Source organism: Phaethon aethereus (assembly GCF_964289735.1).
Source record: "Phaethon aethereus genome assembly, chromosome: 15".
NCBI lineage: Eukaryota > Metazoa > Chordata > Aves > Phaethontiformes > Phaethontidae > Phaethon > Phaethon aethereus.
This window is the reverse complement of record NC_138591.1, coordinates 10,730,409-10,845,989: the sequence shown is the minus strand read 5'-3', so window position 1 is coordinate 10,845,989 and position 115,581 is coordinate 10,730,409. Positions and strand designations below refer to the sequence as shown.

General features: G+C 39.7%; 3 protein-coding genes across 4 annotated transcripts; 2 read left to right on the top strand and 1 right to left on the bottom strand.

The window, feature by feature from the left end:
• Positions 1-9,025: 9,025 nt before the first annotated feature.
• On the top strand, positions 9,026-12,848 carry MPV17L (MPV17 mitochondrial inner membrane protein like; the record flags this gene model as incomplete). The annotated part of the gene is made up of 4 exons (XM_082006826.1): positions 9,026-9,329; positions 11,171-11,241; positions 12,472-12,501; positions 12,669-12,848. 4 exons carry the CDS (start codon positions 9,026-9,028, stop codon positions 12,846-12,848), a joined length of 585 nt encoding a protein of 194 aa, XP_081862952.1.
• A 12,983-nt stretch (positions 12,849-25,831) lies between these two features.
• On the top strand, positions 25,832-77,872 carry LOC309410442 (bMERB domain-containing protein 1; the record flags this gene model as incomplete). The annotated part of the gene is made up of 6 exons (XM_082006825.1): positions 25,832-26,006; positions 53,852-53,975; positions 71,834-71,907; positions 75,212-75,326; positions 76,969-77,051; positions 77,760-77,872. The coding sequence occupies exons 1-6, from the start codon at positions 25,901-25,903 to the stop codon at positions 77,870-77,872; spliced, it is 615 nt and encodes a 204-aa protein (XP_081862951.1). The 5' UTR covers positions 25,832-25,900.
• Positions 77,873-90,390: 12,518 nt separating this feature from the next.
• MARF1 (meiosis regulator and mRNA stability factor 1) lies at positions 90,391-113,250 on the bottom strand (the record flags this gene model as incomplete). 2 transcript variants are annotated; one of them, XM_082006633.1, is made up of 26 exons in its annotated part: positions 90,391-90,623; positions 91,162-91,332; positions 92,380-92,523; positions 92,622-92,682; positions 93,471-93,683; positions 93,792-94,022; positions 94,823-95,050; positions 95,564-95,766; positions 96,266-96,399; positions 97,733-97,875; positions 98,600-98,820; positions 99,039-99,214; positions 99,596-99,715; positions 100,500-100,736; positions 101,096-101,176; positions 102,128-102,306; positions 102,990-103,179; positions 103,889-104,041; positions 104,140-104,309; positions 104,829-105,263; positions 106,012-106,184; positions 106,921-107,038; positions 107,941-108,167; positions 109,610-109,784; positions 110,787-111,455; positions 113,104-113,250. In XM_082006633.1, 26 exons carry the CDS (start codon positions 113,248-113,250, stop codon positions 90,391-90,393), a joined length of 5,232 nt encoding a protein of 1,743 aa, XP_081862759.1. The 2 variants fall into 2 exon arrangements, with proteins under 2 accessions (XP_081862759.1, XP_081862760.1); XM_082006634.1 differs by having other exon boundaries at positions 111,306-111,455.
• Positions 113,251-115,581: the final 2,331 nt, after the last annotated feature.

The following is a 115,581-nucleotide window of genomic DNA, read 5'->3' as shown; positions in this document are numbered from 1 at the left end:
CATGTTGATGCAAATTCAGAGGAAAATTTGCATAAATTGACAGTGCATTCATTAGATTGCCAGTTCAACTAAAAGGTATTCAAATGTGCAGTTTAACTAAGAGGTATTCAAACGTGTTCAAGTAATAATTCCTGGAAGGGGTTAAAAAAGCCAACATTTCCTACCTAGGAAACACAAGAAGATACCATTTAAGACCGCTCTAGCAAAGGCGGAAATAAAATGGCAGTCTTCCCTGCCATTTCCCTGTGCAGGTTCCCTGCCAAACTTTTACAACAGTAAGTTTTCAAAACAGATCAGAAAACACCTAACCCAAATACTCTCGTAAATCCATTTTTTCCTATTTCTGGTACCTTTAAACCAATTTTTAATCTTAACTTATTGGAAAGATGCCTTTTAAGTAGACAAAACAGTAAAACTGACCTGCAGCAGGTAGCTTAAGAAAGACTGACGTACAGAAAAGGTTTATCTTCCAGCAGTTGCAGCCCTCTAGCCACACAAAACAGGTCAAAAATCCTGATTTCACTGCTGAAACCAGGTAACAACAAATAGTTGTTAAAGAGCTTGTCAGGGTGGAAGAGCTTTAAAAATCATTGAACTTATTTCCCCTGAACCAGTGACACGTTCAAAGATGAGTAAGTAGTATTTTCCAAAGAACTGCTTTTGCTTTGAAGAAGTCTGTTTTATGAACTTTAATCCAAGAAGCCTGGCAGAAGCTTGTGACACTGACACAAGAGATCTGGACAGGAACATTTATGCATTTAAGGATTAGATGCCATTGAGAAGCTTCCAGATATCATCTGGCAGAGTCTGATTTACCTATAGTGATTGATATTAAACTGTATTTGAAAAATAAATATTTGAAAAATAAAAGGTAGAAGGTAACACCACGGATGAGATCCATCACATTAGGCAGCAAAAGACCCTAAGATACTCAGGTGACCCTGTTACAGAATCTCTTCTCCCTTCCTCTACTTCCCAAATGTACTGTAAGCACAGCCTCCATAAATTCAACATCAATCCTTTTTCAAAAGATCAGCCCACATACCAAAGCCTGTAGTAGTTAACCCTTTAGACTGCTGCTAAGGTTGGGGGGGTGTTAGGAGGAGGGGTGGTGGTTGTTTAAAAAAAAAAAAATCCCAAAAAAGTTTAATATTTAAGCTTACATTACCCACACCGCAGGGATCTAATACCTTGTCTGCTGGAGTATTTGAGAAACTGTATTCCTAAAAGCCTGCACACACTTTCCATTGCTGTTGATGGAAATGCATGCAACTGTTGCACACATGCAACACGAGGAAATACATTTGCTCATGCAGATGCAGACACAAAAGCAAATTTAATCACAGAAGGTGGTGGGATTAATTTACATAAGGATTTTACACTATTTTCATCCAGAAGACTAATCAAGAAAATAAAAAAATTAAGTTGAGAGTTACCGTATGTTCAAAGCCTATTTTTAACCAAAATTTTCAGAGATGTAACTCGTAGTATAGCAAGTGGTAGGTGGCTGAAAGAATCAGTAGCCAGGCATGGTCACACTGAATCAAACCAAGACTGATAGCGCTCTATATTCTGTTGCTTTAGAAGTGGCCAGTAACCAATGTTTGGGGGAAGAACAAAAGAACAGTGCAAGTGTCCAAGTTTTGGCTGAGATAGAGTTAATTTTCTTCCTAGTAGCTGGTATAGTGCTGTGTTTTGGATTTAGTATGAGAAAACGCTGATAACACACTGATATTTTCAGTTGTTGCTAAGTAGTTGTAGAGCTTACACTCAGCCAAGGACTTTTCAGCTTCCCATGCTCTGCCAGCGGGGAGGTGCACGGGCAGCTGGGAGGAGGCACAGCCAGGACACTGACCCAGCCTGGCCAGAGGCATGTTCCCTCACGCTCAATGTATAACTGGAGTTGGCCGGTAGGTGGGAATTGCTGCTCCGGGACGGGCTATCGATCACTGGGTGGTGAGAATTGCTGCACTGCGCTTCACTTGGGTTTGTATACTCCTTAATTATTATTATTATTACTACTATTACTATTAATTTTTTCCCCTCTTTCTTTGCTGTCCTAGTAAACTGCTTTTATCTCAACCCACAATGTTTTCTTCCCCCGATTCTCTCCCCCATCCCACCTGCGGAGGGGAGTGGAAGTGAGCAAGTGGCTGCGTGGTGCTTAGTTGCTGGCTGGGGCTATATCACAACAGCAAGTATTCAGTAATATTTTCCCAAAAGAACTCCCAGAATTTAGCAATAAATGGCTTTTTACACTTTTTGCTTCTACAACACCAACTTGCTATAAGGGCCACAACTTAATTAAGCACCGATTAAAAAAGCAGTAGAAATAAAAAAAGTTCAAGACCTCATCACAGAGATTAAAAACACTGCAAGCATGCACAGAATACAATATATATAGCTAGAATAAAAACCTAAATGTGATCATTGGCAATATTTCCATACATTCTCAGTGGTTTCCAGAGTTGCACCACATCAAAGAAACTCTGAAAAGAAATGTTACTTAAACAAAAAAAAAAAAAAAAAAAAATCAGTTTTGCTCCTGGGAGACTTTAAGGGAGTAACTGACTAGACATAATTTGCTGATTGTGACTAGCTCACATACTTTAATTCAGGTTGCTATAAAACATGATCAGTGGCTGCAAGACAGTTACTTGCTTGAACTTTCCTCAGCTTCACAGGCAAATATTCAAACAGATGTGTTGTAGATGAGGACAGATGATGTAGAGGCATTACAAAAAGGGCTCTGAGCTGCTTTTGTTTGTTACTAACACAAAATTCACCTGCTGGAATTACATCAGATGTTAAAACATGCACATGCTTACCTTGTGACTCATCCTGTCTCACTTACGAGTAATTACACGTGCATGAAACCCTTCTGCCAATAAGTTGGCAGAATAAATACATAATATACAGTTTTAGAAGTCCCAAGAAGTTACACTAAGATCCATAAAATGCTATATAATCCAGAAAGTCTTTGAGTTCTGATGTGGGTTTAATTGGAAAATGAATTCCTTCTGTTTTTTTCCCATTTCTAAGTGGATATGCAGCAATTTATTTTCTCCTTTGAATTATGGGAAGCAATAATTACTGCTGCATACTGAATTTTATATATGCTTCCTCCTCTGCTCACATGAGGAAGAGTATGGAGGTGAGAAGCAGAAGACTATCTACTTATCTACGCAAGAAAAATAGGCGTGGCAAAGCTGCAGCAACAAACCATTCAGTTAAGAGAGATTTCTGAACACACTTTAATAACGTGCCATAATAAAGTAGTACATTGCTTTAGTTTTGTCTGTAAATGAGATCAAGTGTGTATAAAATCCAATCAGTAATAAACAGAATACTTTTTTCAGGTTCTTAAACTGTTTTTAAGACGACTCGCAGATGAATTCTTGAATACTACCTCCTGAACCACAGGACACACTTCCTGAGGGAGTTAAAACAGCTGTGTTAAATACTACATTAGCCTTAGTTTCTGCACTCAGTCCTTTCCCTGGTATCACGGGATCTGACTCTGATCACGGTCAGGTGATCCTCTGATGAGTTACAAGACATGCAATGTCCCTTCAAGCTTTAAGGGGGCACCAGCCACAGCTTCTTCCTTCAACATGTCCATTCAGCATCCTGACACCTCCCACCTCCTTAAGCCCTTCGAAGGCCCTGCCATTCACTACCCTACTTTGTCTTTTATCATTTGTTGCCTTCAAAATGTGTTAATCCAATTCATTAAAGTTAACTTGCAATAGGTTTGATTTGTGGTTACTTCCCTATTATGTAACTAATCTGTTACTATTTTTTTTTTTAAGCACTTTGAACTGTAAACTGTTTCTGGTTTTAGAGACAGTGTGTCACACCTTGAGGTCACTTACAACTGGGCAAGGATAAGAGGCCATTCTCCAGTTGTGATAAGACTAGACATTAATTACAAACTCAAAAAGGAGGATGTTGCTTCATATACCAACGTTTTACAATCTTGATTTTGCATTTCCATAGGCTGTACTTCTAATGTAAGAAAGGGACAATTTTTAAACAGTCTACATAAACTGGTGTGTGTGCAAACTCACAGGTGTAGCTCATTATGTATTTCATGAGAAGTATGCCTCATTATCCCACTACATTACTACATTTGCCTAGAAGAAAGTTTTACCAACAAAACCCAAAACCTGTGCTCAACAGTAAATTAATCTCAAACAATATCAGTATTCTTCAGCCACAAGAAAGCTGTGTTTATTCTCCAGGCTAAGAAAAGTTTTAGATAACAAATAAAAAAGGAGCCACTTCATGACTGTTAGACTTGAATGCAAATGGCACTGTATCACTGCAAGGCTTCTGCTTATTGGTATTTGCTCTTTTAATCTTTATCACTTGCCTGACAGGCAGCAGGATTTGCATGCAGGTCTGCCGTCACTAGTTTCCCCATAAAGTTACCAGGATGTTGTGGTAATTAACACAGTAACAAAAGACAAAAGTCACAGGCTGAGCAAGAAACCAAAACAGTTTTCTCATGTTTAGGGAAAACACTGCTGTAGAGATATAAGACCTTACAAGAAAAAAAGTTTTCCCTATTTTAGCAGTCACCTAACTTGAAACTTAAAGTGTTAAAATCCTTGAGAAGATTGGTCACTTCTATCAAAATATAAAGGTACAGGAAGGGGAAATCATAGATCTGTTAGCCAAACTTCTGAAATTTAACACATGCTTCCAGAAGAACTTAAATTTGAAGTTCACCCCAAATTTCTGGATTTCAGATAAAATTCATTCTAACTATACCACTTATGACACACAATATTAATACATAAAACACCCAAAACATTTGTCCGATAAAACAAAGATAATTTGCAAAATCAAGCTATGAGATTGTTGGTGTGCACACCTGTGTGTCAGATTCTACAATGGTTTTCCTTGCAATCCTATCATGCAGTGTTCTCATTTGCTAAAAAAAATCATTTTCCATTTGCAAGAACCTAATGACTGTAGTCATTCAATATCACCATGCTTTACAGATAATTAGGTGATTCTACCAAAATGCTGTCTTTGTTATGAAAAATATAAGATTTTGAAAAATTTTAATACAAATTAAAAAGTATTTATCACTGACATCCCAATAAGCTACATGTATAAATACATAAGGAAAGAATCCATGGTTCAAATAAAAGACAGTTTCAGATGTATTATCATAATGCTTAAATAAGCACAAGTAGACACACATTCTCTGAGGATAAACATATCCCAACTTGGATGAATTTCATATTTATTTAGGGAAAAGAGTTCTTATATATCATGCTCAAGACTAGATAAAGTGCAGATTGTGCAGATTGTACAGCTTTACAACAATCTTAACCAAAGACTATTTCAGGAGGGCACTAACTGCTAAGCGGTTAGAAGACAATAGTTGTATTATACAGAGGACTACAGCTTTTATCATACATGGGGAAAAAGCCATGATAAACAAGACAAAGTAGAACAAATGATAACTCTTTATATACATCTATTTACATATATTGAAAAAATCAGTCATGCAAGTTTTTTGCAGGGCCCTCACCATTATAAGACTATTCCTTACGTCAAGGATACAAATAACCAAAACATGGACTTTTATTCTGTTAAGACATTTAGGTATTTAATTCTTACACAGTGGTTTTATTGCTTCTTATGATAACATAGTCAAACAAAGTTTATAAGGACTTTGTCAATACTACAGGACAAACGCTTGCCCTGTACTAATGTGCCTTCTTTAAACAACTGCATTTGTACCATTATTCTGCTTCAGTCCAGCTGATAAAGACCATATCCCAAACTAGTATATTCAATTAAGTTTTACTTAATTAATTAAAACTTCTCAGAGCAAGCAGCAGTGACCACAACTTTTGTCAGCGCTAGTGAAGAGCTTAAGCTTTTGAAGGCTACCAAATACTCTTTAACACTGTATTCACGTGGATTGTAACGTATCAAACCATTTTGCTACTAACTCATTAACCACATCAGAAAGCTACTTTCTGAATTTCCTTACCCTTCATTTTACTAGAGCACATCCCATTCAAACTTCTCTAGACACTTCCAAAGATTACATAAGACTGAACATGCTGTGTATAGTAAATGATGCAAAGGCGAAGGATGCATTAACATCTGTTAAGAACATAAAGTATAAATTACTTCAAATGTATACTGGCCTCAAAGACATACAACAATGGTGGTAAGCTCTGTATGAGCAGCCATTACATCCTCACTTCTAGGGCAAGTCTTCTGAAGCAGAGCAGGTGCCTTGAAAGCCAGCAGAAGCGTGGCAGGTCCCAGATTACCAAATTCTGACCAACTCACAGCGACAAAGGCAAAATAAGTTCTGTCGTTCACTTACAGTATTACAGAATCAATATTTGCTTTATACAGTACATTGGACAGAAGAGAGCAAACAGGGCAGCAAACACCTCCAGTATAAAATGAAAAAAAAAGTCAATATTTTGTCTACTATCCTGCTGAACACGTTAGCATTCCCAGGAAGTAAGATCCATCTTCTTTTCAAGAAAACGAACAAAAAACCCACGTTCCTAAAGAATTTCCTCATAGTTATTCAGGCTTTTTATAGATCCGGGACACAGAAATAGACGCGTTCGCACAAACGACGAACGCCAAGCACCGTGGCTGAGCAGCGGGAGGGGGGCACGCCCGTGGGCTTCACGCGTGACTCAAGGCTTCGTGAGACAAAGTTGACCGAGGCCCGTGCTGCACAGCCCCTCGCGGCGGAGGCGAGCTGGGAGCGCCGGCGGAGCCGCGACACCGCCGCAGCCGAGGCGCTGGGGAAGCGTCGCACCGAGCCCCGGCCCGCCACTGACCCCGGCCCGCTCCCCTCGGCCCCAGGGCGCAGCCCCACCGCCCCGTCAGCGACGCGACCGCCGGGGCCCGCTCACCCCTCAGGGCCTGCCGCGCCTCAGCACCCCTCCGCCCGCAGGTGCCCCGGGCCGCCCCCTCCCCTGCCAGCCCGGCAACAGTGCGCCCCGCAGACCTTCTCCAGAGAGGCGTCCATAGCCGGCGGGGTCCCCGGTGCGCGCCGCCTCCCCGCCGGGCACTTCCGCCTCAGCCCCGGCCGGCTCCACGCTGGCAGCACTGACGAGGCCGCGGCGGGAGGGGCGGGGAACGCGCTCACCTAGGGAACGGCGGCAGGCCCGCCCCGCGGCCGCAGCCGGCCGCCCGCGCGCGGCCGAGACTACCGCGGCAGAACGAGCGGGGAGGATCCGGGGCAGCGACACTGCGGTAGGCGCGCGCGGCGGAGCCGCGCGCCGTGACAGCACGGGCTAGGGAGACCACAGCTCGCTCCCTTTCCTCCGCACACCGCCAGCTGCCGCTTCCCGCACCCCCCGCTCCAGCTGGTGGAACAGTCCCGGAGACCGACCGGGGAGGTGACAGGTACTGGCGCATGCGCAGTGAGCGCGGCCCGGGCAGCGACTGACTCCCGCTGGGGAGCGGAGGAGGTAGGCGAGAGCTACGCGGAGGGGCCAACGGCGTGTTACGGGTTCGAATCTCCGCAGCGGCATGTCGTGGCAGCCCAGCATCCCGGGAGGGTGCGGCATGGCTCCAGCCTTCACAAGCCTCTCGGCTCTCACCTTGGTGTCGTCAGCTCGGCCTACAGTGGCTTGTTACGGTGGCACCGAAACCGTTCCTCCACGATCCACAGCCCCGAAGAACGCGCTTCATCCAGGCTCGGGAGGAGCCCCGAGTGACAGCCGTCCCAGGCAACAGGCCGCCCTGTCCCGCCGGGCCGGGCGCGGCCTCCCGCGGCGGCGAGCACGGGAACGTGCTCCGGCGGAGGCAGGGCGGCGGGAGGGCAGCGCGCACCTGCCTGCGGGCTCGCGTTGGACAGGCAGTCCCCGGAGAGCCAAACCCTATTTTCCAGAGCTTTAGTTCTGTTCTTTCAAGCTGGAGTTATTTTTCGGTACACATTCCTTTTCCTTTTAGCGCCACATATTATTCAATACCACAACTTGCAGATAGCAGTGATGTTCTGTTTTTCGCACGGCCATGCCTGTGCGTTGGGATGACAAGCTGGTGAGGACAGCTCGTGGCCTCTGTCACAGCGTGTTTCCCAAGCGCCGGGCAGCTCGCTCTACTTTGCTACCAAAATGTATTTCAATCTACAAGCCATCCATGCCTAATATAGTCATTCGTGGAAGATTTCGTGATACTGTGAAGCGCATTAATCCCGGTTCCTATTAGAACACAGAGTGAACTACTACCTCCTGCCTAGAGAGGGTTCCCTAAACCAAGCCCGATCCCACTGCTAGGACCACGGGGTGTGCTCGTTGCCTTCTGTGGCTGAGGGCTGCCTTGCAGGACGCGAGGCTTACTAGCTATAAGCTCACTACGTGGTCTTCAGATCCGCTATGTGGCAATGCTTCTGTGTGTACAAGAGCCTCTTGAATAAACATACATCACTTCTGGCTTTCTCCTCATATTGCAGAGGGCAAAGCAGAGGAATCGCATGGTCTGCTGCTGCTCAGCAGGTGTGCATCAACCCTGCTCGGTGAGGTACAGAAACCAGACTGCAAAACAGCAGCAAAATTGAAAAGAGCGAGCCATAACCTACTCATGTAAGCAAGCAACAAGGAGATAATTAAAAAGATAATAAGCAAACAGTGCCTAGTTTTCACCTGTCTTTTAACCATTGCAGCAATAACTGCACAGTGCCTCAATGGTGCAACTTAGACCAAAGACCAGGAGACACAGTGACTTACTTCTTCTGACTGAACCCACAGTCACTTTCAAAATAAGCCCGCGAACCCAAGCCCGGGTGCCCGGCGACCACCCGCGGGCGCACCGGAGACCAGTGAGGCAGAGCACAGAGCACGCCATGGGGTGCCGGCCTTCCCCAGCAGGGGCAGGCCCGTCGGAGGTGGCAGCCCGTGCGGGGTAGCCCTGAGGGTGAGCGGGGACCGCACAGATTGCGAGGGCGGTGGCGGGGCCGGGGCGGCAGCGGGCGGGCCCGCCAGAAGGAGGAGGCGGAGGCGGGCGGAAGAGGCAGCGGGCGATGGCCGGGGCGCTGCTGCGCGGCGGCGTACGCCGCTTCCCCTGGCTCTGTAACGTACTGCTCTACGGCGGGCTCTTCGCGGCGGGCGATGCGGCCCAGCAGCTGTGGCGACGGCAGCCGCCCGACTGGGCGCAGACGCGGCGCGTGGCGCTGGTGGCCCTCGCCTTCCACGGCAACTTCAGCTACGTCTGGCTGCGGGCGCTGGAGCGGGCGCTGCCCGGCCGCCGCCCGCCCGCTGTCCTCGGCAAGGTGCTCTGCGACCAGCTCCTCGGCGCCCCCGTCGCCGTCCTCGCCTTCTACACAGGTGAGTGCCGCCGCCGCCCGGGCACCGCCATCTCGGGGCGGCGGGGGCGGGCGCGCCGAGCAGCGGGCGGCCGGGGGCGTCGGTCGGAGAACCGGGTGAAGTCTTGGAGAGGGCGCATCGACAGCGGGACTTTTCACCACAAATAAGACGGGGTGGTTGGGTAACCCCCGTGCTCGCCCAGCCTGGCGGGCGATGATCGCTGCGGGTCGGCTCCCGCAGCCCCAGAAACGCCGGTGCGGGGCTGCGTGGTCCTCGGGCGGCGTGCTGTGGGTCCCCGCCGCGGCATTGCCGGCACAGGGCCTCGGAAAGCGCCGCGCCCGGAGCCGGGGAAGCTGCTGGGGACTGCGAACGGCGGTCGCTTTCCCCGGGTGCCTGTGCAGGGCAGCCCGGCGTGCTGCCTGTGGCCCTTCAGAGCAGCGGGTGCCGCGCTGGGTTGGGCCCGGAGCTTTTAATTAGTTGCAAAAAATTCAGAGCACCTTGCAGGGATGGTACCGTCCATGTGTGCTTGAATTGCTCTGCTCGGTTCTCGACACCAGCTGTCTCGTTTCCAAAACACAATTAACTGTAAATGTCAGGCAATATTATAGTTCAGCGAACAAACTGCACCGTCTTCTGCTGTGAGAGTATATAGAAATACAGCATACTACTAATGTATAACCTCAAAAGCTACCAAAAAGAAAAGACGTTAGAGAAGGCTAGTGTCTATTTCAAAAATAAACATGAGAGAATAAGAAAAAGGATAGGGGACACTAGTGTAAAACAAAGCGCTCATTTAATTTAAACTTGATGTGGAAGAGCAAGATGGGTACTTTTTTTGCCTGGTATTGGGAGATCTGCATTTTATGACCCCGACAGGGAAATCATTCAGTTTGTGATTGAAGAGAAATGAAGTGAAGCAAGAAGTCAAATACCAGATACTCTCAAAATCCTGTGTCAGAATGTAAGCAGAGAATTGCCCAAGCACCAGAAAGATTTCAAGGACCACAAAAGTGATGGTAAAAATCCCTAAATTGGGTAGCAGTGTATGTAATAGCAAAATAATGTATGCATTGAGAGATACTGATAACCTCGTGGCATGCAAATATTTTGAAAGATACCTGAGTTGGACTAAGCAACTTTGGGCCTCTGCTTATGCACAAATGCTTAGCTTTTGGTTTTAGATTGATTTGTTAAAAGCATGTTGTCTAATACTTTTGCTTAATGTAGGTCACATCTTCCAGTTAAGGTGAGTGATCTTTGAAGAGCTGCTACATCTCTTAGAAAGATGTCTTAATTTGACACCTAAAGATTCTCATTATATGAAATACTGTTTAAAGGTTTTATTATTTTGATCCCTTTAAACAGTATTTCATGTGATGGGAATTAATTCAATTAATTTATTTCCAGTCACATGTTGATTATGGCCAAAAAAAAAAAAATTAGGTGCCCTTTCCCACTGACTTCAGTGGTCTGCAGGTGCCTAAACTCCTTCAAGGATCTGAGCCACTTCTGGCAATTTAACAATGTGCAGAATGCCTTATTCTCTCTATCTCATGGGTGTAAAAGGTACTTTCACTGTATCTGTTGCACTGCCATACCATTGGTGAATTAGGTGGCAGTGGAACTGATAGATGACCTATATTCTAGTTGATCTATGGTGTCAATGCTGGGAGCCAAGTCAATAGATGAGGAGATACGATGTAGCACTATTAGGTAGCCGGAATTGTATTTTTTCATTGTAATGCTATCATCTTTTTCTTTCAAAGCTATTGTAATATATTTTGAGAAGAGTCTGGGATATCATTGAAAAAAGCAAACATTAAAATTTTTTTTTCTGATTGTTGTAAATATTTTGCCACTAGGTATGAGCATCCTTCAGAGGAAAGAGGACATCTTTTCAGACTGTAAAAAGAAATTTTGGAATACATATAAGGTGAGGCAAGCAATTCACTTATCTCCCAGATAAGCAAAAAAATAATATTATTGGATAAAATATTTGAAATATTCCTTCCTCCAACAGCCTTTATCTCACTCAATTATTTAATTATGTGTAGGAAACTTTAAGTACCAACATTCATGTGAAGTCAGGGTAGTCTGGAGCAGGCACTGCTGCCAGATGGGTGAAATGATGCCATTTAAAAAATGTACAATATTTATATATATAACACTTGCACCAGGCTGTTTTTGAATGAGAGCCCTACAATACAACACTGATTAAGATTGTACTACCTTTTATCTTAAGAAGTACCCACACACTAGTGTGTAGCTAGTAATGCCAGTGACAACATTTACATGAACACCTGTTAAAATAATTAGTTATAGAGATGTCCTTTTTTTAGGAATAATTTTCAGCCTGTACTTTTCAGTGACAGTCTTCTCAGTTTCAGAAACACAATCCCTTGTTTTAAGATGACTTTGATATAAATAGCTGGGTTTTGTTTGCATTTCTGCATACACAGAAGAAAAATACCCATGCTACATCAGAGTGGAGCAAATTAAGAATTTTAAAGATTTCTCAGGCACAGGAAGAATGATAGATTAGCAGAAAAAATATAATAGAAGGAGAAACTGTGATGTAGTGTGAAGTTCTCTTCACACTGTGGAACTATATAGGTAGGATAGAAAAGGATTATTTTTATTCCTTTGGAGGATGATTCTAAAAACAGTGCCCACTATATCCTATCAAAACATAAGGTTTCTATTGACCTTTTGTTCTATGAGTAAATTATCCATTGATTTTTGCAGAAAAAGCCTTACATGTATGAGTAACTAGAAGGAGCATTGCAAGTGTGAAATAAATAGTGTTCAGTGGTATTTTTTATTCATGGCTGAACAAATGTTCATATCCTTAAACATTTGTTCACCCATCTGCTAAATGTGCTTATGTATCTGGTGTCACGTGACTATGAAGACTTAACTGTGCTTAGAGTTTTGTATTCAAAATGAGTTAGAATAATGTGTTTGAGAAACTCCTAGCATAGAGGCTCATGAAGACGATTAGATGTTTAATACTGCAACCTCTAAGTCAAGCAACTTAATCTACAGGATAACAGCTTTTATTACCTTTACTCAAATATGTTTCACTCTGCAAAATGTTGTAAGAAAAAATGAATCTTTGTGGTTGAAGTCCATAAGAATAACAAATGATTCATTTTCATTTCAGACGGGACTGATGTACTGGCCTTTTGTGCAGGTGAGTTTTTAGGGCAACCCAGTGAGCTTTTCTTTCTCATAAAACCTGATCCGATGCATTCATAGTATAATTAATCCAGTGAGAAGTCAGTGGAGTTGTTGGGTGTGTAGATGAAAGACATAACAATGCCTGGAGCACTAACTGAGCTCTCTCTCCTTCCAACACAGCTGTCAAACTTCATTTTGGTCCCTGTTTACCTGCGAACGGCTTACACTGGGCTCTGTGGCTTTGTCTGGGCTACCTTCATTTGCTTTTCCCAACAGAGTGGAGATGGCACAGCAAAGTCAGCATTTATGTGGCTCCAAAGAGAGAGGGTCAGTACAGATGAAGAATCATCAGAGAAATAAGAACTTTAGTACTGAACACATTCTAACTTGTTAAACTGAGTTTGTGAAAGTCAGTAAACTGCACTGTGGCCTCATTGCTTTGTTTAAAATAAACAGTCATCTCAACATTTGTTGGTTAGTATAAGCAGTGGAACAGTTTGGTTTTGTGCCTGTTTATTTTTCATAAGAGAGGCCAATTATATATTGGCATTTAATTATTTTTATGCTGCCAGCCCATCACTTCTGGGAACAACTGATTCACAGGGCAATGTAAGCATTTGCACATCATGTCAGACCACCTCACTGGGGAGAAATATGAACTGCAATTTAATTTTCAAGCAACTTGTAATTGCTAGAAAAAGGGGAATAGAACATGAAATCATCAGTTGTCAGACTTGACAGTTGTTATCAGTGCAAGATCGCTTTTGCAGAACAAAATTTAATGGATTTCTTATCTAAAAAGTGGCATTGAATCAGTTTTATTCAGAGAAAACAAAAGTGCTGTGTTTTATAGGGACCACTTTTCTATAGGGGCAAACGTGGTTTATATAGTAATAGAATTATTTCATAGAATGTACGAACCTGAAATATATTTGTACATCTTTTATTTTAACTGGGAGAATAAATATAACTAACTTTGGTCAGAGTTTTTTGGGGTGGATGCTGCATCTTGACCCTTGGGGAAGCATCATCCATAAGCAGCTCCTGCACGATGGAACCTAACTAAACACTACAGTGAGCTTTTGTTATGTGTCATTGACTTCTTCCTTTGCCCCTCAATGGTCAAAGTATTGAAGAGTACATGGGAGTCTTGACACCTTCACTCTTTACTACTGTTTCATTATGTTCAAGCTACCATTAAGATTTTGAAAGAAAAAGAGCATGGGAAGGAAGGTAATGTGAATGCCAGAATCAATCTCAAAACAATTCAGCTACGTATAAGGAACTTCCATTTCTTCTTCAAATGGCTTTTAAACATTCCTATTCATAAAAGACACTGGGTAACTACACAGAGGAGACTAGGAGAAGGTGAAAATTAATTATAGATCTGCTTTTTCAACTGAGGGTCAGGTCTGGATGCAGGTGTGGTCATTGGTATCTCAGAACGGGAACTGTGCAAATTTCTGTGATTGCAGTTAAGTTGAAATCAGACTGGTAAAGGACTCCTTGGTTTTTTAGGATGGGATTTTATGCCTTGAAGTTACTAAATTGTAAGCTTGAAACAATATCTGATTTAATCCATCTTGATGATGAGTGTAAAGAGAAGACTCAACCCTTTGTTGCAATAATAATAAACCACTTTGAAGAATGTCTGAATTCCTCAGTCTTGTCTAAATAGTAAACCAAAGCCTGCTTTGGCTATAAATATAGATTCCATTGGCCAGCAGCTGTACTACTTAATATATTGCTTGCAATTATTTGTCACTGTGGGAGCCTAATGCTGCTTAGCGCAGACAACGAAAGGGATCATGCAAGCACTGCTCAATCTGTTCCAGTTAAAATCAACTTGTTTAGTATAACCCAGTGGTCAAGAGTGGTGCAAGGTAGCCCTATGGCTTTGACTACAGGACTACAGCAGATGGGAGGAGTGTAGATAGTGGGGCAGCTGCTTCTGACAGGTGGAGGAGGTAGTTTCCCTCTCAGGATAGACAAGTCACTGCAATTCCATTTTCAGCTGCATGGGCAGACCTGGAAGAGGACACCTGCCTATGATTTTAAGGTGGAATTAATTTTAATTTACTTTAGACACCTGTAGTATGGACATCTGCAACTTGGCTAATCAGTTTAAGCTCTGTTTACAGTCAGTGGAGAAAAATAGTCAGTTTTAGACATCTGTTTTAGGGTATGGTGAATTGTGCACTGTAAGTGTCTGTTTCTTTCCACCAATAATAGAGTCTCAGATGACTGGCTGGTATTTAGATAGCTTCATTGTAGATGCTTGTATTTGGTGAGTTGAATTCCCCTGTTTTGTGTCTATCTTACATGTCCCTGTGGGAGCAATTTAGTGAGTGTTGCTGTGTGAATCCCACAGTGTGAATTGGGCAGTCCTGATGCTGGACATCCAGTAGAAGTAGAAATCCACAGAGGAACTAACTGCATTTTGTCTGTCTATTTAAAAAATGAAAGATGCGTGAATAGATGTTTTAGACAGCGGTAGCTGTTAAATTGTTATTGTGCATATGAAGTCCTCAGGATAAAGAAGCAATTTCAGTAGTGTTTCTTCTGTTGATATTTTTAGGATCAGAATAGTCTGTTCAGTGAAACTTAAAAGTTTCAGATAAGATGTGCTAATTAAGTATTTGATTTTTTTCTCAGATGCTATTTATTTTTATTTCTACTTGTGCCTTAAGTGTTTGATGATTAATAGAATTCACTTGGAGAAGGGAACTGGAAAATAATGATGTTACAAGGAGAGTGAAATAGTGAAATGGTGTTGGTTTGCTGTAAGCAGTATGCAATGTTCTGCTGCAACTCAGTGCAAAAAATATTTCTGTATGGGTATAGTTGGTAAAACTTAATCCCCAGGTGAATAAAGAATTTAAAACTATTCTCATGATCTGTAAAATGCTGATGCTTTTCTTCAGCAGGCGTGTTTAATGAATGGAAGATCCATCTTTCATTTTGAATGGCTTAAAAACTTACACGAGCTGTGCTTTATTGTTGTATGCTTTTGTGCTGCTAGCTTGCTGCTTGGGAATTTGAGCTAAATCTTGCTTTGTGTTCAAGTTTCTCTGACTGTGGGCTTCAGGGTTTCTTTCTGTATTTCTATTACTTGAAGTACAGTTCTTCCGTGTAATGGAAGCCTGTAGCTCTTAAGCTCTTATATTTCAGTAAACTTTAGATTCTGCATAATCCTTTCACTTCCTCTGCCTCTCATGTTAAGGTACTTGACAGTTAAGTAACCCAAGTCCCTTTTCATATTACAAAATTGGGGTTTTTTTCTTTTCATTACAAGCACTGATTGGTCTTATGAACATTTCAGACCCACATAATACAAAAAAATGAAGTTGTGTTAGGACAAATTCTGAGTGTGCATAAATTAATGCACCTTCTAAAGATCTTTTGCCCCTGTCAATTTAGTCTGAGAACGTAACCCCTTAGCTGTTAAAGACTTCATTATTTCTTGACAATTTTTTGGCTTAGGAAATTAATTTCAGAGAATAACAGAGTGGTTGAGGTTAGAAAGGACTTCTGGATGTCCAGATCGTCTAGTCCAACCCTATTTAACACATATAAACTTTTGTTTCCTTCTTCTAGTAATTCAGTAATTTCTTAAAAAAAAAAGATGAGTGAGACTTGTCCTACTGTCTCTCCACCACCCTTTCAAAACAGTTGTAAGGGCTTTATGACTATTTCAAGGAATTGCACTGATCTTATTGCCAGCTGAACATGCAGATTTCAATAACCAGAAAGATGAACAGAATTATACGTTGCGTAGGTGCTTAGGAAGGAGGAAACACACTGCCAATAGCTACTAGGCATGCATTCAGGAGACATTTTCATGTCATGGGTCCTTCTCTAAGAGCAAATGGGATGAAGAGACATTTATATCAGGTACAGTTCCATCTTTGTGTTATTCTGGGTAGCTTTGGAGACGTAGAGTCTGAATTTGATAAAATGAGAATTTCAAAATGTATTTTTCTACTGCAAATCTATTATACAAATGAACCTCCTGTGCTTACTAGTATGCAAAATACATCCTTGTAGGCTTGGAAAATTCACCAGAAGATCTCTGTCTTTTTCACACCAGAGGCAACCATCCAGTAACGCAGCATAAAATAACCAGTTTCATACTGCAGTGAAGGTGAAACTGCCTGTAGTTTGTTACCATATTTGATATGTTCTCTGTATAGCACAACCTTTGAAATCTATGCAGCCTCAGCCTTCTGATTCTTTGCTGTAAGTGCCAGTGCTTTCTGCTCGTGCTGCTGCCTCTACTGCTAGTGCCAACCCAGTGAAATGTGCAAGAAATACTTGGATTTGGCTAAAATAATGAATTTCAGGTTGACTGAAAAATGTCTGTGTTTTTGCAAAGGCTTAATAAACATTAAATGCTATTCTTTGGCTCTGTCTGTCTTTAACTACTGTGTACATAAATAAAGCCAGGTCTTATGCAAAGTTCCTGTGGGATCCTCATGGTTCACATGCAGCAAAAATCTCAATTTGATGTCACAGACCTTAACACAGCAGCAGAGTAAAAGATAAGCAGGGATTATTCACTCCCTTTAAAGGTTAGTTACATACATTGTCATCTGCCACTTATGAACAAATTCAGAACAGAACTCCCATCTTCAAAGCCTTATGCTGAGGTCAGAGGACTTAATTTCTCTTTTATTAAAAAGAGGTAAAACTTCGATATAATTATCTGTTTACATAATTAATACATTTGCAGAAGTAACGGAGGAATTTGGGTAAGGAAAAGATACAAAAAACTTTTAAAGAGAACAGAAGTCAGCAATGGGATCCTTACTGAAGGACTACACTCAGTGTAGTTTGTGTGGGATACTCTTGGGAAGGAAATGGTTTAGAAGATCTGAGGCTGAAGGAAGTAATGTATTCCACAACTGGAGGAGAGACACCGCTTCCATTCCCTGCTGTGGTTTCTTGTATATTTAGAATGAGGAGAAAGCTTTATGGAAAGGTTTCAAGTTGAAAAATTTTGTTTCATAGACTTCATGACCAACAGGGACAAAAAAGATCATTTGGTCTGAATCCTTGCACAATGCAAAGCAAAGAGGTTTTGCTGAATCAAACCAGTGATGTTGAGACTCGTGCCATCTTCTAGAAAGGTATCCAAAGACTTCAAAGAACGAAGGATCTTCTACATCTTTTAAGAAATTATATATGTATTTTTATGAAATTTTACCACCTATCTAAATCATTCTAGCTTTAACATGCTAGTAAGATACTGTTACTCCCCTTTCTGACAAGATTTTAAGAGCTGGTACAGCAGACAAAGCCTTCTGTATGTGTGTAGTGGTAAACTGCTAAAGCTTTTGTTTATTTCTTGGATAAACTACGTTAGATATAGCTCTGTTAGCCACTTGCTAAATCATTCTTCAGGCTCTTTTGTAAACCCTTTTTTGCTGTGCAACCCCTAATTTGAAATGTAGACAGTAACAGTGTAAAGATTAATCCCAGTGATCGTTTCACATATGCCTCACATAGTATTTTTTCCTCCTGCTTAATATTCCTGTGTTTAAGCAGCCAAAGACTGTATGTGTTCCCTTAATTTCAAAGTTGCACTGAGAATTCACATTCAATTGCAAGTCCACAATGATCAAAGTTACTGTAATCCATTTTAAACAAGAACGAAGAATGCAGATTACATATCTGTGTGTTGCATATACTCTTCAACATCACCCACCCTAACAAATACTGCCTTCCATTTTTTTGCAGTTAATTAAATGTGGCAGTGCCCAAAAGGCTTGCACCATCTATCTAGATAGAAAAACAGACTTCATTGCAAAGAATATAGTAAAACGCATCATGCCCCTCTATGCAATGCTAGTAACAATTACAGTTATTTGTGCTGAGAGAAGTCTGAGCACCAGAAAAGACTAATGAGGTTTGGAGTATGTTTGGAAAAGACATTGTCAAGGACAGCTCTGCTGTAGCATCGTGTACAAGAGAACTTCAGAAACTGAAGAATGGACCTTTTTGTTTGCTATGTTCAGGGAAAGCCAGTTGTAAAGTGGGGCTGTAAATCAACCAGGGAAAAAAGGACAGCAGGTCAGAGTGTGTGCGCACACTCATGGTTTTTGTAAGTGATATAACGTGGGACACCTATGCAAATGGTCCCTTCTACCAGAAGACCTTAAGTATGGGATCTTGACACAGTTACCCTTCTCCATTTTACACTGTCAAGACTGATTAAATCAAAGAGAGACCAAGGGGAGCATGAATATATAGCCTAATAGGTAGTTCAGTCATCAGAGATACAGGGAGAGTGGGAATATGCTCTTTCCAGTTCTGTTACTGTACTTTATCCAGTTACAACAGAAGTAAAATGCATAAGCGCTCAGATGGCTGTAATAAATACAGTGTCTGGGCCATATGGACTCACAAACCATGCACACAAAGTTCACCACATGAGATCTTTTATCTGTGGAGGAAGTGTCAGCTTCCTTCTGAATTCTGTGTCCTTTAATAGGGTATAATTTGGCGGTAGGGTAAATTAAGTTACAACGTTCTTGCCTGGAATTGGTATATAAATATCTCACTATAAGTAAGATGTGCACTTAGTGTATGTATGTAAGAATATGTAGTGTGTGTATGTAAGAATAAACCCTCACACTATTACTTTGATTTGTCAGGAAAGCAGCCTTCCTCTCATTGAACAAATATTTAGAAAAGAAAATACAAGCTTTTTGATGAGTTCTTTTTCTACCTCTAGTCTTTTCCTTTCTCTTGCTCTGTGCTGGCCTGGAGAAACCTACCTCTCAAAGCCTGGTTCCTTGTGGTATTCTTATCTTACCATTGCTTATATCTCTCTGTGAAGTAAAAACCACCTTTACTTATCTACTAAGAGTGTTCAGCTACTTCCATTTCATGCATCACATATTTTTATAACCAAAATGTAACAAGACTGTTAGCTGCAGCTGATTTGCCATGTTACACCAGTGACACTGAAGGACTTTGCATTAGTTCAACGTCTAGCTCAGAATGGTCATCATACAGTAATGAATTATTATGTGTTCATAGTAATTACACCTGATATAATATGGCAATTACCTATACAGTGTTTTACTTACTGTGTTGGGGCAGGAGTTGAAAAAACAATGGAATACAGGTTCTCTATCACTGAAGGAAAAATTTGGAGAGAAACTCAAGTCATAAAGAAACCCTTTCAGAATTCAGGGCTTTGACATTATAGCTTCCAATTTCAATGAAGGGTGTAGCAAAGCACTCCACAGAAGTGATGGGCATGCCTATTAGGATGCAAGGATAGTGGAGCACGTACACTGCATAGGAACATGGATGAGCTGGATGCTGATGCAGTCTTTTTGTGTGCCTCACAGCTTGTAAAGCAGTTTTGAGCAATCTGTGTAAGATCCAAACTTGTGTAGGTAAAAGGAACACTTACAGAAAGTCACCTTTACATTTTGTACTAAGTGGAATGGGGTAAGGCTGAGGCGCTAAGAGAGCTGTGCTTGGGGATGCATGCTGCTGTTTGCAAATTTTACACTATGTTTATTACTTTAAAATGCACATGCCCACATACACACTGAAATATTACTTGCAGTCCGCTCTGTTTGCAAGTCTCCTAAAATGGCCCAGACCAATTTATCTCGACATGTAAATTTACTGAACTCAAACATCTGTTTTTCTATGTAGCTATGGCCACCCATCACTGATACAAAAGCCACCAGCACAATAATGACTCACCTGCGCAACAGTTACTGCAGTTGTAGCACTGAAGTTAGCTCCAAATGCCAAAAAAATAAGACTCTTACATGGACAACTTCACTACATGTGGTGTTAGTAACATATCTGACAGGTGCTATAACAGCTTTTTCTATAAAATTTGTACCTTAAAAGGAGAGTGAATGTAGAAAGAGTTTACTAAGACAGAAATAAAATGGGAAGGAAAAGAGTTTAGAAAAGCATGTTTCTCAAATCTGTGTTATGGTCAAAACTACAGCCATTGGTCTGTGCGGATTGTTTCCATTCTTTCTACGAGACATATATCCCCTGTCCTTTCTGCTACTGCATCTCCTGAATTTGTGCTGTATTTTATTACCTTCTATACTGAAAATAGCTGAGATAAATCTTAATAAGTGGAAATGTGCCAGCTTTAGTAATCTCTATTACTCATCTCCCAGGAACATTTGCAAATAGGCTCAGTACAGGTACAGACATGATTGTCAGACACAGATACTTAAAAACTTGGCATAGCTGAGCATGGGCCATTGATTTATCAGTTCTGTTTCACCCAAACCCTATTTTAAACTGGCCAAATGTTTAGCAAGCTATGTCCAGCCTGGACTGTTTTTTAGGAACTCAATCCTGCAAGGCTCTGTCTTGATTTGACACAGGAAAGCAATTAAGTACTCTTCCTCCTTAGAGTTATCTAAATATTTGCTAGATCAGGCTCAACTTCACAGGACAGATCTCCAAATTTGGATAAGAGAGAGGCAGGCAGATGCTGTAGCTCCAATGCTGCGAGTTAACATTTATTGCACACAAATCAAATCATAAGCAGCAATATGCAGATATTATAAGATGACATTTAATAGGTGTTTGGGTAGAAATACTTATGAACACTCAAAGATTTGGATCACTGTCATACCTCAGACTCATGACATTACATTCGAGGCATCTCATTTGCCTTTTAACAAGCTCATTAGAATGCCTTGCTTGCCTGCAGTACATACTGCTTTTAAGCTAAGCACTTTTCTATCCTGATAGAGATGTAGGGTAGCTGTGGAAAAGGACCAACATCCTAGGAACTTTTCTGCAACTACTGTGAATTATTTATGAAGTTACTTTAGCCTAAAAAATCTTTCTAAAGGAATGGTTAATATATGGAAAGACTGTAATTCTAAATAAAAAAACAAGTATAAAAAGGGCACCAACTAAACACAAGCTAGGATTCATAAAAAAGAGAACAATGCAATAAGGACATGCATTGGTTTATGAATCCAGGCCCTCATTCTGCACAGGTTGTGCAACAGCAGATCCTCTTTCAAGTGCAGAATGACAGAGCCCAGGCTTCTGAGGACTCTTTCATGCTGGCACAAAATTGAAGGTGGAAGCTTACAGCAAGAAAGTATTTTCTGTATCAAGGATCTTCCTGGAATTTTTAGCTATCCCATTCCCCTATTTTTAATTAGATCACATTTAATTATGGCTCTCTGAAAAGCAAATGAGATTTACTCTGGTCTAATACAGATCTTTTAGGGAGAGTGATAATACAAATGTGTAAGAAATACGCTTAGAATGACAGAGACCTGATTTTCTGGCATAACTTGAATTCATAATACAATAAGATCCCATTTATTCAGACAGGCCCATATTGTGTTATGACACAGGCTAGGGACACTAACACATTAGAACCATTTTCCCCCACTATGTAAAACTGTATATATAGACTGGTCATAATGATTTGGGAGAAGGTGAAATACAAGGCACAGATTTACCACTACAGCTCCCAGCACGGCACACTACTGCCGTATCACATGATATGGCCATAGCCACAGAGCTGCATAGTTCCTCATTCATTGGTAAGCACCATGCTGAGGGAAGCTTTGTCCATTTACCCACAGTGCTCACCCTGGCCATGTGGCACACCAGTATGTAGCAGGGATTCTGGCTGCAGCAGCCTCAGACAACCCCTGTGCTAGGTTATGACACTCTCATTTCTACCCATGCCACAGGTGAAGTTGGGTCGCTGAAAAATTCATGAGTTGGCTGAATTTCAAGCACAGATAAACCCAGTATTGCAGGGATTATTTTATGTGAATAGTGCCCTACAACAACCCTGTTGTGTTAAGGGCTTGTGTAGATTCTTTAGTATAATTGTGGCCCTCTGTCTTCATCCCACAGCAACTCTGCTGCATAGTATCATGCAGGGGAGAAAGTGTCATGAAGCTAAGCGTGTGCCTTCTAAAACCTGTTTGACTATCAGGTTTGCCAACAGACAGGCATTTTCCTTTAATGGTCTATCACAGCTTTTCACCTGTGCCAGGACATTTTCATGCCATGCATATGCCTGGCAGATGAGATCTGGAGGTGGCAGGGAGGCTGTAGCACAGTAGTGTGAACCTGTGGAGGCTGAAGCCCCCCAGGCTCCTAAATTGTTGCTGAAACAGCTTGTGGGATGCAGGGTCAGAGGTTGCACAGGGTACCAAGCGTAACTGGGGAAATTCTAAGAATCTGGAACTACAGAGAACAGTAAGACTTGAGGGATGAAGATTCAACAGGAGGTATTTTCACAGGAAATAAGATTAACCATGATGTCAATTATTAAGGAATTATGGTAACTCCTCCAACACAGAAATGTTCTGAAAGAAGACTTGGCATTTAAAAAGATATTACAGGACAGAGTTGTAGGAGTCCCACAACCTGTGTTACACAAGCAGTCAATTTATATGAGCACAGTGCCCCTTCTGTCCCTTCTAAATATGGATCTGCATGTTTATGCATACAAAATGGAATAACTGTGCATTTCATTTTGTTTAATTGACTGAGTTGCAGGGTTTTATTATAATGGTAAATCAATGAAAAACCTGGGCAAAATTTTAACACTTTCTGTTATTTTTGTGTTAGAATTACTATACTGTCTGACAAAGAACGATGACACTGACTTTTACCATCACTGTAGCCTGCCCCAGACCCTCTAAGCAGCTTTAGAAAACCCTTTTGATACACTAGATGTGCCCATAAAGGCAAGAGAGCTCTGAGAACTTCAAGCTGAGAAATCTAAGAACACTTGAGAATCTCCATGAAAGCAAAGACTGTTTTTCCCCAGCAGATTTACAAGCCATGCTGCCTTTAGGGATTTTTGCTGAGTAAAGCGTGCCCGTTGTTATTATAGTGTCGTGTCTGCCATGGGACATCAGTGATGTCTAATGGAGGCCAAAGAACAATAGAGAGGAGAGTGGATTTGCCAACTGCCGCTGACCAGCTGTAGCTCCTGAGGGCAGGACTGAATTGAGAAATGGGAACTAAAGCAGTCAGGGGAAATGACCGAACGAACAAAGTGCACCTTTTTTTTTTCGACCAGGCATTATCTTACGAGTAGTGAGAAGAGACCTGAATTTTTATATTTTCTTCCTTAACAGTGCTTTCAGAAGAAAAAAACCAACCTTTGTGAGTAAAGGAATGCATACATATTGCTGAGGTGCACTGAAGGGCATCATCAGTAGGGGAGAAATTTAATTCCACTTGCAAATGCAGCAGTGACAATGGTCCAAAGTTGCAATAGCAAAAATGCTAACCTTAGAACATCAGCAAAATAATTGGTACATACTTAGGCCCTAGTCTTGCAAAAACTTTTGTGCAAATGAACTCAGTGGGACAGCTTCCACATACCTGTTCTTCTGTTTAACAGTCTGCAGGACTGGGCCCTTACTGGATTTTGTGACTTTTTCAAAATGGGCAGGTGAAAACTTTCTAGTTTTAAATCACCTTACACACTCTTTGCTTTACATAAGTAAAGTCTGTGTATCCAAGTTTCTAACTGGTGGATGTTTTTCTCCCATACTAACAAATACAGAGCTTTAAATATTCAGTGATTTCTAGGATCATTCCTCCATCTCCTAAACAATCCACTTGGATTATAATTACCTAAAAAATTTGAAGGGATGGATTGAAGCTAAATAGTCCTCAAATCCACCAAAATTGGCCTTTCTCCCCAATCAGCCTGTTTCTCTTAGTCCAAATCTCATCCAGATCCCAGATGGGCTCTTATGTTCCTCCTACACTTGTGTTCCTCACTTCTACAAGTGAGTCAGTCCAGCCCACCCCAGCAGGCAGCTGCACTATCACCCAAAATCAGCTGTGCAGAGTGCTGCCATCAGCTTTTCTGCTTGACTCACAGCTCTGTTTGGGCTCCATCTCTAAAGGCCAAAGCCAGCGAGGATGGAGCATTGTACAGTCAACAAGAGCTTTTTCCAGCATGTCTGGTGCTCAAATCATGGCATATCCCTGAGGAGCACATCTGACAGAGAAAAGACAAGAGTGCCCTGAAGACCTCCTAAAACATTGCGCAACTCATTTTAATTTGTCAGCTCATTCCAATTCTCAGAAAAAGCAGAGAAATTATAACAGAGATTTTCAGTGTTTCAATTTTAAAACCCTTTGTGGAGGTTTTCTCTCCTCCAGCATGTGAAGCACCCCTCCAAACAAAATTGTTCATGAGCATAGCAGCAATGTGTGTCAGTCCAATTAGTAAGTACATCCCTGAATATAGAGGTAGTACTTCTGAAGCGTTAATGATTGAAGGGCAAGACAAAGTTTGAAGGCAAAGATAGGTGACAAACAAACAAGCTTTCATGCACCCAGTATGCGTTCAGCATTACCAGTACCCCATGACCCTTCATACATCAGGCAAGGAGTGCTAATACCTGGTTTGCAGTGAGGCACTGGACAACCTGCCTAACTCCTGCTTCATTGTCTTTATGTCAGAAATGATACCACACACTGTAAAGTGCAATGGGATTTCACTAGGAAAGGTACTCTCTGACTGTAAAATGCTGTTCAGAGATTTTATCCATATAACCTCCCCTACAGTAAAAGAAAAAAAATAATAACAACAATAATTATAATCACTCTTGTGTTCTCTGCATAGTCATTTCCTTCTCTTCTAATCCCAGCAGGCTGCAGAAGCAGCAAAGCTGCATGCTTATGAAAAATACATATGGTTATGAAAAATACGAAATCCCATCACTTGTTTGGGTGCTGTCCTCTGGCTTTTGGCAACATGATGCTGGAGTATGTGTTACTGCATTCAGTGCAGGACTTTCAGGAAAGCCGAAGGCTGCATGCACAGCAACCTGAGATGTGTTAGACTGCAAAAACCATGAGTGGCTGTGGATTTTATCATTATTCCCCAGCTGCTCAGGCCAGAAGATGTGCTTAGTGCTGCCCTGGCCACAAGGACAGTCCTCCCGTGCCCTGGCAGTGAGCGTATTTACTAACTCTGGCTTGCCCGAGTCGCTTCGGCTATGCAATGGGAGCGCCCACCGCAGGTGCAGTGCTGGGCAGGGACGAAACCAGCTGGGCAGCGGCTCCGCGCCGCGTGGCAGCACCCTTGCGGAGGTCGGTCTGCCCATCCGAGCGGGAGGGAGGACGCCGACCCGCCCTGGCAGGCCCGGCGGGCGGGGCGTGTGTGCAGCACGTGCCGGGTGACGGCCCCCGCAGGGGGTTACGGCTCTCATTGTGTCCCTGCCTCCCCCCGCCCCAGCCCCGCACTGAGCATGTGCGCAGCGCCGCTTTCCCCCTCCCGCGGGCCCCCGTTCCGCGCAGGGGAGCGGTGAGGTCCGCGTCTTCTCCGCGGCAGTCGGGCCGTGGCCCCCCCTGGCATGGAGTGAGCTGCGGAGCTCCGCGCCGCCCGGCTCGGCCCGGCCATGGAGCTGAGGAGGTCCATCTCGGCCAGCGCGGAGGCCGAGAGACCGATGAGGCGCTACGGGGCAGTGGAGGAGACGGCGTGGAAGGCGGAGGCGCTGGGGAGAAGTGAGTGCGGGTCCGGCTGGCCAACGCAGCCGCGAGCGGCGGGGGGCGGCCGGCTGCGGCGTGGTCCTCGCGGCCCCGGGTCCGGCGGGGAGTGCACGGCGGGGGCTGCTGTTAGCAGGGCGAAGGCACCGTGGGCTTCTCGGGGACACAGGTTTGTGTGACCATTTTGCCCTCTGAGGCTGGCGCTTCCCTAGGGCGCTGTGTCGGAGACAAACGGCTTTTCTCTGTCGAGGGACAGGGAATCAAAGGGCTGGAGCCGTGCCGGTGCGGCTCCGGGCACTTCGGTGTTTCCTCGCGAAATGGGTTGCTCGCTCGCTCGGCAAAGTGAAGCGGTGAGAGGGTGGTCGAGGGGGCATGACAGGGACGTTAGCTCTCCCTCGTCGTTTATTAGGTGGGATTTAATATATGGCTTTTCATAAATATCGGTAGTCTTCATGCTCCACATTTGAAAAGCACAGATGACAACCACGTTACTCCTTGTTATCTCAGGCAGAGGGTACAGGAATTCAGCACTTAGTTCACTTCTTCAGTGGTTGCACTGTGTTTATGAGCTCAACAAATGCTCTCTGGTGGAAGAGCTTTCTTGAAATAATAATTTTCCAGAAAGCAGCAATTGACATAACCTTTACAATGCGTGATGGGAACAGTAGTTAAAGAGATACACAGTTGCCAATTCAAGTTATCCATGGGACCTTGTCTTCTAGAAGATCTCCGTTATTACTCTTTTATTGGCAGAACTATCTTCTTCTTACGACTTAATAAGTCTGTAAACCCCTTCTAATTTTCCAGGTTACCACTGAGGCAAGAAATCTTGAAGAGACTGTCGCAAAAAGCTCTGCAGTAGTATAAAGAAAAATGTTTTCTAAGTTTCATCAAGTGTTTGATTAGGCCACAGGAAAAAAAAGCTTTATGTGCATCTGCTGTGACACCTTCATCTAGGCTGATACTGAGGCTGCTGATATTCTTCATTCATAGAATCATAGAATAGTTTGGGTTGGAAGGTACCTTTAAAGGCCATCTAGTCCAACCCCCCAGCAACGAGCAGGGACATCTTCAACTCGATCACATTGCTCAGAGCCCTGTCCAACCTGACCTGGAATGTTTCCAGGGATGGGGCATCTACCACCTCTCTGGGCAACACGTGGCAGTGTTTCACTACTCTCATTGTGAAAAATTTCTTCCTTCTATCTAGTCTTTTCGTTTAAAATCATTACCCCTTCTCCTATTGCTACAGGCCCTGCTACAAAGTCTGTCCCCATGTTCCTTAAAAGCCCCCTTTAAGTACTGGAAGGCTGCAATAAGGTCTCTCTGGAGCCTTCTCTCCTCCAGGCTGAACAACCCCAGCTTACTCAGCCTGTCCCCACAGGAGAGGTGTTCCAGCCCTCTGATCATTTTTGGATGGGTGGATTCACCATCCATCTTTTGATGCGCATGGTGAATCATCTGGATGCCTTTTAACATCCCAGGTAGCAGCATCCTGGTAGCAGATTTTAGCCGGCATTTTTGCTATGCTTAGACTTTTCAAATAGTGCTGTGTTCTGGAATCATACTTCACCTCTGGCTTCAGTTTTTCATGCATATGTTATTGTCTACCATATGCTGATGACAGGGGTGTAACTCTCCCACTCTGATGCTTCAGCTGCAGAATTGGTTTTGTTGCGGTGCCTGGCATAGGTTCAGGACTGAGTAACTCCACACTTTCTAAAATGGAGTTGAAGATTGAAATCACTGTTGACTGAGCTGGTTGACTCAGGCATATGAAGCAGTTTTGCAGGTTCTCTGGCATGATACAGACATGTGCTTTTCCCATTCTCCTATGTCTGGTTTTGTTCCAGAGCTCAGGAGCTCAGTGCAGTGCAGTGCAGCACTTGTAACAATAATAATAACTGGTAGCTTGAGGTGACAGAAAGGTTATGTCTTGCATGCTTTAGACGAAAGATCATCTGTCTCAGAGGGCAACTCTGAGTCTGAGTGGGAGACCCAGTCTGCACAAAAATATGTGCTCAGCATTGAGCTTCCACCCAAATCACAGCTTGACCAGATACCAGAATGGGCTCTTGGCAGCACTAGAGCCAAGTGTCCAGATGCCTGCACCCTGGCTCTGCTGCTGAGCTTCCCTTCTACACACTAGATTCACTTTAATGAGGATATTTTTCTGCGTGTGTATAACAATTTAGATATAGAATAGGAAGTAATCTAGAGGCTGTGGTCTGTTCTTTGAAAGGTAGAAAATTACTACTTTACAACTTTGCTATTTGAATAATTGATCTGTTTTGTTTGCTCATAGGCTTCAACTTTATTAAAATACTGTGGAAAATGCTATTTATGGTAGCTGTTTTAGATCATCCCTCCATATCTTTCCTATTTTAATACTAATACTGGATTCTGGTCACACTTTTGCATTGATTAACAATAAATAGATCTTTACATTAATGCTCCCTTACAGCATAGGTCCTAAATTGCATGGCAGAATGACAGTGGTCTCTGGAAGGTCTGGGAAGAAGCTGAAAAAGCATCATCCCCTTTTTTACTAATGTCAACAATTAGCCTTTGGTATTTCCATATTATTTTAAATATTAAACGCTAAGTCATAGAATTAACAAAAGCAGCAGCCTAGTACCGCATACACATTTGCCCTTTTTACTCTGACAATTTGTTGTGTCTTAAGTCAGGACCTCTTTGGAGGTACAACTTGTGTATCTGTACAACACTGCACAATGGAGTGCCATTTCCTGTTCAGTGCCTTTTGATGTGAGTATAGTCATATCACAAGAGAATGTACATCCTGATTATGTCCATTGCAGAAAGAATGTCATGGAAGTTAGGTAGTTTCTATTTCATTTGTTAAATGGAAAGGGAGCTCTGTGCTAACTTCTCTATCTCTGGTACAGAAGGCATTGCTGGTTATTGGTTATAACAAAAGATGAGTTACTTCATAGCAATGAAACGTAACATCCTGCACATTGCTATTTGACAATGACCTCTTTCAGCCAGATTATCAGTGGAGTTAGGCTGGTTCAGTAGCTAAGGATTAATGCCCTACAAGCTGAGGGTGTAATGATCTCCAGTGTGTTTGCATACAAAATATGAAGCAGATTGTTTAAAGGTGCCTCTAACAAGACACTGAAGCCTTTCTCTTCACATACAGGAGGGAATTTTCAACATTAAAAATGATGGTTTACCATGTACAGAGCAACTCATGCATTTTTTAGTGCATGCATGTAAAACACATTCAGGTTTATAAATTGTCAGGCTTGTATAATAATAATGTGGTTACAGCCTTCTCAGTAAATGATCTTTACAATATAGTCTTGGGGAGTCTGCTCTGAAGCAGAGCACTTGAGCATTTTGGTCGGTCCTCATTACCAAATGCACAGCTTCATTTAGAATCATCTGTCTTGCTGTCGGCAGGGGCTCATAATGCCCTGATTAAATAACTGCATGCCACACCAGGGAAATAGCCACAAAGAAACAAAGCAGTTTTTCACCATCCTTTTGAACATTGCACTTCTTAGATAAATTTCTGCTATCTTTTCCTTACTCTTTCAGTTTGTATGAGGTCTGGAACTAAATGCAAAATTCATGGTGAATGCCCCAGCTTCAGTCAGTATAAGGAAGCAGAAATGCCAGAAAACGGCGAAGGCTATGTCTTGATGCAATTTAGTGCACCATGAAATTTGCTTATGTTTTCATTTCAATGGTAACTCAGCACTGGAGGTAAGCTGCAACACTCCTATATTGCAGAGGTCCACTGTTTCGACTGTTGAATATGAAGTGGAGATTAGGGGAAAGGGGCACTATTACAGGCCAGCACTGAAGAGGAAGCTGGAGATTCCCAACGTGAGACTCAGTAGTAGCATGAAGCCTTCGTAGCCAGCTTTACTTGCTCTCCCTTCATGCTGTGAATGTTTTATCACAGATTATGTCCAGGCAGGGTACTGTGCGATGGCAGCGCACTCCAGAACAGCACTAGTGGGGTGATTTTATCTAGTTCTGAGATTGCTCTGATTTGTTCCAACAGCAGAGAGATAGTACTGTTCCCAGGTTCACAGAAATCCTGGGCTGACACATGTGAAAGCTAATTTCACCATATTCCGCTAGTTTACCTTGAAAACCTTTCTAAGCTTGTTAGCCAGAAACAGACTCTTGTATGTGTTTATATGCTGTGCTGCTGAATGCTGAAAGTGGTTCAAACACTGAAAATATGCACTATTTAATATTTTGCATTTGCATTTCTTGGCAGCATGGGAAGGTGGATGGCTTATATCTATCTGGAACATTTTTGGTTCAAGACCAGTTTAGTTTAGAAGTGCTATTATGCACAGAGATGGTCTTTCAGCTTGCCAAACTTGAAAAGCTAAAAAGAAAATGACCATAGATTGCAATAATATAGATAGTGGTCCTGTAGCCAGGTCATCTTTTCTCATTGGTGAACAAATAATGAAGAAAAGGCATTTATACCCTCGTTATGAGCACTGCTGTATCTAAGCTACTGGGAACTGCTTGTGTCACCTTTGAGGCCTGATTTCACTAACAGAATAGAATGTCTGCATCTTAGAATGGGATCTAGCTCATGATGTTTTAATGTTTCTTAATAACATTTTATAATAATTTGAAATATTTCTGTTGCAATATTAAAAAAAAATCAATCAAGTAGCAACAGAGTAACACATTTGTCTTGCACAGCTAGTGTTCTGTGACATCTATCTGTCATTCTGGTCACTGACGAGTAGTTAGGATAGGTTTGTATTAATCATATGCTGTGATGTATTAGACAAATAGTAGGTAAATGCCAATTCATTCTTGAATTTTTGTGTCAGTTTTATAACATTTGGAGACTTAATAGCCTGCTATATATCTAGTACAAACAGACGGGGTAGTATGTTGGTTCCTGTGAGACATCAGTGCACTCCTGTGTATTCATGCTGGATTGGTCCCAAGCAACTGTAGAAAATCAAACTTACTTAGACTTTAACAAAGGTGGATGCAGCCCTGGTACTTGGTGAGGGCTACAACTGAATGTCCTCATTCTTATTCCTCCTGTATTGCTTCACAAGTGTAAAAGGTGACTTGTGTCTGTGACTTGACAAGTCTCACAAGACAGGGAAGGAAATGTGATCAGAAAGTTGCAATGGTGCTCAGGGCTGCCAAGTCAGAAACTACAGAGCAATGCTCGGAATTCAGGAGTTCTCAGCATGAGTTGGGACTGACAAGGGGCTGAAGTTTACTCCGCACTACCCACAGTTAAATTCAAATCTGCATCAATTATAGCTGTTTCTACCATCTGGTAGTTAAATATTCAAACGTACACCTTTGGGCCTTCTTCTGTAATACCTTACATACTGCACAGGCATCCACAAACCCACTTCAGTGCTTTGCATAAAAACTCTCTACTGTAACACCTCTCCAGACAGTCAGGAATGCAGTATGGTCCTGCCTATCATGCTGTCGTGATACTGTCCCCCAGTCTCATCATGTCTCCACTCTGATTTAAAAAAGAAAAAAAAAAGGAGAAAAAGGGAGGGGGAAGACATTTCACAGGCACAAACAGAATTTATATAGCCCAACTACCACTGCTATTCTTTCACAGTGATGCCCTTGTGTTACTGTAAATTCCCCTAAATTGTTAATTGTATCTATTACAGGCAATAAAATGGAAAATAAATACAGATTAGGCTTATTCGGACCATCTATTAAGATAGGTGGGAAAGAAACTGGCTGAAGGATATACACAATTACATTCCTTTTTATAGAAGCAGCAAGTCTGCTGGCTTTATGAAGGTCTGAAGACAGGCTTCAAATAGAGAATGTAGTTCATATTCTTCCCATGTCTCCATTTAATAAGAAAGCAAACTGTAAACATTTTGAAAAGAGAGTGACCAAGAAATTAAAATGTGACAATAAAACACTACTAGTGAACCCCACACCTTTTTAGAAAATATTTGACAAAATATTGTAATCAACAGACAACTGATTCAAAAGATTATGCCAGTTCTAAATTTTTATCTTATTCATAATAATTAATGTTAACAGACTTATGTAGTAGTTCAAGAGGAAAAGCAGCCTGTGTCTGATCTGTGAAACCAAGACAGAACTCCCACACTGAAAATCAGAAAGGATTGAGGCTGTTTTCTACAAAACAGTTGTAAAACTCACCTGCTTCAATGGCAATCAGATGGCTCTAAAATTCTGCTACACAGCTTAGTGTTTCTACAAGTCACTGGTGATTTTGGCCAGCACATACATTTTATCTGCATTTTCATTACCCACTTTTACATGTACTACATCCTGATCCTCCTCCTTCTGCAAAATACTTCTTAAATACAGAACCTACCACTTAATAATCTCTACCAGGTCATTTCTGCATCACCTATAGCTCATAAAGGAAGGGTGTATCTTGGTTTTGTTTTACTTCACAAAGAGCCAGGAGAACATTTCATAGAGTCAGACTAATCCAGTTTATACTATTTACTCATTGTCTCGTTTTTCTAATTCCTCCTCCCACAGCTGGGTGCTCCAGGCAGCTGCTGAGACAGAGGAAGAAGGAAAAAGGAGAACTGGAAATATTTTAGTGCCTCAGAGTGCATTTCTGCTAAAATATTGGTCAGCAATGGGAGGAACTGACCCTTAGAGCAGCTTCTTCCAGGTGATACTCCATGTTGGTCTTCCAAGTCCACAGACCTCTGTAGCACAGACCCCCATGGAAATATACTTTCCTATCTGGTGACAGAAATAAAATCAGTTAATGGGTTACCCTTGCCCCCATAGTCTCCCTGCCATATTTCATGACTTTTGCTCTTCCTTTGCTTTTCTGTCTAGCTATGGGCTATGTGTGTCTGAGGTTTCTCAACAAAAAGTGTAACTAATATTACTCCTTAACTTGTCCTGTGGTTCTGAACATAATTGTCTCTTGACAATACTTTGTATCCCACAAAGTCTAACCTGTCCTACAAAAACAAAGGCAAATGAGAAAAACAACCACCAAACCCCCCTCAATCTAATCAAAGCCAAAGGGGCTGAGTGTAGCAGGAGTCTGGCTAATTCTGTATAGGGGCTACCTTGCAAAAAACATGTTGGTTATTATGGATCAGATTATTACTGCTGCACCTCTACTCGCATATGTCAGCAGACATTTCTCTTGGCTGAGATACTCAGGAATCAGAGGGTTAATGACTTCCAAAATCTCTGTACCCAACTGTGTGTGCCAGGCAGGAAATGAACACTTAATGAGTAACGCAGTGTTTATATTCAAACCAGTGCCAATAATTGTTAGAAAAGTTATAGATGAGGCTAAAGTGCCATATTTGGGACTGTTGCTCATGAATTTTCCTATTTCCTCTAAAGATATTTTACAGAAAAAAAAATGCATTAGAGCTGGAAAGTAGGACACTTTGAACTACACACATCATCCCTACTGCTGGTAGCCTGTGGGATTATGGACTCAGTCTGTGTAAATTTTTTTTTACTATGTTTGATAATTGATCCCTTAGTTGCATAGCATGTTTTTATCAGAGTAACCACTTGTGAGAATGTGTGTCTGTCTGTCTCAAGGGTGCGTTATAAAACAGGATTAAAAACCTACATTCAGGATTGGGCATGTGCTGCAAACTACCGTGTATCATGCGTGAAGTTTATAGAGTTTTCTTGTAGTTACTGAGCACAAGAAAGTTTGGAACTTAGCACTCTGTAATCCTGAATCCCAAAATGCTTTACCTCTGTAGCTGAATATGTTCCATTTTCATAGAAGTCTTACTTAGTAAAATAGTCCCAGAGACTCAATAAATAATGTTAGTTTATTTCCATGAAACATGTTCTCTTGTCTAACTACATAAAAGGCGTAGTATAAATGCATTCAAATTTCAGGGTTGAAAAATGTATGCTTGGAAGGCAAACTATGAGAAATCAGTAGGAGCACACTTGGATAATTATGTTAGTTGCCCTTCAGGATCAGCAACGAAACATGAATTATCAACATTTTGTCAGTTCATAAAGGGCAAAATATTTGAGAAAATAATTTTAAGAGAATTTGTCATAAATGAGGATGAATGATTTTCAGGAGACAAGCTGCTCATTGCAAAAGTCTAATGATTGCAAGCACTACCAAAACGCAAGAGGTAATTTGTTATTATAAGAATATCAGCAGTGTTTAAGGATCTTTTTATTGCCTTGAATCCTTCCCCCACCCAAACTTTTACTGATTAGGCATTTAAGAGGTTTTGTACAGACACATTTGGTTTTTGTACACTGATAAAATTATATCCAAAGACTCATGATAAAGTGGTTTAATGATTTTGTTCATCTCTTGGAGGAAACAACTCCAAAACCAGAAAAGGAATCAACGGTCAGTTCTACTACTAACAGCCTTTCAGTACATGAGCCCAAAGTAAGTTTTAGAATAAAGGTATTGAAGCTAAATGAGCAAGACAGTGATCTGACCTCCCTGGGAAATGACGAAGAAGCCTGACTGACACTTTCTTAGTTAAACAAATAGAAAACGCAGTCCTGACTTCATTGCCATCAATGGAAATTTCCTCACTGATTTCAGTAAAAGCAAAACTGGACTGGGCTCTGTGCCTTTGTCTCCTGGAGCCCTGTTCACCTCGATTCTCTTTAGAAAACTCTGGTGAGGGAATTTGGGGGCTGTGTCTGTTCCGTGAGGATTCCCCTGGGGATCTGTGTCAGGCTGTCCTGTGAGTGGTCTCTCTGCCCTCACTTCTCACTGGGCACATCCTGCAGAGCCTCGGCGAGTAGCGATGCGCATTCGTTCCCTGGAGAACTGTTTGCACTGGCAGGGGTTAATGCCATATCAATCTTCTTGTCTCTGAGCAGTGAATCATTAGGTAATACATTGGAGCCCCTATGGTGAGTAGCTGTTCCCCAAACTATCCTGTTTCACGGAAGAGAAAGTAACAGAAATTTAGTTATGCATTTGTGCCCCCGCTCTCCTTATCCAATCTGTAGTTTGTCTCTTCTCATCTTCCACCATGGATTCTCATGTAACTTCCTCTGGGCACTGTGCCTGGGAGGGGACTGAAGCAGTTTGGCAGCCTCTAAGACAGAGACATTTTCCTTCAGCCTGATGCTTGTCTGTAGCACAGAGTGTGGGATGCAATAGTAGAGGGCACAGCCATGGAGTTTTGAAAGCCAGTAAAATCAAGATCCATTTGTCTCTGCCTTGGTAAGGTGTGAAACATCCTGTGATTACAAAATTTCTTTCTCTCATACGAAGAGAAGGTGACAGCCAGCTATCCGTTTGTCTCAGTGATACAAATTGAGACTCTGTGAACTGCCTTCATTTCTCACCTCTGAGACCTCCGGGGGGGCAGTCAGCTGAGCCTCACATCAGCCCAATGCCAGTTGTGAGGAAGAAAATATTAGCATATTTAAAGAAAAATGAATCAAATGTATACAAAAGCAATTAACTTGGTGAAAACAGAGGTTGCTAGAGAATGACTCCACATCCACAGATGAAAGGCAAGTGCAAAACAGGTTTGTTTGCCAATTGTCATCATTATTTTGTGTGAGTTGAAGAGATGGAGCCCTGTGCTGTTTCATCTGAGCATACACTGAGAAAGAATGAGCTGGTTTTGGCTCTACTGTCTCTGGCAATTTCATCTTTAAGGAACGGCACAGCTTTTGCATGTGGCTCCCTGAAAGTACTGTGTGCCTCATACGCTGGAGAACAAGATCCCAGTACAATTGTCTGCTGACTGGCCTTCCACTATGCTTGTCGGACTCTACACATTGTATGCCCATGGCCTTAGCAATGGCAACATTCATCCCCCTGGGAAATTACTAGTCTTTTCTCCTATGAAATGTGAAACACCTTTTTTCTTGGCTTCTGAGGAGCATCTTCTCAATATTTAATTACTTGCTGGAGTGGGAATCTGTTATGTGAACCAATTTCTTTACTGTCTGAAGCAATTCTCCATACCAGTATCACTTTGGCCTTTACTGGGTTGGACTCATATGTCTATAGTATTTATTCAATGGTTTTAACATTGCCTAAAATTATCTACCAGCTACTGGGAAGATGTTTAAAGCACTGTTAGAAAACTGCGTTATTAGAGAATCACGTCACAGAGGCGGGAGAGAGGGAGAGAAACAAGCTTTGTGGTATGCAATTGGGTAATTTCAAAGGACAATATTATAAAGATGTGAAATTTAGAAATATCAGTGGCCATTTTACTATTATTTCACTCACAGCAAATGCTGCTCTTTATTAATTCATGCTCATAGGAGACACCATAAAACCATATATTCCTAAAGAAGCATTGCAAGGCTTTTGACACTGAATATGTTGTTGACTTTTTTTTTCTGAAACAAAAAAAGTAATGAAGATAGAAAAAGTCTTTTAATTTTTTAAAATAAGCTTTAAAAACCTGAACATTAGCTGTAGCTGGCACTGTTACAGCATTTGAAACTTAAATGCTGAAGCTTTGTGTTAGTCTTACAGGATCAGAATATGACTCTAGTGAGGAATAAAATGGAAAACACAAGCTGTTTCCTTTGACCACTGAGCAAAATGAGACAGAAGTAAATGAACAAGTAATGTCTGTTTCTTAATACTGCTTTTTAATTCTCCATCACATAAGATGACTTGATGAAGCATGAATTGCTTTCCTTGGAGTGTGGCTTAAACCCAGTCTTGCTCCAGATGGGAATGTGCATTGATGTCAGTGGGAGCTCCACACTAGGGAAGGTACCAGTTTCTATTTACGGCCTTCTTATAGTGCTGAATCTCATGCAGGGCTGTGGCAGTGTTGGGCACAGAAACTCCTTCTTGAGTCTTCCTGACTCCTGGCAATCTTCCTGAGCCAGACTAAAATAGCTTCTTGCAGCTAGAGGTTTAACCCAGTGCCACTGAATAAAACCGACAATGAGGTCTTTTGGGTCAGACCTTCAAAGGCAATTTTCCCTCATTTTTTGTGTCTCTTTGTGGATCCATTTTCTTATAGGAACAGCTGTCAGATCATATACACTGTGCAAACTTTCCCACCAGGCTGCATATAGCTGCATATTCTCCCCATTCTCTGAAGGACAAACTGCTGTTTAAAGTACATAAGGTTGTATTTTCAATTCATAACATGACTGGAAAAGGTGAAAGGAATATGCAAAAAACTAACAGTAACTACATTGTCAGCATCATGATTTATTTGAATGTAAATGAAGTTTTCATCTCACACAGATTTATTTTGAAAAATATTATTTTAAGCAGTCAGAGTCTGTTCTCCTGTACCTCTGTCCTGTACCCTGGTGTAAAGGCATTATAGAACAGATACCGAGAGCTAGGTACTATAGATACTAGCAACTCCTGTCTCTTTTGCACTAGCTTCAAGATAATCAGAGAGATACTAGAAAAGATAGCCCCTGTTTTCACAAATCAGACCTGTGGAAATAGGTAGCTAATGCAGTTTGATTTCTGGATTTTTTTTTCTATGTCTCTGAGGCACTAGAGAGAGGACAAAGGGACTGGTGCTTGTGGTGTGAGAAGCGCTCAGGTACCTGGAGGTCACCAGCATGATCATTTTATTTCTGTATTTATAAAGTGAACAAAGTGTTCAGTAGAGATATAACAGTGGTACTAGGACAATAATTGGGGGAGGAGGGTAATATTAAGGCCTATTTCAAGGCTTGGCTACATTTTATGAAATTATTTCCATATATTACCGTAGGGTTCTGAAGATGGATGCCAGAGCTCTTGTACTGGCTCCAGCAACATTTTCCACTACGTTCAATTCTTGTCTTTGATATACAGACATGGTGTGCTAGAATGAATGACTGAGCTTAATTCATCTACTCTCCTTGATTCCTCCTCTCTTTACTGCAGCTCTCTCTGCCTCATCTCCTAAGTATGTTCATTCAAAGAAAATAAAACTATGACTCAAACCACAGCACTCCTACTCTTGGGTTTGCATATGCAAAACTGCAGTGATTTGAGGACTGGACAGACCACACCTAATGCCTATAAAGCACTCTGAGCTTGTGTAGTTCAAGTTGTGTCTGTTTAGAAGAGGTAAAATGCAAGGGTGCTGAAACTTCAGGCTGATAAAGAGCATGTACGAGAGCTGTTCCAACAGGAACCTTAGCCAGGCAAAGCATTATTTCAAGCATCTTTCCAGTTTTATTTTGCTGCAGTGATTTCATAATTGCTGATGTGAATTTTTTTCTCGGTAATTGTTAAGAAATTTTGTGTTTACCTTTTATGTAGAATGGTCTGGATAAAAAATACCTCCATAATAATTTCTTATAGTGAGGAAAATCATAGCACTTAATGTCATTGTTTTAGTATTGTGTGGCTAGTCATAACCAAGTAAATCTAATGTAACTATTTGCATGCTGGGAAGGTGTTACACCACTGAGTTGCAGAAAAAATTCTCTCCTTCTGTGAGTCCTCCATGTATACAGGTATTTACACCAAAGAAAACATTGGCATTGTAGCATGCGTTCATTCACTCTGCACAAGGGAGAAAAGACATTTCTTAGAAGTCAGATCATTTGTGTATTTAAAAGGAGGCCATCCACTGCCCTTCACAGAAGTAAAATATACAAGGAGAAGGAAACAGAACCCCTTCTCATAGAATATCCTTTTAATAATTTCCTCAGGCTTCCTTATTCTGGAGTGGTAGAAAGGCAAAGTATCCCAGCTAGAAACTATTTTACGTCTACTAGAACAGATGATCAGAATTCTTAGCAGCTTCTGGGTACTATGGAAAGTGCACTTCTGCAAACACTAGGGATAGTTTTCTGTATGATATGGAAGAAGACTCGATAGCAATGACAATTCTGTGGGCAAAACCAGGGCTTTATCAGATGTTAACTGGGATGAGATAGGTGTTTGCTGGTGAGTCAAATAAAGAAACAGGCAGCATGCGAAGATGGTAATTTTGAGATCTGTATCTTTCTAAATGGATCAATATTGCAAATGAGCTGAAAATTGTGGAAACAGATGCAAATAAGATAGCATGAACTGTTTACAGCAATACTTGAGTATTAGTTTATACCAAAGTCTCCACCAACACAAATTAGGTCAGAGATAATCAATTCAGAAAAAAGGTCAGTAAAAATGAGACTCATTACCAAAGACTTAATCCAGGAGATGATTAACTTTGCATAGTGACTTCTAAGAAAATAAATAAAAGGAACTTACCCTTTTTGTCTTACAAATAATTTCCCATTAAAAATGAGATTTTGTAAACAAAAGGTAAATTCATTACTTAATCCTGTAGAATTTACTCAAGACACACTTCTGTAAGATGTATTATTAGTCTGCTAATAGCAACACATATGAACTGAGACAGGTTATATTGCGTGTTTTGTCTATTCAGTCTATCTGATAACACTTCCTGAATAGAGTCAATATTATTTTCTTTGCTGGTTGCAACAGGGGAGATATAAACACCTAATGAAATAGGAAAATCTCATTGTAAAGCCAAAAAATTGAATAGGAAAGATTACCTGAGGGGGAAAGAGGAAGAAAAAAGGAAGCAATTTAGCTTAATTCATTTTTAAAAACAACAAATTTCATGTTGGTGGCATCCCAGTATTTTACAGAATGACAGATCTGTTTCTAGCTCTTTTTGAGCTTATGTTTAATTCATATAGGGAATTTCTATTTAAGAAACACAGTGAGTCTCGTCTGTTGGTTTTGTGGTGGCTGATTCCCAGAGATGTGTTTGTTCAGCATATGTCAAAGACCTAGGCCTCAAGCTTTGTAATGTGGAGATGTACTGAGATCAGATTCTGGACTCAGGTGAAAAAAAACAGTTAAGTTTTTCTAAGACCTCTCTCATAAGAACGCTGGCTTCTCATGTAACAGACCTCTAACTTTGCAGCAAGTATTTGTATCACACACATTGATTTTTGCAAAACAGGGAGAATTCTCTTTCATTTCCCGGTGTGAGGGGATGAGGTCACATACTACCTTGTTATTGAGAATTTCTCTGGGCAGCATTTTAAATGGGACACATTCCCAGGAAGGGTATATAATTAAGAAAATCTTCTCTAAGGCTGTGATATGTGATATAGCAGTAACTGTGATAAGAAACAGCTGTTTGTTCTAGAAAGTAAGCTGCTCCATTTCCATCCGAAAGCTGCTCAAATCTTGGGTCTAAGCTGCTTATGAATAAAGCACAGCAAATTAGGGGCCTATATTTTCCCTAAAACAGGCAGGTGGGGAGTGGTGAGGAACTGGCATGGCCAATACTCTGTTCCTCTTCTTGGCTACTGGAAAGATTTTGCAAGTGCAAGTTGAAATGGGAAGATGTACAGCAATTTACTACACACCTTCTCCTGAGCCAGGAGGAAGCAGGGAGTGCAGCTGGATGCAGAGCCCCTTGGCTGGTGCCCCTGTTCTCAAGCTTGGAGAACACTAACCTCTGCACCAAAGCTGCCTGCCACTCCTCACAAAATCCAGGTCAGGCTGAGGCAGGCTGGACAGGAGTAATGACTTGTTACAAACAAATGAGCTAAATTGCTGGGTTTTCTGCAAGCAGCATTTACTTGAGTGCTGAAACGGTATCATGCAAGATCAGCTAATTTGTCTCATCTGCAAAGACTTATTTATTTATTTATTTGTGTAATGGGGAGAGAAGGGAGAGAAACCAGAAGAACAGAATATCAGGAGAAGCTTCTGGTTTTAGACCTACTGGGATATTGAGGGCACCCTTCTGTCAGCTTAGGTCAATAGGAGAATCACTGATATGAAAAACATGATGGTACATCTCCTAGTAAGAGGTGGAAAAATGCCACTCTATTATTTCAGTTACAGCAAGACAAATTAGGTTGCTTATTTTCAGACTGACATATAGTGTGGTCTGGGGGAAATTGCATTCACACCTCACCTAAAGCCACCAGCCAAATGTGTGAAAAATCCTGTTGTCAGAGCATCTGGCAACAAGGAATGTGGTACTGATACCAAAAGTAGAGTTTATTTAAAATTGGAAATAACAGTAGGAAGTCTGGAAAATGTTCTTGCACAATTCAATTACAGTACTTCGTTAAGTATGTCATAATTCTCTGCAGACCTAATTATATGGACAGCTCTTCTTTAAATCCCACTCAAAACCACTTAATCCTTCTTTATACACAACCAAAATGGCTGGATGAGATTCCACAGGCTATTTTGCAAATGGACTGTACTAGTCTTGAAAAGAGTTTGTGGCTCAGTTTAGGCACTGGGGATGCTGGAAACTGAAGCCTGAAATGGTCGCACCAATCACGATGATACCCTTCCAGTGTGCTGTAATTGCTCTGAAAAATTTCTGTATCTGAGCAAGTCCTTTTTGCACTCTATCAGTATATCCAAGACACCACTAAATACACTTTGTGTTGCTATATTTTTATGTCTGATGTGTGATAGGAACTGTACTGGGATGATACTAAGCTGGCTACTGAGCAGTCCCTTGCAGACCAGCTTGCATCTGAAGGCGTGAGCTGTAGTGACCTTATCACAGCCACCATAAGGAAAAAAAAATTAAACCTGCCAAATTTAGAATCTAGATATTTGAAAACTGTCTCAACTCAGAGATGCAATTTATATTAAAACAGAGGCTTCAGTCTCAGCTGTGGAGAATCACATGTGAATCCACGAATAATGTCTCCGGGGTTTCTTAATTCAATGCGACTTGAGTTTAAAAAGGATTTTATAAAAGGACATTAATTCCAGACTCCCTTTGCTTTTTTAATGATTTTGTTTTCCTCATTTTTATGCATTTGCCCTCTAACAGGCCGAAGAGATGTGTGCAACCTTGTTATCATTGACTGTAACGGCAATTGGCTGGGGCATGCAAATTGCCTGGACAGAGTCTTGGAATGAACTTCAAAGTAGCAAGGTTGAGCCCTATAACTGGAGTGTCAAAGCCCCTAAGGGTTTTCAAGACCCAGTCTGTGAGTCGTTAGGGTAATTTATGTTAGTGGATATACTTCTGCATACCCTGAATTTATTTACATCAGAAGCACTTCCTGCAAATTTCAGTCACGTTAAAAAAAAAAATCTGTATTTTTTGCTTAATATTATGGCACAATCAGATAAGGCCTGGGGGTTTTATTTCATTGTTTATGGGAAGACTTTCATAGAAAGTTATATTTATCTTATATTTTCAAAGAAACATTTAGTTCAATATTAAGTTCTGACTCCTTAGGCATTTATTGCTCTGAGTGCTGAAATTCTGTTTCCTGATTTGTAAATATGGTTTGTATTAGCTTTTCAACTGCTGCCAGAGGGGGTACTACTGAGGAAAAGTCCTCCCTCTCCCCCTAAAATTGACTATTTAGGGGACTATCCAGGGTATTGTGAGTCACAGATCAAAGACATCATAGCAAAATAGAGAAAGCTAATAGAACTCTCAGGAATAGAAAAAAACTACATGTAAATCATAATGATAGTGCTATAAACCAGCAACAAATTGTATACAGATTTACAGCTAGAAAAGAAATTATTCTAGTTACAGATAATTAGGTAGCAAATTGTCCTAATGTGCTGAGTCAGTTCCTTGCATAAGCAAACACCCTTAGATCCAGATGGAAGAATATGAAAGCAGAGGTGGTGCGTGATCTTGAAGTGATAGTTTCATTTGACGGGATGGATCCTTATGACTTCATACATGGAGAAAGAGGCTGCAATCTCTGTGTGGGCAATGTTTGACTGCAGAGGACACTGGACCTCAAAAAGCTAAATCTTACCTTAAAGGCACAGATAATTGTCAAATTAATCTTTTCTACTTCCTGCGTCCACCCTCCTGCAACTGCAGACAATCATACAATACCTGAGCTTATTGATAGGACTGGTCTGGGTTTTTTTGCCCCACAAAGTGAGGCCAGACTCTTTAAAGATCTGTATGTTCTGATCTTAGTTTAAAACAGCTTAGGTTCCTTTCCTCCAACATCCTACTTGAAAGACTGCTTCAGAATGTTATTACTGTTGATAGTTACTAGTTTCTAGTCTAAGCTTATTCTTCTCCTTTACTTAATTTTACACCAGCCATTATCATTTAACATAATCCTTTCTCCTGTCCTTGATCATTTCCTCTTAGCTAATCAAAATCTCCATCTTCACAAGTAAATGAGTGCTACAGTTTTGACAGCATTGAAAGTCAGGAGAATGCTAAAATCTGAAAGCTTAAGTGCAAGATAGAACAAATGAAGTTTATCATCCAAATACAGGATGGCAGTATAGATTTTAAGATACATTAAGTCCGTATATCACATTAAGTCCTATGCATCGTGTTAGATTTCTACAGGAACTCCAGACTGGTGCAGATTCACAGGGTCTTCATTGTCAGAGAAGGATGAACAACTATTGAGAGATGAGCTGTTTTTTCAGGATATCATTACAACCAAAATGAAGTCTTCTGTGCACTGAGCAGCTTCTTAAGACTAGAGAGATCTATTTCCCATGGGAAGTGCAAGATTAAAGGGTTGCATAATTACCCCCTTAGGAAATTGGAACTGTCATAAATTGACAAAAGACAAAGCCAAGAATAATTACTGCTTATAAATTTCTCAGGATAACAAACAAGACAATTTAAGTGATGCTTTTTTTGAGAGGCAAGATCTGAATAGATCTTATAGTTATAGACTTGTGCTGATATATATCTTTTAAATAGGGAACAAGGGCAGAAAATGGTCCCTAAATTAGAACGCTGGAACCATCATTTAACCATAAAACTTCTAGTTAGCAAAGTACTGAAGACCATCCTTATTTAGCAATCACTTTTACTTCCTGAATGTCTACTTCTGCTTGGGAATATGTAGTTGAATTAGAAAACTCAAAGCAGGATCTCTTTCAGATTCAGTTTTTAAACCAGCCTTTCTTTAGTGCAGTATTACTTGATCTACAGAAGTACAGCATAAAAGATGCAAAGCAACCAGGACTCTCATTTGGGCACTGGGCAGGTAGAGGCATTTTCTTAACATCAGAAACATGAAAGGAGTCATTGTGTGTCATACTTTGAGTGTGACACCATAGAAACCAAAAGGACTTTGAGAGTTAGGGAAGGAGTTAATATTCAACACTGTGAATCTGGCATTTATATTTCAAGAAAAATCTCAGTGAGACCACAGTGTACAAAAGCTTGAAATGGAAAAGAATAGACTGCTGCCAACAGGCTTTTTGCAAAGGTAAATAATGCAAAATAAAAGGTCAAAGCTTGAAGATGAGATCAAGAATGTACAGGATAAGCAACTAAAAGAATCTTTTTATAACAAAAGGCTTTTAGATCTGGAACACAGGGCAGTGATTCTGGAAGTGCAATGGACAATTGTGCTTTTTATATTCTCGGCTTACCTAATATTAAAATGGGGTCATGTGGTGGACTGTGTGAGACACTTTTGAAGTGGAAACTCAGGTTGTACCATGTCTAGACTGTAAATCTAACTGTGGTAATTTAAAAAAAAAAAAAAAAAAGTATTCATGACCTGGACAAAATAAACTCCGGTATTATAATTGTGCTGTTGTACTCAGACCACAGCTGACTCTTTGAACAGAGCGATCTCCAGTCACTTCAGATGATTTAATATACCTTGGAAGGAAATGATACGGCAAACAGAATAGAATGATCTCTGGTGGTTTTTAGCAACAGGGTCTTTTTGTTAGCATCTGATGTTTCAGAGACTCATTCAAATTCTGTTAAACTCAACAGAATTACGAATGTCAGTTCTGCCTTACTGTTTTGCTTTTTTCTGCATTCTTTCTTCCTTCAGCATTGACCAAAGGCTTACATATCACAGCCCAGCTCCACAAAATTGATCAGGTTGTTAGTCAGTTTTAGAGAATACCTACAGATTTCTGAAAAGCCAAGCCTGAACTTCCAAGACTTTTTCAAACTTATTCTTCTCCTTCAAAGGCAAAAATAGCTGCATGCCTGGAAGGAAAAGTTACATATGACACATGGAAAAAAAAGGAAAAAAAAATTGGCTGAGGTGAAAGACTTCTGTTGACTTCAGTGAGCCTTGGATTAAGAGAAGGGACCTCCGGAGCTAATCATCTCCACAAGACAAGTTCACACTTTCCTGTCCCCTCAGCCTGGCTGCTTTTTCCTCGACAAAGTTTATACTGTGTAGGGCTTACTGCTAAGATTTCCGCATAAAAGAAAACTCCAAGTTTTGTTTTGTTTATAATTTTGAAGTTATTTATATGTGTTTAGAGAATGCTGATCAGACTATTCAAAGATGGCAGAAAATACATAAAAAAGATTCAAGATATGCATAAAACTGCACATACTCATTATAAGTCATAGTAGCCTATTATTAGAAAACAGGAAGGAGTAATTTCATATATTACAGAAACAGATCATCTTTGATATTCAATGTTGAATACTAAACAAGACTGAGAGGTGGTCAAATACTGAATGAGAAGAGGCAGATGAATAGGGCAAAAGAAATAATCCATATATGACTTCTTCCAAAGGTTGAATTCAGCAAATTAATTCAACAAATTAATTCGACAAATTTGAAACAAACCCTTACAGAATTGGTATATTTGCCATATAATAAATATGTCTTTTTAGGTTGCTCATGTCTTTCCTAGTCTTTACTAATGCTGTTAATATGAGAAGATTTTAATTTTTATTTTTAAAAAATTATATTTCCATAAGCAATCTGTGCAAAAGCAGCCGTTATTCTCAGGGAACGTATTTTTTATTCTCTCCCAAGTTGCAAAATAAAATTTTTTCACTGCAGCTGATGCTGCAACAAGTGCTTTTCGCAGTGATTCTAACCATTAATATGAAGGCAAGATTTCCCCTCCTCCCACAAATGGCCAGTTTAAATGTGTAATAATTCATTTTGATCATCTCAGAGAGTTGTCGTGCTTCTCTACAGGTTATACCAGAGTGTCTCTCTACAGACATGAAATTCTGATCTCTTGACTGCTGAATGGATGGCAGATGTGAAGGTATTGCTTTAGTCTAGCAGTTCATCTCAGAACATAAGTCATCTTTGCACAGCACAGTAGAGAGCTGAGGTGGCCAGTACTTTGTATTTCAGGTTTAATGGAAGCACGGATGCACCACAGTTCCCCGTGAGTCATAAAAATCCCCCATCATCTTTTTCTCCTTCCCCAAATGACTGTTCAGGAGCAGGGGTATTTGGTGACTGTGACATTCCCCAAGATCCTGGCATTTAATCAGATTGCAGTATGCATCTCTGGTTCCTTCCTGCTAAAGGGGTTCCGTAGAGCTGCCAGATTTCACTGCTGCAAAGTGAAGCTGTAAGGGGAATCAACCAGCCCAGAGGTTTACCCCAAGACATGGAACATGTGAAAAAAGAGCTTTGGGATTTCTGTGTGCACTGCTGTCTGGCAAAAATATTGTAAGCTTTGATGCCTAGCTTAAGCTAGTTTTTCAGGGCTCCAGGATTACCTCCTGTGACTTGGGAGCTGCACTGCAGTTGAAACTTCTGCTTCCAGGGTTTTATGGAGAATTTAACATCTCCAGAACTGCAAGGCTGCTCTGGATCTTCATGCACTGATAGGAAATCAGGCTCTTTGCATTCCTTTTGACTTCAGAGTAAATGTACTGAATCCAAGATGTTAGCCCCCACATACTCTGAATGCCACTTCTCTGGCATTTTCTAGCAGATTCAGTTTGTCAGAAAGTTTCTGGCCGCCATTACTTGCAGGGACAAAGCACATCTAGCCACCTGGGAAGGATATGTGCTCAATTTGTGCCAGCTCTTGGTTGTACATGCCAGCGATTCCAAAATAAATAACTGTGTTGCACAACCCGTGGAGAAGTATTAATAGGGATTCAAAAGCTGTAACAGGCACAGTAGAGAAGAAAAAAATTTCAGCTTCCTGCTAGAAGCAAAATTCAGCTGTGTCATCTCCAGTGTTCAGTGCTATTGATGGCAGTGGGAGCAAAGTGATTCTGAGAACCAGAGCACATCTAAGGGGAGTAGAACGTTATTTTTTTTCTCCTCCAGTAATAGCCTCTGCACACTACTATTGTCTTTAGAGATTACTTTTTCCACAGTGTTAAAACTTGTCAGGTGTGTGTGCTCCTGTTGCCTCAGTGTAGCCTATTGGCTGGTTACTGAGGCCTGATACAAGCGGCAGCATGATTCCAACTTCTACTAAATTGGCTGTCATCACCAGTCTGTTCGCAGTGCAAGAGATGAAACAGGAGGGCCAGCTGAAAAGCAGAGGGAAGAGTTTGCCTTGAGGAAGAATATAGCATTTTTTTAAATAATCTGCTGAAATGGACTGTGGACTGTACTCTGCAGCAGGATGAGGACTGATTCCTGGGATGCATGTAGAGCGGCCTCTATCTCAGAGGCATTGGGACTCACAGGCAGTACAAAAATATTTATAACATTGTTTATGGAAAGAGAGAATGAGAAGCACTGAGCTTACGTAATGCACTTAGGAGCAGGTAATATGCCTATGCACTGCTGTTTGAAAGAGATGTCCAGTGATCTGGTACCAGTTCCCACAGTCTATATTTATATATGCAGATTCCTTTGGAATTTCTCCAGAAATCATCAAAAGTAAGAAAGAGAAACCCTGGTGAAGTGAGCCTTCGAGTGTTCACTGCAGTCATGAGGAGTACTTCCATTAATAACTGTAGGTGAAGGATCAGTGCACAAGAAGCTCCGAAAGGGTCGGCAAGTTCTGTGCTGAGAGTCATAACAAGGCAGGCAGGGGCAGGGACGGTGTCGTCACTGGCACGGGTGCAGCCCAGTAGTACCTGAGCAAGGAAAGCAGAGCAGGTCTGATGACAACCACCAGGGTCAGTCACAGTCCAGATCTCCAGGAAAATCCCTAGTAGAAGGCAGGCCCAAGGACAAGTGGGAAGTCAAGTCCGGGTCCCCAGGGCAGGGGGCAGAGCAAGGGCCAAGGGCCAGAGCCTCAGCCTGAAATCTGCTTCTGATCAAAAGGAGGGGGAAGAAAAGGGGAAGCCTCTGCTGAGGCCTCTCAAAGCCAGACAGCTGCACCATGTCCAAACTAACCCTGAGCCCAGGCAGCCAAACCAGCCGGAGTGGTGGGATGTGCTCAACACCATGACAGTCAGGTCACTTCTACCCTGGTACTATCCCTATGCCACCTTCCCCCAGTCCCCCATTTTAAGTTGCACAATGTTGCCTGCCTGTTAAGGAAGCCAGGAACAAAATACATTGCAGCTGTTTGTATTGTGTTTAGCTGTTAGCCATATTTATATGGTAATTCCAGCATAAAACATTGAATAAATACCATTCCATGTGCCAAATTTAATCATTGTTAGGATTCACAGTCATAGAATGCTGCAGCAGGCTAGATTAGGCATAAGCAGTTAGATGTAGGTTTTTTTTCTGCACAGGTTAGTTATTGGCCACTGTATCCTGCTCCAGATGGGTTAAATCAAAGAGAAGACAACCCCAAAAACTCTGGGCCTCTGAATACATTTGAAGCAACAGTGAAAAGTATAGTAAAAGGCCTGGCTACAAGACTAGTCATTCATGCCTCCAGGTGACAAGCTAGTGACAAACTACAGGAATCATCTGATTCTTTACACATGAACATTTTTATCTGGAATATTTTTTACTATAACAGTTTATTTTTCTGCATTATGCAACTATGAATTTCAGTTTCCACCAAGAGTTCTGTTTTTAAGTTGCACCATCTGGTTCTCTCTTCATCTGTCTCTAACCTGTGTCTCCTGCTCACTTCTGCTTCGGCTCATCAACTAATAGTGGTCTTGAAAGTCTTGATTTTGATACTTGAAACAGCATTGAGTGGACTTGCGGCACTGTGCTCCATTAGCATTTAGTATACTTCATTGAAGAAGGATTAGTTTGAGAACTTCACTGAATTCTTGAGAAAGCCCCAAAGGCACTGACCCAGATTTGGAATAAAACTTAGCCATTAACAGTATTTTAACAAGGATTATCTTATTATTGGACAATTTAAGGGAGTAGAAATAGGCCTCAAATTGCTCAGTTTAAATCCAACCCAGGACAACAATGATTTAACATAATTTTCAACTGAAGCACTGTAATTGAGTGGGCTGAGCAGCCAGTTTTTTTGCTGAGTAGTGTTCACATTAGAGAAGCCATGCAGCTGATTTGTACTGTAGTTCTTTAAAGAGCTCTCAGCAGTCATGGACTGAACAAACACAGAGGCTCATTTAAGATGGTTCATCCATGTCAAAGATGAAGAAAAAAGTGGCAGAGTAGCTGGGCTATTACCCTTACCTGTGCTGGAGCTCTTCTGTTGCTAAATGACTGAGATAACTCTTCAAGGATGAGTGACTGATAGTTCCCAACAGCAACAGATTCACAAGCAAGAAAAAAGATGAACAATGTCCTGAAGAGGCACTGTGATGCAGCAGACCTTGTACTGGCTCTGCCACAGACTTGCTGTGTATCCATAAGCAACTCAACAACCAGCTCTTACTACCTCTAGACTGCCAGTTGCCTGCATGCTGCTTTAGGTGTTCATGGAGTACAGGTCTGATTGCTCTTCAGTATGTGGATGCCACCAGAATAACAATGACATAGTTTGGGGTTCCTACAGCATAAGTTTGGGACCCTTTGTGTTATCAATACACCTCACGTTCTCTCACGTTCTCCATGCCTCTGTCTTTTACAAAGATGATGATAACAAAACCCCAAATTAGAATTACACCAGCTAATGACTGCAGAGCACAACGAGCTTCTCTGTGAACAGTATGCTTGCATCAAGTGACAGCAGCAGGATTTTTTCTGATAATTACTTTTTCCTTACAGCATTCCTTACCAATTTGTCTGAAATGATTGACACCAGGTGTAATGCATTCGCCCATTTCTCATTGTATCACTTCAGGCTTCTTATAAAGTTTTCTTTGCACTTACTGACTTAATAGGCATTTTTTTTTTTGTTGTTGCTTTTCATCACAGGTGGCTAATGTTCCATTTCTGGCTGGCACACTGAGGATGAAATGTGATCATTAAGTTAATACCCAGTTTAACTATACCAGTCTGCATTTAAATTGAAGCAAAAATATGCATAAATAGCTTCAGGTTTACCTCTTCAGTCCCTCTCATTATATGTTATAGCTTGATAATTTTATTTCTATATAGTAATTATTTTCAAGCCAATATATTTTTGTGCATACAATAATAATATTTTACTTGTTTCTTTGTCACTGAAAATTAACCTGGAGATTGTAGAGCTGACAAAATAGTTTCATCCTGTCACTGGCTGTGACTAATCTCAGTGTTGTCTCCACTTTTGCTTTATGAATTTTAGCTCATTACCAGAAACAGAGCTTAATAACAATATATGCTAAAAAATCATTCACTAATGCATGCCTGCTTTAAATAAAATGAAACATTTCTTCTTTCTTTTATAAAAGAGTAAGAGACTTCTGTGTGAAGCTGTTCAGAACCATGTCTCAAAGCACTAAAGGTGTCATTCACCACTGGGACAGACCTAGAGCTTTACTCAAAAGCTTAATAATGTTAACATATTCTTTCCCCAGTGGTTTACATCCCAGGAGCTTAAACCATTTTATGAAAAATAATTAATTATCCTTCAGCATAGCTGCTGCCAGGTAGGCCAAACAGTTATCCACAATATTAGAAGAGAAATTCAGACACGAACAGGCTGGTGATTTGTGAGGAACACAGTGGTGAAGGTGTGAGGTGGGAAACCTGACCTATGGCCTCTTCACAAGCTTGTTTTTCCAGAGTGTCCTCACACCTGTGCTCTACTATTTCAGGATTTGGGGGAAATACGGTATTCTAACTGTGCCTTTTCCCCTCAAAGCCTGCCTTAAAAATACATACCTTTCAGAGGGGGCCACAGTGAGTGGTATACTGCAGCTGTGTTGGATTTATGAGACCTATGCACTCACCTATATAAAGGGAATTGGAAGCTGTCAAAGGAGCTCACTTAATCTTTACCTGCTAGGAAGGGAGTGTTAGAAAAGGTGGAGATTTGATGCAAAAATGACACTGATCTTTAACATTGCACAGGTGAACATGCATAAAGTGTGGACTGACTTCAGTTTCTTCTCCTTGGAAGACCACGCCTACCCCTCTAGAACTGGTTCTTAATCTCTTCCACCACCACAGTGTTTCCATACTCAGTTCTCTATATCCTCACCTTCAAATTTCTTCCCTTTTCAACTGCCCGGTCTGTTTTTTCTTCTCAAAGTTCCCTTAATCCAGCTCTTGCCAATCCTCTTTCCAGTTTGAGATGTCCATGAGAGTTAATTACCTTTCAGTATGTTCACAGCACATGTACTGCTATGAAGGTAAACTAAACCACTCTTTATATCTCTGTATTATTGTAGCTACATCTCTAAGTTTGCAGACAAGTTGTGAACTATTATCTGGTGGTTTCTCTATTTATTTCCCTCCACTTTCAAGCTTGTGGTGCCTTGCTTACATTTTGGATTCTTTTGAAGACATTACATAATTTTTGATAGCTTTCAAAAATATTTTCTCTGGTTCAAGCACACATTGAGTGGGATGCGAAGGAGGATCTGTGACTGTTCTGCAAGAGGTCAGACTAGACCACTCTTGTCACACTAATTCTTGTGTCAGCTTCAAGCACATACTCAGGGCATAAGGCTTGTTCATGATTCCCCTCCTGAATTACTGAAGTCACAGTATTGATAGCTGATCTGATTCAGGGGATAACACTGGGGCATTTACAGCTAGAGTTGCAGAGTGGAAATAAGATAGTTTTTTTTTTTTTTTTCTGTTTTCTGAGCTCTTGAGAACTAATTTTAAAATATGTATGTGTGTGTAATATATCTGTGGCTTATCTTTCTAATTACCAATATTATTGGCTTTAATTCATGGTAGCATCAGAGTAACTTCCTATCTCCTGCTTAATATTTTTGGAAAATAAATTTGCACCAAAGCCAATCATGCTGCAGGCAGTTAAAATAACTCCACAACCCCGAAAAGCAACAAGAGGCAAAACTATACTCACAGAATCTTTGTTCTAGTTTCTTTTGACTGATGTCTGATAAACATCTGGTGAATATTGAATTATAATTCTACCCATCTGTTACTGATAGCACAGCATGTTAGGTACTGTTACTAAGTTCAAGACTGCTGTGGTTCCTCATTCCCACACAGCCAGGTAAGGGTGTGAGGGGAGGGAAAAGGTGGGACAGGATACAGTCCCTAAGGTATTTTCAGTGGTGTTCAGCCTTCCTCAAATACATCTGAAATTTCCAAGGTTTTTAGGTTCTATTTCAACATCTAAGTTAGTGTCTGGGATTTCAAGAGACTCAATGTGCTTTGCACTATCAAGCTAGCCATTGCTGACAGAGCTGGAACAACACGTCTTAGGACATCTAGGCTACACCTCAACTAAATATACCCCAACAACAATGTTTTCTGATAGGAAAATCTACCTTCTACAGGCAGCAGTTGTGTGTTCAGACACACAAGGTAGCCTTACTTTACCAACCAGTTTTGCAATATGAGTTTTAAAAACAAGTAATGAGAAATGGTTGTTCTCTCATGAGAGACATTTGAACGTCTGTGTCACTTTTTTCCTCAAGATGCTGTTATCTTGAGAAAAAAAGTGATTTTTAATTTTTATTTGCCCGCTTTCTTCATTATGAAGTGAAGCCAAAATTTGCAGACAATATTAGCAGGATAACTTTAAAAAAATAGCTGTTACATATTTTTATATATAAAGAATTTTTTTTCAATATACAAACAAAAGAAATTCTATAGGATATAAAGAAAATGTATTTACTTTGCTTCTGTTTTGGGAGAACTGGTCTTTGTGAATTAAGCTCATGCAGGGGCTGTGTTGAGATTTTGTAGTTTCATTCCTACTCCAAGTTTCTGTCAGAAATTCTTGTTAAGTGTTTGTGCTTAGTCTGTCATGAGTGACTTCAGAATTTGTCCCTTAACTAATTGAACAGCTTTTTTCTGATGCTTTTTGTCTCCTGTTTTCTGCATAATCATGCTGAGTACATTTTGACCTCACCATTTTCCTTTCTTAAACCAATACAGCTGAAACAGGCCTGTTTCCAGGAATATATGTACACTTGGGTACCAAAACATGCAGGCACTCTATTTTTTAGTCTCTAAAGTCTTGTTAAAAATTAAGGCCAAGTATGGGGAACCATTGCAATAAGGTTTTCCAGTGGCCACATTGCTCCTTCATGAATCCACCTTCTATAAATTGGTTCCTTCTACCTTCAATGAACACGGTTCATAGCCCTCTGGATTAGAAGACGTAATACATCAATTATAGAGAAATAATCATAGAAGGACCCTCGCTTACCAGTTGCCAAGTAATTATTACAAAGTGCTGTTTGTCTCCTCAACTGATTTCAATGCCCTAGTGAGAAACACTCAGCCCCTCAAAGGACTAGGCCCTATGTCATTTCTAATCACATCCTTGGCTCCTCTCTAGTAGGTTTGGGCTTTAGCTGTTAGTCAAGCTGAGATGGTGGAATGGCATGAAGAGTTATAAGAATTAAAGATGGGAAACCTTCATCAGTTTATATTGCCTGCACTTGCGCCAAGATAGGACTCTTCAGACTTGCAAGTAATTGCTTTGAGTGAGTTTTGTAGCAGTCTACAGCTGTTCTTTCAAAGTTTGTAGTGATATCAATTAAGGAACAGTAGCTATAGTTACATACTGGGTTGGGATTCCTTAGAGGTACGATAGATTGTGACTAACAAAATGTCTGTCAGCTTGGTTTAGGGATTCTTTCACTTCAAAATGGTTACATTGAAAGTAATAAGCAAAACAATAAACCAGTCAATGTAGTATTCAGCTAGAATATTCTTTACTACTCGTATTAATTACCCCATAGTCACATAGCTCTGTGATTAAATTTACATTCCTAAAAATTCCCATTAAGACAGTGATTAACTTAAATCATTTTCTCTGCTTTCACACACAGATCAACTTGACATCATTTCAATGGCTGAAACAACAATGATGCCTGAGGAAATTGAGCTTGAGATGGCAAAGATCCAGAGACTTCGGGAAGTCTTAGTCAGAAGAGAATCAGAACTCAGGTTTATGTAAGTATCAATACTTCTGGGAAAAGACTATGCAAAATTAATCAAAATAGGAAAGAATGCTATTTAGAAGACCTTTATCTGCTTGACATTTTAAAAGGAAGAAAGATAGAGAGCATCCCAGTTAGGTGAATGCTTGCAAAATGCCATTGGGAAATTATTTTTGTAGTTGCAAAGGAAATTACCTTTTTTATTCAGCACCTTTTTTATTCAGCATGATTTGCAGAAAACATAAAAGGGATCTATTACTCACAAAGGGAAACTTTAGCAAAGTACGTGTCTACAGAGCATATTTTTATACCTGACTTCAATCCTTTGTGGGAAGGATATTTGTCTGAAGAAAATATCAACAGGTAGGGGATTTGGAGCTTTAATTCAGGCTTTATTCCTCACTTCATTAGTGGTCTTAGACAGTTCATGTCACAAGAGAGTACACTGTGTTCTGGACTAATAGCAGCCAAGATTTGACATTTGTTAAGTGGAAGCCATTATGTTGTGAACGCAGAACACATTTTGAAGTATCAAATTAAATACCAATACTCCAAGAGAGATTTTCAAAACTGTCAAAAGGGTCAGGCATATGAGGCTCACTGAAGGTTAATGAATGTTAATCCAGTTTTGATGATGAAGTCAATAAGGTTTATAATCCTAAATCACTGAATTTAGAAAACCAGGACTTACTTATTAATAAGGAGTGTACTATTTTGAAGTTCCATCTGTCCATGAGTACCTGAGGTCAGAAACTAATGCCTTTGCTGACAGGCCAAGAACCTCAGTAGATCTAACACTTGCTGAACCCAGATCTTTGGCATTAAGTGTAGCTATAGGAGCCTGAAAAAAGTTCACTTGCTCTCTTCTCCCTTTAAAGTACAAAGATAGGACTGGTACTTTAACGCTTACACCTGGAGATTAATTTCAGTGCCCTGACTTGCACTGCCAGAAGTTGAAATCTCACCCTGAAACAGCACAGACATGGAGTATTATCCCAGAAGACTTCAGCCCAGAATCGCTGCTTAGCCACCTTTGGAAATAGGGACTGGTAATAGTGACAGTGACCTTTAATAATGCTGTAGTGGTACAAATAAGGTAAACAAGAAAGGTTTTGTCACACCTGCTCCTGGTAGTCAACTGGGTTATTGGCTTGTACATAAATTTAATCCAGAAGAAGCCTCATAATTGAACCCTGTACTTCTCTTAGCATTTTCTGTATCAAACAAAGCACTGAAACTGTCCCAGTGAATGAGAGCCATGGTGAACATCTGCTTGTCATTACTTTACATGTTCTTCACTTGTTCTGTTTGTTCTGGTATCCAGTCTGTTCTTTTCATTTCCCCCATGCTCACGCTCATCTTATTCTTTACCCTGCATGGTCTAGCAGGTGTTTGAGTAAGAAACTTAACACAGAGGAGCTTGCTTATTGAAAAGGAAATATAACTGACATTCATACTGTGCAACAGTACTCTTCCTGCATTAGATATCACCCAAACGCTCTGCCTGGAGCTACCCAAGAGCACTCCCCAGCTGTCCACTGTCCGAGTGAGGAAAGTTCTTCTGAGCATGTCTCCACTAGGTTTGGCCCTAGGTATTAGCAAAGCAGGCAGATGAAAGAGGCAGCAACTGCCAGAGATGGCCCCACTTTTTTGTCTTTTCTAAGTCATGGAAAGCCAAGGTTGCTGCTGCCACTGTCTTCAGCAAGAGGGACTAAGGTCTGTGCCACTGTCACGGACCCTCTCATTCCTTCAGCAGCAGCCGGCCAAGATGACCACTTTTCCAAGGATATTCACACAGCTTTCTAGCCTGACTGCTCCCTTCTCTGTGGCACAATATCTTGACACTGCTCATTAATCCTTCAGACATTTAAATTCAGTTTCTTAACACCACTGAATAAAATGGTGAGATAGCATCTGTCTCTGCACTGGGACTCTACTTGCAAACCAAGACTGCACTGATCATGATTTTTCAAGCCCCATGTAGGCTTCCCATCTTTCTAAGCCCATTTACAACAGGCAGGTTCTTCATACTGTCTCATCAAGTATGAAAGAAAAAGCAGCCTCTCTCATTCACAGAGGCCTCCAGAATTAGAACATGCTTCCCCTAATAGTTTTTAGGAGTCCAAAAAATTGTCTATTTGACTTTTTCTCATTGTTTTTACATTTTATTCCTGACAAGTGAGAAGCATGTTGCTAGTGATGCCGAAGTAAGGTAGCAGCACCTGTTCTCTACTGCCTTTCATTCTGGTTAGTTTACACTGACAAGGACTCAGTTGCATTTGTCTTCAATGACAAAAGTCTTTTAATGTCAAATGTCTTTTAATGACCTGTGATGGGTTGACCCTGGCTGGATGCCACATGTCCACCAAAGCCGCTCTATCACTCCCCTCCTCAGCTGGACAGCAGAGAGAAAATATAACAAAAGGCTCGTGGGTTGAAAAGGAGAAGGAGAGATCACTCACCAATTACTATCACAGGCAAAACAGACTCAACTTGGGAAATTAGTTTAATTTATTGCCAATCAAATCAGAGTAGAATAATGAGAAAGAAAACCAAATCTTAAAAACACCTTGACCTTGCAGAGTTGTTTCTCTCACATATTCTCACTCTTCTCTCTGGCTGCTGCCACGCAGTTTTTTTCTCCCCCTTCTTAAATACATTATCACAGAGGTGCTACCACCATCGCAGATGGGCTCAGCCTTGGCCAGCAGCGGGTCTGTCTTGGAGCCGGCTGGCATTGACTCTATTGGACATAGGGGAAGCTTCTAGCAGCTTCTCACAGAAGCCACCCCCGCTACCAAAACCTTACCACACAAACCCAGTACGTGACCTCTTGCTGAGATTAACAGTACAACTCACGGCTACCTCAGTGGTCCAAGTTTTTTATCTGTTTAACTAAGCAAATTAAATAGACTGTAATTCATAGACATGTTGTGAAAGACTGTATGTGGCCATATGTAATTTTTTCTTTTTTTTTTCCTAAAGTAATGCATTGCCAGTGTCCCAAGACTAGAAGTCCATATGTAGGTCATTAATTTTAGTAGTTGTTTTCTTCTGCCAGGACTAGATTCCCTTATGAATGACCTATACAACCAACTGCATGAAGATGAGCTATATCAGACAGGTTGAAGGCAGACTTGACTTTGAACATGTTGCTGCTAAGTAGCAATACTGCACCTACGCTCAGACCACTGAGTTCAAGATCAGCTTTAATGAGAACCAGATTTCTTTAGTTCTTGTACCTGCTTTAACTTTTCATTCAATTATAACAAAAGGGTAAAACATACATATAGTAATGGAGAAAATAAGTGGTATGTTTATATTCTCTTTTTTTTCCCTCATGCTGTTAGCAACAGAGTAGAAATTCTCTTCAGTTAAATTGGGCTTTTTTTAGTTCATGTAAAAGCATGAACATGAAATAATTCCATATCACTTACACATCCAGCTATAGCTTAGATTGCCAGCTACGTTTTTAAAAGTAATGGGTCATTCTTCTCACTGTCTCTCTGTATGATTGATTTTTTTTTATTCATATGTATCCAGATCCTAAAGCTAGGACAAAGTACATTGTAGCTGTGCTTTAAAATAAATAAATAAATAAACTCGAGGGCTTGTGCTCTGAGTGTTTCACCAGCCCTAGCAGCAGCCATGGCTCCCTCCTGTTAGAGGCATACAGCCTGTCAGCTTTACTTACACACACCAGTAACTACCACAACTCTTCGCAGCACAGACACTGTATTTTAACAGTATTCACACTCAAGAATAAGACAAAACACTGCAAGCTAGACCTGTTGCTAATGGAAATCAGAGCAAGCTCTTCCCCTGTCAGAGCAATACAGGTTTAATCCATGGAAGGAACTTGCTCTAAGACTGCTAATTGAGATTACTATTTTCCTTGAGGAAGACGCACAAAGAAGATCGGGATGGGATAATAATAAAACTCACTGTTACTGATGTTTGAAACAGCTCTGCAACAACACGTTGTCTTTAACTGTTGTGTCAACATTTTGCCTAAACAAATGCAGTATCCATAAAATAAGGGCATTTGGCAGAGAACTGCTCCAAGAACAAAAAATAAACCAAACTGAAAAAAACCCCCTAGCAAGGTCTGGATGCTCAGCAGACCTGGAGTTGGTTTGCATTTTTCACACTGCTGTGCGTGAACCAGTAAAACTTTTCCTGCTGCTATGCGAGATCACCCATAACGTAATATTCTTTCAGGCAGTTCCTCAGCTGTGATCTATATAGCATGCGTCTCTCTTCAAGCGACATGAACTCTACATGAGGGATTCTTTAGCAAAACATACAGACAGCTTCCCTTGCTTTAAAAGTTAAGGCATCGAGGCCTTATTTTTACCATAGTAATACTATAAGGTCCATCTTCCCTCTCCCCACTGAACAAAGTAACACCAATGACTCATAAAGTCTGTCGGACAACAAAGGGATAAAAAGAAATATGTTGTTCCTACGTCGCTACACAAATGTTACATTATAGTACTCACAGTTGGTAACACTGCAGTATCTAAATAAAATCTTTACTGAACGGTTTATCATCACTAAAAGCTTTAGAAGAGTCACCCTGTAGGGGTGAAAGAGTGGGATGGTGAAGAAATAAAAGCAGATACTTAATTATCATTATTATTTCAAAGCAAGTCCTAAAGTCTTTGAGAATCAGGCAGTGCGATTAAACTAAAAAATGAAAGGATTTAATAGTATTAGACTTGAACACTACTCTGTACCACTTTTTAAAAACCATAAAAAACTGTATGCGTGTTTTTTTTTCTCATACATATCCAAGCAGGCTCTGTGTCTCATCTGGTAGCCTACGCCTATCAAACATACTATTAGTTCAAGAAACCTAGATTTTCAGTTTTCAAAATTAAAGTGAGGAAAATTGCAATTATATTTGAACAAATTTCACATACATTTCTGTGATTAAGTATTGAGTTAAAACATCAAAGCTTGGGTTTTTAGTTCTGAATTTCCCCCCACCTCTTTGTAACAGTCACACTGTGAATAAGCAAGTTGCTTTGTGCTGTGCTGGATATAGAAATTACTCACAATCTTCACTCTGGGTCACTGACAGAAAGGTTAATGTCCTCAGGAAGAAATCTTCCACCTTTAGAAAGAGATTTGGACACCCTGTCAGCAACAGTAACTCACACGATACTGAAGTCAGTCACCAGATAAAAGACCTCACCTACCTGCAGGCTTATGATTCTAGTTAAAGAAGAGAAGAAGCAGCAAAAATTCCTTTAATAAGTGACACACTTTATTTTTAAAGTTTAGAGGGAGTCCTTCATAGGGGCCATTCCACTGCAGAGCCATGCAAGGCTTGCCCTCACACGTGAACTGAGCTCTGCAGCCACATGAGACAAAATGGCTGCCATTCTGTGGCAGCTCAGCCAAACAATACAAAATGGCTGCCTTGCCTGTGGGGTCACTGCAGTGACCCTTCCCCTGGCACCCACCTTCCTCTCGCAACAGCTCTGAGGAATTTTTTTCCTTCCTTACAAACTCTGTGTGCTCCCCTTATTGTCTGCTCGGCTGTGTGGCATAGAGGGCTGTGGGCTGCAAGCTAAGGTCCTCAAAAAACGATGTTTTTCTAGCGACCACCTCCAATGCCCCTGGCTCTGGTGGGGATGGTAACAGAGCACGGGCAAGTCCATCCCAGGAGGCTGTCATGAAAACCGGGGGATATGTGGATGCAGGGCTGTTAAGTGCACGTGCCCTCCACCTGTTCTTCAATAAAAACACTCACTGCTCAGATCACCCCAAGCACAGCACCAAAGGCGGCCATGTATCCTGGTTCAAACCTGAACTCAGTGCTATTTTTGGGGCACAGCTCTGAAAATTAAACTGTCTGGCAGACATCTACTGACAGCTTCCAAAAATTGCATCATTCCTGCCTGGTGGACAAGTCAGGTATGTATGAATATCCATCAAAATTATTTTAAAATTCAGAAGATATCTAAGAAGGTGTTACAATTTGTCCACCTCTCTATACCAGGCCCACAAATCATGTACTGTCCATAGCCCCACGGATCAATACATACTGTTTTTTAGTGACAGACCAGTAATTTACTGTTGAAGGGGAACCTGTGTTTGCTCTTAGACAAATATAGGTATTTCTGTAGTCTGCCTGTCACTATGTTAAAGAAAAACTTCCCCAAAATACAGAAGAAATAGAACATTCCATGAGAACAGTGGAAACAGGATTTACCCTGTAAAAAATCCCAAAGATTTTTAAGTGAAGACCACAAATATCCATATAGTTTCCATACACGTGATTTTTCTCTTTTCTGCTGCTTTGTAGTCCTTTGTATGCTCTTTTGTCTCTGCCTTGCAGATAGAAGTGGAAATTCCTTACTGGTGTTCTAAACATAATGTGAGACCTCATTTCAGTAATTAAAAACTAAAGCACTTAAAGACAAATATATACTTAAACAGTGTAACTTTGTGGAACTCTGAAGTGAAGCAAAAACATACAGTACAGGAAACTCCAATTGACATCTCTGATTTTCAAATTTGTGAGGCTTCTTTATTGCAAAATACTTAACGCTTTTTAATTTTGAAGCCTTAATTTGTGAAGCTCAATAAAATTCAATGTGTGACAGCATGTTCTTAGCCTGTACCCTGATTTTTTTTTTAAAAGCAAGGGAAGCAGCTCAACGCTTTTACCTATTTAACAGATCACATGCTATATACCACAGTGTAATACTTCATCTTGTAGTGTATACTTTAAAAGAGACCAGCTTTCTGATAATTCTTGTTTTTCTTTTTATCAATACAAAGAAATAAAGAAAGCAAAATCAGCTGAAGCAGTTGATTAACAGGTAATAATGTTTCTAAACCTTGGTGCAAATTGCAAGTCAGATATTAGCCTTTGTAAGCCTGTCTTTTGCTTTGCTCCATGCTGTTATTTCTTCCTTTAAAAAGAAAAGGAGGGCAGCTGAAGACAGCTGTACTCTTCATATCCAGGAAATACATACTATTTCCAGCTGAATACCTGCTTGCTATGAAGAATTACCTAAAGTTTACACAGAACCAATTTTCAGATTATAAAATCAAGCCTTCCTCAATTAGGTAAGGCCACAGTTTACATTGTGCAATCACATTGTAGCTCAGGCAACCACAGTTGCAGCAGAGCAGATGCACTGTGATTTGCTTTGTAATTGCATTATCAAATCCTATTTTTGTCTCAAGACCCTGCCTCACTTAGTGCTCAGGATACACCTTCTCAGAGTTTGTCAAGATTATGTAGCAATTGTGGCTGTTTGTAGCACCTCTCCTTCTATGCTACTGATATTGTGAAATTTCAAAAAATTACGCCAGGAGCTGTTGTGACCATCTCCAGCCATCGCAGGAAATGAAAACATAGCTTAAAGCCATCATATGCTATCTATCTCCAGCTCTTCTGGGTTTAGTTTCAGAAAAGCTGAGGACTCAGCACGTATTGATATGAAGGAGACAGTATGTACAGAAAAGCATCAGTTTATAGCTAGCCAGCATTCCCCCTCATTTGCTTCTCAGGCTTCTCTCAGCTCCTTTCTTAAAATGTTCTCTATAAAAAGAGTTCTGGGTCAAACTGTGAATTTTCAATCTGTCTTTGCTGTTAAGGAAAGCAAACATACCACGTCAGAACATGCACACTCACTCTCTCTAATTCTCCTGTCCCACTTCCTTTTTTCCTTTCCTGGTGAAATAAGCTGTGGGATTTGCTCAAGCAGCATCCTCTTCTTTGCACATTGAATGTGTTACTGCTATGCATACTTGCGTGTGGCTTCAGAAGCAGTTTAGGATTCATGTCACTGGGGGGCATGGAAATCTACCGTGCTGAAAGACACGATTGTAAAAATGGATAATGCATGTGTTAGCTCAGTGTAGCTGACAGAGGAGACAAGCAGGAAAACCTCAGACCTCTATATGATATCGGAATAGATCAAAACTGAACCTCAAAATCATTTGTAGTGCAAAGTTCATGCATTTTAAAATGTACTAGCATATTCTGACCCAGTAAATATTAATAGTATAGGTGAAATCTTATCACCCACAGTTACTGCCTATGCCTGTGAATAGAAAAGGGATGGAGTTCTTATAAAGTAGCATTCACTGTCATCATGAAACATGCTCCTTAGGAGATCTGCCAGTGCCTGACACTGCTGGCTTTCCAGATGGAAAGCAAAACTTGAAGCCAGCTATATTGGATGACCTTGAACTAAAACTGCAGAAGTTGCTTCCACCTGTGATCGTTGTCTTGGGAGTTGTTATTTCTGCAATGTAGGTGATGCTGAATGGCAGGTTTTTATATATAGGGAATGTAAGATATTAAATAGCAAGCCCTATTAGGTTGCTTTAGGCAATTGTTGAAAACAGTTTTACTTACCTCATTAAATTTGTTTTATCTACAAAAATATTATAAATATAACACACAGAGTATTTGCTTAATGTCTGTGTGGTTACTACATTGCTAAACTAATACTGTAAAAAAGCCAAATTCACCTCCGCATTGACTTAGCAGAATTAAAATTGGTCATTGTCTTTGTACATGCTCGCTACACACCATTAGATGACTCCCTCTTCTCCAGAGTGCTCATAATATCTACATCATCCAAATTCTCCATAGATCCATTCAGGGTTTTAGGCCATTTTACACTATTATGTTTGCTTACTTGTAATCCCAGGAACAATTACCATTTATGTAGATAAGTTTGCTCCAGCTTGACTTTGCCCTGGTAATAAACTCACACTAGCAGTCCTACAGCTTCATTAGCTGTCCAGAGTACATAATTAATCCCTGATTTGTTTTGGTTTTTTCTTGCTTCCAATCAGGCTTACTTTTTCTTTACTCGCCTTTTTAACCTTTAGCCTTTTCCCACTTTGCAAAAAAACCATAAATCTCTCTTTTGATGCTGTGACATCGATGTACCCATTGCTAGTAGTAGTAGAGGTGGGACGGTCAGTAATGGTCATTCTGTAGGGCACTGGACATAATGGTAGAATCTCAAATTTAGGGCAAACTCATCATGGAGAAAAATTTATAGTCCATATTCCTTCTAAGGACAATAACACATCAACAGAGGTCAAACAGGATTCTCACCTTTATGTCTTTTGCAGTATGCACAGCATGCTGGTATTTTAAAGTACAGAAAGGTATGTCTGCTAATTGCGTGGCTTTATGCCACTGCAAAGTGAAGCAACATCAAGCTACACAAGAACTATGAAAGTGAGAGGTTAATTCCTTTGGTGATGACAACCTTCAATAAACCAACTTAGAAATCCTATGTTTTAACTTAGAGTAAGTGCAGTAAATCTAGCAGACTCACACAAAGTGGAACGTGAAACAGTCTCTCATTACTGGCTAAATTAAAAAAGTAATACTGTACTACAAAGCCTGCTTATTTATGTGGGGTGTTTTCCATTCTGAAGTGAGAAGAGGCAGCAATGATTGCTGTCTTTGTATGAACAAAGTTCATTTCAAATTTTAATTACTTTTTCAACCAAATACTTTATCTCCGTTTCTAGTGACTCACTAATGTAGCATCAACTGTGACTTCTCAGTGGTTTAATGCCACATGTGGCAACACACTGAGCATCACCCTGGGTAATGGTGAGAGGGAGGAAGAGTGTAAAAGAGATAAACAGTCTGTCAAAGGTGAATAACAATGGTAACTCACTGGTTATATATTGCTATGCAGGTGGTCTGACTTTGCTTTCTTGGCTAGTTTTGATTCTTTCTCTGCTACTTCTGATCATTGTACTCTATATTATCTATTTTCTCTCCTCTAAGTTTAAGCACGGAATTCTCTTAGGACTGTTTACTTACATGTACAGCGTCTAGTACTTCTGAGTTTGACACCTAGCTGTTACTACAGTGCAAAGAAATAACACCAACAGAACCAGATTTTTTTTCATGAATAGAGTTGTTGTTGTCAGTGTTTTCTGATAAGATCTGTCTTTTCATGGAAAGGAGTAATAAGTCTTTTGTCCTTCACAGTTCTATAATCTTAAAAATACAATATAACTTACTGAGAATTCCTTTTTTTTCCTGACTGTACCTTGCCCTAGGGTCATAGGATGCACTTTAGGATGCTGTAGAGAAGGAGGAAGTTGCGTGATAATACATATTTTTCGATAAATATACATGTCAGGTTGTCGGCTTCGTAAGATAAGGTGCCATTAAGGAAAATATCAAGCCTAGCTTTATGAGGGTGTCCCACCCCTGTCCCATTGATATAGCCTGGTGTGGCACTCGCTCTTCTGCAAGATAGGATTAATTTGAGGCTGTGACTGTATGTCCCCATTCGTCTTTTGCATCCCAAGAACATTGCAATGGTGTCTTACCTGCAAATAACCAGAGTCTTTGAGGAAATAACCAGGAAACGGTAAGCTGGGAAATGGTGCAACCTGGTTTCTGTAATGAAGGTTGTCAGATACTCAAAGCTTGAGGCTTCTGAGATTAGGGTCAGCATTTCTAAGGAAATACCACGAATCTGGGAGCCTCATGGATGTCAGCGTGCCCACTATAGAGCTGGTAACTCTTGGAAGGTCCAGCTCTGGTGAGTGTCTCCCAGCTCTTCAGATGGGAGCCTGGAAGCCTCAGGAACGTGAGTTCAGGACAGAACTGCAAAGTTCCAGACTGTGCACTTTAAGCTGAAAGTATAAATACAAATCAGCTCTCAAAGAAGAAATAAAAATGCCTTTGTTCAGTTTGATCTCTCTGCAGAGCCATCTCCTTTGCCGTGCTGACAGCAAACAATCAACCCCAGAGGAAAAAATGACATTACACTTTCAACTGTGTGACAGTAGAAATGCTAGAAATGCTGTCAAAATGCTCAGAAAGGAAAAGCATTTTTTTAGTGGGCTATAACGATAAACGTATCTTTAGCAAAGTATTTATAATGAATTGTAGACTTAGTACCTGTTAGTTGAGGTGTTGGTGTCTTAAAAAAGAAGAAAATGTAAAGGGAGGTATTTTCATCTCTATTGGACAGATAGAAAAATAATTATTTAATAGAAATTTTTCTTTAAGTAGCATTTTCTACACTGAATATATGTTGTGGTTGTCACAAATTGGTGTTAACAGAAGAGGGAGCAGCTCTGGGGATCTTGAATCTTTTTACTTAGTCCTTTTTAGGTCAGTAATTTAGCACTATATTTCCAAACGTAACCTTTATTTTCAAACTGTTTTTGATTTCCCAGTTCTTAGCTACCTGTGGTCTGGTTTGCATGAGTGGATGGTAGAATGAATTGTCTGCCATGAGACCATGTATCCAAGATAATGTACTCATAATACATCATGCATATGTAGCACTCACAGTTACTGTGGCCCACCCTTATGCACAGCTGATCTTCTTATAGCCAAGGCTCTGTAGTAACATGTAACTTTAGACCTGTGGTATTTCAGTGGTCTCTCTCACTTGCCTTCTGCTATAAATAGGAGAGTACAGATCAGTGACGATTCAACAGTGAATTGAAAAGTCCTGAAATGGACTGACTGTCAATGTTTAATTTTATACCAGATACCTTTGTATTCTTTTTAGCTTTGATACCAAATAGTTGCTTTTCTTACTTAAAAATAAGAAATTAAGGTCAAATACGGAGGCAAATTAATAAGGAAATTTATCATCGATTTTGCTAGAGACAATACATAGCCAAACCTAGAGTTTCCTACCCATGCTGCCTAATAACAAAAAATAAAACTACCAGACCAGCTTAAATGAACCATGCACATAAGCTGGCCCTCTGCTTTTACATGCAGTCTTCTGTATGCTACTTCAATGGGGTTAGATACTTCTGAATTTAAATCTAACTCCTCTGTTGTATGTTTTTAGACAAATTAGCTTAATTTTTGCCAGATGGAGAAATATTCCTCTCCACAGGGGGGCATTTCTAGGAAAGCTCCTCTTGTTACTCTGGAGGTTGACAGTAAAACTTTGTAACTGGCAGAGGAGATGGCCAAGCTCAAAAGAATTTAATGGCAGTGAGAATGAAATACAGATTCTTTAGATACTGTTACGAATTTCTGTGAAATATACCTTAAATATGACCTCCAGGGACTGAGATTTTCAAGTCTTGCCATTTTCAATTGTCTGAAACAACAGCTGAATTACATTACTTTGCAAGTTGCAGTCCAGTGCTTCTATCCACTGTTAGTCCATCAGAGAGCACTGTTAACAAGAAACGATAGACACACTTATTTTAATAGTTAATCATGGGACTTCTGATTTGTAACCTGACCTGCCAAGCAGGCTGGTCAGCAATCTGTTACCTTAATTGCCAGCTCTGTGTCTTCCAGCCTGAGCAGCACCAGGTGCTGAGCTAAATAACAAGGTGATAAACGCACACTGTAATGACTCAGACAACTTATGCTATATTCATTAAATGTTGTCTGTGATTTCACAGATTTATAATTAGAAGCTTTAAGAAACTAATATGAATCGACAGGGACAAAATGGAGTCAAATGTAGAAGAGGGGCATACATAAACTTCTTGTTTTCTTCTATTCCCAGAATACTTTCACCAATTCCAGATTCCTCACAGCTTTGGTAAGGCCTTAAACACCTGCAGTCCCCAAAGGCAGCCTCCACTGATGTCCCTCCTCCCCATCTCAGTCCTTTTTTTAACAAACCTGCAGCTTGACAATACATGACTATCTCTGCAGCAATTCTCTTTTATTTCTACACAGCTCTTTACTTCAATCACCCAAATTTCTCCATCACTAGTGGCTGCTCCTGGCTGGTGTTCAGCATGTTCACTGGTGACACAACCAACATGATCATCTTCTTACCTCTATGTTGAGACCTTCTCTAGATAAATGGAATCATGTCAGCTCGTGACTTAGCATGATATCTGGTTCTTAGGCCATCTCCTAGACTGGCACTATCAAAGTCTTCAGAAACTCTAACAATTACAAGCATTTTACTTCTGGGATAGGAATATATTAAAACAGAACTAAAAATAACCTAAGTGCCTGCAAACCCTCTTGGAAGAGATGGAAGGAAACCAACAAAACCACTCTAATTTTTTTTAACTTCAAGAACTTTAATGCAATAATGGAAAACAAAAGAATCTCAGACCCTCTCTTTATAGACATGCTAGAGGGAGCAGAGATCTATTTCTACGTTTGAAAGTCACTCAGCAAAGGCTCTCTAGACACACTAAACTGCTTTGCTTGTCCTGAAATCAATGAAAAATATATTTGATGCTTATGTAGCTGTTATTAATAGTGCTTAGTCTGAAATCTTAAGCATTCGACAACCTTGTTAGCCATCTCTTTTTCTTTGGCTGACCATTAAGGTGAGCATTTAGTGATTTTCCTACTGCTTTTTACTATCATTTTTGCTTTTTTCCCCATCCATGGCTCTAGATGGTAGCTAGGTCTTACACTAGGGAATTTGTTTTTTTATCCTCAGCTGAAATGGCAGCAGAAAAATTTAGCTGCTATGGAATAATTTCTGTTGAAACAAAACAAAACGCTTCTTTTGTGTTCAGTATAGAAAGTTTCTTTTTTAAGTCCTGCCTGTCATTATCTTCCACAGCCTCCGAGACCTGCTAGGGCACAGCTGAATGGAAGGTCTCCTCTCTGTTTCCTTGCCCTGCTCCCCCTCAGTCCAGATGGTGCAGGCAGAGGTGACTCATGCTGTTACCTCACTTGTGGAGATTATGGGAATGACAGTGCTCACAGCATTCTCCTGGTAACTGGACCACAGAAACACGTATTGCGGCTGAGTCACTGTGCCAGATTATTGCAGACTCTTCCGACCCACTTATTTTTCTGTCATTTTGTGACATGTTTAGAAAAATCTTTTGCTCATGCTGTTTATTCATTATGAGCTATTTCATCTTTTTTTGGGCAAACACAGTCTGCTTTTAGGTGTTGATGATACTGCTTGAAATACCAAGAGAGAAAAGAAGAATACATGCTTATGTGATATCTGTAAGCATACAGAGGGTTTCTTGCAATAAGCCATCAAGAAACACAAAAGCAGAAAGGCAGACAGTGTGTCAGGAATACATGAAAGCACACTGAGAATTCATCCCTAGTTCAATACTATTGCAATTACTCCAGGAATGGATTTGGGCTCTTGAGAAAAAAGAAATGTTTTATCATACTCATAACTCATGTGTTTAAGATTGCTGGGCAGACATTTAAAGCTCAGCTCTGGGGGAAAAACTGACATGTTGTAACTGCTGTTTGCTTTACTGATGTTTTTTCTACAACATCAAAAACAATTTCACAGGGACTGGAAAGAACTCTCTATTCCAGAGAACAGAGAGTTCAGCAAAGGTGGTTTGTATATTGCAAATTTTATGTAAATGCCTCAAGCAGCTTTGCAGATTACTTAAACAGACCTGGAGGGTGTCATTTCAATACCCTGTGCCATGCTGTATCTATAGGGAAAAAGCCATTACATTCTGCACAGACCAACAACCTGACTGTGCTGCTTTCCTTTGAGAAAAGCACGAGGTGCACAGGGAGCACAGTGCTCTTTAAGCTGGACAATAGTCTGTGTAACTTCTCCTCTTGGTCATCTTGCATTTGACTTATAACACAGGAGAGGAAGTGCTGCAGAAGTAGGCTCAGCGTGTTTCTCCATCTTCTCTGTAAAAGGTTAGGGGACCCAAAGGAGTTTTGTTTTCTTTACTCTGCAGATTCCTGCTCTCTTTAAGATTCCCAAAAGCTCTTTTTACTTCCTAAAGAGGTCTGATGGTAATACAAATATCCTCTCAGTAAATCCCTGCTGACTATCCAACTTTCAAATGAGAAATCCGCTGGGATTTGATTCTTTTTTTTTTTTTTTCAGAGGCAGCATTAACTTCTCCTGTGCTTCCTGTAACTGTTCACATCCTCTCTTTTCCCCCTTATGTTCTGGTTCTTGGAAGGTTTATAGTACCAGTACAGATTCAATGGCCTTCTGAGAGCTTTCTTTCCCAAGAGCTCCTCCTCTTCCCTTTTCTTTGAGTGCAACAAGGTGACTCTTGCCCACGGCAGCAGATGGGAGGAAATACGTTCCATGTGCTTTAGGGGATTGATACAGATGGTGGGTTTAGCCTTTGTCCATCATCAAAACGCACTAGCCTACAGAGCTGGGACTCCAGAGAGGTCATATGGCTTATGAATTTTGGAATTCAGATTGTCACAGAGCTGTTACAACCCTTAAGCGCTTGGCCACATACTTACTTCTCTCCTGTGAGTTACAAGGCAGGAACAAAGTTTAGGTCTCGGGGGAAAAAGAGATGCTAAGAATATATATGGAGAGCACTAGCTATATGCTCTGCAGTCAGATTAAAAAAGAGCCAAAATAATGGGAGGAATTGCAAGTACAGTTGCAATATGGGGCCAGTACCTTTGCCACAAATTGAACATAGGGGCTGTAGGGACTACTGACCATCGATGATCTTGCTCACTTGCAACATACTGCCAATGATATTTTAAATTCCTGAAAATCCTGAGAGAAGAGCAGTGACATTAGCTTTTGGGAGTTCCTTGAGCAGGACAGGGAACCAAGCTGATACAGTGAAGTATTTTAATTAGTATCTTTCAGATCTTCCCAGAATGAAACCAAATCTACCTGATACAGGAAAAAGAATATCTTCTCTCTGTATGTCATGGAGATCTCTGTTGTAGACACTCACTGTTCTTTTCACTAGCTGAGGGTCTGGCCCCTAAATCTCACCAAGAAACTGTCAACTTTGTTAACCATGGTAATTTTCCTCAAATATATTAACACTCATTATATTAATATGACACCCAAACTGCATGAACATTGAACGAATAAGGAGCTGTGAGGCTTGCTCTCATCCTAGCATATTTTGAATATTTAGTCTCCTGAGGGGATAGATTGTTAATTGATAAAAGTAATTTCAGCACCATTTAGTATGATGAATCTCAAGAGTAAAGCAGGCTCTGCTTGTGATCAGCATGAATAATATGGGGAGCCCAAGCAAGAACAATCATCAGTATAAACACCTCTGCCTCCAAGTGTCCTAAACACATACAGCAGTGAACCATGGACTAGCCCTGAGGCTAGCACGCTCATTTTCACAATAAAAGTCAGTCTTACAAGACAGATGTATGGTGGGAGAGCAGATCCCCAGCAGAGGTGACAGTGGTACCTAAAGAAGGAAAAGAGGTCAGCAATAATATTATGAGAGGTATTTCACTATCATATTTTGGGAAGAAAGAAGTAAAAAGGCAGCAGGAATAGCTGTCATAGCACAATGAAAGTAGCAGAACAGGCAAAGTGGAGTTAACCAAAGCAGCAAATAATAAAAGGATCAACATGTTTTAATAACATGAACAAAGCAGCAGGGACAGGTCCCTGCAGAGACCTGTGTTCCATGCAGAGGCAGCAGGGAGAATAAAGTCTTGGGTTGTAGTTAAAATCTTATTTGTGCCAGAAACACCTACTTTTTCCCCTCCTTGCTGAATTTATTAATTTGACTACATTTTTCTTTGTGTGCTTGCTCACATACACACACACACACACTGTAATCTCTTGGGTTTCCTCTCTTGAAATACCACTGTGACAACCCATGCTTAAACTAAAAGAGGGCAGATTTCAACTAGATAAAAGGAAGAAATTTTTCACAATGAGAGTGGTGAAACACTGGCACAGGTTGCCCAGAGAGGTGGTGGATGCCCCATCCCTGGGAATATTCCAGGTCAGGTTGGACGGGGCTCTGAGCAACCTGATGCAGTTGAAGATGTCCCTGCTTATTGCTGGGAGGGGGTGGTGGTGGTGCAGGAGGGTTTGGAGTAGATGACCTTTAAAAGGTCCAACCCAAACTATTCTATGATTCTATGTTCTGATAGCATTTCAGCTACCTTCAGGTGCTTAGGCAACAGGCAATCCACCCTTCAGGCACAGGATTATGAAACAAGGAGTCAGAGATCTGTGGGCAAAGCTAGTATTGGTGACATCTGAGTCAAAGAATGTACAATTAATCACAACAGATGGGTTTTTGTATTCTTCAGGGCATGATTTCAAAATGGAAGCCCCTGATGCAGCCCTCAGAACCAACACCTGAACCTGGGCTGTGAATATGGTTGAGACACTAAAATAAAACATTTGCAAGGAAGCTAATGCTGAAGTTTGCTAGCTTCCAGGGAAATAATTTGGTAGAGCAGCTCTCAGGATAGATATCAGTTTCAGTAAGAACTGAGGGTGCAGTTTCTGCTAATGTTACAGTTGGATTTTTATCTCTCTTCTGTGTCTTAACATTAATGGACTTTCTGCACACATCAAGGATTTGAAGCACTCATGCCAGCAATGGAACACATTCAGCCAAGGCACAAGGCCTCAAAATAGTCAGATGCAAACTTATGACAGTTTCCAGGTCTTTGGTATCCAGGCCAAGTTATTAGTGAGGTCACTAAGAAATTTGGCAGTGGAATATAAACCTTGTCTTGGCTGTGCCAAATAATGTATCGGCTTCTGCTGCCCCTTCCCAGGCTCCCTGTTATTCTCCCCCTTGCTCTTTTCCCTAGTGAAAATTGTTGCTGCAGTATGTGCAATATGGCACTCCTGTTTTAATGACTATCAAATATACAGATGCCCATTCCAGAATGTTCTGTGACATTCAAGAAAGCAAAAGGCAGTGACAGATACAACCTACACACAAACTGTATCTCAGTAAGACAAGTAATCAAGAGCTCAGCAACATGTAGTATTAAATATCTTTTAGCTATTGTTAAAATTGGTGAATGAACAGTATCAGTATCCCAAGGTTAAACCTCTGCATTTCAAGCCGATGCACAGGTCCCAGGCAAGGGACAGTATCATATATTCAGATGAGATCTGACTGATCCCATCAACACAGGATGGGGTTTGCATCTGTCTGACCATGCTTTTTCTGTTTCTGCAGGATGGATGACATCCAGCTGTGCAAAGACATTATGAACCTTAAGAAAGAGCTGCAGAGCTTGGTAGCAATCCCAGGTAATGGCTATCTCCAACCCAATATTAGGATAATGCTTGGGTGATGCATGGGTCAGGATGGTGTCAGGAACACATTTCTGCCCCTGAAAATCAGAAATATGCCCCCCAAGGTTGAGTTTCATATCTCTTTCCTTTGGTCCTTATTTTTTCTTCCCATTTTCCTTCCCCCCTTTAATCTCCTGGACTCTAAATTTATTTTCGTGCTGTATTTCACTGCTCCCTTGGCAGCAACCCTGCAAATATCACTCAAACAAGGCCCACACTCCTTAGTTCTTGCACTCCCTTGGCAATTTCAAGGGAACCAAGTGGCATGGAGAAAAGACAGAGCACTGAGATACCCAAGATAAAAGGGAGATTGGAGAGGAATTTATAACCATCACTCTGAACATGATTGGTTTTTTTCCTAGATATACCAATTCATTGTCACACCTGTAGTTAAATCAACCTTCTAGAATAAAGTCGAGCAGGTTTCTACAAAAAGCAAGGGGCAAAGTCTGTGGGCAGTTTTGCAGTCCTTAACTCCAAGCACCAGCTGAAATCAGTAAGGACTTTTCCTTCACTACAGCTTTGCTGTTTTAGGTCATCCACAACAGCCCTACTTTGTTCAAGAAAAAAGTACAGGCAGATCGTACAAGACACTCAGCAACTGCAGTGGGCCATTTACTTTAGATATTACTGCATGGCCTAGAGCACCCTTCAGGAATAATTTGCTGCTGCCTAACTATTAAGGAGAAGTTTTGACTCTCCTTTGGTTATCATAATTTTTCCCCCCACATCGTATCATGCAACTTTAAAAGCCAACTTTCTCCCCAAAAAGGAGATAAGGTCATTCATGAAATAGGAGAAGCAGGTCTACTCTGAAGCCAGATGTTCTCAGTTGTCTAAGAGAACTTTCTTTGCCCCCAACAAAAGTGGATTCATATTATTTCTTACTTCTTCACATTTTTAATTTCTAATAACACTCTTCGTATGTTGGTGGTCTAAATGGTATTGGAAAGGATTATGAGTCCTAGAGAACATCCATGAAAGATTCTCCTTGCCTCACCTCTTCTAGTCTGCAGCTTTCTTACCCATACATTTAACTTACACTTAGGGTTGATCAGTTTTCATTTTTTTGGTGGGTTTTTTTTGGTTGTGGTTTTGTTGTTGGTTTTTGGTTTCTTATTTTAAACCTTTTAGAAACTATTTTCCAGTCACGAAGTCTTAAGCAGAGATCCATAGACAGTTTCTCCTTAGCCCTCTGCAAATCTCAGCAAATTTAAGAATTAAGTATGTGCAGTTCCAGCAGCACCACCTTTTGGCAGTCTCGCAAGAACAACACTTTTGTCTTAAAGACAAAGAAGCTGCTGGCATTCACACAGAACTAAGTGCTGACATTGTTTTTCTAGGTTAGGCAAGCACTCTTTCCAGAAATGGGTTCATTCATAACATCTTTATCATAATTTTCCTGTTAGTATACAGATTTTTATAGAGACCTGCTCTTTGGTTTCAATAGACACAGTTTAGCCAATTTCAGTAGACATGGGATCAGTCTTTTAGTACACAGAGTATGCAAGACTGCCACAATTCAGGATGCATATAGTTGGCAGGCAGTTTCCTGAAGGATGTTGTGGGAGAGCATATCTCAATCTGGGAATAGGATAGATGGAAAGGAAGCAGAAAGTAGCTTCTACCTTCAGTAGTGAGAGGACATCTCTTGCTCCACAGACATAAGAGGCAAAGCAAGAAAAAGCAGTGATTTCTAAGTATTCTCCTTTTTTTACTGTGCTGCAAATTCAGCATTAATCACAAGAATTCTCCATAGGTAACAATGTAGAAGTCTTGAAATCTTCGTAGTCAGTAACCACCTTCCTTTATAATTTCTGGAAGATAAAACACAGAAAAGGCATCACAAAGCAGCTTTATGTTATACTACAAATTATTTCCTCTGCTACTGGCAGACCATAATTTAAAGTCATGCTCCTTGGAGAATTTTAAGATTGAGACTTACAGAATTTCATTGTCTTGAAAATATATTCGAGGTGCTTTTATCTCACTTACTAAAGTATGGATTTATTTCAGAAATTCCCAGCAGTAGGTATCCTGAAGCCCATGATCCAAAATTCAGCTGTATCAAACAATTATTTTAAAATGTCTGAATTATTTAGCTGTTTAAAATATCTTTATATATTTAAGTTCAATCAGCACACATAACATAGCTCAGATGCAGACTGCAGGCAGCTTGCCCTTCTTCCCACAACTCTTATTGTACTTAATTTTATGGTTCTATAAACAACAGTTCTACCGCTCAAAACCAAAATTCTTGATTTAATGCAAAGTCCTCTCAGATAATCAAAGCTTTCAGCTTCTTGTGGAGATATGTGGGCTGGGATTTGCCTCTGGCTTTATCATCTCTGTTCCACTTGCTAGGTTTGAAGATTTCTGTCTTAACTACATTTGCGTTCTAACCTTACACTACAGCTCTGTAATACCTAACATTCATGAGTTTTGTGACAGGCACATCTTACATGTCACAAAAATCATCATTTATAGACAACCTAGACATTATAGACTGGCCAATTAACAAGGACAATACAGGCTGGGCCCCATCGCAGTGCAAACTGGAACCCCTGGCCCTGTCCCAGTACAAAATGGCAACTGCAGCCCAAAGCACGTGAGCCTGAGGACAGCTGGGAGTGTGCTGATGTTTGGTTTACTGTCAGGCAGTCCTGTGAGGAGCAGGGAGCTGGGCTATAATCCTTATGGGTCCCTTCCAACTCAAGATGTTCTGTGATTCTGTGACACATTAATTACTTACATTTTTGACGCACAGGGAAAACAAACACTTATTTTTCCACATTTTACAATTGACGCTATTTGTGTGGATCTGCAGAGTAGAAAAAAGTGTTGTAGTCACCAGCCAAAGCTGTCACGAAATACAGAAAAATGGTTCCTTTTGGTGTGGTCTTACTTCCCCTGAGGTCAAAGGGAGTTTGTACCATGGATTTTAATGCAGCATCCTGAACTGCTTTCTTACCAAAGCTCTTAAATTCAAAGCAGTGTCTTGCAGAGTAATTGAATATTAAAAGTAGGCTTGGAAAGCCCCAGAGAGTCTCCAGACCATTAAAGCTGATCAGACAGAACAGCAGCAAGTGGAAGAGAGAAAAGCAGTGACCAGAACTTGCTGAAGTTTTGGTGACTCAGGTGTGAAGAACTATAGACTTCAATCAGCAATTCATTCTTAGACATCTGCAGTGTCCACGCTCCCACCTCCTGCCCTGCACCCTAGAAGGCAAATAAGTCTCTTTTCTCCGTTTTTGATCAGAAAAAGAAAAAACAAAGATGGAGAAACAACGAGAGGATGAGCTGATTCAGAAGATCCACAGACTGGTACAAAAAAGAGATTTTCTTGTAGATGATGCAGAAGTGGAAAGATTACGGTAAGAATTAAAAGCAGTTGAACTTATTCATGAGATTTCACAAGTCTAATACTACACTGGAGTGAGTGACAAAAATTTACATTGACATTAATGGGAATTAGTCCTTTAAAAAAACTTACCAAGTTAAAGGCCTCCTCCTCCTCCCAGTTCCATAGGAAAAACATTAAAACTAGATTACTGCACTTGTGTGGCTCTTTCTCCCACTAATGATTCAGTCATCTCATGACTACAGCAGAGCTTGGTCTCTTACTTTCCTACCAGAAAGTGTCTGGGCATACACCATTAAAGAGAGGACTTTTGCTGGTACCAGAAGATCCTCTCAGCATGAGAAGTAGACATGAAATAGAATTCTACAAAGGCAGATTTTAGATTCTACAAATATGCCCCCCCCCTTTTTTTTTTCCAAAGAAATTATTAATGTGGTTGGGTTTTATTATTACTATTCTCACGTTGCCATAGCAAAAAAAACCCAAAAAACAGAGAATGCAATCACTAACACAGGCCTACCTAACCTAAAGCATAAGCGAGTTCAGAATGGTTTCTTCTCAGTATCTTAGCTCAAAGCTCCTGAGAAACCTGTGGTCTTCCTCAAAAATTCATTTCCAGCTGCTGCTTGGAGATCCCAGCACTCTGCAAATAGAGATTTGCTATTATTTCCCCTGTCTTTCAACGGTAAAGATTCAAGGCTCATCAATCCATTTATCCTAAATAACAAGATCTCTTCCAACACATTTAAATTCTAAGCAAGCAAAGGACAGGAGAGAAGAAAGCTTGCCAGAACCTTGCAGCTTGATCAAAAAGAGAGCTGGCCAAAGTTAACATTGACAAGAAGGCCAAGCTAGTAATGGTAATCCAGAGCTCTCAACTGCTAGTTCGATGTGCAAACTGCAAAAACCTCAGCAGCGGTCAGGCTACTGAACCTACATTGCTATGCACTATGCAGGTGTGAATACATTAGTATCAGTTCACGTTTGCATTAAAAGGTAAGGCTTTTCTTTAAAACTCTGGATAATAAAATCTGCTTTTCCTCTAAATTGAGGTACTCAGTGAGTACACTCATTGTTAAATATTTAAGTAACAAAACAGCAAAGAAACTAACATGGAAATATCATTAATAGATACAAAGTTTAGCAACATAAACATTTTTATTTTGGGCCTAATGCAGTCATCTTCAGGCAAACAGAAATGTACTTGGTTTTGGTAAACACTAACAGCAGAAGACTATGACACAGTCTTTTGCCTAAACAGACCTTTAAAAACAAGTACTAGAGTCACAGCAGTATGTATCCTCTGCTTTACCTTGTAGAGGAAGCATTGCGAAGCACTTATAAGCCAGCTTAGAATAGGTGATACGTTATGGTTTAAATCTGCTGACTAGGGAATATAATGAATCCAACACTATCAGAGAAAAGTAAAGAATCTTGGGGAAAATTCTATCTTTGAATTCCACAAGAAGTTCATTAGAGTTTTCATTCAGGCAAATATTTTGCCTTTTAAAAACACTTAATTTTGCTGCTTATTAAAAAGAACAAAGTGAATTGTTTACTAGTGATTTAATCCTATCTACTCTAGCTTTTACTGTCCCATTTACAGAGAAACATTATTATTTCTGTAACAGATTTATTTTCCTTGTTTCCACCAGAGAGAAAGAAGAAGACAAAGAGATGGCTGAATTCCTTCGCACCAAGTTAAAACCCTTAGACAAAGCAACACAATCTCCTACCAGTGAGTTCCTAAACATTAAGAAAAACAAGAACAATAGGAAAAACTTCAAAAGACAACTTGATAAAAGGGCATTTTCAAAGGCCATGCTGGGCCAGCTTTTGCCAAAAGTTAGGTTAATCTCGCTAGATCACCCTGAAACAAGATAGTATATCAGCAGTTGCTGGCCCTTAGAATTCAGATGCCCAATTATCCATGTCATTGCTTTTTAAATGCAATGTTAGAGATAAGAAGATTCTTTTCACGCTGAAAAGTTAAAGCCTACCTTTATCTTGTTCTCCTTATTACGACATCCAAGTTGATACGAGAATACACTCTAGCAGTATTTTTGTTCAACTCCTTACTTGTTGGGTTTAAACACAGTAAGATGACTGTCTGTGGAAGGATCTTTTACCTGACCCTATGGCTGTGAACAGAGACACCTGGATTGAACAAGATGCAAGAAGTGTTACCCTCCCATTGAGATGTCCAGATTCTTTAGCCCCTCTTAACTCCCTCCCCTGAAGAGTTAAGACTTCCCGAGCAGTTTGAATCCACATACCACTTGGTTACTACCGGTGTTAAATGTATTGTTCAAACAAGGGTTAAAAAAATCAGGGGTGGGGGGGGTGTGGTGGTGTAGGAAAGGCTTGCATTCTTTAAAGCCAGAAGTAGGAAGAAGTAGTTTGACCAGCTCTTGGTTTTAATGGTATCCTGTTTTGAATATCGCAGGCAGCCCAGCAGAAAAGAAGGCAGAACCTCCTCCAAGCAAGCCCACCATTGCCAAAGCAGGATTGGCTATTATTAAAGATTGTTGTGGGGCCACACAATGCAACATCATGTAGCTCTGGGCTCTCTACCATGTTTGTCTTTTCAAATTATTTCATTGAATGAAACTGTAGGGTGAGGGGAACTAACAGCGTCCTGCTAATAGAATCAAGAGCAACCGGTATAACAGTAATGTATGGGATGTACAATGGCAGGTTCTTCACTGTTGCATGGATCACTCAACACGCATGCCTAAAAACAAAAGAAATCTATATAGTGACTGTCCAGTGACCAGAAAAGATCTGTAGTAGAGTCAACAAAAACACCCCAGTGACAAAAGTGAATGAAAAGAGGGTATGTTTCATCCAGTAAGGTGTAAAACAGCAATTTTAATAGGCCATCACTTTGTAAGTATTTGTTGTACACTTTTCCCCCTTGATAAACAGCACTCAAATTGCTGAAATATCCCATTTTGGCTACTTTTCAAAACAAAAGCCACAAGTAGCAATGCTGTATATAGCGCAACTGATAGATGAAGCAACTTTAGGATAACTGATGTTGCATACAAGATACTTATCAAACTAGTGTGATGTTCAACTACTTTGCTGTGGAGTTTCACTTCCAATTCTGCCTAAAGAATGAGGATCAGTGTCAAGGATGCTGCAAATAGAGTTATTTTTATATTCCGTAATTCTGAATTACTCAAGTCAAATGAATGTTGCTTGCAACCTGGAAAATAAATCTCTGGTAAAGCTTTAGCAAGCATAGCTACAGTAATCTGCAAATAGATGATGTAGTCCAAAGATGTGTCATTTCTCTTTTAGATCCCCCGCTCACAGAGTCCAAGAAATACTCACCCAGAGAGTTTTGTTCACTATTACAAGTTACATGCAGTATAAGATTACGTATCACTGGTAGGTTGCTGGGAGGAGAGTGGAAGACAAACAAAATTTAACTTAACATTTAAACAATGCTTAAAACAGCTATTAATTGCATATTTCATGACCATAAGAAATACAAACTATCAAGTATAGGAAGACACTAGCCATCCAAGACAAATTGATCACGAGACAAATATACAAATACAGAAGTAAATACTTGTGGTAGGAAGATCAAATTCTACACAAAATTGGTTTAAAATTAAGGGAAATACAGAAAGACTTATCTGTGTTTCACCATTAAATGTGTTTCTGTTCTCTATGCAGATTAAGCCTTGTGGAATCAAATATCTTTATATTAGCTGTCAGTAGCTGGTTTGTCTGTGTGATGGTATTCCATGTAAGTGTACTGTGATAGGTGTAAATAGTAAAATAAATATACATGGATCTAATGTGAAAATCTCAGGCTTAGAAGTAACAAACAGACAGCAAAAAGTTCCTAAAATAAAGTTTTTCAAGGGGAACTTCCATTTTGTGAAGCCAACTAAGTGAAGTGTGCACTTGCATACAAAGGAACCACAGTTGTAAGAAAGGAGAAAAAATTAACAGCAGTTACCCAAAAAGGATAAACAGTAATATTTTTAGAGAGAGAAAGTACCTTATTACAGTTCAAATAGATAGACACCATCTAAAGTAACTCAGACTGTTCTTGTACAAATAAAACCTAATCCCTGGCATTGGACTGATTCTATGAAGAACATCTGCATTTCCAGAATCATTTGTTTCAGTACCGCAGACTCACTTGAGACAAAGAACCTACATCACTAAGTTCCTTAAGGTTTAAGGATTAAGGAGGAAAAAAAAAAAATACAAAAAGGTTTCAAGTAAGACATGAAGCACTTTAATTACTTTGACCAAAGACACAGGGAAGAGGACAAAACATATCCAAAGGCTGAAAAGTTATATAGAGTTATTGTATCCTTGTTGATACATACAACATCACATTAAGCTCTGTAGCTGACAGTCAACTGTATCTGGTATGGGTTGGACTCTGTATAGCACCTGTGTACACTAAGAGTTATGGGGAAAACTGCTTTTAAGGGCAAATACACACTGGAGGGGAAGAAACACCCACTGGCTTCTGTAAAATTCAACAGCCTCTTGAATTTGCTGGTACCCAATTAAGACATCAAGAACCACCACTATCTTAAGAGGCAGATGTTCAGTGCCGTTAACAAAGGCAAATGAAATTTAGGAAAAAAAACTGTAGTGAAGCACCAAACTTAAAGCCTTAGGAGGATCGACTGTTGCAATCAAGTATCGCAAATGCTGGTGAGTCCTGAAGAAGGACTTTGTGCAGTTTTTGTAAGGCAAGAGGTGACTTATGCACATTAGTGTATCCAAACCAGGCTGTGCTGATGACTGGGGTGGTCCCTGTATACTGCACAGAATCTATAGTCCCTTGGGAAGAAAAGTGAAACCGGTAAGGATGTAGGTTTGTATGAAATATGAAAAAACATTCATTAACAGGAAACGGAGCTAGATATTTCTGGGATGCAACACATGACTAGGCTGCAGAGCCCCCTCATTTAATTAAAATGAAGAGGAAACACAGGAAGTATGAATATGTAATATTCATATACAGTTAGCACCAGTAGCCAGTGCCTCAAAGGGTCTTGAACTACAGCAGTATTAATGAGAGTGAACTTCATTTTCAGAAGTTCTAGCCTGGCTCAGCTGAAAGATTTTCTTTGTGTGAATTTGTTTTGTTTTTAATTAGCAAATGCTTCAGTCCTGTTGTTATTTGTGTGGGTTGAACAGCTTGCCTGCACTGCACCAGTGGTTCCTTTAGAAGGGGGGCAGTGATGCTGCTTAGCAATAGAGTCCTGGATTTTTTAGACTCTGAGGCCTGATTCTCAACTGTGTTCAGCACTGGCTTACAGTGTTGTCCATCCAGAACACAGCAGAGCCCTAATGGCTTACTTCAAACCTAATGGTTGTAATTAAACAAACTAAGCTTAGGAAGGAATTAAGTGTGTAAAAGTATTGGTCCTTGTTTTCAAAAATAAGGCTAAACCACTGAGTATTCCCAAGTACAATGCGGGGCTTTAACTTCCATGATCCTATAAATGGGGATTGCATAATGTGCTACATATGTAAAACCCGCAGAAGATATCAGACAAGTATCTTTACATGACTACATTGAATAACTGGCATCATTTCAGAACTGATTTTCAGATACCTGTTTCTGCAAAGAGGGACATCGGTTGACTGAAGCACCCAAAATCTCTTCAGGAAATCACGGCTGTTTATCACTTCAGAAAGAAGGCATGGCATCAGAAAAAGAAGAAAATTTAAGGTGGATTTGACACATTATTTTGTCTATGAACTGGTAAATGTGGCTATATTCAGGCAAGGATCTTGGTCTACTGAGAAAAACAAAAGTGCTGAAGTGCAAAGTAAAAGCTGCTGTGTAATACTAAGCATGTATTTCTTCCTGTTACTGAAAGAAATAAATGGTTGTGGAATAGTGGGATGCACTTACTGTGCTGCTATACTTTTCAAAAAGAATAGGATTATTATTCTACAATAAAAGAGTAATTTGGCAAGTTAGTGATGCTACTGAAATAAAGGTTTTTCTCACTGAAAAAGGATAGCTTCTCCAATGACACTCCACAAACAAAAACCACCAAAAAAGCCAATCTCATTATGCTCCTAGATGACTTTTGAAACCTCACTACTACCCAGAGCACTGCACAGATTAGAAGACAGTTCCCAGCCCCACATGGAGAAGCTAAAGGTCCCAACATATTTGAGTATCAAACCTTGCCAAGCCAGAAGGGCTTAACAGCAATTAAAAATCTCTTGCTCGCTCTAACTCAGCACTGTCTGGTCTGCTCACCAGGGTGCTTTCGCAGACACTACCTGAAGTGTAGGGCTCTGGAGATACCAGGGACCAGAGACTACATGACCAGATACAGGAAACAAGATGGAATCAAGTGCATCTAGGGGGTGTCTCGTGTTGCTGCTTTGCTCTTATTGCCCCAGCCTTCCTCCTGTGGGAAGCAAACACAATGAAATCAAAATTTGTATTAACAAAGTTTTGGTGTTGAGAGCCAATTAAGGAATATCTAACAGCAACAGTATTATATCATCTGAACAAGAGGCGTGGAAGACAGGTTTCTCTCCTTCCCCATCTCCCAGAAAAAAAATAATTCGGCTCAACAGAAAGCTTTAAACATAACCCTGCAGCCAACTAAGCAATCTTAAGTAAAAAATTTGCAATACACAGCAGAGAAATTGCATCATCCAGACTTTCTCTGCCTCATTGTACCCTGGTGACAAGTTACCGATGTCTTGTTAACCAAGACACAGTTAAAAAGAGTTAACAGGTACTTTCATAAGTACACCTCCTCTGCCCTCCAGGAAGAGTAGTACTTTACCTAAATACCAATATAAAGTTGCATTTGACTGCGGACTGAAATGTGAGGCTGCCAAAGGTAATGAGGGCATGTTTTCATTTTTGTGGCTGGTGACCATAAGTTCATGTGATTTGGGCTTTGTCACACTTTGTCTCCCTAACACAGAGCATGTTTTTGTTTGCAACTATGCAGATGGTTAAGGAGAACAGTTTTCCCAATATTCTGTTCAGCTTGATCTCAAACCATGTCACTTGGAACTAGAATATTTACAGCAGACTGAAATCAATTACCCCAAATTATGAGTTTGAGCTTATTCTATACAAGATGCGTAGAATACACATATCCTACCCATATCCTTATTGACACTCCCTGCCTCCAAATCAGTTAAAATCTTTACTGGCATTTCAGAGGCAGCTCTTCAAAAGTAAGGGTTTGACTGCTGGCTCCAAAACTGAAGAGATTTCAGACTTCTTTTTACAGTTAAGACTGAATTAAAATTCCATCTGAGAATGAATAGAGAACCTGCAAATTAGACCCACTGATAACAATTATCAAAGAAATGTTTCTCGTCATGAAAGAGACTATTTTTCTTATTAGAAAGGACTTTGAAGGAACTAGGTTAATTTTTTTTTCCATAAATGTGGTATTTCTCTTACAGTAGAAAGACAACTACGAACTCATTACACAGACAACAACCCAGAGAATATGTGTTCTGCAGTATAATGTGCAAATAAATGAAGTTGCTCTGTGTGGTTTGCTCCTACCTAAAACAATGGATAATTTCTTGGTGCTCCAACATGCAAAGTCAACAGTTGAAAAACCAAGTGCCAGCAGGTCACCAAGCTCTCACATTTCAGGAGCAGGCTGAAGAAAAGCAAAGTAATTTTTCTTCTGTTCTGACCTTGAAGAAAGTGTGGCTCCCTTTCCTATTCCAGACCCAGCATGTATTTCCAAGCAGCTCAAAGTCCAAGCCACTCTTCTAAGTAGTCATGTTACTTAAGTGAACACAGGCCTACCCTGCCCCAGCATAAACACTACTGTTATCAAGGTGCATCTTGTTCTACGTAATCCCATAAATCCTGTAAACAGCCAGCCTTCAAAGCAGGCTGCTTTGAAACAGGATCATTAAAAGATTACTTTAAGGTCCAAAACTTACTCTTCCCTCCATGTGGATACAACACTTCACATGGGACCTTGGGAACACCTCAGTATCTACACCTGGATCCAGACAGCCTAGGCAACAACTTACAGTCTCAGACATGAATAAGGAAGTGTTTAACAGTAGTATTTCCCTTACATTTAAGCTTGTATCCTTTACAGCATTATTTGTTTCATAACTAGAGACAGTTTTCTGCAGTAATACTTCATGTGAGGTTGAACTAATTGTGATAAGACACTAAGAGATGTTTAAACTATAGCTAGAAGGTAAAATTCATCACCTACAGAAATCAATGGATTATAGTAGGCTGGATATTGTAAAGTAGTAGATTTTCAAACCTACTTCAACGTCACACCTCAGTGGCTGGGCCTTGTCTCATGCTGCTCCCAGCCTTTGGTAAAGCTGTGCATAACAACCTGCAGGGTATATGTCAGAGCTAATGAAATAATTGCTGGCACTCCATTTTATGGCTTGGGTTTCTACCAAAAATTGCTTCAGGTAAATTGCTGAGTAGTTTAAGAAAGCTCAAAACCAGCAGAGATTATTGCAGCTAATTCAAGGTTTCTTGGAAACAATTAACTCACCCTATCTACACTGACAAAGTTGTTCTTGTTTTTTTCTTGCCAGTAGACTTCATCACACAAAGCAGGTTTTCTGTCAGAATGCCATTTTTATTACTTTTGAATCCAATAACTGAAAGGCTGACTCGAGACTTGTGCCCACAGAATGACATATAACAGTGCTTTGACAGGCAGCTACCATCTGACCTGCTGGAATGCCTGAGGCTTTATCATGTCCTATACCCCAGCATGACTGAGTAAGGCTGTAGGCAAGCCAGCTCAGCATTACTCTATGTGCCATATACTAAGTAGAATAGCTTCTGGCAGTAATACAGGTTCCAAATCTCAAGGTGAAATGAATAAATGTCAACTCAAAATAAGTCTGCAACAGCTGATGTTTCTCACCATATTTCTTCTTGAATTACTACAGACTTATTTCTGACACAATGTCACAGCTCACAAATTGCTCTCCTTCTGAGCCAGCAAAGACTGCCCTACAGCCTCCTTAGATAGGCATACAAGGCTGGATTATAATCACTCCAAAACACCGTTGGGCACAGATACATTTTAAGGAAATATTTTGAAGGCTATTGCTTTAGGACTGTCAAGCTCAACACATTACACAGATGGTTTCCAAAGGGATCTCCTGTATCCTCACAAGCAATAGGAACACTCCAGTTTCCACCATTTGTCTTGGGAATAAGAACAGTCCAATATAAAACAAAATACAGAGCTAAGCACCAAAAGTGTAAGCAGACGCTTTTATGCCTTGTCTGTACTTACATAGGCCATCTGTAAAAGCAGGAAGGTCACCTTGGTGCAGGAATACCTTGCTCAACTTTTCAGGTGGCAAACTGTCCTAGTGAGGGCAAGGCATTTGCATATCTGTCATCTTGCTACTGCACGATTACTCTTCCTGCAGGCATTACCTATGCTACAGACAAAGTTCAAGGTATCTTGAAAGTCCTGCAGGATATGGATCCTTCAAGATAGTGACCACAAGCTTTTAAAGGTGTTGGGATCATCCTGCAAGGGCTCAACCTTGAGGAGAAGGAGCTGTGGTAAACAACTAAGTGGAAGTAAAGGAGTACGTGGACACCTGCAGGCAGCAAATCCTGACTGTGTGAGAAGTGCGTGGACTGTGTGTGGTAACCAACCAGGACATATTTTGTGGCGCGTGAAAGAGCTGTAACTGCATAAAAAGCAGATGCTTGTAGCAATAAAGGTCTTTGGCCTTAATCCCTGCCAGAGTCCATGCCCTATTACTCCACATAAAGGTATCTCTTTCAGGAAGTTTTCCTATTCCTCCCCTAATCCATTTATGATTATTTCATCCTAGCTTTCCCTCCTCTGAGAGCATCCTGGAAGCTTCCACATACTTGTCATGCTCCACCCTCACATTCCCCCTCACACATCTTTAAAAAAAAAAAGCCACAACAGAATATGAAAGCAGTCTCTGGTTATACAGGGCTATCATATGAACTGTTCCTCTCCCTCCCTTTGCACAACTGGATTTTTTTCCTCTGAATTCCCTTCACATATTAGATGTTTATTCTACCTTCAGATAAAATCAAATTACTTACCTGCAGTCTGATAAGGTGCCTAGGTATCACTGCATAATATCCATACCATCTTCTTTAGTCCAAGTCTGTTGGCAACAACCTTCAGTCATCATTTAAGAATCCTGTCCTAATAGCTCAAGCTTAAATTTGAGATGTCTTCAAATGCACCAATCTGCACCTCAAGTAACTCTCCCTTTATGTGCAACCAGCATGGTCAGGCTTCTTCTGTCAAGCTTGTCACTACTTATAGCCAAACTGTTTAAATGCTTAGAGAAAACAAATGCAACACTGTCAGTGACAATTAGCCAAAAGAGGAAAATGCAAACAAAATCTCTTTCTTAGACAGGTATTTTTGATACAAGGCAGCTGAGGATTAGATAGGACTAGTGGAGCGCCTAGAAAGGCCTTAAAACTGATCTATCCTAGAGAATACTTTTTTACTCTACAGAAAATGCTCAGAAATAACACCTTGAAGTGGCGTCTCAGAAGTATATTTAAAATGGCGTTCTCCATTTATATCAATCTGCTTCCTGTAGTAGTATGTATAGCACTACAAACCATTTTAAGTCACTTGAATTAAGTTGTTTTTTTTTTTTTTGTAATTTTCTTCATCTATGTAATATTAAACATAAAAACAGTCCACACAAGAAAGCACACTGTGTTAAAAGTAAGGCATGCTGGAAGAGTAGAGATATTGTATCTCATCCCCCTCCAAAATACCAGCTGAGTTGTGGGAAAATACCTGAAAGATCTCTAGGTATCTCAATTGTTCCATTAGCATACATCCACTGTAAGACATCACACTATACATTTATAAAATACTGACTTTAAAGTACATCAGCATCTGATTTTCTATGGCCACACAGACTGAAGATGTATCAAGCTTTGAATGATAAATCACTTAAAGCAAAGGTTTTCAAACTCTAGTTTTCAAAGGCATAAAAGAGATTAAATACTCAAATTGCAAAAAGGTTAGCTGCAAAGACAATACATTTCAAGTGTCAGAGGCAAGTTAAGTGACAAGATTAAAAGGAAGGGTTACTCCTGCAGACTGATACACAGGTTTCACTGATAACACTCAGTTTTCAGTTGCTCGTATTTCTGTGAGCAGCTAAGCAAAGCAAGGCCATGTTTTTCTCCAAGCAGTCAGTTTCTCTCTCCATACCCAAGTCCTGATAGTGTCTAGAATACAGAAAGCAATCTGTCCTTTTTGGCCAAGACTAGAGTCCTCAGCCTATTCTATACAAAGATTGCTTGCTTTCTTACTCTTTCACACCCAAAAGCTTTATATTGTTCAAAGCCTTTTGTAAGCTCTTCTGTTCAGAAACTTCAAAGGTTAAGAAACAGCTTATGTTCTCTTAAACAGTCATGCTTCCCATCAGCATTATACCACATTACACCTGAAACATCAGCTAAGTCAGTCACTTCCCCAATGCCCTTCTCTGGCATTACGCCCAAGTCTTTCCTTGTCATGCCTTTTTTTTTTTGTCTGCTACAGTTAATAGAAATAGGAGTTAAATCATAGTTCACCATGCAATTACACTCTGTCCTGTTACATTATAGCAGACAAAACAAGCCATATTAATTTTTTGGGGAAAAAAAATCCAAGTTATTTCCATCATAACTTTTAAAAGTGTACTAATTTAAACAGGTGGCTTAACATAAAATGAGAATCAAAGAAGTGGGAATGTTTGCAGCATAACAAAAGAACAATTAAAATCAAACTCACCTTTGGAAGGTAATCGCATACCAGGTAGTATCAGGGATTTTACTCATGCATACTTAAAACATTCACAACTACTGAAAGGATGAAATTATAGCATGGTGATTACATGGTTTGTAGTGGTGGTTAAGGTGCTATAGAAAGTTTTTATAAGTCACCTGCCTCTCCTTTTAAAGAGTAATATTTATTACACTGTTTATGGAGAGTTTCCTGCTAAAGAAGTTTTTTAGCTAGTTTAAAATTGTTTACTGAACAAGCAAGTACTCTGCAAGGTCAAGTGAATGCTTACCTGTGGCAGGCCTGACATTTACTCTAGCAGACTGTTCCACTTAACAGTTCCATTAAGTGAGAATATGTAATAAAACCACCAAAAAAAAAAAGAGACAGTCAGGAGCAGCTCATCCAGTTCTTTACTTTTGTCCATAAAGCTGTGAGATGACACAACAGTCCAATTTAATTACAGATTATTTTTTTAAATTATTTTGTTAGATTCTGAAGTAAAGTTCAAAGCACTCAAGTTCAAAGCACAAGTGAACCTGCAAAGTAACTTGCTTGCCAGACTTGTAATTCTTGGATAATTACTATCTTCAGCAAGCTGGAAAAGGCGGCTATTTTAACTCAAAAGTGACTTGTTAACTTTATTGCACGGTAACACTCTGTATGACATTATTCACCTTAATTTTAACATTTCAAAGTGAAACAAACTCAGGAGGAATGCCTTACTTCCACCTGTTGCATTTACACTCCTTTCTCTGTTTTTCTCTTTGGGCTGATAAATGGTACACTTCTAAAATAAACCCTAAACTTTATGTTGTATGAAGAGCAAGCAGTAAGAGATACTGAGTACATCTGCTAACAACTGAATTGCAAAAACGGGGAAAACTCTCATTCTTTAGAATAGCAGTTGTGGATTTATGGTGTTTCTTTTGTCTTCACTAAATCCCAAATTTTAGCTCTCTGCTCTGTCTGGATAATTAAACTTAATGTGACGCAGCAAGTTAAGGATTCTAGGACAGTTTTTTTTCAGGTCTTCAGACAACGACAAGAGTTATGCTTGCTTGAAAATTTTATTGACACAACTGTTTGGTCCCAACACACAAAACAGCACTTGAGCCACAAAAGAAAGTGTCCAAACAAAGTAGACAGCTAAGAAAACAATTTTTTCTTCTCTTTCCCATTCCAAGAAAAAGATAGTGCATAAATTGAGGGCTTCAGTGACATTTTTCTTTTTTTAAACAGACATTAATCTGAAGTAGTACATTTAATTGTTAAATTAAAGAATTTCATGGTTGCAATGCTTTTAAATCTGTAAGTCAAGTCACATCATTCATTTAACCCTTTGGATAAAAAAATATATTGCAATTCAATTAGCTATTTTGTTACACTATGAACACAACTTCTCAAAAAGTATTATTCTATTACTTTCAAATAGCGATTTCATCAGAATCACACATGAATCCAGAAAAGATATGCTGACCTCCATAAATGGTATAACCTCCACACTCACTTGGCTAAATACCATATTTTCCTCTGAAGCAAAAACCTGGTTTTCTTGAGTACTCCAGATGACTTGTAGCTGCATCTCACAAAAATACAATTTCAGGTTGGTCTTTTCTCCAGTGCATTCTCTTCTGAAACAAAAGTCTAGACTGATCAGTGTTAACCTTATCAAACTTAAGGTGAAAGCAGATGTTCTTGCATTTAACTCATTAAAAGCATTCTAAGAAAGCTTACTTCTAAATTTCCCTTTCTAATGCAGTATGTCTATAGAGGTTTACTAAGGACTCAAAATACTGTGCCATAAGGCTCAGAAAAACTTCCAAGTGTTTCTCTGCATTCACAATGGCTATAAGTTCACTACTGATAATACTTGCCTAAATTTAAAAGATTTTATAACAAAATCTGACTAGTAAAATTCTGTCTATAGCCATTATTCAGTGGCATTTCCTGTTGCTGGCCGAGAAATTAGAGCCCTTGTTCCATCTTTTGTGTATTACAATAGAATCCACCTAAAAAATACTCAGTTGGCCAGTGGAAAGCCTCTAGTATATGTTCTTTCAATACTACAAGCAATTTATTTGCTGCCTGGCAAATACAACCCATTGTAAATGCCATGGTTACCCAGAATGGGTATAAAGTCTCATACACCGGACATTTCTGCTAACTAGAGTGAAGGTTGTCCACTGCCTTATCCTCTCTTCCAAAGCTGGCCCTTTCAAAAGCCAACACAAGATACCACGAATTGAAAAAACCTTCCAACACTAGGAGTAAGTTTTAGAATAAAAACAGACACAGCTAAAAGACAGCACATCAAAGAATAAGCTTCCCATTTACTCAACATGCTTAAAAATAGGAAACAAGGTTAAGCAGAACAACCTTAGCATTTCCACATGTAGTTAGAACTTTCCTTACAGGTGGAAATAGCATCAATACCTTCTATCACAAAACATTTTAGTAAGACCTGCCCCATTATCTGTAATTTATGCATTAAATGCATATTCCAGAAATATCAGAATCCTTCTAACTTAATTTCTAGACACAATAAAATGTGTGTGTCCGTATCTTAAACTCATGACACCAAGACAGTCTCTCCCTTAACCAAATCCATGCCAGACTGGAACTAAATATAAAAGGGAAGCTTAAAGCATCAATGTCCTAGAAAGCTCCAAAATGGAACTGAAAGCTACAGAAAACATTTAAAACAAGTTTTACAAAAAATCCACATAATCTTCTATAGACACCTTTAGACAAAAGAATTTCCAATGCAGTTACAAGTCATCTGAAAGGTCAGAGAACAAGTTTCTCCTCTGGAGTACAATCAGTTCCCTACACTTCTGTCATTTCAGATCAGCAAGTTAAAATTTCTCAACAGGCTTTTGAAAGACAGATCATGCATTTTATTAATACTGTCTGAAACAAGACCAGTAAGCAACAGCCTATAGAATACAATATGCTACATGTATGATTACACCACCACCAAGGTTTAAAGAAAATAAAATCTGTTCCATTTTAGTTGAATTAATATTTTGCTTTTACTGAACACACATTTATGAAAAACTGTAAAATTTAAGAATAATTTAACAAATGCCAGAAATTTTTTTCAAAATAATAGAAAAAAAAATCTGTTCTGCTAACGGCTGTGTTCAGTGCAAGAGGAACAAAATCTTCACAGAATACGTTAAATACAAATTAATTCTTCTAAGCCTTTCATTAAAACACATAAGGGCTAGCAAATAGCTTTACTTTGTGCAGAGTCCATAGGTATTTGTCTTTCACACTAAAAAGAAAGAGTTAAAGCTTGGTTACAGGGGCAAGTGAAAAGTTTGCTGCCAATTTCACCTTGTTTTTGTGTTGTTTTTTGGCTGGGCTGTCCATTGCTTCCTTGCTTAGTTGGGTTTCAGAGGACTGACAGGGAGGCACTGAAGCATTCTCTGTGGTGTTAGATATCACAGAACCAGAAGTCAATTTTTCTTGAGCTGTGGTAACAATTCTTCGTTTTTCTTCTTCTGTTAAAATCATTATCTCTAAAATAAATAAGACAACTCAATTTATTGATGCTCTTGAAAAATATTCTTGAAAAATAAATAATATTTCTCTGGTAATAGACAATATTTATTAAGAACTTGTCAGCCTGATTTGAAGCCAGATGTGTCATGTTCACCTCCTCAGCTGATGTGATGTTTGCTTCTGGCTCTGTCTGCATCATGTACTATTTGGAAGGTTTAATTTAATTCTCACACATTAAGTCTCTCAGTGCTCATAAAAGCACCATAAAATTCCTGTGGTGAAAAGGTTGATACAGGTTGGCAAAATGCAGTTTTAGTGGTGGATAAGGTCCCTATAAAATTCACCCCAGAGAATCACAGCAGGGTACTTATGGTCAGTACTCAAGAGTTTCTGATGGAAGCCACCTGCATTTCCAACACACCCCATTGTGCAATATATACACACATGTATTTAAATGGAACTTTTATATAATAAACCATTGCTTTGATAGTTTGTTTTCCAAACTGCTTGAGTTATCATCCATAAGTAATACAATATATGCAAGCTAACTCTTACCAGAGAGAGGTGCAGGGTGTTCCTCAAACTGAATGAGGTCTGCAGACTCAAGAACCACTGGATCGGGGCGCAGTTGTGGGGATGGTAGGCAGGAAGGAACTGGCTCACACAAGAGGTCAACGGGAGATGTATTTGTGAGGCAAAGAAGTTCTTGCTCAGTTTGATTAGAAACTACAAGAGTAAAGGAACATTTTTCAAAGTATCTGTAAGCTGTGAAGGTGTCACTGTTTCAGAGCTGGTAAATGTGAAGTATTCAGATGCAATTCTGAGGATTTGAGAGCTATGCTGTATTTGAAATACTAATAAAAAACTAATTTAATTAATGCTAACTAACCTCAGATTCGTTCAAGAGTTACTTTGGTAGATCAAGAGCATCTAGCTACTTACAATACAGCAGAGAAAGCAATAGTACGTTAAACCTATTGCTTGCCTGAGTAAGCATACCCCTATAGTAGAATCTGGTATTTGCCAAACTAGAGTAATAGAAGAAGAGCTGAGGAAACAAGTCCTACAGGAAACAGTCTTTAACAAAGAAGGACTAGTTACCAGACAACTCTCCTGCAGGCATACCAATATCAACTATTTATGTACCATCTAACACATTTACACGTGAAAATTAAGCTGAAAGTTTCAAAATAAAGTGACTTGGCCTTATATAAAAGGGACAAGCTTAGATTTCTGAAATAACTCAGGAACCATTCCACAAGTTCTCCAACCTGCAGGTAGTAACAGAATTGGAGACCACAGCAAGATATGAACTATGATGTCACCATTTCCCAGGTTTTTTTATTTGGGGACAGATTTATACCAACAGGACTGCCATTATTATTTGCAGTAACAAAACAAAATCAACACAAAAACATTCTTTTGAGATGACTATATTCTCATCAGAATACAGGAGACATTCTTAGCAGAAGCTGCTACTGACCATCTTTTCCTCATTAGCTGTATGCTTATAGACTTCCACTAAAATCCATGGGAAACACTACTCTGGCCACTATGTAGTTATATTGACAGCTAAGGGCAACAGATGCCCTCATCAAGAGGACACATGCTTAACTATATACTTTGGGAGAAGTTCAACAGCTTTCAAGCCATAAAGCATTTCTACAGAAGTTCAGATTGACTAACTCACACAGCTTTCTCCGTGCTGCTTTGATTACTCTGCTTATTTCCCTTAATATAATAAGATTCTTACATAAATCAATTTTGCATTACCATTGCTAGGTGTTCCTAGACTTAGTTCCATTGATGAAGCAGATCTTGGGGTCTCCATAATATGTCCATTATTGTCAGCAAGTTGATTTCCATGATCATCATCCACATGATCAGCAGGGGGAAAACTAGGTGAGCTAAAACGGGCTACAAAAAAGCAAGTTCATTTGGTTCATTTACTCAAGTCACATCTTAAAAAAAGAAAAAAGGAAACAAAGATACTGCTTGAAATTGAAATGGCTTACTTTTCATATCATTCTTTAGTACCACAATTCTCTTATGGCCATGTCCTTTAATCCAGACCACCTATAGAGGGGAAAAATAAAGCAGAACTAAACATCAGCACATACTAAGCTCAAAACCTAAAGCACCTTACTCGCTATCTTTCATCTAGCCTTCCACTGATGTTATTTCTAAAAGTAAACTAAATCATGTTGCTAATTTGTACTACACGACCCAAGTAAAAGCTTTGTCTCAAAATAACTGATGCCAAAGGCAAACTATAGGGCTAGAAAGTATACTAACTATGTATTAACAAAACTATACGTTTAAACATGGAGTTGCAAAATTCCATTTTGTCACTATCCAGAAAGATTAATTTACTTCAAGGAAAGCTTATAGCCATAAACTGGGTCACAAGATTATCATAGAGGACTTTGGACATGTATAATGACAAGAAGATGCCACAAGCAAAATTCCACTATGTGGCATTTCTGACAAGGCCCCACAACTCTTCACTCCTAAAACCAATAATCTACCCTGACTAAAATGAAGCTTCAGTACTGTACAGTTGTTCATTCACTAAGGAGAGAAATCAATTATCTCACTTGATAAAGATGCCAAGGATGTTTGCAGCTTCACCAGGAACAGTTCTTAAGCAAAATTTGACCAAAACATGTTAAAAAACATTTTCTTTTTCTTATTACACAGTCCAGATTTCTCAGAAACCATTAAATCTACAATTGGTATAAGCCTCCTTGGAGAAGCTAGTTATTCCAGTAATTCACACCAATTAACAGAAACTGCAGTTATGTAACTATTTTTAATCCATGCAGAAGTCTAAATGTAATTGTGCAAAACAGAATTCTTCACACCTGTGGAATTGCTCCCAAGAGCTCTTCTAAACTATTGCATCCATATGCTTTAGGTTGAAGCACTTCTCCTGTGTATTTGCTATATGCTACTGGGAACTCATGAAGAAAAATCTGCTGATAATGGTAAGTGTGAAGTAAGGACCTTACATTCTTTGCAAACATATACAGATTTGTAAGCTTCACATATTCTTCTGCTGCACCATTGGTAAAAACCTTTTAGAAAAAACAGGGAAAGAATTAGAGTGCATAATTCTGTATCCTCTAGTCACAGTATCTTTTCAAAGTATGAAGCACACCAGAAAGGAAAAAGAACTTGCATACCTCAACCAAGTAAGGCAGACTCTTCAGGAGTTCAGTTAAGGTCATAAATCCATATTCACATGGATTAAGTGAAGTACTATGGATTGTTTCATAATGCTGTTTAAGCTGTTCAACAGAGAGAAAGGATGTTCCATCCCAGGACATCAACAAGACTAGCAGTTGGGCAGTCAGAGTCCGCAGAGATTTTTTATTTATCAGCTGAATTTGCTTGCCAGACTCTGTGTCAACCACCTAGAAAAATGAATTGGGAATGATGTTAGGGAAGAGGGTAGTTTATAAGTTGTATAGCTGGGGTTTGAGCACAGCTGTATCCAATATTACATACCAGCATCTGATACTCCCCTAGCCAAAAGCACACAGGATAGAGAAGCTTATTACATGGAAAAATTTACTTTAAATCTACAAAAGCTGCGTATCAGTTTCTGTCCACATGGTAGACATGATTTTACTCTTCTTTCCAAGCCAGCTGGACCTGACTGAGGTCCAGCCTGAACACCAGCTGCTAAATTAACAGAATTGGAGCAATTAAACTCGTATGCCCATGTCTATGTCGATGTAATCTTTCTTTGCCACTGACATGTAAGACCATCTATGTATTTACACTCAGAGTCAAAGCCTCAAACCATAAATCAGGAAAATGAGGAATATAAAACATTAGGAGACTGATAACTACTATGGTTATCACGAAATGGTATCAGAAAATCATGACTTCTACATACTTAGAAGTCAGGTGGGAAAAAAACAATTGGTACTATTAAAATAATAATACAGTCTTTTACTTATTATGTGCTATACAAGCACGAGCTTTCCCAGAGAAAGTTGAAACATTACAAAAGAACAAAGAGAACATCACAGGAATATAGAAGCTACATTTAAAACCCCTTTAGAATTCCCTCCCGCCCTGACTTAATGAAATAGTTTCTAGAGTACAATATTAAGCATACTGAAACCTGAAATTTGAGACAGGAAATTCCTTAACACAACATTGCATTCCTTTTAGAGACATAAAACTACAAAGATTAAAAAATTACCTTCACAACGTGGCAAAGTTTTTGCATTAAAGCTGGAACTGAGCTAACATCATAATCATGAAGACGCAGTGTGTATCCAAATGTTTTACTGTACTCTGTCAGTAAATCAGTCATCATAAGGCAGTTGTCTTTCTGAGACCGCAGCAGTTTAACAAACTGGGCAGCAACTGCTTTGACTTGTTCCACATCTGTGAGCGTGAGAATTTTCTCCTCCCCGCATTCCAATACCTACAAAACAGGAATTACACTTTGTTAAAGTGATTTACCTGGATGAAAAAAAAAGTGTAATCTGCAAATAAAATTCAGTGCTTGCAGGCAACCATTTCCTATGCAGCAGGGCTCGGGTACCTCAAAAAGATACCTATATAGCAAGCAAAACTGTGCAATTTCTTAAATACAACAAAACAGGCAATTAAATAGTTATAAACCCTTTTTAAAGCAAGTTTAACAAAACTTTAATGAAACTTAGCTCCAAGTTTGATGCACTGTATTTTGTAAAATAATCCAATTTAAAAAAAAAAAACTTTAATTTGTTGACAAACTTAGCCTGAATGTGCTAAAAATCTTGGACAATTTTACCAGAATTAGCTATATCAAAGACTTTCTTAAATACAGCTGCCTAACATTACAGGTCCACAGTTTATAACTCACACTAAAGTTAATGAGAAATATAACACCTGCTGAAACAGTTGTACAGATCTCAAAAATGCTTTAGTGCAGGCTTAGGGTTTTAGAACTTACAAGTAAGACATCTGGTATGGCTTCAAAGAGTTCAAGTAGTTTTGTAAAACCATAGTAAGCAAGCTTGCACTGACGACCAAAGTGGTGGTGATAAGAAGGAATAAATTTGTTGAAGGGCATTCGAAAATGGGGTTGATGGCGCAGTAAGTCTACTACCTCTTTAGAAAACTGTTTGGTTCTTTCAATTTCTTCTTGTGTACGTTCTAAAATTAAAAAAACAAAGCAAGAGCTACATAGCAACACACTTAAAATGCAACAGAATATAAGAAAATATGGCGATTGATTTTCAGCTCAATCACATACCACACCAAGTCACTATTTTCTTCTACCACTGAAGACCTTTACTAAGCTTACAGGCTTAGAGTCCAAGATAATCAGGCAATCAGCATGTTAGAAGATATTAAGTACCTAAATATATTGGTATTTTTGCTGTGTGGAAACAATCCACTCTAATAATTCCACAGAAAGTTTAGCTACATGCAGAAACATTAACATAACAACATTATTTTATGTGTTTTGCCACCTGCTTTCATGTCTGTTCCCTTAGAAGTGTTCCTAGAATGACAGATTCTTTATTTGCTAGAAATTCATAACTTAGTCATAAAGGTAGAAACACAATTATAAAAAAAATCCAAGTCACTCCTATATACTTTAGTAAAGAACAATTTATTTGGCAAGAATAAAAAAAGTACATGGACATACCTCTTTTGGGAATACAAATGACCATTTCATTGTCTTGCTGTGACAAACAGATGGTCGTATCTGGAATTTCTGATATAATATCAGCCAGTTCACACACTCCGTACTCAGTAACATCCCAGTCCTTAGAGAAACACCTGAACATTTTAGAAAAAATGGTATTACACAAGTATTAATGGATGCTGTGTAGGCAAAAAAAAAATCTTTAAGTTGAGAATAAACCTCCAATCTTTAAAAAAGTAAACATAATTTTCATATTGGCAATACTAGCATCTGAAACAAAGGGGAAAAGTATTCTTAGTTCAAATTATCTATCCATTCTAACCAGAAAAATAAGATACATAGATGGTTCACATGAGACTGGAAAAAAGAGCTGTATAAACCAAACAGTGGATGCCTCAAACTAGTCATGGTAAGTGACAATATAAAGTAATATTTTTCAAGCTCAAGTTTTAAGTGATTTAAGAAAAGGTAATTATGTTATACAGCTCCATATGGCTACCCTTTCAGTCTGTATTTGCTTAATAGTCACAGACATACACTCTTCTTAAACAAGATCAAATCTCAACAGAAGGCAGAGACCATATCCTGGAAAACACCACATTAAGGTTCACGATACTATGTAATATATTAAAAGGTATTTTACTCTCCCTGTCTCCCCGACAGGAACATCTCAGAAGCAAGAACACTTCACATATATTCTTATTCAACAAGTGGCCAGAGCTGACTACAACGGAGATGCACATTTGGTAGATTTAGAAATAACCAATAATGTATTTTTACCAATAGTGGAAATAGAAGTACACATTCCCAAAAAGGAGCTGTTGGCACATGCAGCACAATAGCACACATGCAAAGGTAGACCACATATAGGACTAAGATGCTACGGTTTCCTCAAAGCACACAAGTACTATTTTCTATCTTCATATTAGGGAAATAAATCTTGATTCTTAAACAACCACCCCTATTTTTTACCATGCTAGGACAGAATGTTCTTCCTAGCAATAGCAAGACAGGTATTACTCCTCATTTTTGCACCACTGCTAGCTCCAGTTAAAGAAGTAACAGTATCTATTGACAATCAGTCTATTTTATATTTTCCTCTAAAGAAAGCCTAACACTAAGTTTTCCCTCTGTTATTCACATCAACGTGCCACAACCTGCTTGCTTAAATCCAACCTTGTTGTAATGGCTTCAAAGAGAACTAATGAAATACAATAACCCATTTCAAACTCCAATAAAGTTAAAAGTACTACAGGAAGCAGTAAAGTCTGCCAGAGAGCTTTTACTTTTTGTTTTCATTAGAAGTTTGAACATCCACATCACAACAAAGAGGCAATATAGTTGCCACAGTTTTGTATTAAAATCTGAAGTGCTGACTTCTCTTGTAATAGGTTTTAAAGCCACCGTTGATATACATGGCCTGCACAGTTGTTCTTTCACTAAAAAAAAAAAAAAAAAAACACTTACCAGTGATAAGCCTGTAAGAATTCCCTCACAATAACTTGCTTACTGGCCTGGGATTTGAGAAGCTTCAGTAAGTCTTGAGTAAAGCGCTTCACTTGAGCTCTGTGCGTTAGAGTTAACAAGCGTTTGGAACCCATACCAAGAATCTGAAAGAAAACTTTATTTGACCATTCACATCTAGAATCTTCAGTAAATTCTTTTACAAAACATTTAGAAGGCAGTTCTAGTATAGGTAAGCTAGAAATAAAGGATGTAATGAAGACAATGTCTGGAAAGGCAGCCTCATGAAGTCATACACTTTCTGTACTAAGGCATATGTCATCAAGAAATTAAATGCTTCCTCCACGAGTGCTATTGCAATTGTTGCGCATTTGAATTGGTTATTTTAAAATTCTACAACCAACTGATGTTCAAAGTAGTAAGCTAATGTGACCATAGTGTTTCTTTTTTGTAACATAAGGCCAAATGAACAACTTCAGAGAAATCCTTCAAGTCACAGGCTACACATCACAGCCCAACTTAGAGGCACTAAGCATTTGCTGTGTTCTTATGATAAACAGCACAACTAAAACCTTTTACCCAAGCACTAGCCACAGGCTAAAACCAGCTTCAACCTTTATTCCAGACGCTTAGATTAAATAATTAATAATTAATTTCCCCAGAAGCTGTTTTGGACAGGTGGGGGCAATAAACACAACAAAACAGAAACATCGCAAAAAAGATGAAAATTACACTTCAAGGTTCAGTTAAGCATCTCTTTCAAGGTGGAATAGGTAACTGCACAGCATCTATTGTACAATACCAACCAGTAATTCACATAGTTGAAGATACAATTCCCCAAGTTAAAAGGAACAGTGTCATATAACTCACTTGCAGTACATGAGGCACTGCTTCTAGCAGCTCCATTAATTTAGAATACCCGTAGTCAGACACACGGCATTGTTTTGCAAAGTGATGATGGTATGTTGGGATGAATTTACTGACAGGTATGACGCAGGACGGCTGACTTTTAAGTAGATCTATCACTTCTCTACTGAACTGAATGAGTTGTGGATTACCTACAGGGCTCTTAGAACGTAGAAGCCAAGGATCTAAAAAAATAAAATAATCGTATTACTGAACCTTTCACTAACATATTCTTCCACTAAACACTGCACTTCATAAAGCACAAGAGAAAAAAATAAACATTCAAGCTAAAAGTTTCTATTTATAAAAAGTTTAACAGTTATACACGTTTACTTTATGCTACTCTTTAATTTTTTGGCGGAATGATTAGTTCAGAGAAGAGATTCTAAATAGAAATATTTACCTGTAGTAGGAGGTGGTGGTTTGTTATGTATCCATTTAATAACTTTAATGCCATTTTGGGCAGTGGCAATGTTAACTCCAGGAACACAGGTAATTAGATGTTCTAAAGGAACACCACCCTGGCCTTCTGGCACCATTTCAAGATCACTGAACTCTGACATATAACAATCGGGAAAACTTTGGAAGGAAAAGAAAGCTTCCATTATACACCAAAATACCACTATAACAATTGTTATATATATAAATAACACAATACACCACCTATAACAATAGCATTATTTTGAGACACTTCCTGAGCAAGAGGCTTCATCAGCTAACACATTATAGAAGTCTTCATAAAATGCACATTTTAAATAAGTATGTCTTTTTTGCTCAACAAGAATTCAAAAAGTAATAATTTCATAAGATACTTATTTGCTATAAAAAATACCATCTTACACAAGAACCGGAGTTTTTATACCACAGGTAGCTTCAGAGCATTACAACAGCCATCAATAAAGTTCTAAATCTTTTAACCTATCAGCCTTTACACTAAAAGCCTAAATTAAAATATTTTACCTCAGTAAAGGCACAGTACCCTCATGTGTCTGTAGAAGACTATGAACTTGGGGAGCAAATGTCTTCAGAGACAAAATCACAAAAGGAATTCTATAAGAATCTGGATCAAACTCATGCTCACTGTAAAAAGAAGAGGTTGAAGTTTATACGCTCATTCTACACATAGCTTCAGCATAGTATGCCTGTGCTCACCTATAGTAAACATACACATATGACATACTGCTACTCACTGACAATACCACTATGTACAGTCACAAGCAACTTCCACCTTTTCCTCACAAAAGTTAATACAGCTACAGCAAACTTCCAGAAGACACGCAACATTTAGAAGACCACATTTTTATTATTATTAGATTAAAACTTTCAAATTAAATTTTAGCAGCACATACTAGGCAGTTAACAGTGAACACCTAATAACTGCTCTAGAAGCACAACCTGGCTGCTGTTGAATAAAACAAACAAAAAAACTTAACATATAGCTTCAGGAAGTCTTCAACCCAGTACGAACCACTTAGTAAAAGTAGCTGGAGGCCAAAAGAAGAACGATCAGCTCCAGCTATAATTACATAATAAAATTCAAGCTAATAGAAATCTCTAGTATGTATAATCTACTATATAACCAGAGGAAGGTAGCATACATTTCAGCTTCTGTTTAAGAGGTACTCAATCTTGGCAGCTGCGCAAGAATACAATAATGTTATCTGAACAGACTGATCCGTAAGAACTGCCTGTAAAATTTGCTGTGGCAACTCGCAATTTTTCAGCCCGACTTATTCTTGTGAACATATAAAGAGCAACTGGAGCATGCTATATGAACATATATACCTCAACTTTAATATAGCTGTAAGCGTTAAATGCTGTTCAAACATTTTGTAAGATTTTATAGTATTTATACACAGCTTACATAAAGTCTTTATTCAGGCAATGCTGCTTACAAACAGGCTCATGGTATTCCAACTCTTCAAATATTATAGGACTACAGTTTGCTGATGAACCATCATGTGACTGTGAAGATCCCAGTGGACTCTGCCGGGCTTGGCTGCTGGGTAAAAGGCACACCAGCCGTGCACTTCCTTGGTCACGGATTGCCACAGTATCCGTTAGTTTATACAAGTCTGATACAATTAATTTATGCCCAAATCTAAAAGAAACAAATTGAAATAAATACACTTTATAAACACAGTTAGCGACTGCAGTAATCTGCATTTTTTAAGAAACAGGAATAAACACTAGAGACTATGCAAAATGTTAAGGTGACTTTTCTATTCATCCCTATGTAGAGAAATTAAGTAAAATGCTAAAAGAAAATACATATCCTCTATGAAAGGCCAGTATTACAGTCATTGCTGCTGGATCGATAATGTGCTGCAATATCTAAACAAAAAGAAACCCGTAACACTCCATTCTGTTATGGAATAACACTCTCCATAATTCACTGTAATTCCACAAGATCAGATTCTTTTTAGAAGTTCTAGAGAAAAAACACAACTGAGGACTTACTTTTTTTCATAGATTTCTGTGAATTTGAATACAGGCAGACAACAAGCAGGTGCATCCTGCAGAATGGATATTGTTTCTGAGCTATAAAAGAAGTTTTGTAACATTAGTACAAAATTAATCTGTTATTATTAGTCTCCAGCCTAAATTGGTGAGGTATTTACAGATGCAGTTTATGAACTATAAACATAAAAGGACAAACTGCATTCCTTTCCATCCCAGCACTACAAAAGGTGACACTTCAGATCAGCAGAGTGCAAATAGTAACACTTCTGCTAGCTCATTAGGTAACATCTCTGCATCTTTCATAGGTAGTGGTAAGATTTCAAGCATCTATAAAATGCAACATTAAAGCTGCAGCACTAGAAGTTACCAGCATGGTCATTAAGAACTCTGAACAGGTATAAATTAAAAGGCAAGAATGACAAAGTTGTAAATTATACAAGGGCAAGTAGCACGTAATTATAGAACACTCCACGCTCCAAGCACTATTTTCACTGGAGTTTTCTGGGAAAAAAAGACGACAACATTTTTCGTAATGCTTTCTTTCAGTAAGGAAAAAATTGAAATAGAAAATACTTGTATTCTCACTAACACCAGAACTCTAGTTCTATCATCTTCCATCTAGAAAATGGAAATCAAAAGACACACCAACAGCATTTAAACTGTGTACCCCATCCTCAAAGAGAAGATTCATATGCACTTCCTTGGAAGAAAGAAATAAAGGTGCCAAGTGTTATCTTAACTCAGCTGCACAAATTAAGTTATTGAGGTATATCAGCATTATGAAAGAGTAGCCGTGAAACTAATAAACACTATTAAATAGAGATCTAGTCTCTTCGGATGCAACTTAAAATATAAGCAGTGTAAAAATGCTAAACTGAAAACTAGCCTAGCTGTATTTAACACATTCATCAAGTCGTAAGACAGATTTTACTTTATTTCTCTATCATTCCTTTCCTCAGTATTTTAAATGATCTCTCAGCTATTAAATACATGCTAGAACAACTGAGACAATGTCGAAGTGCTTATTACCCGAGTAGAGAGAGTGATTTACTAGCAGCTCCTGTTGCTAATGAGACCTGGATCCTTTTACTGCCAATCTTGTATCTGTGAAGATTGTTGACAGCACTGATTGCTTCTTGCAGATTTTCCATCTGAACTGTAGCCTTCAACTGGTAGTCTGTATGAGGACTGAGCTCTACACTTTTTACCTGAAGGAAGAAAACATTTATCAAAATATTAATGCAAGGCAAGCCAACACAAGAGTAGCACCATCTTGCTTTGGCAAGAGCCAAATACAATGCAAAAGGGAACTGAGTATGATGAACCGTGGCCAACAGGACAATGCAAACAAGAACCGAGTCCAAGAAGCCTTAGCCAAGGCAAGACCATGATATTCCTTTAACACAAGCATCATCTTCCCATGTAGATTATGCCAGAAGAATGTCATCTACAAATCAGACAGAAGTAGGCCTGCTGCAGAAAGGACCTCTCCTTGCATAGTTGCTCCTTACTGATTCACACTCTCCATGTCTGTTTTGATCACTTCTGATTCAAAACAAACTCAATTTTTTTCTGTGATTGTTCAGCTGACATTAGGAATTCAGCTTTACAGCTAAAGCTCTTCTCTGCATCACTAATGAGCCACTAACTAAGAATTTCACATACAAAGCTTCAGAACACCAGATCTATGAACACCCCATGCAAATTAAGAAGCTAATGCAAGTGATGAACTGGTCTTTTTGAAGGAAGAAGACAATTTAACAAAGTTTAAAAGTCATGTTTTGATAGCTTTCCATTCCTACTCACTTAAAGCTAGACCACAAACATGTCCATAAACACATAAACAGGAAGTACATAAAAACAGATTTAATAAAGGTATTTCAGCCTTTACCTTGCCATGTCTTGAGAAAATTTCTTGTAAATTTTGCTGCAGCTCTTTTCTGGACAATCTATAGTCTACATTGCTTATCTGAATGTCTGCACCATTTGCAAAAGGATCAGGGCAGTCTGTACCACTGGTATGATTTACTACATTAAACGTGAGTGGAGAAGATCTATTTGAGAGGTTTGGAGACATACTCCTGTGTAAAATAAAAACATTTATGAGCTGAAGTAGCTCTTGCACAATTCTGATATTTACATTTCAAAATTAATCAGAAAATATATGCAGATCAAGTGCACAAATACAGCACTTTGAAGGTATTTTCCCAGTACGTATGTGCAGACAAAACAAATTTCACCACTAGCAAAACGTCATAACAAGACAAATACTTCCTATGAGAAGAAAGGAAATAATTCATATTACATTTCAAAGACACCCAATTTAATCATATATTTGACACCAAGTCTTATTAATCTATCTTATTAATACATTTTAAAAGGTAAACTCATTCACATGATTTTAATAATTGGCAAAGGCCAGATATTTAAGTCTACAAGAATTTAGTGGGCCTGGATAAGTTTCTACTGGGAATGTCAAAAGCACTGAAATTAAGAAAAGTAAGATGCCTATAACACTTCTGAAAATTCTTCAGAAGATTTAAAAACAAAGTTTGCAGGAAACAATTGCCATACAGTAAGTTTCTGAGAAAGAGTTCACTCCATCTTATACTTACATCCACCCTCTGTTACCTGTTATACAGCACCATCACAGTTTCCTTCAATACACTGATTTATGTGGAGGCAAAAGTAATGTGCTTAGCATACACAACTCCATATGCAGCTGTCAATAATCAATGTATATACCCATGAAGTCTCACTTCACTTCCCAAATGAGACATAGACACTTACCGAGATGACCAGCAACTCTGAGACATGAGTAAAGGACTGAGTTGTCTTGAGGCTGTCAACTTACTGAAAGCAGAGGGATAGCTGACCTGAAATACAGTTTCGTCTTTATCTACAGGGGAATTGGTAATGCTCCTGGAAGCAGAGGTCTCTTTTCTATTTACAAATACATATAAGAAAAAGAAAAAACATTACATTGCGGAACTCCTTTAAAATAATGTAGCTAACACTGATGTCTTTATGTTTAAACATACTTCTGACTACTTTTACAGGATGATTCTCCCATTCCAATTTTTTTTGTTGCCAGAGACACAGGAATCACTGCATTAGAGTTGCTCTGAGGAGAAGGAATTTGTTCTCCTAAATGTTCTTGCTGGTTTTCAGTATTTCTACTGGCGGTCTTTGATTCAAGGCGGCACAGCTCCTATATAAAACAGATGAAAGGTCAGCAGAAAAGCACCAGACATTCTTTGCCAGAGGCTTTCCTCGTGATGGAAACCTAGATAACTGACGGATTTTTCTTTAACAGCATTTTCCTTGGTAGTTCATAACCAGGAATATTTGATTTTCTGTGACAGACAATAGTAAGCTGTCAATTAGTTGAAATATTTTTGCTACACCGTCAATCTACCCTAGTTCTCCTTAAAACTAGCAAAGAGATCACTCTTCAACACCAATACAAAATTCAAAACTGGCCTAGAATTTGAGACTCAGTAAGTACCAGCAGTATTTCCAAATTAAGATAAAGTGGCAGGGAAGGGGAAAAACAACCCTCAAATTCATCGTTTGCTTTCCAAGCAGATGAATACAGCTCTCATTCAGGAATGTCACTATACATTAGTTATTTATTAACTACGACTGACAAGTTAAAGATAAAGCTGTAACAGAAACAATCCTCAGAACATGAGGAAAAGCAAGAATACTTAATAAGGTAGAACAATACCTGTAAACTTTTAACATGTGTGGGTTTGACAATCGATCCATGAATCTGGAATCCTCTCCCAGCAGAGCCTTTGGTACCAAGAGACTGATCACTTGAGTCTTTGTTGAGGAGGCACAGCTTTGTGTTCTTGTTAATTTTTTTGGGAGACTTCATCTTTTCAGTTCCCACAAAGCTGGAACTTTTTGTTTCATTAAGTTCTTTGTTTTTGGGAGTAAAAGACACTACAATCCTGTTACCAAAAACATCTTCATTTTCCATTCGCTTCCGAGCCCGTTCAGCACTTTCTTGATTTAAAAAACGGAGAATTGCACTGCTTCCAGAAATGCTCAGCACCTTCCCTCCACAGTTGTCTGACAAACGCCTGAGTCTATTACTGACACTTTTGCTGTCTCTGTTTGTTGGCAGATTATAAACATATAATAGTGTATGGCATGCCTGTTTAAAAGGAGTAAGATTTTAATTTGGTTATGTCAGAATACCCTCTTGTTCAAAACCAGTATTTTTATACTGATTCTGGTAACACTCTCTCCCCCCGCTCCCCTCAAGTCATTCTTCTTGCAGCATTCAATTTTCTTGGAAAACTCTCATATCAATGTAGATCCTCAAACTTCCATCTCCAATATAATTTAAAGTTAGAAGAGACTATAGCATCCCTGATCAATAGATCGATACCTGATCGCTTCTCCAGATAATAAAGCATTACTGTTTGTAACCCAAGAATTCCATATATTCTATACCTGCATGTGAACACATAGTTCAGGAAGTTATTTCAAAGGAAGAAAAGGTTACGAGTGCTGTGCAAAGGTAACACAACAAATACAGAGGGAATCATCAGGAAGACAAAAACTCCAAGAAAACAGTCACTCAAAACTGTTAAGAAAGCATCGCAGAGCTGTCTTAATGCACAACTGAGTACCTACCTTAACCTTCTGCCAGTGAAAGAAAAGCGTGTAAGATATCACTAAATATTTTATCAGATAGTGATAAGAATGTGACCTTGCTATTTTACTTTAGTTAATTACTTTATTATTTCATTCTTTCAGTCTTTAAGCAGAAAGCATACATTCATGTGGTAGTAACTGAAATACAAACAGTAGTCAAGTATGCAGCAGACATCCTATCTAAAGTAGAAAAAAGTAGTTGACATCGAGATGTTTGTTGTATTAAGAATTAAAATCCTTACCGGCATTTTCAGTGGTAACCTTGGTGGCAAGTCTGAAATAAATTCTTCAAAACAAATAAGCTCATGAGCATGATGTAAGAGCGCTTCTGAAGCTTGGTTTTTATGTACCAAAATTATCCGAAAACCATGTCGGTGTCTCAGGTCACTGAGTTCCAAAGCAAAGTTTACATCTGCTGGAGAATGAAAAAAAAATAGAATGAACAAGGAAATACATGAAAAAGCTGGGGAGCGGGGGGTGGATATCAAACAAACAAAACTCCAGGTCTCAATGACAAGTTCCATTTATCACTGAAAATTTCCAGTGAAAAAGCACCACCAGCTACAAGGCTTCTCAATAGACATAATTTAAATCAGCAGTTAATATTCAGTCTCAGACAAGGGCTTCCTTTCAATAGCAACTTTTAGCAATTTATCAGCAAGACATTTGACTAGTACTGTATACTTCTATCGCAAACATTAGTTTAGCTTTAGGGAGATGCCCAGGGCAACACATGCCAATTAAATAGTTGAGTGGCTTGCATATTTAACTGTATAGTGTGCTGCTACAATAATGAAAAAAAAAAAAATCAAATACACTTTGCTCAAAGCATTCAGAAAGACTACCATAAGGAAGACTCAATGGAGTTTTACTTTATTAGCTTCCTGCTGAAGCTGTCTAACTTTAGACAGTATTTATACACATACCTACTGACACTCCACAAGACACCAGATTCCAATGCTGATAGTTAACTAAGCCAAGTTCTCATCTTACTTTCTCCCTTGCTGCCACTGACATTAAGAATTCTTGAGCAATTCAGTTAAAGCTGATTCTAACCACAACCCTTGGAAAGTAAATAGCGTCATATGCAAAAGTACTACTGAAGAGAGGAACTGAATTCTGCACTGTAGATTAGTACCACTAGCACTTACTTGACACAAGAACCACAGTGGCAGGTGCAGTGTGTGTATCAGCAAATCTCCTAAGACTCTGTCTGAGTTTGTCATCAGCAGCATTCTTTGCTGTAGCATTGATGTGTGCAACAGTCACCTGCGGAAATGCATACATAGGCTCTAAAGAAAAGCTTGAATGTTAACTATGCTTGCCTAAATTTATTTTTAAATAACAAATACAAGCTTTCACATGCACCTTTTATTTAGATAAATTAACACACACATCCACTCAATAAAACATGTATGGATCTCAAACTGTTCTAATGAGCAATGAACTTCAACCCTAGTTGTTCAGCAATGTCTTAGGGATGACTTCCACTGTTCTGTGTTAAAGATCACAATTTACATGCCTTAAAAATATTCCATAAGCCCGGATTTGAATTAGAGGTGTGACAAACGAAGGAAGTACTCCCTATCAATTCATTTTACCTCACATAAGCACATAAACTGTCAACCTGTTATCATATCTGCAATTTAGGATGTGGGAAGGGAATTTCTGACTTAAACCTGCACAAAAAGTTAAAAAATACCAAGAAACAAAAAAGTATTGATGGAAAAACATGCAGTTTTAAAGGTGCCCCAGTCAATAGCACTAATTTACAAGTGTCCTCACTAATCAGCACAATATTCACTAACAGAATTAAAAAAGTTAAGTTCACACAATCATAATTCTTTTAGGTTAATGATTTAGTCACAGATTTGAAGTGTAACACTAGAAACGCAGCCACCAGCACTTACTACTGGATGAAATCAAAATCCTCTGAACACTAAAACTAAAGCTAAAACAGTAATCTAACTATAATGGAACACAGTTTCAGTTTTAAAAAGTATCACACCGGGGAGTCCAGCATTAAGGACCCACCCATAAACTAATTATGAGCTCATGCACTAAAAAAACAGAAGCTAACATAAAGCTTTAGTGAACAGGAAGCACTATTTAGAACACTCAGAGTACACAAATTCTCAAGCAAGAACACCAAGTAGAGACTGTTTGGATACCTGGCAGTTGTTTAGTTCCTGAATAACTTCTTTATTTTCTTTACTAATGTCACATACACAGATGAATTCTGCCTCTCTGTGACCTTTAAAAAACTTTTCACGAATCCTTTGTACAACCGCTATAGCTGAACGGCCAGTGGGAACTGAACAGTTTTCAATATCCCAGAAGACTCCAATGGGGGGCAAGTTTTCCAGAACTTGGCCTGTTATTGCAACTTCCGGAGACCCTGTACAGGTTTAACAACACAGCTCATTTTAATCTCCAAATACGAAAATTGTTAAACTTGGCAAACTATGAACTTTGCACACAGGAAGCTTTATTTTTTAGAGAACAACATGCCCAGGAAAGCAAGTTGAGTTTTATTTTCTTAAGGAATCTAAAAACAAATCAGGTATTTGCAAAGTTTCTCTTTAAGGGAAAAACTTTATACCTCAAATCAGTCTTAAGCAGAAATTTAGTCACTTTTAAGTTAGGATAAAAATGCAAGACAACTTCAGTTTTACATTTAAACTCTTGAATAAGCAAGTAATGTATTTTTAAAAATGTTATCAAATGCTAAGGTGGCATGTGCCATGAAAATTGTCTGAAGTTGTGTCGCACAAAGCTCAGCGGGTGCTATATTGGTAATGGAAGTGAAATGAAAGCTGTTCAGTGTGTGCATTAGATAAAGAATCTAAACAAAACCGGATGAGATTACCAGTATAGTGATAGTGATTATAGAAAATTAAGGCAGTATGGAATAAACACAGAAGTATCCTACAGTTCAGGAGAGTGAGTTTACAAGTTTTTGCTATCACAGGCTAAGAAGTGCAAATAAAGTTTCTGGTGTTTCAGCAGTCTGAATATCTATTTAATTTTGAATTAACATTATACACCCATTCCAATCCCACAAAACAACTGGAAAAGAAACATGAAGAATGACACAGAATCCTCACAGGTCAAAAACAAGCTAAGAATTAAAGTCAGCAGAGAATATAAAATTAATCACACCAGACAAATGTCATATTTGTTTGAGTATATGTTGACTAGTTATTCTTCTATAAAAAATGCAATACCAATGATTCTTGTAGACACTTAATTGGGGTGTTGCACCTTAAAAACCTAAAAATGGGTGTAGTCTTAAAACAATAGTAAAACTATCCAATTTCTTATTATTCCATGACACTAAGTTTACAATGTTCATACTAGATATGATTTTGCAATTGAAGCAATATTAACACTGTAGAAAGACCATGTAATTATTTCACACAATATTTTCCTCTCAAGAACACTGAAAAAAGCTATATTGCAATTATAAATATTACACCTTTACTGCATATGGAGTAAGAATAGACACTACAGACTAAGAAAATACTTTCTAAAGTATGGCTGAAGACAATTTCTTTATACACCATGAAATAGCTTCCAAGACCTTAGAATAATAGTAAAAAAAAAAAAAAAATCAAAAATCTATGCAAACAGTACAGTAAGTTAACTAGGTAGTCAAAACAAGTAAAGCCAAGTTATGACTTTACAAAACAGAAAAAAGGTATTTTTTTTACTGTTTAGTCTTCTATGACTTCATAGATGTTTCTAGAGAACAGTGCAATTTAAGAGAACTCTTCATGTGCACAACAGTATTTAAGGAGGACATCCACTAAGTACAAGTTTCAATCAAATGGGGTTTACCATATTTCTGTGGTGATTTGCCAAGGCTGCTCGCCAGTAGCAAACTCTTCTCATTTCCTGCTCCTTTGGTTCCACAGCCATTACATACTGGGATAGGAACAGGTGCAGTCTGTGCACTTGGAGGAGGAATATTTGGCCAGATTTTAGCAGCATCAACTAGGCTGTTTCTGGTTGGCTGTTGGGACAATTTTTCAAAAAGACGTTCATTTAGTATACATATTAACACACAGCATTCCATGCTAGAAACACTGTTTCCCTTCTACAACAAATGCAGGTTCAGATGTACTCTAAAGTTAACAACAGTATCACTGCACAAAGGAAGTTTCTACCCTAGTCTTTTCTAGTATACTTAGCTCTAGATTTCCAAATGCAAGGAAAGATTCTGTTAAACTCTGCACATAAAGATGTGCCATCTTTAAGAAGTACTAATATGTATTCTAAGGAAAAAAAAAGAAAAAAGACCTGGCATGTGAAATCAGCACAACTAAGAGTACCAGGATGAATCACCCCCCCCTCCCCCCCAACAGTGGTCATATCCAAACATATTGAATTCACCATTTAGTTTATTCAAATGACAACATTTCATTTTTATCTTGGAAACTTGAATTTGGAAGGTTAAGTAACACATCTCGCAAAGCTGAGAAATTCCTATTAAAATTCAAGCCCTGTTTTAATCAGTTCTAAAGTGTACCAAATTTCTACTGAATTATAAATTACTGATTTGGGAAGACTGAACTAAGACATATCAAACCAAAAATATACTTGTAGCATCAGACATTTCACCTGACTTACAAATGGCTCTTTATTGATCAGCTGTCCAAGGGTACATGTTAACTGTTGTTAGCCTTTTCTCAGTCACTACTATGGAACATTGTAATAGGAGCTATCAAGAAGAGATAATTGTCTTTCAAAGACAGTCAAAATTCCGCTTGAGTACATTACAGATCACCTGTAAGCTAAACATTGTGATAGCCTCTTTTGTCTTCCTATCGAAATTAATGTTACCTCAGAAAAGAGATCATCTTTAAAAAGGATATCTGGTACATTTGGACTGTGCATCACCAACTAGGAAGACGCAAGCTGCAACCCATGGAAGCTGGTGTTTTGCTCAAGTAACATTATTTTAGCATTAACCATATACAATGCTTAATGAATGAGAAATGTGATGTGTACAAACCTTGCTCAAGCAGTCATTGCAGTAGTGAGAGCCCTTTAAACAAACCGAAGGTGCCATGTTTAGGTGCAAAGGGTTGGCGCACACGCGTGATGTTAACTCCGACTGTGCAATATGCTCATCCAAGTGGCTTGTAGCCCCACTTGTGAATTCAGAACAAGGGAAATAGCCAGAAGATGTGCAGCTCTGAAGGGCTGGAAACTGATGCAGTTTGTGCATGTTACCATGACAGGACTGGAAATGGAGTTTTCCACAACAGGGCAGATGTTGACAGGAAGATACACTGTTTTCTACACACATGCCAGGGAACTCACTCGCAATGCCTGCCAAATTGCTTCGAGCTGGAGGATTCTTCAGTGAAGATGCAGACTGATAAGCAAATCCTGACCCTACTTGACAAGTAATCGTCCCAGTGCTTTTTGAGTCTAATATTGTGCCAGGGTGAATCAAGTTACCACCACCACCACCACAATGCATTTGTGGAGTACAAGAAGAGTCAGAGCCATGAGCACAGCAGCTTACTTTCGGGCCAGGTGAAAGCTGTATTTGCTGTTGCTGAAGAGGATGAACATCAGGAAGCGGTACTGCTGGAAACGGTTTAGAGCCAGCATTATGAGGAGATGAAGCATCCTTTAATTCTACAGCAGCTTTCTCGTTCTCCATGTAATCTTTCTAGAAAATGAAAGTTCAGTTACATTCAGATACATAAATAAACCAACAATTTTATAGTATAAACAAGCATATTTTTAGACTGTTACAATTTTGGCAATAACAGAACTTTTCAGAAGTATTATCTCTATGATTACTATTACCTCACTGTCTGAACATCTAAAATATTAAAAGAAACACGCCAGCTTGAGGTATATTGGTATCAGTGGATTTTGGAAGCAAGAAAACAAAAAAGCTATAAACCAAATAGCAATGGGTCTGTAAAACAGAATTTGAAAAGCAGAAAACTGTTAGGCTACAGCTGAGACACACTCTACAACTGCAAAGCAAAAAACCATTTATTTCTTTTAAGAGCAAACATACATGAATACGAAGTAAAAAAACACCACAGTTTGGGAGTACATAAGTAACCATCTTTAAAGTCTTTTTTCAAGGTAAAAGTTGTATTAGACTTTTAGAAGTAATGCATTAACAGACTAAGACTTAAAAAAATTAGAAATTATATCAAGCGGGTAAACTAACAGAGGACAAGAGACTAAATTTTCACCACAACTATGTAAGTTCTTTTCGCCTACTCTGATTTAAGATATCAAGATGTACAGTCATAAAAGCTTACACAGAAATACAGGGTGTTTTTCTAAAACGGCAGCAGTGAAAACTAAGCAAGGTTATGAGAAGCACCAGAACAGTCAAGGTCAGTAGAGCTACCCTGCATACAACTCACTGCTCCAAAGCTTCAGGTCAGTACTTTGGAACAACTTTTACTTGCCATATTTAATTTAATGCATTTCCTACTACACAGTAATGAATAACTGATTATCCAAGTTCAAAACCCTTCTTCTCTACCTGATACCACATCTTATGAATTGAAGATACACTCTGCCAAAAGTCTGCCTGGAACTGGTTTATATGTTAAATTCCAGAATTTATGGCAGGTCCCTTCCTAACCCCTGACGCACGAGACCAGCAACACAACAGAATACATGCTTATCTGTTTCCACTATGTCTTTTACTGAAAGTCAGACTGAACATGCATGAAAGTGCGTTACTTGAGCAAGCAAGCTCCAGTTGTTAAGTAAGTCACTGTGTTGTACTATTCCTTCTATTCCTTAAGCGCTTTGCATGTTAAACGTATAGAATCATATACAGTTACAGAACAGGTACATTTAAAGAAATAGAAAAAAGGAAAAATTAGACATTCATAAAGAACAGTACCCACAATTGCTGTAACTACTATATAGTAATAATTTAGAAAATTCTAAATTTGCCTCCAAACTAAATTGATAGAAATCTGGAAGCATGACGACTTCCCTACTCAACTCTTCAGCAATAACTTCACACAGCTTTCAAGAAGCTGCCTCATACGCTTTTTATCATTGTATTATTCCAGTCGTATTATTCCAAATAGAGCTGTAGAGAGTAAAGCCTGTCAAGCAAAGCAACTTGCCCGTTTTCACCAACATCAATGACAGAGTTATGAACACAACTAAAGACCTTAAATTCCCAGGTAAATTTTGTACTTACCATGTTAACTGCTGTCTCCTCTTTCTCCCCTCCCCACTCTCCCCCCTTAGTCAGCAATAACACTGCAGTTAGTTATACCGCTCTGTACCAGGATATCAACTATGCTTTTCATAAAGCACTGAATTACCGTTTTCGCACTGCAAGGCAAAGACTTTTCAGCAGCAGAAAAGCAATTAGAAAGTTTCCAGAGCCATGGTTTAGCATCATTCTCTTGTCGCTGAAGCCATCCGAATGATTTATTGCAGAGGTTCTCTGTCCTGTTTCCTTCCATCATACACCCAAACAAAAAGGTTCAACATTCTCTCATCCCCCCTTCCTTTCATTCTTCCCACCTGCTAAGGAGAGAAAAATATATGCTTTAAATAATTTTTAAGGTAAGACAGAGAAAACCCACAGTGGTCTTATGAATTCCACTATTGCTAGATCACTAAACCTGCATTATTTATGTTAAATTTAATTATGTATATGGAACACAGCCTTGACTATTCCCATTTAGTACAGGAACATTCCGCACGACCTGCGGCAAGAGTGAGGTATTCCAAGGAAAACAGTATTTAAGTCCATGGCATTAGCTACAGAGTCCAAGAAAGGCTTTGCTGCTGACATGAAATAATTCCCTGAAACTTGCATTGCATTCTCCTGGAACGAGAAGCCAGGAGGTAGGCTTTCAAGAACAGCTCATCAGTAAATACAAAATAGGTGCAACTGAACTCAGCTGAAAGAATTAAGCTGCATTTTTTTTTCATTGTCTAACAAAAATATATATATACCTGTATTAAGCACACAGCGTTTAGTAATTAAACAGAGCTTTAAATTATTAAAATTATTTACAAATACTTCTACTAATTCTTAAGCAGTCCCACAGCACACTACATCAATTTAGCTTTACAGAACAAAGAAGCAAACTAACTGAAGGCCCAGCCACACTGTACCAGAAAAACTACAATTAGCAATGAAGTCTTCTTACCCTCCAACTATGTACGGCACTCATTACAGCACACTCCTTCAGGGTTTTTTTGCATTTAATGTTAAACACAATAACCATGGAACACTTTCCATAGCATATTTGCCGCAGCGTTATTTTTAACCACAAGCGTAGTTTGACTTTTTTTTTTAAAGCAAAAAAGTTTATTTACACGAACCCTAAGTACCTCGAAATTATATTGTATAAAATATTAAGTTAATTAAAAGTTTACAAGCCCAGAGTACATTACTTTTAAAAAATGTCTGGTACCACCAATTCGTTTAGGAGTTAAAACGGTAACTGGAAAGAAATTAGAAGTTATGTTAACTACATATGCCCGCGCTTTGCCCTCTGCAGCTCGCAGCTCCTCAGGTGCTCCCCGCCCGGCCTGGCCCACAGCCCGGGGGGCGACGGCGAGGCCCGACCCCCGCCCCAGACCAACAGCCCCAGCGCGCCCCAAGGCGCTGCCGCGCAAACGGCCGCTTCCGCCTGCGGGGCGGCGCTGGGCCCAGGCCGTTGTGCGGCTCCGCCCGGGGACGGGCTGCTGCCCGCGAAAGGAGCGGGCCCCGTCCCCGCTCGGCCGCAGCGTTCCGCCGGGACCTCCCCGCTGCCGTAGGGCGGCGGAGGCCGCCCTGGGCTAGCGGAAGTCGGCGGGCCCAGCTTGCCTCTGCTCTGCTCTGCCCCCGCCCGCCGCGCCTCACCTGAGCCGCCCCCAGCGCCGCCGCCCCTCACATGCCGCCACGGCCCCTCACACCCCTTTGTTGTCCTCCCTCCTCCCTCTCCGCTCCTTCTGCCGTCAAGCGACGCCGAGCGCAGGAAACTAGCCCGCTGCCGCAAAGGCGGCTGTCGTAACGCGCAACTCCCTCCTCCTCGGCACGCAGCGGGCCAGGCCCAGCCGGGAGCAGTAGCTTTTAAACCTACCGGGGGACCGGGACTGCTGGCGTGCGGGCTGGGGCGGGGCCGGGCGACACCCCGACCCGGGGTAGAGGGGCTGCGGGGGTGCCCGCGCCCAGCCGGAGGGTGCCTGGCGTCGCCCTGAGGGGATGAGAGCGATCCCTGAGGGAATGAAGGAGGCCCCGCTCAGGGGCACGGGGGGCCCTCCTCGGCGGGACCGCTGAGGAGATCCTCTGTTCCCTCCTACACTGGCCCCCCGCACTTTACACCGAGGTGGGGGTCTCGGTCCGGGCACACCTGAGCCCCGGCCTGCAGCTCCGGGAAGAGCAGTGGGAGTCGGCCCCGGAGGACTCTCCGGGAAGTCCCCTGGAGGGGCCTGGCCAGGTACCTGAGCAGGTGTGCTCAGTGCTCAGGCATGCGCAGGCAGTGAGGAAATTGCCACGGCGTTGAACTGGGTTCTTATAGGTAATAATTTTTGATGTCTTGCACAGAATTTAAGCTTTCACTTAGAACTTTTTCTTGCACGCACAAAATCTTGGTTCGTTGCCAGGGGCAGACAGTTTTAGCCTTTTTTAAGAGCCTGTTCCCTTGAAGGCAGTATATAGTCCTAAGCCGGAAACAGCAGTTAAATGTCAGTACTGTTCAGAAATCTGCTGTTTGCATATTTTAACAGAAGTGGATTACCTCTCTGTACTGTCCTTCTCTGGGTCGCTTTCAGCATCATTAGCTGTGTATAAAGAAATTCCC